Source organism: Leptidea sinapis, chromosome 15, assembly GCF_905404315.1.
Source record: "Leptidea sinapis chromosome 15, ilLepSina1.1, whole genome shotgun sequence".
NCBI classification, from domain to species: Eukaryota; Metazoa; Arthropoda; class Insecta; order Lepidoptera; family Pieridae; genus Leptidea; species Leptidea sinapis.
The window spans coordinates 8,504,063-8,629,617 of NC_066279.1; the positions used below are offsets into that span (position 1 = coordinate 8,504,063).

Sequence of the window (125,555 nt, forward strand, 5' to 3'; positions counted from 1 at the left end):
ATAGGGTATCAACTTGACAAATTTTACTAAATTAGGTGTATAAGTTGTTGTGTACTAAGCTATATAAGAAACTGCAGTTTTTTAACTTTCACACGGGAACTCGTTAATTTTCCAGGATGATATGTTTCCAAGATGTTGACCGCCAACATAAGGTATCCACATGGTAAATATTATTAATTTTTGTGGATAATTTGTTATGTACTGAGCTATATAAGTTACTATAGTTTTTAACTAACCCACAGGAACTCTTTAATTTTCCGGGATGTAAAGTATCGAAGATGTTGACTGGCAAATTGTATTAAATTATGTGTATAAGTTGCTGTGTACTTCTCTAATAAGTAAGTATAGGTTTTCAACTGTCCCACGGGAACTCTTAAATTTTCCGGTGTGAAAAGTATCTCAGATGTTGACCGGAAATATAAGGTATCATGCCATTTTTTTTTAATGATGTGCGTACGTTGTTGGGTACTAAGCTATATAAGTAAGTATAAGTTTTTAACTGTCCAACGGGAAGTCTTTATTTTCCCGGAATGAAAAGTATTTAAATGTTGACTGGTAATGTAAGGTATCAACATGCCAAATTTTATTAAATTTTGTGCGTAAGTTGTTGTGTACCACGCTATATAATTAAGTATGGGTTTTTAACTGTCCCACGGGAATCCTTTATTTTTCCGGCATAGAAAGTATCTAAGATGTTGACGGGGGATTTCAATTAAATCGGTCCAATAGTTTCAGAGATTAGCCAGTACAAACAGGCAAACAGACAGAGAAACAATAAATTAAAAAAAAATCGGTTTTGTTCTATATGGTATATGCGTGTAACTTATATTTAGTTGAAATATAATTTTTTCTAATCTTTATTATTATTTATTCTTTCGTTATTTTTTTTTTTATTAGATTTGTGCTGAATATTAAATATACAAAAGTGCAATAAATACGCGCGAAATATAAAACATCGAAACGCAATGCTATTGGTTGTAGCGCTGTGTGACGTCAAAGTCTAGATAAAATAAGCAATGGATTCCTCGATATTATTTTCGGTGGTTAGCGATATATTAAATTATATCATTGTATGAATTATCACTATATGTAATGAAATGTCATGGACTGAATCAGTAAATCACCAACACATTATTTACTAAAATCTTCTCCGAATTTATATTCTGATCGATTTAGTCGTTTTCGCAGTATAACCGAAGGAAAAAGCCGGCCATACATTTATTAGTACAATATTGATATATTGATTCTTGGGATAGACTCTGACTTCACATAAACCCCGCGCAAAACGGCGCGTTTGAATAGCCGAAATATATTGCCGGGAAAGGAAATTTATTTTTTAATTGTGTAGTTTATTTTTTATTATATTTTGTTGAGTAGATCTAAAGACATACACATCGGAAAAGCTGATAAATTCTACTAAAAAGGTGTTGTCAAATACATGTTAAAAATAATATGTCGTCTCTTTTTCCTTAACATTTAACCACAACAATGCGTTAAGTTACGTAATTATTAGCATATAACATGTCCTAGATAACGTTATATACTGCAATGCGCCAAAAGAAGACCATAACTTATCAAGTTAGTCCAAGTTATAATTAGATGATCGCGATTAAGCTCGCAATAACCTCATTAAGTCATTAATGAAAATTTACTACATTATGCAGTTTCCTAAGTCATAGAAACTGGATCAGAAGGAACACAAGGCCATAGTATGCACGATTATTGGCTATTGCCGGTCGAATTAATATCGATGCAAATAATATAAGGTTATAGCAACTGTGTACTTTAAATATTTGTTAATGTTTATGGATTGCTGAGAGCTGTTTGATTCTTGACGCGCAATTCCACCTTCGCACGACACGGCAAAAATTATGATATCATCCTCACAAACTGGATGTGTGGCGGTCCTCCACGGAGCGGTTTCCAAGGAACTTTCTTTCACATAACACAAAGCTGTACAATGAGCGTCCTCGTGCGATGTTTCCGGGACGATACGATACCTTCTGAGTACCTTCAAAAAAAGCGCGGACATCTTCCTTAAAGGCCGGCAACGCTCCTGTGATTCCTCTGGTGTTGTAAGAGAATGTGAGCGGTGATCACCTAACACCAGCTGTACGCTCGTTTGTCCTGCTTTTTCATAAAAAAAAACGTGTGGTGTCGTGGGACACCGGATAGGAACGAAGTTCCTTATTATAAAATATAAATTTTAAAGATTTACTAAAAAAATGGGCAGTTTCCAATGAATTCCACTGTCTAAAAATAAAAAAAAGTGTGTGTATTCTTATGTATGCACGCAAGAAGTTTAACTTCTTTGGCGTTTTATCCGTCGTGCTATTCTATATTGTAAAAATCGTGAAATAAATTATTAAATACAAGCTGATACCCGCGACTTCGTCCGCGGACACACATGTCAAAACTAATGATTTATCGTTCATAAAAATATTGTTTTCAAATTTTATTTGAGCTAAAATTCAGTTTATATTTTACCTGCTGAGAAAGTTGGAAAGATATAAAAATTCTAATTATTTATTCATTTTAAGCTATTCTTTCTGATTTCTGAACGATACCTACACATCAAGGGAAAAACAAAATTGTTGTTTTAATTTAATTCCGAGCATTTTCATATTTATTCACCTTTTAAACCTTCTCTGGACTTCCACAAAAAATTCAAGCCAAATTGTTCCAGCGGCTCTCGAGTTTTAGCGAGACTAACGAACAGCAATTCATTTTTATATATATTGATTAACGAATACGGCTGTATTTCCTTGAACCCTTTGCCTGTCCTAATAATGGGCAAAAAACCAAAAAAAATAATGAATGTCGCAAAAGTCAGAAAATTTCTGAAATCTTTTATTTTTAGATATCGTTGTGCGCGCGCAACGTAATAGTCAAAGAAAATATAATGTACTTGTTTTTCTTGTATGTCAATGTAATTTTGCAGTTATAAACCTATTTAAATATGATTTAAATATTCGTTTATTGTATTTTGGTTTGGTTTGGCCTTGTTACCAATGCTCTAAATAAATAAAATAAGCAATCAATGTAATTTTTCAGAAATGTGTCAAATGTCAATAATTGTTACTTGTCAATTATTTATATATAAATTATAATAATCTTACGTTCCGGGCGTTTTTTCCCGGGTAGGGTACCCCTCCGCATCGTTCCATAAGGAACTTCGTTCCAAGAATCTTGAAGAGTAAATACTATAGGAGCAAAATATAGCTTGATACTTCTGCAAATTATATAGTTATTATAAGATAAGAGAAAAAGCAACTTATAGGAGATTTCTACCTATGTACTCATCACTATATCTCTGGAACCATAAGGCCCCAGACGATATTTGAAGGTCAGCGAATGATTAGTTCACCTAAGGTGGCATCGTAGCCTAAGCATCATTGGAATTATATTTTTAGGTAGGTGCACTCACTTTTATTATATTATCTATTGCTTTTTGTTGTGCCACAGTGCTCTCGTCTCAGATTATTAAGCACTAATTGCATAAAATATTCTCTTTAACACTGTTTCTGGAGATACCACATACAGGATATTCACTTATATCCAAATCTTTAGGTATTTTAAACATATGATGAGTAGTGTTGCCACCGGGTAATAACAAGGCCACTATTCCAGACGACGCTACAGCAAGAGCTATTTTGCCTTGAGCACGCAATTATGCCAAGATTATTTTAGTGAGAAAAGTTTTTCCCGTCTCACCGGGTGCATCCAGAAACCGAATTTTTCCTGAAGCATTATCAACACTGTGACTTACATGGTCGTATAGAGTGCGCTCTTCTACAGTAAGAATTTTGACCCCGGTTTGTAAGGTTTCCCCTAGTTCCACTGGATCATAGTTTATTTCCACAACATAATCTCTTTTAATGAGTTCTATTGTCAGCGCTCGAAGTTTAATATGTATCGATGTATTTATTATGTCTGGAAATACTAGACCAAATTAGCAAATGACCTGTATTTCTCACTCTTTGCCTTTAGTTAAAATGACATCCTTCCCATACAATTGATTTATAATGAGAGATACGCTTGACTATTTTTTTGTAAAGTTTTTCTTTCCCGCAACAACCCATCTTTTTATGATTTTGATTTATAAATTTTATAATACACATTGTTTGATCGGCAATATAAGGTATCAAAATGCAAATTTTTACTTAATTAGGACCATAAGTTGTTGTCCACTAAGCTATATAAGATATTATGGTTTCTTAACTATCCTACGGAAATTCTTAAATTTTTTGGGATTTCAGATATCTAAGATGTAGCTCGTGGGTACCCAATTCCTTAAGGGTTGGATTCGTTCTATTTCTCTTACATCCACTGACTTTATTTTCTGCGTTTTTATCTATGTACAGATATTCGACCTCTACAGTTTTATAATAAGTATAGATAACACCAGATTAGAGCAATCTTCCACATGTGGCTCACCCTGTACTTTGTGGAGCGCTAGAATTTGAGTCGGCTTTTTCGATGCCAATCTCATGATCCAGTATTACGACACAGGACGAGGCTCTACAAAGAGTGTTAGCAAAAAGCTGTTATGAAACAAATGAGTTTTTTTCAGTAGATAACGTGCAGACTTGATTATTCTAGAGGTTATGGTAAACAATGATAATTTCTCCATATTCCGTGATGAGATGTAGGGTTATAGTTTATACACGATGTAGTATAAACTAAAATAACCTTCATATTACTTATTAATCTCGTAAATAACTAAAGTCTGATTAACACGACAAAAATATATTCCATCAATTGTAAGTTGTTAAACTTGATACTTTAAATCTTCTGAATACAATACGTGGACATTGTTCAAAGTACTATCCACGCGTGTAAAAGGCCTTAATAAAATTCGTATGTTAATTATTGTTGTAAAATTTCATACAGTGATATTCCTTGAAATAGCGAAAGTAGACAGCCCTGACTACCAGATTTAATTTTTAATAACTTATTTACTATAACAAATTTTATATTTCATAGGTTTAATAACTACCTTGTTTGACAACTACCTTGGCTCAGTGATCACGAACAGAGGTAACTGCGAGATTGAAATAAGGAGGCGAATTAGAATGGCCAAAACAGCAATGACACAGCTAAGTAAGGTGTGGAAGGACAGAAATATCACCAATGGGACGAAAATTCACCTGGTCCGCTCTCTTGTCTTTCTCATCGCGCTCTATGGAGCTGAAACTTGGACCCTGAAATCGACTGACAGACAACGGATTGACGCGTTTGAGTTGTGGTGGATGGACGGCTTACCGCCTCGATCCTTAAACAGCTAAAAATAGGGAGCAGTCCACGTCTATCCACTACATGTCTGCAGCGGATCATGAGATACTTTGGCCACATTGCACGACGTGGTGCTGATAGCCTAGAACGTTTGTTGGTCACCGGGAAAATTGAGGGGAAGAGACCAAGAGGCCGGAGCCCACGACGCTTATCTCATCAAATATCCGAGCAGACTAACCAACTCATCAGCATCGCACTCCACCATGCGACTTTTATATAATTAAATCAAATAACTAGCCCTAAAAATCGATAAAAAATTATTGTTTTCTCTTGATTTAGTGCTTATTTATAAAGTTTTTGTTTTAAATACTAATACTTTGTGTTTGAATATATAAAAAAATATTGTTTTCTCTTGATTTAGTGCTTATTTATAAAGTTTTTGTTTTAAATACTAATACTTTGTGTTTGAATATATAAAAAAATATTGTTTTCTCTTGATTTAGTGCTTATTTATAAAGTTTTTGTTTTAAATACTAATACTTTGTGTTTGAATATATAAAAAAATATTGTTTTCTCTTGATTTAGTGCTTATTTATAAAGTTTTTGTTTTAAATACTAATACTTTGTGTTTGAATATATAAAAAAATATTGTTTTCTCTTGATTTAGTGCTTATTTATAAAGTTTTTGTTTTAAATACTAATACTTTGTGTTTGAATATAAAAAAATATTGTTTTCTCTTGATTTAGTGCTTATTTATAAAGTTTTTGTTTTAAATACTAATACTTTGTGTTTGAATATATAAAAAAATATTGTTTTCTCTTGATTTAGTGCTTATTTATAAAGTTTTTGTTTTAAATACTAATACTTTGTGTTTGAATATATAAAAAATTATTGTTTTCTCTTGATTTAGTGCTTATTTATAAAGTTTTTGTTTTAAATACTAATACTTTGTGTTTGAATATATAAAAAATTATTGTTTTCTCTTGATTTAGTGCTTATTTATAAAGTTTTTGTTTTAAATACTAATACTTTGTGTTTGAATATATAAAAAATTATTGTTTTCTCTTGATTTAGTGCTTATTTATAAAGTTTTTGTATTAAATACTAATACTTTGTGTTTGAAATGTAATGAAATATTATTATTATATACGATCGTCTCTCCCGTGGCACGTCTATGGGAATTTATCTCATAGAATTATTCATAGAGAACTATAATTTGAAATTAAAAAATATTAAGTATCACGAATTGAAAAAAAACTATTCTATCTCTCAAGCTGGATCAAACGGCACACAGTGTGCAAAATATTATTTAAATCGGTTCAGTAATTTAGGAGTTCATCGCGGTCAAACAATGTGGTACACGAAATTTTTATATACATACAAAGACTAGGTACATACCGATATACGATTTAAGTACACGCTGACTAAGTCGTGTACAGGGAAAGAAAGAAAGAAAGATCATTATTCACTTAGAACAAAATTACACTTGTGAATGTCAAAGTAAATAGCTAGTACAGAATAATATGGTTAATGTGTTGATATCTTTAATGTGAATATATGATTCAGTATATGATAAGACAGACGCATTTTTAAACCTAACGACTAAACGATTAACAGTCTATCATAATATAATTATGTATATACTCTTAACCGCTTCAATAATTACATATTAGTAATATCAAACACCAGCTCGCATGAATATTGCAATGATTTATTGGACATTCACCTTTACCTGACGTAGGCATCACGCAAGAGTATGGCAATACTGATTTATAATAATTGTAAATGACTATCATTATCATGCCAAATGAAATAACTCTCCCTAGTATATTGGAATGGAATTATGTTTGACATATATTATAAGGATTTAGTGGTTTTAGAACATATTGTAAAAACTCACTAAGAGTAAAACAAGACAGCCTAGAGCCGCGTTGTATGAACAAGTCTCAAGTAAAAGTAACTTTTAACAATACCTTGGCGCGGCGCCTGCGCACTCTACGTTAGTTTTGCCGCGACCTACCGCGCAGCACTACGTTTGTTGTATCGATAATTTTTCCTATCGATATCGAGTGTTTCCTATACCTTACGAGTGTGACCTTCACTTTCTGTGTTTAATTTTGTGAATACCGTGATTTCATTAGCGTTGATGAATAAGTTTTTTATTTAAATTTTCAAGTTCTATCAACCTTTTGGATAATCATCTATATTAACCGTAAGTTTATTATTAATAATAATTATTCTTGTGATAATATTTAGGTACGCGCGCAAGAATTATTGTTAATTTAAAAACATACAACATCGTTGTACTAGATGTTGTTAACAGGGTTATTGGTTGTAACAGACAAGAATGTAAATTAAAATGTAATTCACCGGTTGCATTATAAGCTTTACAAATGAGGTGTCGAAAGTGGAAGTCAGTTTTCCAGTAAGTGGTCAGGAGGCTAGTCGGCTATCGAATCATTATGGACGGCATGCAAGTTGCAATCGAATGATTGGAACTGGTTTACAGTATCGAACAGGCCGTCATGTAATAATATTGCTTATATCACTCTTGATATGATTATCTATTTAATACATATAACAAAATCATTACAAACTAAAAACTAAACTTTGTATATTTTTTTAAACATTACTTGCTGTAGTTTCTACAAACAACAGTAAAGCTGAATCACATATTGGACGTCTCTTAACTATGTTAATTGTAAAGGGTTAGTTATCTTTTGAATAAACGTTTAGATGCCTATCTTTCCCGCGTAGCTATATGTCAACCAGACCTAAAATTCGTATCGTGCTTGGTTTAGATATCTTTCGCCGTAGCTATATGTCAACCAGACCTAAAATTCGTATCGTGCTTGGTTTAGATATCTTTCGCCGTAGCTATATGTCAACCAGACCTAAAATTCGTATCGTGCTAGGTTTAGATATCTGTCGCCGTAGCTATATGTCAACCAGACCTATAATTCGTATCGTGCATGGTTTAGATATCTTTCGCTGTAGCTATATGTCAACCAGACCTATAATTCGTATCGTGCATGGTTTAGATATCTTTCGCTGTAGCTATATGCCAACCAGACCTAAAATTCGTATCGTGCTTGGTTTAAAATCATTCGCCGTAGCTATATGTCAACCAGACCTAAAATTCGTATCGTGCTTGGTTTTGATATCTTCTGCCGTAGCTATATATCAACCAGACCTAAAATACGTATCGTGCTGTGTTTAGATATCTTTCGCCGTAGCTATATGTCAACCAGACCTAAAATTCATATCGTGCTTGGTTTAGATATCTTTCGCCGTAGCTATATGTCAACCCGACGTAAAATTCGTATCGTGCTAGGTTCAGCTATCTTTCGCGGTGGTTATATGTCAACCCGACCTAAAATTTGTATAGTGCTTGGTTTAGATATCTTTCGCCGTAGCTATATGTCAACCCGACGTAAAATTCGTATCGTGCTAGGTTCAGCTATCTTTCGCGGTGGTTATATGTCAACCCGACCTAAAATTTGTATAGTGCTAGGTTTAGATATCATTTGCCGTAGCTATATGTCAACCCGACGTAAAACTCGTAAAAACGGGAACTCTTGGAAGACCGAGCTAAAATATCATAAGATACATAATAGCTTTAAGGGTATATATACACGTTTATAATAAAGTCCCAGCCACTGTTCAGGCATTATCTATAAATAAATTTAAATGTTTTATAAAAAAAATGGCTCTGTCGTAAATCCAGTGATCGGACAGCCTGGGACTACATAATGATTAATTTATATCAATAGAAATGACTGTACAATATTGTATATTTTTATTGAAAAGAGTGCAAAAAAAGAATGCTGGGAGAGTTTCTTACGCCGCTTCTTCTCTCTCAGAGCGCTATTTGTTTCAGAAGCGGTATTAGTATCTAGTATATTAGAAATGACATCAAAAAGAATTCTAAACGAATCAATTTTGAGAAAATAAATGCCTTTTATGCCTTTTACAATATATATATAATGTACTCTTGACCACGTGTGTGCAAAATTTTATGATCAGTGGTTCACTATTTATTATTAAGATTCGCGTTTAATATAATATAAATAACAAGGATAATTCAAAGATATTTTGTTTAATTTTAAATTATAAATGTCACTTTGAATATTGTCGAGAGTGTACTCTACTTGTGACCTTGTCATTTTTTGTTCATAAATTGCAAAATTCACAAACCGGAGCTGAAGTTAGGACATATTGATACTATGCCTTAAAAACCGATAAGGAAAAGTTAATATCACGTTAATATACGTTTATATCACGATAAAAATTACTGATTAACTGTTGACTTTTTAATTAGCTCATTATATACCACTTTTACTGTACATCGTTTGAATTACGTATGGACACACAGTAAATAAACGTTTGAAAGTAGAATAATATGTAGTTAATAGCTGTGTTGGTATGCGTCAGATATAAAGGATATAACTGTGCTAGGAAAGTGAGATTATTAATTCTTCTCACGGTACGATAAGTCGCAAAAAATCAATTTGAAATCCAAACAGAAGACAATATTTAAATCTGCGACAACGTTTTACTTTAACTAACAGCTATATACGTGTTCTCTATTAATATTATAGAAGTCCAAATAAGTTCCCAATAGATACCTATTATGTTATTTTTTTTTTTTTTCGGAACGCAATGTAGTAGAACGCAAACGCAAGTTAATGAATATTGATATTCTTGTGTACCGTGCATTCTATTATATTCAATAATACGAGTGGTAAAATTATGTTACTTTGACAAACCAATTCTCTTATATATACTTATCTATATAATTAAATCGGTGGCACATTATCTTTCAATTGTCGGGGTATATCACCTGCCACCAAATGGAATCGTATTCCTTCATTCGTGTATCAGTTGTGATCTCAGACATAAAATATTGTTACCTATTACTATTTTATTTATGACACGGTTCTAATTGCTTACATTATAATGATCTCCCGTACCATGAATGCTGTGCTATCGCACTCCCAAGGGGACAGAGGTCAAATGTACAAAGCATATCCTCATCCCCGTACCTCAGATAATGTCCATACTAAATTCATGCTTAAATTATTTTCTGTTTTCATAAGATTGCATTGAATATTAAATTAAAAAAAATTTAATGATTGGTTTTAGCAGCAGATACCAATACGCATTTAAATAAAACTTTAGAAAACAATCATTTCGCTTGTAAATATGACTGAATTAAGGATTATTGAACTCAAAAATGCGAGGTCTTTACAGCCTGTATGATGACGGGCGGCTGAAGTTGATAAGTCGAGACTGGAATTGTCCAATATATTACTGGCACATCATCATTTATTTACCATGGCTATGATTTTTGCTGTTGGCTCATGAGTAATGAGAGAATTTACTCACAGTTCTCTTAAATTTAGTAGTACATACTTAAATGAGTACCTTTAATTTAGAACCAAATGGCCCAACGAAAGACCAGCGCTGGTTTTTCAAACCAGCAAACATGCTGAGTTGGGATCATTTTGTAACCTATGTATTAATAATGCAGTTTTTCTTGTTTATTGTTTTTTATTAACGTGTAGCTACTATAAGTTTCAAATAAACATTTTTTCTTTCTTTCTAACTTAAACAATACAAGAAATGCCGTATGAATAAACATTGTTACATTTCACAGTAATTAATCATAAGATATATTTTCGTCCTTTTCAAGAGTATAAATTATGTTATTATAGTTGCTATCGGTGTATTGCATGAAAAACAGACAATAATAATACAAGATAAATTAATCAAGTTGCTGTTATAAATTGAACTGTGGCAGTACAATATTCCTTATATTACATTTAATTCATAAATTACGTATGCTTGACATTTGCTGGTTATCTCTACTTTGTAATGCGATGTTTAGATCAGTATAAAACATACTATTTCCTAATACACTTCACCTCATCTGAATTATAATAATAATCTTACAAAAGACTACCTTAAGAATATGTTGGATCGTTTATTAAAGTATAAAAGAAATTGATATACGGATTAAAACAAAATGTAGAGGCAAATTGAAAAGGATTTAAGGTTTTGTAGAGAGGGTGGGTGAAAGTACTTGGGTTGGTACACAAATAGGTTACCATCAATGCACAAAGGTTCGGTTAAAACAACTGCATTCGTTACGCTTTTATTGAAATGATAACTTTTAACGGGAGATTAACTGCTTCGTATCGTAACGCGTTACGGTGACAGTTTGTCTTGCTTCCGTTTCTCTCACGCATACGGCAGCGGTCGGCAGGCTCCTCCGGTAGGATCAAATAATTATACTAATAGTGTACATACCTTAGATTAAGGATTGGTCTCCGCTTCGCTCCAACTAGATACCGCATTACCTTTCTTAATAGCTTTTTTATTACTGCAACTATTAGATGTTTGTGTGCGTGGCATCTTGACACTCAATGGCATCTTTCAAATTTTGTAACATACGCGTCGTGTTATTTTACATTGAAATTAATAAAATACAAAATACGTACTGATGATATGTGATCCCAGTCTTTCTTATTTCTTGTAGTATTATTTTTACAAGATCTTATTACACAACCCGGCATTTTAGTTTAAATTTAATCAATTCAGTTCAATCCTTAACCTAAGGCAAATATTCGACAATTTTAAATAAGAAAAAAATATATTTTATAATCATTAAAAGATTTTATTAATAAATAACCTTTCCTTACATTATCATGTTAATATACATAAATTTGGGGCGGGCGTCCCGAGACATACGGCCGCATTTCTAATTATAATCTTTTTACAGCATCAGTAAAGACAAGCATGACAATTTTTTTATGAAAATACGGGACGAGACGAGCAGGACGTTCAGCTGATGGTAATTGATACGACCTGCCCATTACAATGCAGTGCCGCTCAGGATTCTTGAAAAGCCCAAAAATTCAGACTGAAACACAGTAATGTTTACACATTTCTGCTTCACGGCAGAAATAGGCGCCGTTGTGGTACCCATAATCTAACCGGCATCCTGTGCAAAGGAGCCTTCCACTGGTAGGTAACAAATAACTCATGATCTACGAATGCTAATATTTTATGTACTCGCTGTTCAGACTACTAATTAATGTTCCATGTGCAAAGTTCCCGCTTCTGTTGGACATCCCGAGACGCACATATTCTTATAGTTTATTAAGTTTTAATTACTTCTTTTTTAACTTACAAAGATGATGATAATGAAGATCGCGTATTTAAATACGTGTCATTAAAACGAATACTTTGCTAGGTGCTTGCATGTCAAAATAATAGGCCCATTTATGTTATAATAAATTATGGTTACTATCTCTCGTTACAAAACGTAGACATCAAGAAACAATTACGACACATTATGACTGAGAAATCATAAAAAATATTTACTAATTGGGTTAACGATATCATTGATGTTTGAGTGGAGGCAGGGAAAAGATTGAATGATTACACTCTAAAAACTGATTGGACCTTTAACGTTTGTTTGTTGGTGAAATACTACAATATTTAGACATTTACAAATAATAATAAATAACTACTTGTAATAATATGCAAATATTGGGGTTCAGCAGGTTATCAACTGTAAAGTAGATCCTGTAGATGAAGCCACAACCTGAGAGTTGAACAAAGCAAACAGAATTTAATAACGAGGCGGTACTCGAACGGTTAACTCAGTTGTTGGAGCACCGGCACGGAACGCCGGAGATCGTGGGTTCGAATCCCGCATCTTCATAAAATTTTGTTTTTTAAATTTAATTTGTGAAAAACATGTAATACAAGGCGCAGAGAATGTTCAAAGATACTATCTTCGCGCCTCAATAAGGCTACTGGAAACCCAAGCACTTGCAGCTATTTCGGTCAACGGATCAGCCTAGCTATCCAAAGCGGCAACGCTGCCAGTATTATTGGTATACTTTCGAGTAATTATAGCCTTAATTTATAATAATAAAAATAATATTGACACACTATAACTCAAATTATCTTGCCCTAAACTAGGCATAGTAATAGTACTATGTCCATACGGGGACAAGACAATGAAATATTTAATACAATATACTTACTTAAACATACATAAATACATATAAAGATCCATGAGTCGGAAACAAACATCCATATTCATCTATAATCCGGGATAATTCGAACCCGGGACCTCTATCTCAGTAGGCATGGTCCCAAACCACTGGGCTATATGGGTTCGTCGACTTTAAAGTAATTCATTATCTATATAATCATAGTATTGTAGATATATTATAAAAATGATCTTAGTAAAGATTGTACTGTTATATATTCTTTGGTAAAGCTAACTATTTTATTTAAAACTGGTAGGAATATTTATAAAATTATTACACAAATTTAAACAAAATCTAAAAACCTCTCGGGTCCCGTCCGAACGTTCTTTCCAACTGAGCCTGAACCGTTCGAGTTACGTATCGCTTATAAAATCTTGCATGCCTTGTTCAACTCTAAGGTTGTGGCGTCATCTACAGAATCTACTTTACAGTTGATAACATGCTCAACCCCAATAATTGCGTATTAGGAAAATGACTTGCGATGTCGCCATGCCAATCTAAACAATTTGTTATTTTAAAGTGAACACTTTTGGGTTTAATAATTATGTACACTATTCAGCCTAGAATGAGTACAGTTTTATTAAATCAATATATTAATTCATTATATAAGGCGCGCATAATATCAATACTGCAATAGCAATGCAATACTTGAAACGCGCGCCCCGTGTAAGTAGAACATCCTCCCTGCTAGCACTTAATTCACGCATGTTGAGCGCGAAATGCATATAGATTTATTCGTTCGATATTTTTGTCGTAACTTCGCTAACGTCAAATCGATAAGACAGACGTAAGAAAGTAAGAAAGACTTTTTTCAGGGAAAATGAGGTCAAATCAGCGTACGGGGGCAGGTGGTGTTAGGTGATCACTGCCGCCCACATTCTCTTACAACACCAGAGGAATCACAGGAACGTTGCCGGTCTTTAAGGAAGGTGTACGCGCTTTTTTGAAAGGAACCCATGTCGTATCGTCCTGGAAACACCGCATCGCAGGAAGCTCATTACACAGCTTTGTTGTACGTGGAAGAAAGTTCCTTGAACTTTAATACCTTTTCATTTAAAAGGCAATAAGCTATAAAATTTTAATATTCACCCTTACCTACCTACACAATGGAAAACAATGACTTTTAAAATAAGTTTCACTTACCTATTCGACAATAACTTGTAATCAGTATTCAGATCAACCCCGACTGCTCTACCGGCACTTTCTTACATTTGTTCCCAATATTCAGTCTATCTCCGAATGTGGCCTACTTGAGATAAAATAGCAACTTTCGTTGACTTTTCTGTCCCAATAAACTCATCTTATCCGTACACGCTGTCTGTCAATGGGATGATGTATAGCTTACCAGCGATAGAAGTTTGTATGGAAATTGCAATTCATGCGTCCCAATATGCGATAAGAATGACTTATCGGGTGTATTGGGACAGCTTCTGAAGATAGTATATGTGAAACGGCCGTTAGTGATCGCCGGCAAGAGTTGGCTACCCCCACTGCACCATTTTTTCCCACTTGTTGTGTGGATGTTCTACTTATTATTTTTATATACTTTGGTAATTGTCGAGTTCAGTACAAAACAACGGTATAAAATATGTAAAATAAAGTTATCGACCATGAAGAATTTCCACAGGATTTATTTTATTTTTTATTTTATACTTTAATGGGCTTACAAATAAAATTGACATAATGATATACCTGAGAATATACTAAGAATATGCAAAATGTTTACGAAAATATATTTTGCTTACAATTGGTTTATTCAGACGTATAACGTTTCCCGCGTTTATTTGAAAAACTTCAGAATTAATATAGTATTGACAGTGTTGTCAGCGATATAGTCAGCAATTTGAATAATTTTGGTTTATTCTCAGGTTTAAGTTTAGGCAAAGTTTATTCGAAGGCCATGTTTGTTTTTTTATTGGACAAATCTTAATAATTCTATATTATGGGGCAGTCAACCTGATTGTGAATCAAAACCAACCTTATATTAAAATACATTAAATAACACGAGATTTCCTTAATCCTTTAATATATAAAATTCCTCCGAAACGGCTTGACCGCTTCTCATGATATTTTGAGTGCATATTGGGTAGGTCTGAGAATCGGACAACATTTATTTTTGATCCCCCTAAATGTTAAGCGTGGTCCACATGATTTTTTTTTTAATTTTTTCGACATTTTTTTTAAATTTATTTGATTATGAGTCAGCATTAAAAAATACATACGACTTCAAATTTTCACCCATCTACGATTAACAGTTACTTTTGTATCGCGATTTTAATATCGGCAATACAACGTTTGCTGGGTCAGCTATTAGAAGTATATTATTCAAATAAAGAGATCATAGAAGTTTGCGGAACTTTTGCAGGTTTATCTGTATTTGTATTAATCTGCTTTCATTAAAATTTTGTAATGATTTTAACACGACCAGTTTGTCGGCACATAATACGGCCAATTGCTCGCTCCTGTCAATCTACCGATCCAAATGGACTTTCACAATTTCTAATGGAATCCATTTTACCAAAACAAATAGATTTAATATCTTTTTGTTTTATTTATATTATATCTGATTAAACCTGGTTTAGTATTTTCTTTGATTAACGCGAGTGTTACACATTTAAATAAAACACTTTTAAAGGATTAAAACGCGTGTAATTGTCCCCCCGAAAACGAGATCTGGATAGGTCTTGAAACGTCGGGTTAACTAAAATAAAAATGTAACTTTTACGCAAACATCTAATGTAAAACCGTTACAATTACACGCGTTTTAATCCTTTAAAAGTGTTTTAATTAAACCTGGTTTGAAACAAAAAACAAAATGAAATGTCAATCAATCAAAACAATATCTCACAGTTGCTTATAATAAATTAGTAATTAAGTTACAAAGAGTACATCATATATTATAAGATTACAAAAATTCAAATTCAAATATTTTTATTCAAAATAGGATGTGACATAACTTATTTAATCATCTCTTACTACAATATATCCCCATTGGGTTAGAATCACAAAATAATGCGCAGTAACTAAATTATTTAGTCAGCCAACTCATTAATATACACGAGCAATCTTACTTTAAAGTATTTAATTAAAAATATGCGCTATAATTATTATAATTGACAATTGAATTAATGTGATGCAAAATTGATTGTAATAAATAATTTGGCACGTTGACATTTTGCGCAGTAGATAATAATTGTATTCGTCAATAGAAAGATGTTAATCCAATTGGCGATGTGTCAAGTTTAAAAAAATCTCTCACGTAGCTATACAAATTCTAATAGTATGTTATTATCTTTTTTTTTTATGGAATAGGAGGAATTTTAAACAATGAACGAACAAATTTTTACAATATTTTATAACCGAGCTATAAAAGAAAACAAATATTTTAACTGTATTTGAAAGTATGTAATAAAAAGTTATTGTAATACTGAATTCAGTTTAACTTAATACTTAGGTATCCATACCTACTCTGTGGTCTTGAAATAATTTTATAATATGACTAGCTGACCCGACAGACGTTGTTCTGTATATAATAAACAGAATAATGTTTTTTTATGAATTTGTCAATAATAGAAAATATGTCCATACAATATGAATATGAAGGAATATGCATTCTAAGCCTATGTACTTCATTCACTCTCAAACTTATGACTTATCAGTCTACATAAAAATAATCTGATAGATAGTTAACAACTGTTGTTAATCTACCAACCATTGTTAGCTAAAATTTAGTTTATTTTTTACCTGAGAAAGATAGAAAGATAAAAATTGTTATTAGTTATTTTTCAATTTGTTTTCTGAACGATGGAGAAAACATCAAAGGAAAAACAAAATTGTTGTTTTTATTTAATTCTGACCATTTTCATTTTAAACCTTCCCTGGACTTCCACAAATAATTCAAGATCAAAATTAGCCAAATCGGTCCAGCGGTACTCGAGTTTTAGCGAGACTAACGAACAGCAATTCATTTTTATATATATATAGATGAAATAACAAGAACAAATGATGAGACTGAAACGATTTTATGTCAATGTGTAAGCAGGTATAGGTTTTTTACTGAAATTGTTTAAATATTAAATTTAAATCAATATTACGTTGGTGTGACAAGTTGAAATAATTTCAAAGTTGCCTGGTTAGATAGTACTAAAAGTCCAATGTGCTCGTTCTCAACTCATTTCATTACAGACTCAGTATTTCAGAAGTAGTTATTTGTTTTTGTGAACCGAAATTTTATTCAAACAAAAGAGACCCGTTGAGTTTATTAGCCCGTTCTCCTCAGGTTGACCCCATAGACGCATGGGTTATTTTTGACATTCAGTAAGTGATTTTAAATCTTATTTGATCAAAATTATTTGTATTTGAATTTCAGCTTGCAACGGATTTAATGCTACGTGAAAACTTAATCTTAAAAAATTATCACACTACAAATCAGTTACAGACGAAAATATTAATATAATTGGCCCAAACTAGGCATAGCCTGTACGATGGAGACAACGATCATACGACTTTCTTACTTAAAAACATACATACATAAATATTTATAAAAACCATGACTCGGAAGCAAACAACCATATTCTTCATATAAATGTTTGCACCTACCAGAATTCGAACCCGGGACCTATAGCTCAGTAGGCCACCATACCACTGGCCTTTATGGGTCGTCAAATTGAAACTCGTGGAAATTAAACTAGCTTGTGATGTGAATCCAACAATTGTACAGTTGAATGCAAAATGAAGGCGGGATTAACACAAGGAGCGACAGTGCATTAAACCGTATCTGTGAAACTTAAGGTCTGCTAATTTCGTAGTGGCCGGATTGTTGGATTATATTTCAGTTTATTATCTTAAGTCGGTCAATTACATCATATTCATTTTCTGGGAATTTGATATTGTTTTTAACTGTTATATATATAACTATTATAGTAGATTCTAGAGTCAATCGCAGGAGTTTCTGTTAGTTTATGTTTGAATATTACTTTGTAATGGTTTACTTGTTTGAAGTTAATTGATAACTATTTATGACGTAGTTCATTTCATTGGATATAAAGAACAAATATAAAAAGACATAAAGAATAATATGAAACTATTTGTTTTTTTTTTCTTTAACAGCAAAAAAGTTACAATGGCAAATATTCTTATCCATATAAATCCAAAATATGTATATATCCTTATTTATATACTATAATATATAATATTATATACTTATATAAAAATTCGATATTTTTTAATAAGTAAATTTTATGTCATCTAGGCATCCGGGTTACGTTATTCGAATATGTGTCAAGATAATCAAAGTTATTGTAAATTTTGATGAACAAAAAAATAACATTTCATGAACTAATTGGCCCTAAAGTTCAAATTCAACCTTTAAACCTCACTTGGTCCTCACAGCTTTTATTTTTTTCGTGGTTTCCTCGATCCCACTTGTCTACTTACTATTAAGTAAACCCCATACTCGACCTTTGCACACAGAAAGTATCAAGGGTGTATATAAACTTATCTGAAGCAAAACAATATTGAACTTTTCACCACTGATATCGATCAAGCCGCCAAGACACTAATTGGTAGACATCGCGACGGCAAACATCTATGACAGCTTCGATGCGCCCGCGCCATGCAACATGACGCAAGCGCGGTGAAGCAACGCCGCAACGTAATACGTGCCACAACTTAATATCGCGACCTATTTACGTATTGTTGCCAAAAATGACTCTCCTAAAACTGTATCACAGAAATTGTCATACTTACATTTCATAATATAAATTATTAGCCGTAATTCAAACCATTATTCATTATAAAATACATAAAAAAAAACCACGTGCTTAAAATTTCATATTACGAAAACTTTATTAAAACGAAATACAAAATTTTTTTTTGTTCTAAATTCAAACTTCATAAGATTTTTATGGTCCCTTGTCGACTCCGCTTAAGCATCCATCCACAGTCAATCTTATTAAACGCTCACAAAATAAAATTAAAAAAATTAATTAAGAACTGCTTATGAATTTATCACGTAAATAATTAAAAAAGCTTATGCCACGTCCAATCCGTGAAGATAGATTTTAGTTATTACTTTACAGAAAGAACATTTTAAAAACCTTTCAATATTTCAAAAATTACCAAAACTTATAACGTTTCTTAACTAACGTAACTAACTTATATCTGTCTCCCTTCCTAATTTTTTAATTGAAATGCTTTTAAAATATTTGAAATATCGAATAGGAGTTTGTTTTATTTTTTTCTCATTTTCATATTAGCACATAATACCAGTCATATCTATCATCTGAGTTTGTTGCAATATCTGTGATCTTTACCGTTGGAGCGTTCCTTCATAAGTCCAACCTTGAGTGGAACAGCCATGTCATAACCAGCAGGCATAGTTAAAAACCTGCACAAAGTCGTTGACCTATGAAAAGTTCATTTATGAGGAGCTACACCAGGTCATAAAACCATAGATTAGTAATCGGAACGAATGGACAAAATATCAGATTAACTGCATTAAAATTCGGTTGCAAGATTTGAGCTCAACAATAGTATCTAGTAATTTAATTAGTGGTAATGGAAATGGTACATATTGTACATAAATCTAAGGCTTTTTTTAATATCTACTGACTATTTTTACCTATTTATTTAAAGATTCATAATAGCTATAAATTATGATTTCAAAAGTTTTATGTTTTCCCTAAGGAATTCAAAAACACCTCCTGGGAAGGTAAGTTATACCAAATAGATTATATTACACAATATTAAACATTGACATCAGCTGTGGTTTGATAAACACCATCCAACTAATTTAACTAGTATTGAACTCGAAGACTGCTTGAGAATTATTATTTCTTTCCGACGTGTATCATAAAACAATAGAGTAGAGCCTTATTAAAAAGTGCTATCGTGATAAATCACCGTAATTGTAGGTAGGTAATATATATATGGTTACACAAGGGTTAAAATACATATACTTATTTATTATGGATCAAATCTTTTTGTACCTATACATATATTATATATATATAAGAGTTTTCCACGTATATAGTCACTCATCACGATATCTCTGGAACAATAAGGCGTAGAGACTTGAAATTTGGTAGGAATACTCCTTGGGATTTTACGATAATCCCACAATATTTTTTTATTATGAACAGAACAACGTCTGTCGGGTCAGCTTGTATATATATATTACTATGCCACTACCACTATATTTTTGTCCCTTCCGTAACGTAGGAACGTAAATATGTTAGTAATACCAATACTATGTGGATGGATAGATCATAGATACATAGAAGCATCGAAGTAATCGCTCTTACGCTGCACAAGATACTTTGGTCGTTGACTCTCACATGTTGCATGTAACATTCAAGCCTATTTAATAATGTATTTAATCCACTATTTACCACCTTTTGTACGACAACTCATACAATGAAACTATAAACTATAACGGAATATCTTAAAGTAATTTTCACAGACGCCCAATCACTTCCCGGAATTTGATCTTGAGTCGCAAAAATATTTGAGGCATTTATTTTTATAGTATTTTCTATAATAAATTTATTGATAGTCGCTGTTTTATAGAAAAACATTCTCAGTAGGACTGAAATTGAGATTGACAGGAATCAAGGAATCAGGTGTTATAGTTGATATTCTTGTTCTCACTGTTGTTGGATAGTTTTTTAGCAAAATTAACTGGCAGTGTTCTCTCAGTATGTTCAATAATCACGCTTTTTGATCCTAAAAGTATTTTATATAAACACAAAGTTACTTTTCATCGAAATCGGCCAGCCCCCAGCTGGGTTCAAAGTACCTCGTGTATTTTGTCTTATTATTTATGTATTTTCATGACTTGGAAAGAGTTTATGTCCACTAAATACAAGCTTTTCACTATATTCATCTTACTCAGTGTAATGTGTGTATTTTAATATAATATATAAAATATCAAAAATTACGGAAGAGATATAATTCAAATTTTACATGAAAATTTACAAAAAAAAATATGGTGACAACGGGACATCATACAGGTAACTTTTTGTCTCGCTGTGTGCTTTATGACATCCACGTGGACGACGTCGTAGGCTGCTGCTAGAAAGTAATAAAACTACACAGTAACTATAGTATACGTTCTAATATGGCTCTCAGCGCTTGCCGATAATAACCCAGCCTGGTCTGATGAAACCCAACCGAGCCTAACGCTGTTTCCTTACGCGAATGTTATCCGTCATATTCTACCCGAGCGCTAAATTAAAGAACTTCGTTTTAAATAGCATACAAGGTCTTTCACCAATAAAATACTCAATTCCATTTAACCATAGACATGAATAGATAAGGCAAAGATATAAATATAGTTGAAAGAACAATTTTAATACGACTTGAATCTTTTATGAATACTGAACAGACATTTCTTTATAATATGTCTGCAGATATCTTACGACCTGCACAATGTAATACAAGCTTTTCGAGCACGTCTTAAAGTTGGTTTTACAAAACAATTACACGGATTTTCGCTTAAGTTGCAAGCCACAATGCGGCGCTAACATAACTCTATTCTATTTGCATTTTTACTTACTCTGAAATAGCGATTACAAACGGCGATTTCTACATTTTGCTGAGATTTCTATATAAAAGTTTCTTTTGGTTTTAAGAATGCTATTGAATTTTATGCTTACAATGACTAGTAACAAACAGATCTGGTTTATCGAGCGGTAAATGTTAGCTTCTGCATCGTGAGCAAAGGTTCGCAGGTTGTTTCCATAATCATTATTTTTATGTCTGAATATTAGTATTATATTTTTTTTAGTACTTAGCGGAAGTAGGTATATTTGAATTTAAACTAGAATGGAAAATGAACCACTGGTCACTGTGCATAAACTTTGAATTTTCAAAATAAGGAGAATTGACTCATTTGGCAATGAGCATTTAGTATGATGCCTCCGCTCACCTCATTTGGTTGACTTAGTTGTTTGCATTATTATGCCAACTGTTGCCAACGGATATACTGCTTTCCTATTTTAAAATAATATGCGAATAGGACTTGCATATGAAGGGTCCCGTACCGTTGAACAAGATAATTTATAAACAATTCATGATGGAACGTTCATCATTGTGGTTTTTCCATACCCCTCTTAATTCTTCTTGAAATAAGTAATTATTTTTCTAATATACATTATATTCATATATATTTATTATGAGGGCAGGGTTACGATGTTTATCAACTTGAACGTTTCTCGAAGCGAGTCTCTTGGCCACATATTATAAATTACTCTAAAAGCTCTAATTTGGAGCACAATAATAACATCCGCGGTAGGGAAATCCCTATAACAAATCGTATGACATAATGCTATGGAAGTACGTAAAATATACCAAATGAGCTGTATTTACATAAGACAACTGACTGATCATTTAACGGCATTGATAATTTAAGAAATATATAAAATCGACATTATTATTATTTACCAAATATAAGTATATACGTGTCTATTATACCAAATTAAATACCAAGTTATACATACATAATTCACGACTCATTTCCATTTACCCGTGACCGTGTAGGCATAAATAAAATGCAATATAATATGTTTAGTTATAATATTATAATAAAAATAGTATTTTCCTTTTACAATGTAAAGAATAAATGTTAAATAGAAAGTGTATGAACAGTTATTGAGCATAGGAAGCGAGATAGTCTCAACTTAATAGCAGTTGGTAATCATCTTCCTGATATTAATGATACTATAAATTATTTTCATTTATATCAATAAACCAGAAAGTATTTTAGTAACGTAGAATTTATTTAAAATCAAACTGTACGAATGAAATACTTATATTTTCATAAAGCAGTACTAGCTATTGAAACTATTTAAAGAACAATTTAGAAGACTCACATAAAATTTTCAACACTATAATCAGATTTCACACGAAATTTCGTATCGATTTGACAATTTCAATATTGTCTCCATTGTTTTCATAACAATGCAGAATTTATTTGATATTTATCGAACCTTCAGAATTATTCTTATCAGGATTCAAAAGATTTAACAAAGATATACACATAAAAAAAGCTTTAATATGTTACATAATATTCAAACCATCTTGTCGTTGCTTTTGCTCGATAGGTAACTCAGTTCAAACAATCATTCATCATTTATGCAAATTTTATCCCAAATTTATCGAAGAATAAATACTTTATGTTTAAGAAGATGACAGTACAGATTGCTAAGATTTTGAAACCTTAATCCATATTATAAATAAACATACCAATACTTATAATATACGGGATATAATATATATAGCACAAAATATTAAAGTGCCATATTATTGATTCATTTTTTAAACTTAAAAGTGTTCTAATAGTTTGCGATAACGTTGAACTTTTCAGCCAGGGGCTTATAATTAGATAATTAAATAATTAAAATTAATTCTACTAAAATATACTAATTTTATCCAAATAAACGTTACACAGACTAAAATAATATTATTAGTGAATTCTGAAAATTATGTTAGTTTCATTAAAATTTTAAACTAAAAATAAGTCAAAATAATCACTTAAACGACAGCTTTAAAATATATTGTTGACAAAGTAATAAATTTTCAAATATTATCGGAATGCATTCGATAATTTGCAAATTCATTCTGCTGTAGTCGCCTTTATATAATGAAGGTGGCCATATTTCTTCAATTCACGTCATGTGGCAATCTGATTGTAATACAGACATTACAAAGTTGAGAGCCCCTTGAGTATAAGTGTCCAAGTGATAAGTTATCGAGATCAGTGCGGTCACGATCTTCAAAGCTAACTTTCTATAGTCCATTTAGAACTGAATGACATTTGCAAGTCTCGCTGTCAGCTCGTGTCCTCGTTCATTCACACATGACTGTGAGTGACCTTCTTAGGTGGACTTACGTTACGTCAACGCAATACAACTCTTTTGTATCGCCCAAGTCTAGACGACATAATGGAAACGGGCAGTTTACTTGGTTAAGGTTCACTCACAAATGGCCCATTTACGAGTATTCAAATTCTATTGTATTGCTGTAATTACACAAATGTAAAGATTTTAGTTTGAGGAAACCATTTCTTCTCAATCTTTGTTTTATTTATATAGCAGTAATATATGCAGGCGATAAAAGATAATTTGAAATACATTTAGTTATATCATTTCATCACTTTAAAAACTAATATCGTTATTCAAAAGAATTGTTAAAAAACGTTTGTGTGGTAAAGGTTACTATAACATAAATGAATTTCTTAATGATACCACAGATTGAGAACGGAGCGACCCCTCTCAGGCTATTGAATAATAAGTTTACTTGTACAATATTACTTTGTAAACATATTTTTCGATGCAAAAAAAGCCCGCTGAGTTTATTACGCCGCGCCGTTTCTTCTCAGGGTTAGGTTAGTTTTTGACTTTAAATATGATGTCAGTGATGTCACATCCAATTTTGAATAAAAATATTTGAATTTATATAATCTACATACTTACTTCTAGTGCAGTTTATAAGTTTATTCATCACCTAAAACACATGAAATTTGACACACAGATTATTTTTAGATATATTTAAACACAAGTCATATATTATCAACAGAGCGTTTGACGTACAGACTGATAGTTCAGCTGTCATGTGTTCATAACAATATTTGGACCGAACAGTGTGGCGGGTTAGCTTATCTATACATAAAAGCTTCGTTCCTTTTGTTCTAATTACTAAGCGTACAGAATTTTAATCGCTTCTGTCGAAGAAGGAGAAATTCTTTTCTTCTATGTGTCACTTGCTTCGAATGACATTGACAACATGAACCAAACTTGCGTTACCTGTATTAATATATTTCTTGAGCAAGCGAAAGTTTCGAGACTAGTTTAAAGAAACTGAGTTTGTAATACAAAAAATAATAATTACGTTTTACATTCACATATGATATTATGATATTAATAAAAATTTTGTTCGAAATTGCTAGATAATATAACATTCCTTATAGTTTCAAGTTTTACTTAACTCAAGCAATTGTTAATTTAATAAGGTTTCAAAGCACACTAAACATTTACAATATTTATAATCAATCTGATCTGCTCGGATCTATATAGCCCAGTGGTTAGTGAACTACTGCCTACTGAACTTGACGTCCCGGGTTCGAATCGAAGGTACAAACATTTATATGATGTTTAAGGATGTTTCTTTGCGAGTCATGGATTACGAGAGGTGCGGGTTCGAGTACTGAATCGTCCTTAAATTTTGGTTACAAATTTAATTTGCTAATGTATAAAATATGTATGTTTGAGTATTAAATATAATACAGGCTATGCCTAGTATGGGGCAAGATAATTATATTAATAATAAAGATAAAAATGTGAGTCAATGTCAATTTATTATTATAAAAAAATGGTAAGCATCGCTCTATGATTGCGCTCTCTTAGTCGACTCTAGACGAGCGATACACAGCCGAGGTGGCCGAGGGGTGACAGCTCAGTCTCATTTTGAACCCACAAAATAAAAAGATAAGCACGCCTTAAACATATTTCATTAAAAAAACAAGTAATACATTTATTATCAGTGAACGCATGCTATATGCTGTCACGGTTTATAAAATTTATAATAAACAAAAAAATAAAAAATTTATTTAAACGACATTATGTCAAAAATTACAATAGCCCTTCACTTATTCACATAGTTAAAATTTAAACAATGAAATAAATAAGAAACTGGAGTAGCCTTGACGAAATATGTTTCAATACGATGGATAGCAAGTCTTCAGTAATTTAATATTTATTTAGATTCCGTAACGATTTCGCCAAATGTATGTCGAAGTGCATTAGAACGGAGCAGGTTGCACTATTGCCCAGTTGGCTTTGACCTTGTATGGAAACGGTACTTTCAAAATACCGCATTCCATACATAAACTTAGATTACATGCACTTAATATATTCCTCGCATACTTTTGCATTGAAATTAAATACGCACTTTTATACATCCTATCGAGTTAATTTATTTTAATAATACACTTAAACGACTCTTGCGTCAGTAAGTTATTATAAGCATGTTTGAGTTATTATAAGCAACAGTGCTTGTAACGATTTTCTTCTGTGGATTAGTTAATTAAGTAGAGTTTACATGTTTCTGTATATTCATGATTTCGGAACTTTGACGTGGGTTTGTACTTATATAGATTATCATATTATGTAGGTTTCAAAATGTTTAGATGATATTATGACTATTTTTGAGGCCTGTGTTGAAAAGAGAACCTCTTTAGGTAACTGTGTGGAAAGGGGTAAGCTGAGGTGATCACCCGTAATTGAATCCTGCACTACATTTATACAATCAGCCATCGACGTCTTTGGGGGAGTTTTTTGTGGCCCTTCTTCTCTCAATTTGCACAATTTGTTTCCAAAGTGGTGGTAGTGTTAGAAACGACATCAATAAGAATTCTAAAGGAATAAATTTTGAGGTTCCTTTTATGCTCCCATTAATATTGCACTGCCTTTTATGCTAATATTAACTGTGAGTTACATTTTTTAAATATAACAAAATAATTAGACTTAAATATACTTATTATTTTATTAGAAATAAAAATTACATTAAGGTTGGAGCTAGCACTTACAAAAAACCGATCAAATGCGAATATAACTCACACGAGAAGGATGCCACGCTATTTATTATAAACATATTATACTAACCCCCTTATTCATAATGGTCCGCTAACTGTAAACAGCCGGTAAGGAGTGTTTTTTCTCATTCTGGCTTAGGTAAATAGAAGAAGACAGAGAGAGAATTGGCAATGCTTTAAGTTAGCAGACTATTATCAATGAGGGGGTTAATTGTTAATTACCTACTTTCCAAATACATTTTAATAACAGCATCGAATTTCGGAATTTTCCATCTCCTTTATTTACACACTGTGTAAAAATTTCAACTATTTATGAGATATAGGCCGATGACATTCCGACCTAACGGAGAGCGGAGTTTTACAGGATTCTATTGGTTATCCAGCGGTACAACTAACTAAACAGAAAACTTAACGAATAGCTCTTTCTTGGACTACTGTTATAAAATATCATCATTATCAGCCGGAAGACGTCCACTGCTGTACAAAGGCCTCCCCCAAAGATTTTCAATACGATCGGTCCTGCACTGCCCTCATCCAAAGTATATCGGCAATCTTAACTAGATTGTCGGTCCATCTTATGGGGGGCCTACCAACACAGCGTCTTTCGGTACGTGATCGCTATTCGAGGACTTTACTGCCGCCTGTCCGTCGAACTGTGCGCCCTGCCCACTGCCACTTCAGTTTTGCAATCATTTGGACTGTGTCGGTAACTTTGGTTCTCCTACGGATCTCCTGATTTCTTATTCATAAAATATATTTAAAAATTATTATACAAAACTGAATTAAGACTTAATAATTTTAAAAGAAATATTTGAGTTTCAGTTAGCAAAATAAGTCATTGAATAAATATTCGAAAGAAACATTTGCACAGTGAACAAAATGTTTGGAAGTCACGATCAATAGCTTCGGCATTGTTCGCTTACTCACGCGCTGGAATTCCTGAATTACTAACTCTGTACCCTTTAACTATCGATTTATTATCCAATTCGACCTTTGTGCTTGTGAAACTATTTCTCCGAAGTTATGCAGCACATGTCCTCGCTGCTAAGATGATGAATAATAATGTGAATCATCTGAGATGAAGTGATTTAACTATCATCTTCCTTATGTCTGTGTTTTTTGAACATATACTTCTTTTGGCGGCAAAAATTATCACAGTGAATTATTACGATGCGCGCGCACACCGTCACGTAAATTAGACACCCTGACATTAGCTGGTCAACAAGACCATTTGTATCATACTCCAGCTATCATGAGCCTCTTGTAACTCATATGTCTACAGAACCACATCGAATGGACCAGATTTAAATAAATGTCAATACAGAAATGGCGGCGACATGGGACGGGTCGTCCCCTTCCCTAAAATATGGTTGAGGGAGGCGATGGCTGGCTCATGCGTCATGCTCGTGAACGGGCGCTGCTTGTGGTGGCAGGATGATCCTGTTGCCGGAGACTCGGTTTCGATTCTTAAAAGTTATTGTGTGTATATATATGTATGGATATATACATATTTATTAATTTATAATTAATTAATTAATCGCTTTTAAAATGCTCACAGAATACCTTTATTTATTTATGGTGTATGTGGATGATGCAGCTACTGTACTCAATAACTTTTGTATTAATTTACATTTACTTTTTTGACTTACTCATGTAAGACATTGACATTTGAGTGTGTCTGTTGCATCATTTTACATTTTACATATTATATTATAATTTGAAATGATTTGTAAATCGATGTACTTAAATGTAAATCTCGATATAAAAGTGGGGCAATGAGTTTCTTGTTACTTCTTCTCATTAGCTCAACCCTTTACGAAGTAGCGGTAGATTCAATAAGAAAATAATTTTATGTTTTTTAACATTCATAAGTGTCATTTCCGTGACCTACGTGAATAAACTGATTTTGATTTGATTTGATTGATTTGATTTGAAACCAGCTTAAGATGATTTCACAGGGACCCAACCAACAACGCGTCTTAAGCGAGAAAGCTTATTGTGCTGGATAGGGAAATAAAACTAACTACATAATATTATGTTCAAATATCGTTTATTTTGATGATAAAATATGTGTAAGATAATAAAATATTGTATACGTGAATATGACGACGTTTATCAATATTTGTCATAGAGATTGACCATAAGCAAAATAGTACACACTTCACTAACTCACTAACACATCTGTAAAATTAGCACACGTCATGATCATTTTAGTCTCGCGATAATAAGGAGAGGGCTTATCTACTACGCTCAATGAAGTTCTATACATATAGAGTTATAGACAATGCACCTCATACAAAATCAAAGCGGAAATATGGCACATGCCACAAGTGACACCATAATTACCTTCGACTGCTATGTCTATACATTTCTGCGTTTATTCCAGTTGTTTAAAATATTATTGGTCAATAGGCAGCAATGTAAACACTATTTCAGTTTCAGCTGCATATTTTGAATTTAGAACCCGATTTGGACAGTGACATCAGAGGAGTAGGAGGAGTATTCAAATATAATATTTTTATTCACATAAAATAATTCGTTAAACTGGTTATTTAAATGTTAGGTTCCTTGTATTAAATAAAATTTGTCTTTTAGACTTAGATATCTTTTCCAGGGTATCTTTTTGGTATATGTAGTGTAAGCGGACATCAACATATATTTGTATGACAGGTTTTGTCAAATTTTAAATGTGGTTAAAAACAAAAAACTTAAATACTTCAGTGGTGAAATATAAAAATGCTTATTTAGTTTGTAAATTTCTTCACATCTCTCTCTTGCTACCAACTGGTGCCTGTCTCTTTCTATATTTCATGTACGGGAAATCTGAAAAATATTAGCTTTTACATATTTGCGATCTAAATAAGTATTGATTATCACTAGGTAACGATACTTCCGTGATAATGTGTAAATAGCACTAGTATGTAATTGTTCACGTTCTTGTAACTCGTTTACATTACACAAAATACATGCTAATCATTGTTAACTAGGCCTTTTTAGATTTTTAGTGAATTAGAACTACACTAACTAATAATTTGTCTAAATTTGTGTAGATCTACAAAATTTTGCAATGCAGCAATGAACGTGAGTGCATTGCAATATTATTAAAGACTGTTAGACATTCTGCCACAGATCGCACCCTTACTGTAAGTCGTGAAGGAGTTCCACTGATCATCATATTTTACTACCTCAATTACTTGACCATAACGACGTTATGATAGGTGACTCAAATATCCGGATAGCATAAAAGAGATTCGGCCTAGTATCGTTGACCCTAAGATGTAAGAGTTCCATTACTTTGTCATGGATCCCATATGCAACCTTTGAAGTATAGCCTTTCCAATAAAAAAGAATTATCTTAACTTATAGCAAATTTAAGACTTTCATGGTTGCCATTGTCAGATCTGGACCATACGGGAAGCACCAGCTTTCAAATAAAAAAGAATTGTCAAAATCGGTTCACCCAGTCGAAAGTTCTGAGGTAACAAACATAAAAAAAACATACCGACGAATTGAGCACCTCCTCCTTTTTTTTGAAGTCGGTTAAAAAAGCGACTCTATTATTTTCAATTCTGATTGTGTCCCATTCTGACAAGCGGATCTTGTCTAGAGGCTTGTCAATAATTGTACTATATTAATTAATGAAAAAATATTTTTTTATTAAATTACTTGCGCTTTTTGCATATCAATCTTACATAAATAAAATAACCGTACTGATGATGAGTCACACCATCGTTTTTTGAGTCGTTAATGTATTATTTAAGCACTTTTTATAGCAGGCTTGTTGATTAACACACGACTAAGGAGAAAAGTTTGCTTATATTGTCTTTAAGCACACTTTTGCCGTTCCGTTGTCAGTCGAGGCGAATAATATGTCCATATGTATAGAACGTCATTGATTACGCTATTATACTAAGTTTATGGCCAAATTAGAATTTCTTGTACGGCTTAACTCACCCTGCTGAAAGAGTTCTCTCGCCCATTCCTCCCAATAAATATTACATAGATTTCTTTTATGTATTTATTGCAACTATCATGTCATTGAGTACATATTATATTATGTTGTAAATTACACATTAACTATTAGCTGAATATATTGACTGTATCGTGTGCAATAGCTGTCTTCCGGCTTGTGTAAAATATTCATTAATCGAATCTGATTTCTACATGACGTATGTTCTTGCTCGGGTATTGAAAAACATTGTATGTTTTCCGCTATACTTGTGCTTATGATGTTAATTATCTAATGTATGTTTCTTCATCACAATGAGTTCTAAAAACAGTTGAATGCGAGCATGTTTGTTTCAATAGAAACGTGGCTAAGTACCGATCGTCGGCGTTGTGGAGAACTTTAAGGGGTAGTCTAGGATTCTGGTATAGAACGAGCTTCACCAAGCTGGTTACTTGATGAAACATATTTTTTATGGAATTCAATATGTCAATAAATATATTGCATATGGGTTGCCTAGCAAAGAACAATGGCGAAATTTTACCTGACTATAAGAATAACCGTCTAAGGTTAGGATAGTTACAAAAAAAACATCACTGAAAGATTGACTTGTTAGATAAAATTGTATTGCAAAAGGAACCGGGGAAATAAATAAAATATTTATTTTATTTCCACTTTATAAGTGTCACAACTATGAAATCGCATCCATTTTAGGTTACATCAAGGAAAGCTATCTGTCAATATGACTGACAGCGATGAGCGAATGATCAATGAGTTTCTCTGTCACCTATGATCTACCTAATACTAATAATACCTACCTATCAATTATAGTTACCGCGGTTGTGTTGTTTTGTGCTTTCTTTCTTTTAATAAGTGGTTTCTTCTTTACCTGGCTTGTTTTTAGACTCGAATAATATCTTACTCTCGTTTTAAACTCTGAACCTCATTTTGAACTACTTCTGCTCTCCGCTCTATTACCGGACTATGATTTGCCCCACGATTTGGTCTAACGTACTCTGTTTATATAATATTAAACATTAAATAGAATCTTTTGCTTGTTTAATTTACTTCTACCTACTTCTACAAAATAAGATATTGGATTGAGAAAAAGACATTAAAAACTAGGTACTTATTTTACCAGATTTTTATGATTATAAGAATGGAAGTACTCAGTTTAAAAGTCGACCAGAGCCATAAAATCGGGTGTTGGTTAGGTACACTTTAGAAGTACCTATCTACGAATATGGATTGTCCATTTGATTTCCCTTTTATAAATCCTCTCTCTGGTTTGTTGAAAATAAACTGTTATTACCATTGCACCAAGTTTCCATTTTATCATAATATAACACTCAGAGTTGTTAACCGTAGACAGTTTAGTAATAAGGTATATTAATTAATCTTAACTATTATTTATTATATTTGCCTGCTAGTTCCTATCCTTAAAGATTTTTGGAATTGGTGTTATTCAGTGTTATTGTTGTTGGAACATGTTAGTTGGAATATAATAGATAAGTATAAATTATAGTTAGAACGCTAAAGTAATAAAAAGAAAAACCTAACCTAAAAACTCAAACAATATAATCATTTATTTCTCCATTATCCCGGTTCCAAATTATAAATGAATAATATCAGTAGATTCAGAAAATTATAGATAATTAATTAGTACACGTCAGTTCTTGAGACGCTACCATTTAATTTCAAATATTTTGTAGTATGAAACTTCGCCATTGTTCTTTCTGTCCAGGATACGATTAATTATTAATTGTTTTTTTTTTTATAATTTCACCGGTTTGTTTACTGGACAAATTCTATACCAATCGAAAGTATGCAGTCCATAAGTATATGCAAAAGTTAGTTTGCCTATTTTTTTTCCTGTCACAAGTCATGGGTTGCATATAGGTATGAACATGTTAATCGATACCAGTAACTTGCACCGGTCTGGTTATTGAATGATACTTAAATAAAAATAAATTTTATTTCATTACAAACACAGTGATATAGGGTTGAAAAATCAGTCCTGAATACCGGTTGCCAAATTTTAAAAGATGATGAAAGCTTAAAAAAACAAGAACTGAAATATTTCTTTTAAAATTATTCAGTCAATTGAGTTTTGTATTATAATTTTATTTATATAAAATAAAGGACGAGATGTATAGGGCGTTCAGCTGATGGTGATAGATACGCCCTGCCCATTACAATGCAGTGCCGCTCAGGATTCTTGAAAAACCTCAATCAAGTCTCATTTGCCTAGTAATATCAATAGCTACGGCGCCCTTCAGACCGAAACACATGCTTCGCGGCATAAATACGCCGTTGTGGTACCCATAATATAGCCGGCAACCTGTGCAAAGGAGCCTCCCATTGGTAAAATTGTGTGGCAGGTAATAAAAATATTTTGATATATTGTATGATAATATGTAAGAGATCGATTAAGCATGCTAATATGTGTCGATATAAAATTATATGTTAACAGTTACATAATATCCGGCTTACATAGAAAATTTTAAATCAAATCAATTAATAAGAAACCAATACATAACAGTCTTCTCTTAGCTTCTCTGAGCTCAAGAAATTTGTAAATGTACGGACCATATATTAAATATATTATAGCCTATTAATTATTATTCAAGGTGAATGTGTTAATTCATTATTCCGCCACTTCTTTTGTCATAAGTTTATTTTAAAAGTATTACAAATATGATGATTGTATATGATAAAAATATATACTATGTTTAAATAATGAAACTGACAGGCGATATTATGTTACAGTTATACCACGGACGGACACACGAACGTCCAGAAAAGATTATTTTTAATGTTTTTTATTACTATGTTCATCAGAATATTTGATATTGACATATAGTTTATTTACCTCACAGATTGTTTGACTTAATAAGTGCACGTATTGACCTTAATATAATAAATAAGCGATATAAATAAAAAAAAATCAATTTCAGTTTCGAGAAAACTGTTTTTTTCTTAAGTTGACTTTAAGGTGTTTAATCTATTTATTTAAACATCAAAATATTATGTATGTAATATAGTAAATCAAATCAAAAATGAAATCAAATCATATCAAAATCACTTTATTCATATAGGTCACGGAAATGACACTTGTGAATGTCAAAAAATATTTTTTCTTATTGAATCTACCGCTACTTCGTAAAGGGTTGAGCTAATGAGAAGTAGCAAGAAACTCATTGCCTCCCTTTTATATCATGATTTACATCTTCTTCGATTTACAGATCATTTCAATTACAATATAATATAATATGTAAAGTGATGCAACAAACATACTCAAACGTCAAATAGTCAATGCCTTACAAGAGAAAGCCAAAAAAGTAAATGTAAATTAATACAAAAGTTATTGGGTACAGTAGCTGCATCATCCACACACACGGTAAATAAATAAAGGTATACACATTATAACTTTTAAGAATCTGAAGCCCAGTTTCCGGCAACAGGATCATCCTGCCACCACAAGCAGCGCCCGTTCACGAGCATGACGCATAAGCCAGCCATTGCCTCCCTCAACCATATTTTAGGGATGGGGATGACCCGTCCCATGTCGCCGCCACAAGCAGTGACATTTAAGCGAGCATGACGAAGCCTGTTACGAGAACTCAAGCAAACGACAATAAAAGAATCCTAATCTACATATCATGCAATACTCACCAAATACCACAACTTACAATTTGACAATTCTGCTTAAACTTGTAATTAATATCATATATTAACATAATTTATAATTATTAATATTATATTTTTACTAACAGTAATCAAAAGCACAATCCTTTAAGGTAATCAAAACAAAATCACTTTATTCATGCAGGTCAAGGAAATGACTTTTCTTTTTATATCCACCGCCTTTGAGGGTTGAGCTTTAATAAGAAGTGGCAAGAAACTCTTTGTGACAATCACTCACTCACAAATCATTTTAGTTACAATATATGTAAAGTGATGCAACAATAATACTCATTACAAGTTACAAGAGTTATTGAGTACAGTCATGGCCAACTATTACTGTATCGACAATAATAGTAGGCCATGGTACAGTAGATGCATCAATAAACCACACACACACCGTAAATAAATAAAGGTATTAAGCGACCATTTTTTAGCATTTATAAAAAATATAATTTATAAATTCAAAATCATGAAGACGAGTTTACTGCTACAGGATCATCCTGCCACCACAAGCAGCACTCGTTCACGAGCATGACGCATGGGCCAGCCATCGACCATATTTTAGGGAAGGGAACGACCCGTCCCACGTCGCCGCCACAAGCAGTGACATTTAAGTGAACACGATGAAAACTGTCACAAGAACTCAAACAAATAACAAAAAAAAAGAATGTTCATCAACAATATATTCAACAATACTCACGAAACACCTCTATGTAGTATGTACTACGTATTACCTAATATTTCTTTGAACCTATCATACCTAACCTAGATTTAGTTGTCTGTGGCATCAAAACAACTGTGTTTATTTGGTGACATTACAATACGGTAAACAACTCTTTTTAAGGCGATAGAGTTATAGACATTTTCAAAGACTGAATAAATAATGTACTTATATTACTGATAGTGGCTGTATAAATGACAGATAAAAGTAGAGGAGTCGAAAAAAAAATATATCTAAGCATATAGAACAATATCAGTTAAATATTAGATAATACAATGTGATACATAGCGAGAATAATATAATCACATAATCTGTAAATATCAGCACATAATTTAGGAAAACCCGCACCGACGGTTGGTCAACGAGTTTTGCAAGAATTTCTAATGTCACAGCAAACAACTTTTTGTGTCATCAAACAGTAGACATTATGTTAATATTTTGACGATTATTTATTGGAATGATTTTATTTTTAGAAAAAGAAATTAGTAGTTTATACGCTACTATAAAAATATGTTAACTTGTAGTTTAATTAGGAATAATGAAGGATTATTGTAAAAATGTGAGTGATTTTTATTGGAATTTAGCAAATTTTAAATTTCCACTGTTTGGTGAGCAGTAAAAAGATGACTTTGAAATTTCTCTAGCGTTTCCATTTCAAAATGTTTGTTAACCATTAAGGAGGCTTTTGTTTTGTTGATTAGAGAAAATAATGTGTTATGCTTCAATCTCAAAACCATCGATTGTCGGTCAGCATGGTCGAACTTTCCACTAATCAGGTTTGAGACACCGATCCCTGAGAGATCGTCCAATCACGTTCGATGTTGTTTGTTGCCATGTACAATGTTGCCAGACCCTGTGGGTTTTAATTGATAATATGTAAATATAAGTAGCAATGCTACTAAGGTTTTTTATTATTACCGCAAATTTAAATATAAATAACTAAAGAGACCATATGCGGAGGAAGATGCTTGACGACTCCGCCGAAAATTTAAATAAAATCAAAAAATTTGGCTCGACTTGTCTCGGCTAGCTCAGTGCATAAATTAATTGACTATTTAATATAGTTTTGATTGTTGTTGAGATATTCTAATGTCGGATATAATGGTTGTCGTTTTAAATATTTTATCAAACGCATTTTTGAAAAGCATTTTGTTTCATCTTTTGAGTTTGTCTTAAACTATTATGCTGTTTTATTTACCGTCTACTACTGTAGAGGACAGAAATTATAAGAATAATATAGGTTACTATAACTTAATATGTAAGCAATAAGTATCCATCCCCACTCTATGCTTTCCTAATGAAACCACCTATTGGGAATGAAACGCCCTCTATGTAATCGGCGAGGCATCAATTTTCGAAAGGTGTTGGTAGTTTGTGACATTCAATTAGTGATTTTAATTATAATTTGAATTTATTAATTTAAAAAAAATTAACCTTGAAATTAAAGTATTAGATTTAAAAAAAAAACATCTTCAGAAATGAGAACAACACAATATTACTTAATACGTCCACAAAGAATGCCTGCGAACATTAAGTAACCGAAGATGTTCAGCCGCGCGTATTCACAGGTCACCAATAGTAAATGCCACCACCTTTCCCACGCTACTATTGTACGCGCAGTGTGTCTAGTTCAATAATTAAGCCCACTCTATCTCTATGCGTGTAATACAATGGTGTTTTGGTATGTCACGTACGTTTAGAGCCGGATTTGAATTCTCAACCAACACGGTACATGGCGCGATGTCGTGCACGATTGTGTACTCTGAAGTAATTAATGAGATTTGTTACACAGCGCTGTTTCATGTTTTGATTTGTTAAGGTTAATAATAGTTTAAGGTAATTTCATAACAACTGTATGAGTTTTAAGTAAAACTAACAAAACCCGGCTTCATTTCGTTGTATATCAATCTATAAGCATGAAAATTTTAACGTAAAATTTATAAAGGCAGAAACGGCATTTTTTTTTAATTAAAACTCTGTACCGCATCGAATACAAATGGCACACTAGCACTTGAGAGAGAAGAAACGGTGGAAGAAAATTTTTCCTTTATTATGCTCTAGGTTAATGTCATTTCCTATAAAATAATCATATTCTAGTTCCAGTAAGAATGAACGCTTAGATATTCAGGATCATAGGATTCATAATTACAGGAGAGCCTTTTATAGACATTTAAATTTACCTACTAGAATATGAATGAATATTTAATAGCCTACTCGAATTAGTTAATTCCTTATTTCTCTTGTTGCAACAATGTAAGCCACTATTTAGAGCAAACCTAAATAAAATAATATGTCTGAATAGAATCCAAAAAAAAAACAATCGAAACTTTAAAAAACATATATTTCATGACCGGTGACAAATAGTTAAGCGACTGAGAGTTAAGTACAAGTTTAAAATAAAAATCAAAAGAATTTGAATATTATTTATGAATTTGTATATTCAGATATAATTTAATTAATTCAAATACATCTGAAATAAATTTCTATTTGTTTTATCTTTACAAGAGACCTCGTCATACGCTGTATTCTTCTAGTAAACACCTATTGTTTCATACAACACGGAACCGCAAATCATTAATGTTACCTATTCTTTCGTCAAGGCTTCAGACAATGATCGAAGTTTCGAAACATTTCGCCCCACTGTTGGAGGTAATTGATAATTCACCACTATAATAACATACTGTACGGGTGGTCTTATAGCCTTGCTCTAACAAGGTAATTCAGTTATTTGGACTCATTTTATGGTGTACTTAAAACCTCATTAGTCTAGTGATAATCTAGAATACTAATAATGTAATCAATTTTAAATATGTTTCTGTCAATAAGTAACTCTTTCACGACTTAATTATTCTAGCCATTTTATAGTTTTATTTCGACAGGTTCATTAGTAGGGGGATAAACTAAGCACCTTTAGGATTGTATCCCAAAAATATTAACAGTTGTATTCTGCAATGCTGTCAATATATAGTTGGTGGCTACTATTATATGAATTATGATTGATTATTATATGAATTACAAAAAAAAAAACAAAATCATTTATTTTGCACTTTACATGTACAAATTAACATTTTATACTGAGCCCCACTCTAGGCTTTGCCTGTCTCGTGGCGTAAATAGTAGAATTAACAGAAAATAAAGATATACATTCGGCTAGTGATAACAAGCTGATTGCTAAAATTTAACTAATCATATAAAGAAATAAACTAAAAGTAATGTCCTCGTTCCGAATCATCACTGGCAACACACACTGGTTAAAAAAACCTTCGTCTTCAGATACTGTGGTATTTGGGATAAAAAGATATTACTTATTTTTATAGATTATTTTGTCTTATTAGATTATCTTGACTCAAATTGACCGCATTGCACGTGACCGTTTGAAATATTGATCTATTTATAATATTGGCAATCTTGAACGAATCTATGGCAAATGGATTTGGTAAATTAGACATGGGAGTGTTGGTTAAACACAAAAATTGCAGCAAAAAGTATTACAGATAAAAAAATATAAAAGGCTAAGGTTATCGATTTCTAAGAATGCAATCTACTAAATATGACGATTGTACCAATTTTTATACATATAAAACTATCTATTAACCTTTTCCCGGGTTAGTAGGCCATCTGAAAAAATATTTTAAACATTTTCTCCTTCTTCTAGACATCGGTCACCATCGGAGATCTTCTAGTAATATTATTGTGATTATTGGACTGATCAGAATGTATCAATAATGAACTGGACTGGTCGATTATCAACTAATCCAATCTCTTTGATATTAACACTGATAATAATCCAATCAAATCACAATAAAATTACTATGCAGCTAATTATCGGTTTGTGATTGGTTGTAACTTGAAAGATTGAGGTCAAATAAAGGCGTGCATAGTGCGACCCCGAATGATGCCTTGAACGAATTTTTTGCCCCCCCCTGACAAGAAATTTGATACGCTTTGGACGTGAAATGTGTTTCAGCTCTGCAAGATTTCTGCATTTGGTAAAACCACTAAGTGATTTAATTTTAATCTATTTTATATGGTTTTTATATAGATACATATTTGCTTAAGGATTGGAGAATTCGGAAAGGAAATTTACATTGTATCCAAAAATTTACTAAAATCACGGTTTGTCTGTTATTCTGACTAAAATAAATACATAATTTTTTAACTCGTATTAGCAACAATCTAACAACTAGCTGTATAGTCTAGACTATAAATAAAAAAGATTTAATAATAAGAAATGACAAGTGTGTATTATTTGTGGCTAAGTGCAACAGCTCAAAAGAACTTCAATTCGAGGACATGACTCATACAACAAATAACACTAACAAATTTTTACAATTTTTACATCAATAGCCAATTATATCCGCGAGTACAGACATAAACGGAACCGGTCGGATGACATTTGTATAACTTAACATTCTTAATAACATTAATGAGGTAATCTAAGATGTCGCGAGGCAGACGATATTTTATTGCTACGGAACGTTTAACCTGTGACTTTGTATTTGCAGGTATAAATTATTATTACGAGAACTAAATCATTCATGGGTTCTTAGGTTCGAATCCAGAAAATGCAATCGTATTGTGATTTCTAAATGTTAGTATATATACTGTAAGTAAGACATCCTTGTATATAACGTACATTACCTACACATACATAGTACATATTATTGTCTAGTTTGATGCTTAATATTTTTTATGAACATGCGTTTTCCTACGCTTTCACTCCCCTTACTTCATGCACTCTATTTTCCCGCTTATTTTTATTCGCCATATATATGTATCCCACCCAAAATTTGTATCATGCTCCCTCGGAAACTTTTGAAATTTCGGGATAAAATGTGCACCATATCCTATTTAGTCCCATTGAGAAAGTGTGGCAATTATATTTATAATATTAATAAAGATGCCAACCCTTTATAAAAAAAATTACATGTATTTACTTTGAATGACGGGCGTATTACACATTTTAAATAGATAACTATTAAAATTTTAATTTAAATTAATTTATATTGAACTAGCTGACCCAGCAAACGTTGTATTGCCGATATTGAAATCGCGATACAAAAGTAACTGTTGATGGTAGATGGGTGAAAATTTGAAGTTGTATGTATTTTTTAATGGTGACTAATAATCAAACAAATTTTAAAAAAAATAAAACAAAAAAAATCGTGTGGACCACTCTTAACATTTAGGGGGATGAAAAATAGATGTTGTCCGACTCTCAGACCTACCCAATATGCACTCAAAAATTTCATGAGAATCGGTCAAGCCGTTTCGAAGGAGTTTAACTACAAACACCGCGACATGAGAATTTTATATATTAGATTCTATCCATTCATATTTTATTTAAGAGACGTTTCGTTGATTTTAGAATCAAACATTGTGTGCCAGTGACACGATTAGATTGCCTTATAAATTATTTGATTAAAAAAATTTACTGCATTCATTACTTTCTTACAATGGAGTTTGAAATGCGTCAAGATAGAGAACTAAAGATTTCGTGTTGAATTTTTAAACATATTTGAATTTTGTCCTAGAAAAAAAATAAAATTTCAAATTAATATATTGTATTAATAAGATATATAAAAAATTACTTATAATCTACTTATTAAAGCAATTTCCAATTAAGCCTTATATATGTAGGTATCAGAAAACATATTTCTACAACCCTATCTACGTGTTGAGGGATAAAACTTTATTATGCTTTAAAAACGAATACATTAGGTTTGTGGGTGAAAATCCAGGAAACTGCGAAAACCTGGCTATTTGCTATCCTAAATTTGTCCTAGATAAATAGAATAGAATATATCGCATGGCTTACGATAACTTCCACTATCAAAGCTATTTAATATTTAACTTATACTAAATACTTTATAGCTGTAACAGAAAGTTTATTGTAATATAAATTATATATTAATAAGAGCCAACCTGTTACGTGGCGACAGTGCAGTCACAAATTAATATTGTCCGTTTTAAACGCGCAATAATATAAAACGAAGTATTGAGTGTGAATCATAAAATTAATATCATGAACTTTGTATTTAAGTAATTTTTATATTTGAAAAGATAATTACTTATGATGACTATGAATATACTTTCTTGTTATCGAGTTCGTGTAGCATAATATGATGAATGCATAGAAAAAAATAAATATTCAAAGATAAGCTTCCAATAAACATGCATATGCTACCAAAGCTCACCAATAATATTAATTACGTCACATCCTGTGTCAAAGAGTCAACAATTTGACCTATTACATAAGTATACAACCTTTAAAGAATCCATAGAAATTAGATTAAATATGCAGCACTAATATTAATGTAATGACTCCCGGTTCTGCTCGTCAAACGTCAACACTCGAATGTGATTTAAATAACTACCTTATGATGATGCGGATTTGTGTGGTAATAATTTTATTGTAGGTATATACAAATTCCGAATTCGGACACTTGAGGATAAAAGTGAAGCAACAACTGTAGATTTATTTATTTTTTACAACACCAAGAAGGTTTACTTATAATATTAAATTTAAAAAATTGATGAAAGCACTAATTTAATGTGGTGGTGAACCAATAACACAGACAGTATTTTGTGTTTGGTAGCTATGACACAGTAGACATATGCACTGTGTCATAGCTACTGTGTTTGTCTTTCCTCCTTCTCATTCCTCTGGTGTTGCAAGAGAATTTTACCAAACTCATGTAAACCTATACACGATAATTTATAGCAACAAACGAAACCAACTCTCAAATTATCGAATCCCTTTAAATAATTTTCGACGAAAACTTCAAAGACACCTGTCAATCTACCTTGACTAACTAGCAAGGTAATTATATAAATCTAAGTTTGTTAGTGTGTCAGTCAATCATAGTGTTATTCATATAAATATGCAATAGAATTGAATAGGCTCATTATCACCTCGCATAAAGGTTGCGTTGTAAATTTGTGACATCTGTACACTTAATTTGTATGCTGTAACTGACACGTCAAAAGAACTTCTTTAGTAATACGGCAAATAGGATTTTTTGTAATGATGGCTATTTATATGATTATATAATTTTATATATTTGCCAAAATAGGTGGTGTATAGGCAAACACGGCATGTAAACGTCTTAAAAAACCAACTACGTGCAACAATCTTTTACCGGCATAAATGACAGTTCAAACACTGCTAACGCTTCGGAAACAAATGGCGCTCTGAGAGAGAAGAAACGCATACATACTCGGTAATGTTCGGTTCCTTGGTCACTTGGAATCTCTTCCAAGATTGGTGTACTTAGTAAGGCTATTTAGCCTTATCTTTTATCTCATTGCTTGTGACTGCTTATCATTTGTGTTGAGGGGATGGATGAAGGAAGATTACAAAGCTAATCTGGATGGATGTCTTGAAAAAGGGCGAACTATGCGCACAATTTTAGGTCATGAATGTGTTTAATACATATAATGCTAGCCTGTAAAATAAAATTGTATTAATTTCGTGCTGGATTATTCATTGCAGTTTTTTTCCCAGTAGTTATTAAGTTTTTCCATGAACTGAAATAGCCAAGCCAAGCCAATAACCCAAGCGGCACTTGGTATCCTACGGGTAAACATAAATATCTTTGAATTTTCGTAAGGAATAGGACAGTACCAAGAACAAAAGAGCATTTATAAAAGGTTTGGTGCGAGGTACGTAATCTCTGCCTACACATTGGGGTGACAAGTGTGGCTTTTAGATGATTCATCTTTCGTTCGAAAATTCAGCACATTTCACTCGAAGTGAAACATTTCAACACAAAATGAAACAAAAGTATGAGGGAGTCCATCCAAGATCGGCATTTTCCCAAGATCCGATTCGGTGATTTTGTCTCAAGTCTTGTAGCAGATAAGCGTCAGGTAGAAATTCGCAGTACAGTGGACTTTAACTGGAACAAAATACTCAATGCACTGGTATTTCTGGAGATTATCGTTGTAGCGTTCACGACTTTATTTGTTTCGTATTTGTTAAATAAATATTAATCTTTTTATACAGTCTTTCCGGGGTATTTTAGTACTATTGTTATTGTAATGAAGGAATATATAATGGAAAGAAAAACACTCGACGATCATCCCGTTTTTCATGTGGTTGTTAATACCTTTTCGCGTGTGTTGCTATCTCTTTTATGCACTATTATTAAGACAATGACAACAATATAGGTGATAATGGATTGCGTATTGTAAAACTAACTGGTAAATGGATCTATGAATATTCTTACACTAATAAAATTTGAAAACAAAATTTTATGAACAATGCGGGGCTCGAACCCACGACCTCTGGGGTTCCGTGCCAATGCTCTGCTAACTGAGCTAACCGATCGAGTGACGTATCGTCATAAAACCTTGTATACTTTGTTCAACTCTCAGGTTGTGGCTTCATCTACAGGATCTACTTTACAGTTGATAACCTCGAGATGTCTCTCTTGTAAATCTAAACAATTTGTTATGTTTTTAAAGTGATAACCCTCACTTCTAGGATTAATACACAAATAAAATTTGAAAACAAAATTTTATGAACGATGCGGGACTCGAACCCACGACCTCTGGCGTTCCGTGCCAGTGCTTTGCCAACTGAGGTAATCGTTCGAATGACGTATCGTCATAAAATCTTGTATGCTTTGTTCAACTCTCAGGTTTGTTAATAATTGTTAAGTTGTTTGGTTGGCTTTGTCAAATTGTTAAGAATATTCCTGTTATTTTCCTGACTCATCCAGTCAGGAAAATAACAGGAATATTCGATTTTATAATCCAGTACTTTCCAAGCTAAGGCAAGTCCATTTTTTACAACAATATTTACGTGTCGGTTTCAGCTTGTGAAGAAAATTCATACTCAACCCTGAACGTGTATTCGGGTCTTTACACTTTAATGAATTTTTATTACAAATTTCATCACGAAAATATAAAGATTTTTATTTACCTGGTGGTAAGTGATACGGTAAGCCCATTACAGTGCAGTGCCGCTTCAGATTGCACGCAATCGGCATCGCAATGGCGCTCATCATTTTGAGACAAAAGATGTTAAGTGTCGTTATCCCGGTTATTTCAATAGCTACGAGCGCTTTCGCACTACGTCCTATCAGAGTTACCAGACCGTGAAATCACGGTCCGGAGTAGTCTTAGAACTATTTCTGTGGCAGTTTACGCACTAGATCCGTTCTAGTTAATCTCCGTTCTGGAGAAGATTATCGACGTACCGTTATAGCCAAAGTATTATAAATATGAACGCTCGCGCACTGCGTCGGATCCGAATCCGAATTACAGGGATGTATAGTGTTGATCTACCTTCAAAAGTTATAAGTAAACAATAATAAATGTAGTCTAATTAAGAGTTGAGTTTTACTTACCTTAATGTGACTGCAAACATTTCTTCTGATAATATACTTTGTCTAAATTTTGTGCTTTGTCGCAAAATATTATGTTTATGTGATGTAAAATAAAATCGAAAGTGGACACATCACTCATCAATCTACTCATTTAGTAGTAATTAGAAAATTTCCTGTCATATAGACTTACGTCTATACTGAGTGGTGGATGTAAAAAGATCCTTTTAAACGTTCGTCCACCAAGAGAGGGCTTACTTCTGCTGCGCCTTCGTACGTACAATAGCATTGCCAGAAGTTGACACCGATTGAGAGGATTCATGATCAAAGACGTGAATGCTCTGGTGTGGCTTCGCGTCAAAAAGTGGCCCCTGAATTGCTTGGAATTGGATCAGAGATCGGACTAGTGCATAAGCTATATCCGAATTTGGTCCGAGATTTCTAGATCTATATTTTCACAGGTACGGATCGGACATAGTGCCAAAGCGCTCTAAAGCCCCTTTCAAACCATAACACAATAATGATTACACAATACTACACATTAGAAAAAGACAGCAATTTGGTATCCATCTAATCGGTAAATGATGCCATGATGATCGGGTCCTGCGCTGCCCTCATCCCACCTATTACGGCGATCTTGATCAGATCATCGGTCCATCGTGTGGCCTGCTAATACTATTGCGGTATACGATCACCATTTGAGAACTTGACTGCCACAACGGCCATCTGTCTGTTGAGCTATTTGCCCTGCCGGCTGGAACCATCCAACCATCTGCGCTATGGCGGTGACTTTGGTTCTCCTCATTTGTGATTCGATCTCAATAAAATACACATTATACAGTTAAGATGAGTTAATAAACTATCGTATTTCTTCCAGAACATGGATAACAGTCTATATCAGAGCTAGTGCGGGAGACAAGAAGCTAAACACAATGCGGGAGTCGCTACGCTAAGACCGGCCGACGATTGCGCGCTTCTCTTACTATAGAGTGAGGTGAGTTATTAAACAGTACTAGAGTTACTTTTGTCGTAATAAAAAAGAGAGATAAATGGGCTCAAGTGATAACAAGTGGTGAGGCAAATATGGACGTCACATATTATAAATTGCGAATTTGTTAATTATATGCTAGTTATGTGGGATAATTTTTTAACATTGTTTTATACAGCATGGCCGGAGAGACACTAATGATACTTGAGCACTTTTTTTGGTACATGATCATATTATGAAGATAAAAAATAATATAAAAAATAGCGAAATATAGATGGACTACTTAGTAAACTTAACCAAAATTTAGTCCATTTATTTGGCAACGTATTTTTTAGGAGGGAGGGGCAGATTCACGGACCTGTCGACAACTTACCTAATTAACTTATGTGTAAAAGGTTACATTTATTTTTTGGGGAAAAATGTTCAAAATTAAAGTGTCTAATTATAATGAGATTCCAGTACTCTCCTTAAATATACTAACTGTATATATTTTTTCTTAAAAATGAGTTTAATAATTTAAAGTGATATTTTTTTTTTATTCACCCTCTGGTTGCGTAACGTCCCTCACAGGACAGTTTTCAAGGAACATTCTTCCGCGTACCATACTGTGGAATTAGGTTCATTGTGCGGTATGTCCACGTTGATTCGATATAACTTTTCACTTCTCTTTTCTCAAAAAAAATGGTCACTTTTCTTAAAAATCTCAACTGTAATGATGATATAAAATCTAGAAGACAATAATGGACAGTATGCAGCAAAAGTAAATTTAATGACTAAAAATTGATTTAAGAAATCCTCGTTCATATTTTTGTAACGCAAGCATCGAAAATGAAAATAAGTAGCGCTTGTTCGGTTTACTCAACTCTTAAATTCAATAACCATATTATTAAGGTATTCTATTCAAGTCCGGTTTCATCAATGCGCTCGAAAGAAGTGTAATGGGTGAAAAAGTTACGAAACATAACACGATCGTAATGAGCCGTATCGTCGGCTTGTTACGTGAAATAGTGCAAATAGGCTTTTCCCCCTTTGTCATACAAATCATATTGTGAGCAAAAACTTAGGCCCCATTCGGCTGAGTGAAACTAGCTCGGTTGTGTGCCAAGGCCGTCGGACAAATTGATATTACACCCAGCGACTGTTCACGTCGACCATACTTTACAAAACCCCCAGTTTGTCACGTTTTAATGCGACTGCAACTCCAATTATATTCCCCCTGTCTTATGAAAGACTCATTAGAGTGAGGAAACACAGAAAATAGAAACACGGTCATCGTAAATAAAACAATGAGGTACTTACAATGTTGACATAAGATTAGCGACTGATGGTAACACAATTACTTCGATGAGTGCATTTGATTACGACACTTGGGATTAAGACTGCCAACATGGCGCCGGTCTGATCGCCATTACTCTTGGACATTACCATAATGTCGTATGAATGGTGAATGCATCTTCTTATCAAACATGCCTTCCATAAATAACGACCGTCCAGTCGTATTTTAAGATTAATACTTTTGGAAGCCATTCTTAAAGTATAGCGAAAAGAAAAAGTCGTCGAACAAATTATAATCTCATTCTGTAAAGGTAAGATATAATGGATGTGCTAATTAATTACATAAAAAAAATACAACAGCTGTTGTGACTATGAAATTTGTATTTTTTAGATGACCTTGAGAATTAATGATGCTAACCTACTTATAATGTAATTATAAGCTCAAATACGAATATCATTAGAATTGCAACGTTAAAGTATTAAATAGCGATAAAATCTAACTTTTCATAAATTCATTATACCAACAATTACTTAATAATAAGTTACATCTTTAAACAAGATGTAACTTATTATTAAGTAATTGTTTAAAATTCATATACATCGTGTATCAAGTACAGCATTTTGAATTTACTGTTACATAATGTTAGAACGACAGTTCCATTCATAATATGAGCATTTTTCATATCATGCAAGACAAGTATTGGTATGATTATGAAGTGTATGATAATTATAACTTTTACTTGGATTTTACCAGCAGATTCCCGCGATGATGAGGCACGGATCGAAAATTACATTTTAATATTATGTGATAATTTCAAGTGACCCCAAAACAGGAAATAGATACAAACGAATATTCTCAATTCGTCTATATGCAGGTGTATTTTTTCTTGTGCATATGTTCCCAATTTCTTCACCGATTATGAACTGATTATAATAATTCTTATTAAAATGCACCCGTCCAGATCCTACCCTACGACTCAACAACTAATGAACGTTCATAAATTTTGGTTACAAATTCAATTTAATCAATCCCAGAAGTAAGGGATATTACTTTAAAAATAACAAATTGCTTAGATTTGAAAGAGCGACATCTCAAGTCAATTTCCTAATATGCAATTATTGGGGTTGAACATGTTATCAAATGTAAAGTAGATCCTGTAGATGGAAATAACATATTTGTTTAGTTACAATCGATAAATTCTATATTTTGTATCGATTCGTCATCTCATAAAATAACTATTAGGAAACTGCACTAATATTCTACTATAATAAATATTATAATTGATACTGATTAAATTATTTCTCCAATCCAACTTAAGATATATCAGCATTTAGTTTTCCCGAGTATTTATGATAATATCCAATTAAAAACGTATTTGTAACCTTTTGTATTAAAGGAATGTTGACTTGCAAAATAAAAAACAACGTGTATCTAAATCCTTGACAACCTTGTACCGGAACCCGAACGTGCAAATAGTTCAAGTGACTGTTTGTCGTTAGAATAAAATATAAATAGCCGGATTTGTCTTTGCTTATTTGCGGGTTATTGATTTGAATATGACTTTTATTTCAATTTTTTCTTTTAATTCTTAAAGTGAAACTTTTATTACATCGCCTTAAATTTTTTCACCCATCTATCGCATGTCGCATCCGTGCCTTATTGTAGTAGGGGTGAAGTTGTATCATTAATTTCAACTACTGCTTTCGAGTCAATTTGGCCGCGCGGTCTAAGGCGCCAGATTTGAGGTTCCCGCGCGAGAGTAGGTTTAATGAAAGGAAAAGTATTCGGTTACACCTGTTTTGATTCTACAAATATAAAGTTCTAATGTCCGCGTACTGAGATAGGGATGCGTCGCCATTCTAGTGATGTCATTGTGACGTCAGGTTCAGGCAGACACAAAATGACCAATAAAAAGTTGCTTCCCTAAAACGAGCAGCAACATGCGACATTGCTTATGCAGAATTCACTGACTATGACTGAGAATCATTGATTCCTAAACACAGAGAAAACTAAGGAGTTTTGGCTCAATCATTTCAAAATGTAGACTACATAACTACTTTCCAGCAAAATAGCTTTTTTGTGGAATACCACAAGGCACTTGCCTTTATGTCCGCTTCACATAAATCGACTGTCTGTATGTGCCTAGCTTATCTTAGGCAATAACAACTTCGTATCTACTTCTCTAGATGCATTTACCAAACTAAGTATGTAGATTTCTTTTTGATATTAATACCTAATGGTTGTGATATTTTTTGTGGAATATGTATTATAAATACGTACTAACATGTATGTGAATTTTAGTAGAATATTTATTCTTTTGAGATAAAATAAACTATTTGTATTAATTGATGGTGTCGCTCACTTACTTTAAAATTATTTCAGCCTCAACGTGCTTGTCTATATTAAAAAACTCTGAAAATATATACTTAAATGACATAACTACATGCAATACTTCTTACATTTGATTCCAAATATCAATCATTATGATAATTATAGAGCTGCAGCGATATAAACAAAGTACCTGAACAAATAATATTAAATATTAATAAAGGTTTACGATGCGAGCGAATGGAGATCGGTGTAGCTTACCAAATGTCAAGGACGCGAACATGAAATCTCACAATAAAATAATTTTACAAACTCGTGTATGTAGCTCGACCTTCCTGCGAACTATTTATTAGTAGTAGCTGATTGGCAAAATAGTTTTATGTTTTACTGGCAATCAATACATTTTACACACAAATAAATATAAATCTTTACATAATTTATTCAATTGTTGTAAATATTTTATTGACCGTTTTTGGAGGACTAGAGCAAGTACAGATTTCTAAAATAATATAACCAAATGCAAACCACGCTTTTTACAATATACTTTTTTTTTTTGCTTATCACACCATACTTAATTTAATCTAATTTTTTTATTTATAAATTTCCTTGTACTTTTTTTTATTATTTATTTGTCCTTTTTTATACTTAAAACGATAACAATTTCGTACACGTAACAACGCATACAGGTTGCGACATTTTCTCCGATGATCTAAACATAAAAATCGCATAACGCTTAGGTACCTAAAGCACAGTGTTTCAAGCTGAATGCTTGGGTATACTTGAGGCAGTTCGAAAAATCGCGGCACGGAATGTCAAAGACTTCCCCATCCGCATACTATCAGACAGTTTGTCCGTATAACAGGCATTGAACAGCAACTCCACCACTTTGGGCATGATCTATGAATGTCATAAAACCTTAATCATGTGTGTAACCATACCTAAGTTAGTATACAATGGATTAAAGGTTACAGCAACTGATGCGGAGATGATATGGCAAATGAGTTAGCTAGAAAAGGCTCAAATATTACTACCATAGGGCGAGAACCCATCATACCCCTACCTTCCGCTGGCTCAAAAGTCAAATTCGGAAACGCACAAGAAATCAACACAAAAATCTATGGTTATCATTCGAAGACTGTAGACAAACACGGGAGACACTCCCCAACATTGACCCTATTAATTGTTAACCGGGCACGGTCCTTATAATAAACATCTATTTAATATGGGCATAACTGACAGCCCCCTGTGCAGGGCCTGCATGGTGGCAGAGGTAACTGCTAGGTGTAGCAACTTACCGGGCTCAACATCTTGGTACCCCCAAACACACCCCAAAAGTCTTTAGGAAGGAGAGGAGGTTGCTAAGGTTTCTGGAAGAATTGGGGTGGCAGGAATAAAAAAATATATTCCCACACTCGCAAAATAGCCGCGCAGTCATCGAGTTGCGGAAATTAGCCCTATTATACCGTACATATATATATAGGTATATATATGTTGTTGTTACTATGAGGGCTTAGTTACAAATTTCAATTTTGTAATCTGGGTGAAAACAGAAAACAGATGGTCATAAACAAATGAGTTGTCATCGCGCATAGTGTGCAAGTGTGTGTCTTTCAAATTAGTCCGACTCTTAAATTAGCTTAAAGAAAAATTAATTTATAGAATACGTTACATACAAACAGACACATACATACTAGTCTAGTCAACAAATGAAATAACGTGATAATTCTTGCTTAAGCTCCTCATAATATGAGCAAGCGAATGTACCTATGTATTAGCAGCACTTAACACATAAAAATTGCAATTGATGTTGACAAATTATGATGAAAAAAGTTAGTATATAGATTCCGTTAATAACTCAACAACTATTAATATTTAAGGAGTTTCAAAAAATCATTAAAATTTCCAATAAAGAAAATACGAATCTTATAATATATATTTTAATTGAACGCTAAAATTAGGTCGTAGGTCACCACGCGGCCGTCACGTTATGGACGCATTATGAGTTTAAAATTTAATTTAAGAAGTAATTCATTACTTTAAACAAAATAATAGTTTAATTTACTTTTATTTCGTAATCTCTTTAATTATATGAATTAGAATGGCTCCATGAAGCCAAAGACTGAAACGGAGTTTGATGAAATATTGCATGCAGAAGATCATCCAGGACAATTTTTATTGAGAGGAAAAACGAGTGTTCGCGTCACCTGTTGTGAAGTGATCACCGCTGCCCACATTCTCCTGCAATAAAATAGAAATGGCACAACCGTATTCGGCCTTTTTGGAAGGTCTAAGAGATTTTTTTTATATCCTGGGCCTTCATTATGGGCCTGGAAACACTGCTCAAGGAAGCAGACTGCATTGGTTTGTAGGTTGAATAAAATATGGCCTCTTTTCTATTAAATAATTACTTATTCTATTAAATAATTTATCAACGTCAATTTTTGTATACAGCCACGTTACGTATTTCTCTCTGAAATTAATTATGAAGTTGTGTGAACTTCAGAATTAGTCAAGGTAACATGATATACGACATCTATGACAGCTAACAAGAGTGTGAAGTTCCATCGACCTTTATTGAACTTGATACATTTTAATGTCAATCCATTGACGATCAAAAGTTATCAACATGGGCCTTATGGGCGGTGCGTGTTGTCTCGTCTGTCATCTTATGACATTGATGTTTAGTCAATAATGCGGCCATGGAATTAGAAATTCCAGATCAGGGTACACCAGATCCCTAACGTAATATGACTATTCATTTTTTTAAGTGACCTTATTGTATATTCATTAATTAGCTTTATACATTTTAATTTTTTTTTTAAATTTTAAAATATGTATTCTGAGGAGGAGGTAGTCCTACTTATATGTAAACATGTTTTACATGGGTCCCTGACCTGCAATAAAATAATTTTATTTTATTATTTATTTATTTAAGCAGTTTGTCATATAACAATATATTATAGATATCTTATATAATTTATTTGTCTAGATGGCCTCTTGCTGCTAGAGAACCGATGACAGCAGGTTTATTACAATAGTGTGTGTGACAAGCTTCGTGTTACACTCAGGATATGTATGTCAGTTTGTTTTAGTGTGCGTGCGATGTTGAAAATAGAGGTTAACAGTTCACTGCTATTTATATTATTTAACAAATAATTTGTTGGTAGGTACAATATAGGTTTGGTATCATATTATTGTAAACTTTATTTGTATAAGACTGCATGATTCCGAAATACACAAAAACAATAAATAAATTGTTTGACCTGATCCCTGCCGGTTAATTTCACTAAGAACAAAATAAAACGAAGATATCATAGCATTCCTTCACAGTTCGGTTTTCAGGAACATTCTTCCACCTACAACGAAACCGGGCCAATTAATAAATCACAGAATACCTTTATTTATTTACGGTGTGTGTGGATGATGCAGCTACTGTACTCAATAACTTTTGTATTAATTTACAATATTTACTTTTTTGACTTACTCGTGTAAGGCATTGACTATATGACGTTTGAGTATGTTTGTTGCATCATTTTACATATTATATTGTAATTGAAATGATTTGTAAGTCGATAGAAATGTAAATCTTGATATAAAAGAGTGGCAATGAGTTTCTTGCTACTTAACTTTGACATTAGCCAATTCTTGAATGTTCTCGATTGACACAAGTTGCGGAAAATGACATTTTCCTGGATTCAAAGAGAATTTAACCACTACATTATTTTATACGACATCTCTCTTGCATTGCGGTAAAACATAGACTAATGTAGACCAGAAGGAAATAAAGAGAATGTGTGCTTTTTTATATATAATAATAGTCCAATACCTATTTCGTCGCTGTAGCACGAAAAGCACTTATTTACGCCAAGCCGATTCTTATAAAGAGATGACTAATGTGCGGATCTTTTATTTGAAGAGTATAACTTAACACTTCATTATCATCATCAGCCGGAAGACGTCCACTGCTGGACAAAGGCCTCCCCCAAAAATTTCCACGATGATCGGTCCTGCGCTGCCCTCATCCAACGTATTCCGGCGATCTTGACCAGATCGTCAGTCCATCTTGTGGGGGGCTTACCAACACTGCGTCTCCCGGTGCGTGGTCGCCATTCGAGGACTTTACTGCCCCAACGGCCATCTGTCCGTCGAACTATGTGCCCTGCCCACTGCCAACTTAACACTTGTGTTATTATAAATTAGTATTTTTACGATAAATGCAAGTACGTAACATATAAATATACTTTTAAGCTATTTCATAGCTTCTATCGCGGGCCTTGAGCGTGGAGACCGAATCCAGAAATTCCGTAACGAAAATAACCTAACTCTTAATTACTAGATGTATATAGATATTTCGTCACGGTCATTGCAGTTGCCGTGGAACAGCGGTTATCACGTATGCTTTTTTGTGCAGAAGGTCCCAGGTTCGAGCCTGGAGTACGTCTTGTTTTTTTTTTAATTTCTTTATTTTTTTATCACGTTTTTTTAATTTTTATTATTATGACTAGCATTTTTATCTTGCAAGTTAAATTTTACTCACTTCCCGTTTGCTTTTTTTTAAATAAATTTTATCATATTAAACTGCATAAATAAAATAAATAAATAATTGCATAAGTTGATAAAAATGCTATGCAATAGCTTTACCGCGGCAGTCCCCGAGTGCCACACGTCTTTTTTTTATTATATTTAAATATTTCGTTTTTAATTACAAATATTGATTTATACCCAAGTTTCACCTTCATTACCGCAGCATGAGTCTTTGTTGTTGTCAACACAAATGACTATTGTATTTTTAAGGCATCAAGTAATGAATTAAGTGTTAGTCATAACGCGTCACAAACAGTTTTAAGACGTAGCGTAACACAATACCACCTCGATCGTGCCACACCCGTCGTCCTAAGATTAAATGACAAATGACTAGGTATTACTATAAGACATATTATTGTCAATTCGCAAAATATAATAATATGTTGCAAAGTAATTTTGCTACGTCGTAAAGTACAGTCACGATCATAAATCAAATCTGACATAAATGCAATGCCCTGCGAGCTATTTCATGTACATCAATTGATTTTAGTCATGAATTGTAATTGTACATAAAATGTAATGAGAATCAGAATGAGTTAAATCAAGTCACTATTTCAATTTTTACTAATTTAAATTTATGTTTTTATTTAACAAGTCGGTACTACCTCGATAAATCATCTGTTAAGTCAATTTAAATAAGTAAAGTAAAATATTTTTATTTAAAATTGGGTTTTCAAAATCACTAATTAATGTCAGTTAACGTATCTTTTTATGGTTTAAGCTGCAGAATTAAGACTATTATCCAATGTACGTATGTATGTTAGAATCAATATTAATGCCTAGAAATACAGTCGATTCCCAGTGATATACCTAGTTTTAACACATCTCGTTTTATAAAAATATTCGCATATACATTTTTAAGTTTTAATATTTTTGTATCTTTATACACGTTTATTTCCTTGATATATAGGTTTTAATCCAACAATTAAATTAACAATTTCATCTATTTGGTATAGATCAGATTACTATATAAAATTAAAATGTTCATAATATAAAATATGTTATAATTCTATAAATATACTAGCTGACCCAGCAAACGTTGTATTGCCGATATTAAAATCGCGATATAAAAGTAACTGTTGGTCGTAGATGGGTGAAAATTTGAAGTTGTATGTATCTTTTAATGTTGACTCATAATCAAACAAATTTAAAAAAAAATGTCAAAAGAATTAAAAAAAATCGTGTGGACCCTTAACATTAAGGGGGATGAAAAAAGGATGTTGTCCGATTCGCAGACCTACCCAATATGCACTCAAAATTTCAAGAGAATCGGTCAAGCCGTTTCGGAGTAGTTCAAAGTTTAACACCATGACACGAGAATTTTATATATTAGATTATATAAATGTTAATTTATATCTCGGCTATATATCCTTTTCCCATAAAAAATTTACCTTATGTAACAAAAGTCTAGCTAATAGAGAGTTTCACAGAGCTTGCGATACTTTCATTGCAGAAAAAGAATTAGAATTCCATACAAAAATATGAAAGCCTTTGAAAATTCAATTTAACTGTCATATTACTTACTAAGTAAAAGAAAGTTACAGTCTTGTCATTGATTTGAATTAATTTGTAATTGAAAATTCTCCTCATGCTCACCTCATTTCACTTACCATGATTCTTAAAATACAGGATACATTGACTTCCGATGAAGTGACGAATAGAAAGAATATCTATTTGTTGAGCTGCTTAATTCAATAGCCAACATACGAGTCATAAATCAAAGATAATTAATTAAAAAAAACCTTGCGCGTTAGTATGGAGTAATGAATACTCAACATTAGTTTTTACAGTTTGATTCCGGACATGGTGATGTGACACGAAAGTAAAAGTTGGAATTGTCGAGTTGAATAATAAATAAAATGGATATATATTTGTGATAGTTTTTTTTAGTTAAAATGGATAGATAAGTCTAGTTGACTAAGATAAGGTAAAGGGGCTCCTTTTTTCGCAATTAAACCATTTAATTGGGTATATTTCTCGTGCTGTACATTGACTATAAGAGCAAATGTGGGATCAACCCAAAAATAAACAAGGTCAACAGTACCAGGAATATCAAATCAAATCATTTGATTGATATTCGAGTGAATTCACACTGTTGAAGTCTAAGAAATGACACTTATAAATGTCATTTTTTTTTTACATTTCGAGAAAGGTTGAGTTTTAATGAGAAGAAATGGCAAGAAACTCACTGCCACTCTTAAATCACAACCTCTACACCAGTGGGAGGCTCCTTTGCATAGGATGCCGGCTAGATTATGTGTACTACAACGGCACTTATTTCTGCCGTGTAGTAGTATTGTGTAAACATTACTTTGTTTCGGTCTGAAGGGCGCCGTAGCTAGTTAAATTACTGGGCAGATGAGACTTAACATCTTGTCTCAAGGTGACGAGGGCAGTTGTAGTGTGGCTCAGGATTTTGGGTTTTTCAATAATCTTGAGCGACGCTGCATTGTAATGTGTCGTATCAATTACCATCAGCTGAACGTCCTGCTCGTCTCGTCTCTTATTTTCATTAAAATAAAACATAATATACAGCTTCATCAGATGCCCCTGTAAGGTTCTGAGCGCGAGATTTTAAAACAGTTGTAGAATTTTTACACTGAGTTTGCTACAGTTGTCCCATAATTCCAATACTGGATTAATTATCTTCATATATAAAAGTCTCTTGTCTCGTTATCTATCCGCGATGAACTCCTAAACTACAGAAACGATTTTAATAAAATTTTCCTCTCTGTGTAGTTTGATCCAACTTGAGATAGTGGATAGTTTTTATTTCGATTCATGGCCCTTTATTATTAAAATTTTGGTATAAACATTTGTATCAGATACATTTTTGACGCACTATTTATCAGTTCTGTTGTCACACTACAAGAGCGGGGAAAAACGAAATTATTTGTTTAGGTGATTAGGCGAAGCGCACCGGTTACCAGCTAGTTGGTATATAGATTTGAATTTTATTTAGGAATATTGTTGTATTTCTTCCTAACTTGATTGTGTTTTGTGTAGATTAAGTTGAAGAGAATTGTGAAGAGCGGTAATTTTTAGATGAAAGAGTAATTCATATATAGACGACCTGTATAGCCGAGTGGTTAGCGATCCTACCTACAAAGCTAGAGGTCCCGGGTTCGAATCCCGGTAGGTGCAAACATTTATATGATGAATATGGATGTTTGTTTCCGAGTCATGGATGTTAAAATGTATTTATGTATGTTTATATGAATTTATGTATGTTTGAGTAAATATGTTGTATTAAATATATCATTGTCTTGTAACCCATAACACAGGCTATACTCGTATATGCTTAAGTTGGGGCATGATAATTTGTGTAAAAAGTGTGTCAATATTATTATTATTATTTTCAATATTATATAATATGACTTATTTTGTATTTTGATTGTAGACAAGTCTGTGACTCTGACGTATTGTAATAACGATCTCATAACACTAACTTTGTTTCAATTAATTAAATCGTGACTTTAATACGTGCCTATGTATATCACTATGCGTGATCTGTTCAAGACAACTTTCGAAATAGTTTTTATATTGTCATAATTAATCTTTAATCGTTATTAAGTAATCTTTCCTTATAATACGATGATATAATAGTACGAGATCCGACTGCAGGATTAGTGCGCTCATCGGTTATTTGCTAAAAACCAAATTTTTATGTATATTTATATTTAGGAGAATATATATATACCAAGTTGCCTATCAAAATTTGGCCGTTAATATTTTTAATTAAATTCTTTTTAATTGATTTTTGGGAAAAAATTTCGTTCACTTGTTTTTTAAATGAAATATCGTCTACATCACGGCAATTTACATAATGATTTCAAAAAATCACGGTTGCCATTGCGCACCTGGCCGCACCTCCTCGTAAACAGGTATGACTTCGAAACATTTATACGTTCATAACGTATATTTATAAATTATATATCAAATTGAAGCTAATTTTTTTCTATTAATTATCATATATGGTTGCCTAATAAAATCTGGTCGCAAATAAGAGTTGCTGGCTGTTAAAGATGATAAATATTTTAGGTAGAGTGAAAGAGAGCTAGCGCGTGACATCATTTGTCAGACGAGGATAGCGATTCCCGGCTGTGCGACGGTTTTAAGCCATTGCGCATGCGTCGAATAGTGTTCTCAACCACCGTAACAGAAAGTTAATAAATACTCTCTATAAAAAATAAAAAACTAAAACCAAGGTTACTTATGTAAAAGAAAATATTATTGTGAAAGTACTGTTTGAAAATTTTATCAGATTTTATTCAAGTATTTAATCGTCTGTTACATATTAATAAAACATTTAAGCAATTTAAAAATATTAAAAATGTATCTTCTATTTCCGTAACTCTTATTTAAAAATCTGAATCATCGGAGTTTTCAGTTACATTCGACGCATGCGCAATGGCTTAAAACCGTCGCACAGCCGGCAATCGCTATCCTCGTCTGACAAATGATGTCACGCGCTAGCTCTCTTTCACTCTACCTTAAATATTTATCATATTTAACAGCCAGCAACACTTATTTGCGGCCAGATTTAATTAGGTAACCATATATGATAATTAATATAAAAAAATTAGTTTCAATTTGATATATAATTAATAAATATACGTTATGAACGCATAATTGTATGGAAATTTGTAATTAAAATTATGTAAATTGCCGTGATGTAGACGATATTTTATTTAAAAAACAAGTGAACGAATTTTATTCCCAAAAATCAATTTAAAATGTTTTAATTAAAAAAACTAGCGGCCAAATTTTGATAGGCAACAAGTTGCCTTAAGATGGTCATATCACTACCAAGGTAGATATATATTCTCCTAATTATAAATATACATAAAAATTTGGTTTTTAGCAAATAACCGATGAGCGCACTAATCCCGCAGTCGGATCTTAGACTATAAGCTTATAATATTTATACGTCTAGATAGACTATGACAGCTGTGAAATCGTCGAAAAAAATTGAGTTTAGAACTAACCTTTATTTTGAGCAGTACACGCACAATAACACAAAGTGTTATACAAATCGCGAGTGTAAGACGTCGCTTGTCACGCGCACTAAACCAATATTCCTGGCCTGTTTTTATCGGCTGTCTAACAGCAAGAGACTCTATCTAGACGTATTATATATGTAAGGATATAAGAATAGGTCAATGACGAGATTTATTTATTTATTTATTTATTAAGGAAACAAACAGATACATCACTATAGTACAAATTAAGTAAAATAAATATACAAATTACAATATTGGATATATCCTAGAATAGTTTCACTGAAAACACAAAAGAATACAATTTTACAGACATGACAACAGAACGATAAGATAAGTTAACAATAGAATATTTGGGCGAATACACAGTATTATATAAATCAAGACACAGGCAGGGATATAATAATGAATAAATATACAAGGTTTAAGGTAAGGACAGTAATTGTTGATGAACAAAAACAATATATGAAGATTTTTTTAGATAAAATTTCGTAGTGAAACTGCTACAATAATTGATAATATAGTATGGGTGTATTTTAAGTTTTTTAAACATAAAAAACTGTACGTTTTTTTAATGGTACATAATAATATAACAGAAGCATCGGTTTCGCAACAGGTTGAAGCTTTAACTCTTACCACAGAGCCCCCCGGTTCGATACTCGCCAGTTACTTTCCAATGTGTTTTATGTTTTCTAATTCATATGCACGTCATTCGACGCTTTATAAGATCGGCTTCGTTCTTCTTATTCGACTTGTGTTACTCTTATGACCTGCGGTTATCACTTACTATCAAGTGATCCTTATATTTTGCTCGTTGGTTCTTCTCTTCCACAAAAAAATTTTAGTGCGACAAATTCTTAAATAAGATTTTGTCCCGTGTTATTTTCATCATCTTATTCAACGATTTTTTCTCCGTTTTATTTTCATTACAATTTTATATGAATGCAGATTTCAGAGTATTAAAACCCCCTAATACAATTGGACAGCATACAAACTTCTTCTTATACGCTATATTCACTTTTGTTTTTTTTTTTCATACAACACAAATGTTTTACTAGTGTTATACCAGAAAATTTATTGAATTTGGCGTTACTTTGCGGAAATGCATAATTATACAAATGATTTAAGTTTTCTTTTGTGTTAATTCCGCCAATATTTGTTTTTAAAACAATTCGACACGTGTCTCGCCTCTACACGAGGCATCCTCAGGATGTGTTGTCTCGCCAAAATCTGGCACGAGACTCATTAATCATTGGAATTAACACTAAAGAAAACTTAAATCATTTGTATGGTGTTATACTAATAATACGAGAATCTATTTAAACAATTGATATATATTGTTACAACATTGAAACCATTATAATAAATGGACTTCGTATATTTTATTTCAATAAGAACTGAAAATCGATCTATTCAAATGTACAACCGCGTAGAATGATAACAAAACAGAAGCTCTAATTATTTACAAACATGTCCACGTGAATGCAAAATATTTTGATACGATTTTACGCAACAGTTGGACGCTAACGTTAGTAAAAGCGGGTTGGACGCGGTGTTGCGTAACGGTGGCGTTCGTAACACGGCCGAGTTTTACGCCTCTACAATATCCGACTATGATGTTCCAGATCTCTGTGACGTCAGCATTATGTCGTTCAATATATCATATTATCATGTCGGAACAATACTGGCTAATGTTGATATACTAGATAGTTTCCTGGGTTGTGTAAAACTATTTATACTACTGATGATACTATATGTATGTTATTTGTATGCCTAGTTACCAGTAGCACCAGGAACAGGCATAAACTGATGATGCCTACTACTCGGCTACGTTGAGTTAGTAAGTCTTTTGTGGGGCGATGTATATGCTTTTACAACAAGATCCCAGAAAATGTTCAAAACAAAAGTATTACGTTATTCAAAAGAATTGTTAAAAAAACGTTTGTGTGGTAAAAAGGTTACTATAACATAAATGACTTTCTGAATGATACCACAGATTGGGAATGGAGTGACCGCCCTCAGGCTATTAAATAATAAGTTTAATTGTACAATATTACTTTGTAAACATATTTATTCGATGAAAAAAAAGCCCGCTGAGTTTGTTGCGCCTATTCTTCTCAGGTCTGAGACATTCATTTTGGAATGGGTGGTAGTTTTTTGACTTTCAATAAGTGATGTCACATCCTATTTTGAATAAAAATATTTGAATTTGAATGTACTTAAATCTCAAAATTCAAAATATCTATAGAATATGTATATTGTATAAAGCACAAACACAGCGTTATAATTTTTTTTTCCTCAGCAACCATAATAGGTACAGACTCCTATATATATCATTGGAAAGATCGTGGTCGGGATCAAAGAAATAGCTATATAAATCCTGAGAGGCACTGCATCGTAATGGACAGGGCGTATCAATTACCATCAGCTGAACGTGCTACTCGTCTCGTCCCTTATTATAATAAAAAAAATATTCAGATTCAAACATTTCCCATAGAGTTTCATTCAAAATGATACCATTGTTTTACCAAAGTACCAAATGAGACCATTGCATTTGCTTAACTAGGAATGCATACTCGGGCAGTAGACATGCGAGGGATAAGCCAATCGTCACTAGTAGAATTCTCAAAAATCAAAATATGCAAAAATATGCCTGTATCCGTTTTCTGTTTTTGTAGGTGTCTATTACTGAACGACTACATAACCTAATTCTCTGTTACAGCATCGTAAATCCTACACGTCTTCCTAACTCATATTAATGCGAAGTTTTTTTTTTATGTTTGTTACGCTGTCACACCTTTATAAGTTAGCCGTACATCATGCAGTTTTGCACACGCGTTGGGGGTTTCCATAAATTATATCACGCGTGCAGGGGGGCTAGTAAAGTGAAGTTGACTTAATGATTTTAAAGACTTAAAGATTTTATAATCTAAAATACTACAACTCGAATGTTACAAGTAAACCAAAAAACAAAAGAATATCACTTACTAGTTCTTCTTTTATGAGGCTTATGAAGGCTTTAGTCATTGGCGAATGCATTTGTTGCTGAATAATAAATTGTTGTTTTAATGTAATTAAACTTATAAAATTTAAATTAAAAATAAATGTAAGAAGGACCAGGAAGACGGGGGAGGGGTCAAAAAAACATAAAATTTGTATGTCGTAATTAATGGATGGACCGGATGATTATCGTGGACCAAATTTCGTACGAACGTTTGGATTCTCCAGGAACTGAATATTGAACAACGTTTATCTTCCATAGTGCATTCCCGCATACTCGCCTTCTTTGGACACGTATCGCGACGAAGCAGCTATTTCATACAACGAAAGGGTAAAGTAGAAGGCATTAGACTGCGTGGAAGGTCACCCATGCGATGGACCGATCAGATCAAGAATTTTTTATGAAACATCAGGACCATCGAGCGTACGGGTCACCTGGTGTTAAGTGATCACCGCCGCCCACATTCTCTTGAAATACCAGAGGAATCACAGGAGCGTTGACGGCCTTTAAGGAAGGTGTACGCATTTTTTTGAAGGGTACCTTAAGGGTAGTCGTATCCTCCCGGAAACACCGCACGAGGAAGCTCCTTCCACAGCTTTGTAGTACATGGAAGAAAGCTCCTTGAAAACCGCATTGTGAAGGGTCACCACACATCCACATAGTGGGGATGATATCCTAATTTGTTGCGTGTCGTGCGATGGTGGAATTCGGCAGCAGGAATCAAGTTAAACAGCCCTTCGGAACACTCCCCATGATAAATGTGGTAGAAGACACATAATAAAGCGACGTCTCTACGCAACGCCAAGTGATCCAGCCGTTCACAGAGCACTGAGTCCCGACAATTTGAGCTGCTCTGCGTTGCACGCGGTCAGATGTGCCGTCAAAAAACCAGGCCGTTAAATTGTTAGAAATGAAGTCGATTGGCATTCTACCGTTTTATTATAATATAGTGAAAATGTAATTTCACGGCTTTGACAATATACCCACAACATATATAAAGTCAATCTCCCTATGTTTATTTATAAGGAATTCCGCCCTTGAGCAGTAAACCGAGACATAGAAGACAAATTGCCCTTGGTTTGTAGAGACAATGTATTACACACTGGCCATGTGATTGTGTACTACCCACAATATTATACAACTGTGCATTCAATGATTCATCAGGAATTTGTTTATGAAATCGGAATGCCTATGATCTCATATCATCAGGTGAAAGTTAAATAACAAATTTAGTCCATATAATTTCTGTTTTATTTGTGTAATTATAGGTTTATCACTTTAAAAACAAACAAATTGTTTAGATTTACAAGAGCGATATCTCAAGTCAATTTCCTAATATGCAAATATTGGGGTTAAGCAGGTTATCAACTGTAAAGTAGATCCTGTAGAAGAAGCCACAATCTGAAAGAAAACAAGACATACAAGATTTATTAACGATACGTCACTCGAACGGTTGGCTCAGTGGGAAAGAGCGCTCGCACGGAACGCGAGGGTTGCGTTCATATTTTGTTTTCAAATTTTATTATGTAATGATTTTTTTATATATTATAAAGATATTAATATTACATCACTTCAAACAAAATGTTTTTTAATTGTAATAGAACTCATGGTCACACTCACAGTCACACTGTTAGAACTTTGACATTCAAAATTGTCATTTTGTGACCTAAATGAATAAATAATATTTGATTTATTATAATTTATGGAGTAATCCTTACGCATCTCAATTTTAATATCAAAAGTATCAATCATTCGGTAGTACGATAACGGATGATATAACGAAATAAAATGAATATTTAGCACGCGGCCAAGAAACGAAAGGTCATGGGAATAGTGATGCCTAACCAGCCACAAATATCATCACTGTATGACAATAACGTTTTAATTGCCTCATACAGTCTTAAGATTATCAGAAGAGGCCGTGTGCGGCGTGACGATGTACACACGAGTATGTATGAAATTAGGGGTATTTGCCATAACGAAATATAACTGCTGGCTCGGATTCATCGTACATGGTGCATATTGTTTAGTTCTCATTTCATGCAGAGTTTATTAAACGGTTCGTGCTTTAAGCTTTGCAAATGAAGCAATAACAAGTTATACATAAGTCACGCCAGATAATATTGTAAGGAATTATAAATATAAGAACACGGGTGGATCTCGGCAAGATGATAATTTATTACAGTACGTGACGTTACCCAAATACACGGGATACTTATTATCGGGTTACCTTTAAACAAATTTAAACAAATATCTCGTTGACGTATTATTGTCGAGTTATTTCAAAATACCTTCTTATTTATCTATTCTTTAGTGAATAGCGGCGGTCAACACATGCAAAGAAAATAACTAGTTACAAAATAACTACCAGTTGAAATAAACTTTGTTTATTTTATTTTATTACAAATCATATTTTTTATTACAGTACAACTAACCAAATTATTAAATTATTAAAAAGTTAAATAAAAATTTACTTTAATAATTAAAATTTTGTACATATATTTCTTATACACATCATTTACCTAAAACAAAGGATGTTAATCAAATAGGGGGCACTTTAGGAACATATTGGTATTAGATCTAGTTTGGTGTGTTGGTAGGTGGGAACGTAGCCCATATATTTTACCCATAGTCCTTTGGTAATGGCATGTTTTTAATGTATTTGCTCCCACGCGCATTTAATCATCGAAAGTATTTTAACTAACATTGAAAAACTAAGGCAGGCACTTACAATCGCCTATTCTCAAAACCTTTCGAATAGTACGTTTTTGTCCCATTGGGTTACAAAATGATTTAACATTCCTTCCTATCCAATCATTTACATAAATTGCAAGTAGAAAACAAACGCATATTTTTCCCCAGTGACCGCAACATTGTAATTTCTTTTATTGTCCCTATGATAATAAGCTTACGCAACATTTGTTCCATAAAAGATAGCTATTACGGTAAAATAAACAATATGTTGTTAGCATTATATCATGAGGGGTCAAACAGCCTTAGATGCCGGCTGATAAATGTTCATCTTCAATGTTATATAACACTACGATGCGCATGAGAACCTTTGTGATGAAATAAGGACGATTAATGTCAGCCACGAATGTTCTCTAAACAAATACGAAACAATAGAATATGTTGGACGATTGTACCGTACGGAGTATGGACGTTGTGTAGTACGACGGTTATATAACTTCTAATTATTCTGATGGTAATAACTACAGGCATATGTTTTTGACAGCGTTCAATTATTAAAAGTATAATGATGACAACTCACTATTGAGTACTTCTATTTAAGATGCGTTCTTCGCCAACTATGCATTTTTTTTGTTGCGATCGATATACTAGTGTGTAATATGTTCGCTTTTCAGGTACCTAAAATAAGTCTTATGCCGTTAAGCCCTAGTAGAATTATTATTACCTACATTTTTTGAAGTTATACTTCTTTTAGCGCTGTTCTGTTTGACTTCTTTAGGGAAAAATTATCAGAGTCAACTTTTACGATGCACGCGTTATGCACCGTCACGCAAATGCGACACCCCGACGTTAGTTGGTCAACTTGACCATTAGCATCATACTTCAGCTACCTTAAGGCTTTCTTTTAACTCTATATATGTTTTATTAACTTTATATATGTAGTATAAGTTTTCAAATAGAAAAAAAAACATTTCTAATTGTATAAAAATAATTCAATGATATTTAAAATAAACGTTATTTTAATAAATTATCCGGTATTATAATATTTTCATTGGTTGTATATAATGTAATATATTTTAATTACAATATTGTTCTTTAGATATTAATAAATAGCACGAGAAATATCTTTTTTAATGATTTTTCCTTTGTTACGTTAAATAAGTATAACTTCCGGCGTCCATACACATGGTTATTTAATTAAAAACGAACAGGTTGTTATTGTACTGAGGAATTACCCAATTAAGAGGGCTAACCATAAGGTCTGTATTTCATCTGAAAGAGAAAAGAGAGATATTCAAGCTTAAGTGAAATTAATTTAGCTTGGACCAGCGTGGGTCATTATTGGCGGTGATAGATTCAGCCTCGAACTCTAATTAATTGAAACTCTCGAGTTGTGGAAGACGTCTTGAACAAATAAACCAAAATTTATTTATAATGAATCATTCTAATGGATTGCTAATTGGTTAAAGCGCTGGGGCGTGGGTTAAAATAATAATAATATCGACACACTATACACAAATTATATTTTTTTTATGAAACAGGAGGACAAACGAGCGTACGGTGTAAAGTGATCACCGCCGTCCACATTCTCTTACAACACCAAAGGAATCACAAGAGTGTTGCCGGCCTTTAAGGAAGGTGTACGCGCTTTTTTTGAAGGTACCCATGTGGTATCGTCCCGGAAACACTGCACAAGGAAGCTCATTCAACAGCTTTGTAGTACGTGGAAGAAAGCTCCTTGTAAACCGCACTGTGGAGGACTGCCACACATCCAGATGGTGGGGATGATATCCTAACTTGTGGCGTGTAGTGCGACGGTGGAATTCGGCGGCAGGAATCAGGTTAAACAGCTCTTCGGAACACTCCCCGTGATAAATGCGGTAGGAGACACACAATGAAGCGACGTCTCTACGCAACGCCAAGCGATCCAGCCGTTCACAGAGTACTGGGTCCCCGACAATTCGAGCTGCTCTGCGTTGCACGCAGTCAAATGGATCGAGCTGATTCTGGGGTGCGCCAGACCAGAGATCACAGCAATACTCCATGTGTGGCCGGACCTGCGCTTTGTAGAGCGCTAGTATGTGGGCCGGCTTGAAGTATTGCCGTACTATATTAATGACGCCCAGTTTCTTTGAAGCCAATTTGGCTTTGCCCTCCAGATGACCACGAAATTGGCAATCGCTCGAAATTTTGAGACCCAGTATTCCAAAACTAGGCGAGGCTTTAAGGGAAGTGTTTTCGAAGAGCGGTGATACGAAAAATGGGGTTTTTTTAGTGGTAAACGCGCAAACTTGAGTCTTCTGGGGGTTAAATTGGACAAGGTTCAATTTACCCCATTCCGCTACCTTCTCAAGAGAGGACTCGATAGAAGACACAAGTTTCTCCCTGCATGGCCCATGTATACGGCATCACCAGTGCTGTCGTCTGCATAGCAATGAATGTTGGAGGTGTCCAACATATCATTGATATGCAGAAGAAACAGCGTGGGAGATAGCACATAGCCTTGGGGCACTCCAGCATTCACGGGCTTCGGGTTCGAGCAATATCCGTCGACAAAGACCTGTATGCTGCGCCCAGTGAGGAAGCTGGAGGTCCACTTGCACAAGGTCTCGGGAAGCCCAAATGATGGAAGTTTTGAGAAGAGCGCCTTGTGCCATACACGATCAAAGGCCTTCGCTATATCCAGGCTAACTGCCAGGCCTTCCCCCTTGCTTTCAATAGCCGCAGCCCATCTTTGTGTTAGGTATACCAGAAGATCACCTGCCGACCGACCATGGCGAAACCCGTATTGTCGGTCGTTGATCAACTGGTGACCCTCTAGGTATACCAAGAGCTGACGGCTTCTTATCTCTCTCCATGATTTTGGAGAGCAGGGCAATAATAGCAATAGGCCTGTAGTTTGCCGGATCCGAACTGTCTCCTTTTTTTTGGATCCGATGGACAAGGGCTGACTTCCATGAGTCAGGGACTACGCCTTTAGAATAAGAGAGCCGGAATAAACACGTTAGCACCGGCGTCAACTCAGGGGCACACGTTCTAAGCACGATTGGAGAACTGCCATCCGGCCCTCTCGACTTCCTGACGTCCAACGAAAACAGAGCTCGCCTAACAGTTTTCTGTCTGAACTGTACTTCAGGCATAGAGCTCTGACACCGCGGGATGGTCGGCGCTGTTTTTCCGTTGTCGTCAAGAGTCGAGTTGGAGGTGAAATGAGCGCACAAGAGATCGGCTTTCTCTTTTGCCGTATAGGCCATGGGTGTCATTCCTCATATGCAACGGCGGCATGAAGGACGGCTGGCTGAAGTTACCAAGAGCAGCTTTCAACAACGACCAGAACTTGCGAGTTCCGGTCGGGTAACTGAAAAGCTGCTCACCGATTTTGACGACGTCTTTTGACTTTGCACGGGTGATTTGCCGCTTAAAAAATCTGGAGGCACGGTTGTATTTCCTCTTAAGAACTATGCAATTCGGATCCTTTGTGCCCAGCACCGCAACCCAAGTTCGATACGCCTGTTTTTGGCAGTCAAATGCTGCTTTAACTGACGCATCGAACCAGGGCTTTGATCTGGCACCGATCGGTACTACAGAGCTTGGTATAAAAATACCCATGCCCTGTAGTATCACATCGGCTACTGCAACGGCGCAGGCACTAGGATCATCCGAAGGGAAACAAACCTTGCCCCAAGGGTAGGATGCAAAAAAGGGACGCATTCTATCCCAATCTGCTGACTTGTAGTGCCAAACGCGGCGGGTCGCTGGTGGTCTGCGACGTTGGCGTCGGATGGGCACTACACTCCTGACCAGGCAATGGTCGGACGTTCCGAGAGGGGCGTCGATAGAGACCTGGTAACTATCGGGATGTGTAGTCAATAGAAGATCTAATAAGAACGGCATGTGGCTATCCACATCCGGGAGCCGCGTAGGCGACTCAACCAATTAGGACAGACCATACGCCAATGCAAAATTATGCACAGATCGCCCTGCGTAGTCTGTATTGCATGATCCAAGCCATTCGGCATTGTGCCCGTTGAAATCACCCAAGACTACGATTTCAGCGGAGGGGATCTGTGCAAGCATGTCGTCAATTGCCACTTGAACGCAGCCCATGAGATGATCGATTTCTGCGTTACCACTATGGGACCTGTAGACACACGCATAAAGCGGACGCGGTCCTCGAAATCTACGCGGAGCCAGAGAGTGGACAGGTCCCTACCCTCAAAATTGCCGAGACGGCGACAGCAGATATCCTCCCTAACATACACACATACCCCGGCATGAGGCAAAAAATTGTGGTCAATTTTGTACCCGGGGTACATTAAATATGACGAATCGCTAGGTCGAGATATCTGCGTCTCCGTAAGGAAACACAAGGCCTGCTGCGCCGTCTCAAGGTGGTGGTGGACGGCGTTTAAATTGGAGTGAATTCCCCTGATATTGCAAAAGTCCACATGGAGCGGGGTGACGTGGTGTTACTGCCTCGTTTGTCCTTGGTCATGCGCGGTTCTGTGCCCTCCCCAGAATACGAAGGGCAGCCCGAGCTAGAGTGCTCGGGGAGGGATTCTCCGACTCTGGTAGAGCCGGTACCCTCCTGGGGTAAAATCTGTTTTAGATCCGCTGTCATATTCGGGTGGAGGGGGAGGCGGGGATGGCTACCGGTCCTCGACAAAATAACAAAACTATGTTAAAAATAATATTTTTAACATAGAATGCTATTTAAAAAAATAGCATTCGTAAACAGTTAATAATTTGTCATGCAATTTTTATCTTGATTGAATGATTAACATGGCTCCAACTGAAAAAGTTAGGGTAATTTGATGATCTTTTTTCGCAATAAAGAAAAAATAAATTTTCTTTCCATTTTCTGCAGACACATAATTATTTTTTGTAAAAATAAAACCTTTGTTTCAATTATGCGCTATTTTGGCGATTTCTTGAGATAGCGGCCTTAAGCCAATCCCATACGATTACAATATATTTTGAATGTATTACATACGGTTAAATTAACCTCAACCTCTCCAAATTCATCCAATCAATTCAAGTTAAACAGTAAAAAATCATAGACTGAACATGACAAAAAAGTCTCAAAAAAATTATTTACACATAATAATTATTGATAAATCCTCTTTTACTAAAACGCAGGTCCTAAAGTTAATTAAAGAGAGGCTAAATATAATTATACAATTAAGTACGCACCTACAGTTAATAGTGATTAGTGTGTAATAAAAAATTTCAATGTCTACCCCTTCCAACACTTTCATTCACACTGGCCTTTTACACTTTCTTCGTCAATCGTTCTTCATTCATTCTCTCGACATGTCCAAACCATCTCAGCATAAATACAAACATAGATAAAAACAGGCCAAGTTTAATACACGTGCAATGTGTGCGTGACAAGCTACGTCTTACACTCGCGATTTATATGACACTTCCTGTTAGTGTGCGTGCATTGCTCAAAATAGAGGTTAACCTCTAAACTCATTTTTTTGACGTCTTCGCAGCTGTCATAGTGTATCTAAACGTATAAAAATGATCTAAGATTGTAACCAATTATTGTTATAAGCTGTTTTGCCACATTTTTAAAATGTATTCTTAATTCTTTAACACTTTATTGCTTAATCAATTAAAGAGAATGCACTATTCATTGTGAATGTCAGCTTTAATAAAATAAGAGCATTTGTTTGTTAATTGTATATATATTAATGTATAAAGAGTTTCGCTATATATAATACAGATTATTAGAAATTGGCGCTCCAAGAGATCATGATTAGAGTTCGAGCAAATCTAACATTGTTTGATCTAATAACATACAGCGGTAACGAAATATATTATGAGCTCCAATACGAGTTGAAACCAAGATGTTTTTTTTAAATAGAGTTTGTAATATCGGTTTTAAAAGTATTTCAGATATAAACCAGCCAAGTGAGTTATATAAAGAGTCCCTTAAATTTATGAATGTTAAAGTGTAAAATATTAATTACATAATTGGCATTAAATCTTATGTTCCAAGCCTGTTTTTGCTGCTAAATGCTAAATTCACACACAGCCTTTGAAATTTTTCACAAGTATGTTTTGTTTCCTTCAACGTAAGAGCAACCAAAAAACGTACATTTGAATTCCGAAAATCGAAATCAAATTGGTTTCTGACCTTCTCTCCAGTATTTGATATTATTGTGTTGATAAAATACAGCATTAACAACAATACAACATTTACATTTATCCAATTAGATTTAACATTTTTCAACATTTATAGTCATTAAAGCGATGTTTGTATTGTTAATAATAAGTGACAACAGCTCTTAAGCTAAACACAGTATATGCTGCAACGTACAATTAATATTATACAACCGCCATCGCCCACACTCTAACAATTAACTTCCTCTTTCAATATGTTCTAAGAAGGATACTAGCATCCTTTCTTTCCTTCTCGGAAAGAATTACTTCGAATTAATAAATTTTGTTTCATTCGTGTAAGTTAATAAATATATATATATATATATATATATATATATTTATTGCTTATTAAAGTTATCTATACTTATTTTGGCGGGAAAAATTATCAGAGTGAATTTATACGATGCGCTCGCACACCGTCACGAAAATTAGACACCCTGAAGTTAGCTGGTCAACTAGACCATTTGTTTTAGCTACCAAGCCTCTTGTAACTCATATCTCTACTGAACCACAATAAATGGATGAGAGTTAAATAAATGTCAATATATAATTTAAATTTATATACAAGTTTTCAAATAATCAATAATAATTTCTTTCTGTAACAAAAATATTTCTCTAATAATTACACGTTATTGAACTAAATTATGCGGTATAATAATAGTTTCATTGATGATATTTAATACCTTCTTTATTACAATAATATTATTTTTTCATCAAACGTAAAATAGGACGAGTAATAAATTTTTACAAAGATTTTTGTTTGCTAAAGAAGACTTCTTGAATTTAAAATTTTCAAATTATATTTTATAGGACAAATAAAAAACTTTTTGTCACAATAATAACCGAATAAAGTTCAATATTATAACGATTCTCATTCAAATTCATGTTTTAGCTGCAAAAGAAGAAGTATTACAGTTATTTCCGTAAATGAAACAAACCCAACAGTTAATGACCGCTATCATTTAAATTCGCGGTTTCATATTGTCTCAGGCCAGATAAGGACGGAATCAATCAAAAGCCAAATTAAGCCTATTTATTGAAGACACTCGTGCGTGGCCTTTCGTTTAGAATTCTTCGCACCTTTGCACGACATGACACAAATTAGGTTATGATCCCTACCATCTGGATGTGTGGCGTCCCTCCACAGTGCGTTTTTCAAGGAACTTTCTTCCACGTACAACAAAGCTGTGGATTGAGCTTCCTTATGCGGTGTTTCCGAGACGATACGACATGGGTACCTTCAAAAAAAGCGTACAACTTCCTTAAAGGCCGGCAAATCTCCTGTGATTCCTCTGGTGTTGCAAATGTATGTTGGCAGCGGTGATCACTTAACACCAGATGACACGTACGCTTGTTTGTCCTCCTTTTCCATAAAAAAAATAAGAATTTATTAGTATATAGTCAACTTTTGAACAAGGCAGTGTTATATCACGTTATTGTATGATATTGTAAAGTTATCCAATAAGAGATATCGCAATACCAAAATCTCTTAGGCCCATTTAAAATAACAATTGTCAGTGAGTGTAGGCGGCACTGATGTACGTAATTGTTGAAAAACATCTGGCTATGAATCAAGCGGGAGTCAAACGTGCCTCATTCCGCTCGGATCATTCGTATCACGTCCGCACATAGGCCACTGTTATTAGCGTTTGTAATTGTCTTCGTAGGCGAGGCATTGTTCTTGAAACTGTTACGTGGCACAGGCGATCTAATTTGATATGAGTTTGTGACAAAAATATCTTTTAGTTGACGAATTGCATTCGTGACTCACATGCAACTGACCAGTATTAAGGTATTTTTGTGGAATCGACTATAATATAGTTAGCTGAAACTCAGCTTAAGGTTCCCTTTTCGTAAGGATTGAAAGAACTTCAGCATAGACACATAATAAAGAGTAACAGAAGTTTCACTTGGTTAAACCATTTAAAGAAATAGCTACTTTAAATGCCGGCTACTAAGATTAATTTTATATCTTACTCAGTTATAGCTGCGGTGAATTGATGCCGCACTTATAAATCACTTAACGCACACCACGATATACTTAGTGAGTACCTACTCAGGGCTGAGACGGGAATAAAAGAGCAAGCGCCATCTTCTCACAGATTAAATTTGTTGTGTCCCATCTAGAATCAGTGATGATTGGCGTGGTTGCTAGTTATGGGCCTGATGAGATAAGGAAAGGTTATGGTCGCTCACAGAGGGCTATACTCGGAGTTTCCCTGCGACATCGTATCAGAAATGAGGAGATCCGTAGGAGAACCAAAGTCTCCTACATAGCCCAAATTATTTAAAAGTGTATTGGAGGAGGTTTTATTAAAATTATCTGAGTCTAAGAAGTATATCATGATATGTGGTGATTTTAATATTAATTTATTAGAAAAATCCTCAACCAGTATTAGATTCAGATCTTTATTCAAATCATATGATTTAACCAATATTTTCTTAGAGCCTACTAGAGTAACTGGCACCTCCAAAAGCTGTATTGATAACATATTTACCAATTATAAACCCATTTCTCAGGCAATAATTAACAACCTGAGTTCAGACCACTTTGGTCAGTTAGCCTCTTTTAATATTGAGGTCAATAAATGTACTAAAATTAAAAATTTTACGTTTGTTCCTGTGAATATAGGCGAATCGAGAAATATACAGGCAATGTGTCAGTTACACTCTCAAATTTGGATTTATTCAAATATAATATTAATCCAAATGAAATGTATGATATGTTATTTAAAATAATTAAAACAGAGTTTGCTTCTATATTTACTTCTAAGACAGTCAAATCAGGTGGTCTCCTGTCATTTAATGATTGGGCAACAGCTGGCATTCATAGGAGCAGACAAAGGCTATATGAACTGTATAGTGAGAGGTCATTGTATAATCATGATACATCTTTTCTCGAGTATGTTAAAAAATACTCTAAATTATTTAAAAGTGTTTGTTCTATTGCAAAGTCTATGCATATCAGACAAATAATTAAAAATGCACCAAATAAAATAAAAATGACTTGGAATGTTATTAACTGGGAATCTGGAAGATTGAAAGACCGCAACATTGAATATAATCTATCAATAAACAATACAATAATTCAATCTCAGCAGGAAGTTGCTACTGCTTTTGAGAATTTTTTTTCTGAGATTCCAGTGTCTATCACAAACACTCTTGTCTCCTCCACCAGTGTTGCTGAGTCACTTCTTCTGGAAAATGTTAAAGGATGTCAACAAAGTTTCAATTTTAGTTTTGTTAGCACTGGAGAAATAATTAAAACTTTTAAATCTCTAGACATGAAAAAAACTGCTGATATATGGAGCATTTCTGTTAAAATAATAAGTTCAATAATTGATGTCATAGCACCATATCTTGCAATAGTATTTAATAATTGTATTAATCGTGGCGTGTTTCCTGACCTTCTGAAACATAGTAAAATTACACCAATATTTAAGTCGGGATGCTCTTCCCCGACCCGTACAACTATCGTCCTGTGTCGGTTTTGCCAACCCTTAGTAAAATTTTTGAAAAAATAATTTTAAGCCAAATGCTTACTTACTTTAACTCTCATAAGTTACTTCATTTGAAACAATTTGGCTTTACTAGGGGACGTTCAACAACGGATGCAGGTGTTGAGCTAATCAAGAATATTTTTGATGCCTGGGAGGAATCGCAGAATGCACTTGGCATCTTCTGTGATTTATCTAAGGCTTTTGATTGTGTTCAACATTCAACGCTGGTCAGGAAGCTATACCACTATGGCATAAAAGGAACTTCGCTCGATCTTCTGACTTCATATCTAAACAATAGAATTCAGAGGGTCGACGTGAATGGTAGGAGATCTCCTGGGACTCCTCTCAGTATGGGGGTACCATAAGGGTCTATTCTTGGACCGTTCCTCTTCCTTATCTATATAAATGATCTTCCTAATCTTATAGAGAAAAAACATAAGGTAGTATTGTTTGCGGACGACACTTCACTGATTTTCAAAGTGAAAAGAAACCAAGCTATGTATGACGAAGTGAACGATATTTTATCTGACATCGTGTACTGGTTTAGCGCTAATAACCTATTGTTAAATAGCAAGAAAACTAAATTCATTAAATTTACCGTACTAAATGTCAAAAATGTAAATGCAAATGTTTTGTTAAACGGAGAGGTGATAGAACCGGTGGAATCTGCTATATTTCTTGGCATAACTCTAGATTCCAAATTACAATGGGGCCCCCATATTGAAGGATTGGCGAACAGACTTAGTTCTGCAGCATTCGCGGTTAAAAAAATTAGACAATTAACTGACATAGATACGGCGCGACTAGTATACTTTAGTTATTTCCATAGTATTATGTCCTATGGTATATTGCTATGGGGCAACACTGCTGATATTAATACAATATTTGTGCTGCAGAAGAGGGCTATTCGCGCTATTTATAACCTAGGTCCTAGAGAATCATTGAGAGCAAAATTCAAAGAAATTAACATATTGACTGTTGCTTGGTAATGTATGTTCATAGGCACATAAGTGAATTTGCCAGAAACTGTCATAACCATAATGTTAACACCAGGAACAGACATAAACTGATGATGCCTACTACTCGGCTTAGTCGAGTTAGTAAGTCTTTTGTGGGGTGATGTATATGCTTTTACAACAAGATCCCAGAAAATGTTCAAAACAAAGGTGTTACGTTATTCAAAAGAATTGTTAAAAAACGTTTGTGTGGTAAAGGTTACTATAACATAAATGACTTTCTTAATGATACCACAGATTGGGAATGGAGCGACCGCCCTCAGGCTATTAAATAATAAGTTTAATGGTACAATGTTACTTTGTAAATGTTACTTTAATTGTAAAACATATTTTTGATGACAAAAAAAAGCCCGCTGAGTTTGTTGCGCCCATTCTTCTCAGGCCTGAGGCATTCACTTTGGAATGGGTGGTAGTTTTTTTTTGACTTTCAATAAGTGATTTCACATCCTATTTTGAATAAAAATATTTGAATTTGAATTTGAATTTGAATTTGAATTTGTGAAACAGAAGTGGCAGGGACATGTAGTTCGACAGATGGGGCAGCAAAGTCCTCGAATGGCGACCATGTATCAGAAGTTGCAGTGTTGGTAGGAGTACAAGATGGACCGATGCGATGATCTGGTCAAGATAGCCGGAATACATTGGATGAGGACAGCGCAGGACCGATCGTCGTGGAGATCTTTGGGGGAGGCCATTGTTCAGAAGTGAGGGTCTTCCAGCTGATATGATGACGATGATGTATCCAGAACCAATGCGTCGAAGCCAAATGTAGCTCACAGCTAGCAGCAGCACGATGATAAAAGAAATAATTTCTTACTCCTTATTATAATGTACCTTGGTATAATGACTACGTTTGTTTTGTTTATTTAAAACTTTTTATGCTTCTCCGTGTCTCAGGTGACTTTTACTCTGACCAAACAAATAAGGAAGGGAAGATATGTACCGATAACTGGAAAATATGCGGCACGTGATTGACAACCCATCGCTTATCTACCTCGAAGGTTCATCAGTTACATTAATTCATCAAAGCACTCGTAGATATATTTTCGTACTTAAAGCGCAGAGTGACACGCCTAGTATACATGAAAGCCAAACATCCTTTCAGAAGGTATTTGATTATTTGACTAAATAATAAATTTGGGACGAATTCCATTATGTTAACTACAGCAAGTTTTTTTACCATCATGGCCTCCATTTCACTGCTGAATGTGAAAGATAAATAAGTAACAGTTATCATAAATAAAAGGTTAACATAATTCAAGTGAAAGACTTTCGAAAATTAAGTTTGAAGTCTCGTTAACCATTATTTAGACCTAGAGCCAATGAAATTCTTTAAACATATTAAGAGCAGACATTTACGCCTGTGACCATATTTATTCTTCTTTAATATAAGTTTGTGACGTTGTTTATTGGTAACTAAATCATTCGTGACATTTTAAATGCAGGTGCTCTATATTCCATCTGTAAGAGTCATCATTATTGCAAACCATCATTGGAGAACAAATCAAAAGAAATTGGATTTTTAGTTTTTGCTCAACACTATTACGGAGTTGGTAAGGAAATGTTAGAATCTTAACAATATGTTATGTTTTTAAATGATAACCCTCACTTCTAGGATTAATACACAAATAAAATTTAAAAAACAAAATTTTATGAACGATGCGGGATTCGAACCCACGACCTCCGGCGTTCCGTGCCGGTGCTCTAACCATCTGAGCTAACCGTTCGAGTACCGCCTCGTTATAAAATTCTGTTTGCTTTGTTCAACTCTCAGGTTGTGGCTTCATCTACAGGATCTATTTTAGGGTACTCGAACGGTTAGCTCAGTTGGTTAGAGCACCGGCACGGAACGCCGAAGGTCGTGGGTTCGAATCCCGCATCGTTCATAAAATCTTGTTTTTCAAATTTTATTTGTGTAAATGTTAGAATTAAAAAAGTAGTTACAATTGCTTAGGGTTAAAAAGGACTTTGAGACCTAAAGTGAAAGGTTTTTGCGCAAAATAGATTTGAGGTCATGGTAGACTAGTTATTTAAAATGTTCCGCGTGCGATTATTATTTTGCGGCATAAAGGAATTTATTAACAGCGAACCTATAATTTTTAGTCCACTTAGTGTCTAAGCAATTTTAAAACATCATCTGATACGACATATTATATATAACTACCCTCATATATATAATAGATATAATATGTGTTTAGTCAGACCCAATGAGCATTAAAATACAATACTCATTAGCACTATGTAAATCTTTAACTGTGATACTGTTAAAAAATATTATTAGTAACATGTTGAAGCTTGGGATAATTTAAAAAAAACCAATAATCCAATGTTTTTATCCAATATAGAATTTAAATAAATTATTTATAGACAAAAACTACCAACCTTTCGAAAATTTATGCTTGAGACCTAAGAAGAACGGGTGCAAGCGACTCAGCGGGTTTCTTTTTTTTTTTTAAATAAAATATCAATTCAATTAATTTTTAATAAGGTAGCCTGATCGCTCCATTTCCCATCTATTTTATCCATCATTTAGAACATAATTTGTGTTTTAGTAGTAACCCCCAGTAGTTTATCACATAAACATTTAAATTTTGCAACATATTTGTAAAAGCAACACATGGCCCACTTATTTACTGGATTTAAACGAGTAGTAGGCATAACATTTAAACATGAAAGTTTATTGTTGTTCCTGTTGTAAATATTATGAATATTACAGTTTCTAAAAAACTTGCTTACGTGCCTCTGTACATATACATAATACTAGCTGTTCCCACCCGCTTCGCTGGGCCAATTGTATAAGGAAGGAATAATGGAATTCGAAAAATAAGCCATCTAGGATAAATTTTGCATCGAATGGTGGTAGTTCCATGTCAATACGATCAGTGGTAGGCGTAATTGAGCCTTAAACAAAGACCATTTTCATATATATATATATAGATTATCGAGAATATAATATTATTGACAGTCAACAGGTAAAATGATAATTTCTTTAAAATATTTAATATAATTAATATATAACTAACTTAAAAGTTTGTAGAAAACACATAATTATGAAAATATAGAAAATATATAATGTCATGTATGTCAAATCATGTTCTTGTAATTTTATATATCTATATATATATAAAAATTAATTGCTGTTCGTTAGTCTCGCTAAAACTCGATAACGGCTGGACCGATTTTGCTAATATTGGTCTTGAATTATTTGTGGAAGTCCAGAGAAGGTTTAAAAGGTAAATAGATATGAATATTCACGGAACAAAAATAAATAAAAACAAAAATTTTGTTTTTCCTTCCATGTGTTCCTGTCGTTCAGAAACTAATTGAAAAAATAGCTTAAAATTAATAACTAATTAGAATCTTTATATATTTCTTACTTTCTCAGGAAGTAAAAATAAACTTTATTTTAGTTAAGGAAGGTTCACATATATAATTTATAATGCAAAACAACGTTTGCCAGGTCAGCTAGTATTATATATTTATACTTTTGTAATCGGTTTATTTTTATTTTACACTTTATGTTATGAAATTGGGTTTTGCCTCTCTTAACAACAAATTTTATCCCAAATATGGCCGGCATACACGATTTCATTAAAGAGTTCCAATAACCGCTCCGTGATCGGTTTACTTTGTTGATACTGTTTTAGAAGTTTAGTTTATGTCTTATTATTCAATATTGTTAACCATATTATGCAATTTACTAATACTATTATTATTATTTCATCGTAAGACCTTAAGATGATAAAAATAAACAACAAACGATAGAAGCGCAACGAAAGGCATAAGGTTATCGATCTACAGTTGGATAAGTTACACAATCTGCAACGGATTTAAGTGTTATGTGATCGTGATGCTTTTAATCATGTTTCACAGAACAACTGGTTCTCTTATATTTATTGTAAAAGTAGGAAGTCGCGGCATAAATCTAATTTTTTAATCGTTTTAATAAATTGTCGACGAGAATGTTGCGAGTTGGTATAATAATAATAAATAATAAATTTCGTTTATTTCAAAGATTACATATACATTTTTTAGTGGTTGAGACTTTGCAGTAAGTTGTCTTAGGACACTTGTATTGGGAATATCTCGCAACTTCCTTAGCAGATACATTTTATTTAGTAAGCAATGTAGAAATAAAAAGAAATGATTAAAAACCAACTTTTACAATTTACAATGTGTGTGAGTGAGTAAGTGTGTGCATGTGGGTTTGAATTGGACCTTTAATTGGGTCCATCTATACAATGCGTGTTTGTCATGTCAGTCTGATCAGAAGATTTTCCACTTCATCATAAGCAACACAAGTTAGCCAATTATTAATATTAATATCTAACGAGGGGTCGTGGATTTAATCCACGCTAAGTAAAAATGCATGTAATGCATAGGTGCTGTAACTTTCTTTTCGAGAAGAGGAAATTACATTTAACTCTCTCAATTGACCACTTATTTTCCAATTTCATATTCATATATTACGTACGAGTTTCTTGTGGCTTCTTCTCAGTGACGATAGTAAAGCATAGTAAATACTATATATACTGTATAGGTACTATTATCAAACTGACAACGATACTAAAAAAAATCTACAACTACTTGGAAAATGTATTGTTATGATGGACAATTAAAGTGAAGACCACAGTGAAGTGTACAAGCTCTCGTAGCCCACTGACCGACATCAAGACTCGCCGACAAACCTGACATAACGGAGTCACATCTACCGTTATCACTAGCTAGGGCTGTCACATGGCGATAAATCAATTCATATTCAAATTCAAATTCAAATATTTTTATTCAAAATAGGATTTAAAATCACTTATTGAACGTCAAAAACTACAACCCATACAAAAGAGACTGCCTCAGACCTGAGAAGAATGGGCGCAAGAAACTCAGCGGGCTTTTTTTTTAAATATAAAATATGGATTACAATGTGATATCGTACAATTAACATTAATAATTAAAGAGCCTGAGGGTGTTCGCTTTATTCCCAGTCCGTGGTGTCATTAAGAAAATCGTTTATGCTATAATAACCTTTCCCATACAACGTTTTTTAACAATTCTTTTACATTTAGTAACACATTTGTTTTATACATTTTCTGGGATCATATTGTAGAAGCATATACATCGCCCAACAAAAGACTTACTAACTCGACCCAACCGAGTAGTAGGCATAACAAGTTTATGTTTGTTCCTCGTGTTAACATTATGAATGTCACAGTTTCTAGAAAATTCCTCAATTTATTTTAAGGCTGTGCAGAGTGTGTTGAATACTTAGTTGACAATACCAATTTTTTCATTATGTTTATTACCGCGATATAAATTATTAATTCATTTCAAGAAAGGAGATGCTAATGAAAATGTTCTCTGTATAAATTAAGCTTGAGTTAGGTAATACCACAGGATATATCGCAGGTCATAAGAAATAAACAATAACAGTTTATAGAATTTGTAAATGCTATACAATACTTATTATTCAATTTTCAATTATTGATTTTTTGCTGTCATAAATAAATAACTAAATATAATTTTCATAATATGTCTTTTTAACCGACTTCAAAAAAGGACGAGGTTCTCAATTCGTCGGTATTTATTTTTTAGTTTGTTACCTCAACACTTTCAACTGGGTGAATCAATTTTGATAATTCTTTTATTTGAAAGCTGGTGCTCCCCGTGTCCTGGTGGTCCAATTGTAATTTGATTCAGATCTGACAATGGCATCCATGAGAAAACAATAAAAGTCTTAAATTTGCTATGGTATGTGGATGATAAATATACATTTATTATTAGAGTTTTAAACAATAGTAAAACACTAAAAGGTATAAAAATAATTGCGTATTTTTATGCAATCTAATTAATTAATATAATTCTAGTTCCAAAAATAACAATAATCGTAACTAGAATTAGATGAATTAATTAGATTGTATAAAAATACGCAATTATTTTTATTATACTTTTTAGTGCATATAGTATCAAAATATATATTTTTTTTTTTACTACCAACACAATATATGTTCACCTACCTGTATATGTATATATATGCCTGGGCCTGTTTCAATTTTGTATTAGAAAATGAAATCATTGCAGGAGAAAATCTTTATACAATTAAATTAAGACAAATTCATTATATTAAAACTTTTTCAATGGCAGCCCTATTTATAACATACTTTCATTATTATAGCAGTAATGGTCAAGTGAATTATTGTCTAATTACACAACTACTTGTTTTTAATTATTATTAAGGAAATGTTGTCAGAGAATACTCATAAACAAAGTTTACTCTGACAATATGTAAATTGAGTACGTATTACGCCACACGCTCATGATTTTAAAGATTTTAATACAAATTTAATTTGCATACCAAAATAAACACTGAAGGATTCGAACCCGCTCCTCTCGGAATTCGCAACAACGCTTTACCCACTTGTCCAACCACCCGACGCATTAAATCTTGGTATATCTGTTCAAGTCTCGAGATGCTGTGCCATCTACATTATCTACATTATAGTTGATATTCTGCTTTACTAGACTTTGACTAGAGATGTCGTTTTTTTTTTAATTTAACTCTCGTACTAAATACAAAAATTTAATTAACATACTAAAGTTAGCCATTAATTTGTCCTGTATTTTTTTTTAATCCGGGGCATAAAAAGAATAGGAAAGAGCCAGGCGCAAGGGTGTCATAAGAGGCGATTTAGCGCATTTACCAGTGGGAGGCTCCTTTGCACAGGATGCCGGCTAGATTATGGGTAGTACAGCGGTGCCTATTTGGCACTGAGGCATCAACATTGACCAACTTCACACACAACCTTTGCATTCCTTCACAGCTGTATGTAGCCTTCTCCTCGATATTTTCCTTCATAGTTAAAGCGCCTAATAAACGTGTATATAATAATAACCATAATAATATAAAGCGTTTTTAGTTTGACATATTTTTGTTGAATTTAGTTTAATTGTGGTTTTTATTTAATACATAATTCGATCTTTTTGTTTCTTTTTTCTTTTCACCATTTTGTGTGAAGGTCTTCTCTAATTGGTTCTACTTTGTCCTTCTTCCAGCCTGTTTTTACCACATATTTCCGCTACGTCATCGACCTACCTTTTGTTTGGTCTACCGATATCCTTCATACCTGTAGGATTGTTCCATGTTGTAATTAGTTGGAAATTAATCATTAATGGTATTGTTATTGGTAAGTGATAGAGATTAACGGGCTGAATTGAATTTGAATTGATAAAAATAATATAATGATGCGTTTGCTATCAGTGATATAATTATGTTAGTGACTGAGACTTTCAACTTCAATTATTAGTATTTCTCAAGTGTTTGCCGGTCCATTGCATCTAGACTCTGCAATATAAAGTTATATCTCTCACTGCAATTTCTGAAACGAATGACATATTATTATATTGTGTTGTACAAAATACAATCTGAACAACACAATAATGTTCCACTTCAAAGAACTCGCAAGAAATGGCTTAGTAATGTAAGCTTGGTGGTCTACTTTAAAGTGACATTGGCTAAATTGTGGTATAACTTTCACAGAAGCCACAAAAAGAAGAGATAGATACATACTTAATATTTTTTTAAGGTAGATACATTAAAATAAGTAGTGCTATAACTGAATATATATTTCATGAAATAGCCTAGCAGCAAACTCCCCATATCTGTGTGCTAACGTTTATAAAGTAACTAGCTGACCCAGCAAACGTTGTATTGCCGATATTAAAATCGCGATACAAAAGTAACTGTTGATCGTAGATGGGTGAAAATTTGAAGTTGTATGTATTTTTTAATGCTGACTCATAATCAAACAAATTTAAAAAAATGTCTAGAAAATTGAAAAATAGATGTTGTCCGATTCTCAGACCTACCCAATATGCACTCAAAATTTCATGAGAATCGGTCAAGCTGTTTCGGAGGAGTTCAAAGTTTAACACCATGACACGAGAATTTTATATATTAGAGATTGATGTTTTGAATTTTGCAAGATATGTATTTTAAACGTTTCACGATATTCTGTTGTTGAAAAATACTAGAAGACTCCATAAAATATATAGGTAATAGTTTTATGTACAATTGTATACTTTATACGTTAAGTGTATTCAGTGGACTATTAATGATACTGCTTTATTATATTTACCACTTATATGATTCGAAAGAGCTTTTTAAAACCCTGTTTCAGTAAAGGAAACATTAATTATAATTATAAATAAGGCCTCAGACATTGTTTCTAAATAAATTAACAAGTTTAATTAAAATGGCTTTCCATTAAATCTTATTACTATAATAGTCGGCAGATGTCTGATTGTGATTGTCTTTAGCAGTTCATAAGTTAATGGTGATATTATTAAAGCCAAGCCCCCTTATTCATAATAGTCTGCTAACTTAAAGCATTGCTAATTCTCACTCTGTCTTCTTCTATTGACCTAAGTTAGAATGAGAAAAAACACTTCTTAACGGCTGTTTTAAGTTAGCGGACCATTATGAATAAGGAGGTTAGTCTATAACAAGTCCTCCTCTGTTGATGACTCTAGTATTTCAATGTGCGTTCTAGACTTAAATAGCAAGATCACTAACGTTACTTTAGTCTTCTTCTTCTTTAGCCGTTCTCAACTTCTAAGGTGTAGGCCTCCTTCAGCTTATGCCATATTTTCCGGTCTTAGGCAGTTTTCAACCACTTTGTTCCCGCTAGTCTTTTGACATCGTCGTACCACCGCATCTGTGTCCTCCCTCTCGGGCGTTTCTCACCCCACGGTCTCCATTCTATCACTGCCATGCTTGCGGGTGACATGGCCGGCCCACTCCCATTTCAATTTCGCAACACGTTTGGTTACATCGCTCACTTTGCTTTCTCTGAAACATTCGTTTCTTTTACGGTCTCTCAGTGTAACTCCTACCAGTTTTCTCTCAATCTCGATCTCCTTAGTAAAAACCCAAGTCTCAGCCCCTTACGTAAGCACGGGCAAGATGCACTCACATACATACATCCAAAAAGGTCGTGAATACGAGCTTTTTGGTCGGCACTGAATTTCATGTTTAACGCGAATTTGAGATTGGAGTAAGCTGCCCACGCCAGTCAATTTCGTTAGCCTGATTGTCCTTTTGCATTGCACGACCTCATGACCCAGATACACATACTTTTCCACTTTTTCAATGAAAGTCCTATTTACGCTGATGTTTGCGGTACTATTTAGGATGTTGGTCATGATCTTAGTTTTGTCGAGGTTTATTTCTAAACAGAGGTTTGTCAGCCAACAGTACTATGTCATCCGCAAATCGTAGGCTACTACTCAATCCTTGCCCTCTATATTAATGCCACGCATGCACGACTGTCCAAGTTTCGATGCAGATGAGCAATAAAGTAATAAGTTTATGCTGCTTCAATTACTTTTTAAATTAAGAGAGCGTTAAGGAAATCAGACCTATAATTGGCGTCATTCGGCTAACTGACTCGACAAATTAGGGTGCGAAAGCTTGTCAAACATAAAATATTCCGTCTAATACAGGAAGCAATTACAACTCAGCTAGCAATTAAGTGTCTTGGTAAAAGTAGATCATTTAGAACATCGAAATATTCAATTAAAATGGTTATGCAATATTTGATATGAAGTTTTCCGTTTGAATCTATTGTTATAGTGAGATGTGTGCGATTTAAACCATTGTTCTTTATTTATTCTGTATCGCCCCGAATGAGACTGCAATTAGCCCTCTCTCAGATATATGTTTTAGATTTTGCGATATTACAATCTACTTTCAGCAGACTAGGGAGCTTTCATCACTCGCGCACTCTGACTTGTGTGTTGTGCCACGGAATCACCAAATTCTGTAGTATTGTTGCAGAAATGAATTCGTATTACTCATGAACTCATGAATGTGTGCATTATTTTAAATATCAATATCAATAAAGATATAATTAAGGTGCGTACAAATTACGCGCGGCAAACCAGTGAACATAGGCGCGCGCGGCAACGGTCGAATGTGCCGCGGGGCGAACCGCTCGCTGTCAGTTTTTGAGACAGCATCAATGAAGCTTCTATCGTTCGTTCGCGCGCAGTTTGTATGGTTGTAGTTTTGGCTCGCACGGCGAATACGTAGAAATCGACAGTTAACAATGAAATCGACTGTTTTGATACTCGAAAAAGATATAGCAGGTTAGCATAGGAGTCTCCAAGTGCCAGAAATTTGAAAGTAATTGCTAATTTGGTTTACAAGAATGAACTGGTCTGGCATTCGCCTCCTACTAAAGTTATATCAACATATTGACTAGCGCTGCAAATAAAGGTCAACTCGGATCGAACATGGGCTGGCGTAGTTTATATTATTACCATATTCACCCTTATTCCACCTAACAATCCTTTTCGAGCACCAAGCAAGTTCGATCACTCAACGCTAAAGGACGCTGTAACCAAATTCCTATACTTAGCTTTCTAGCAGCTTTGAAGTTACTATTGTCATTTTCTAGAGCAGTCAACAATTTTTTTTAATAAATAAAATAATAAATAAAAAAAATTATTTACAAAAGAAATATAACAAAATCGACTAATTAGACAAAAAATTCAAAAAATATAAAATCGACTAATTTGTTATATAATTCAATTTATATGCTATAAATGTCAATGTGAGATTAATTATGTTACCTACCTGTAAATTAAAATATTTGAAAATGTTTTTATTTTTACTTGGATATATTTCGTAAATGATCACTGTCGATGTGAAGTATTCGCACGGATCACCTAGTTGACTATTATTGCCAACATTAATTTTAAACAATATGTTATGTTTTTAAAGTGATAACCCCCACTTCTAGGAAGGATTAATACACAAATAAAATTTGAAAAACAACATTTTGTGAACGATGCGGGACTCGAACCCACGACCTCCGGCGTTCCGTGCCGGTGCTCTAACCAACTAAGCCAACCGTTCGAGTACCGCCTCGCTATAAAATTCTGTTTACTTTGTTCAACTGTAAAGTGGATCCTGTAGATGAAGCCACAACCTGAGAGTTGAACAAAGTAAACAGAATTTTATAGCGAGGCGGTACTCGAACGGTTGGCTCAGTTGGTTAGAGCACCGGCACGGAACGCCGGAGGTCGTGGGTTCGAGTCCCGCATAGTTCATAAAATTTTGTTTCTCAAATTTTATTTGTGCATTAATTTTAAAATAAATGACTTTTATTAAAATGTTATAACATTAATAACATTTATTTACAATGTTTTCAGATGCGGCGGCAGGGTCGCCTGTCAGCCAGTGGCGCCCTAGTAGTGCGGACCGCCTCTGCCTTACAAGGTATTTGATATTTTATACTTCTTCGGCGTAACATACAAAAATCCTTAAAAAAATATTCTTCGTGCTATTTTACGTTTGTAGAGAGAACAATATTGTAAAAGGATTGTGTGGTTTTATGAAACCACGGTAAAAGTGAAACTTTTATTCACATTATAGACATTTAACTAAAAATTTTTGGAATAATATTCCATTAAGTGTATAAAAATCGCTTTATCAATCTTAACTTTATACTTGGAAAATTGGAATGATATTAGCGTGGAGCAGGGCATAAATGTGTAATAGTCTAGCACTACACGGTCGAATGCTGCGAACTATAGGCGCCGCCCAACCGTCACGCGACATGCAACACACAGACGAAAAAGTTTGAGACGATGTAATAAGAGTTTCACTTTAATAATTAAGGTATTAAATACAACCAATGAAAATATTAATATATATAAATAAAGTTCATTTGAATATTATTAAGTTCTTTATACAATTAAGTATTATTATTTTTTAATTTTCTTCCATTAATTTTGCTTCAGTAGATATATGAGTTACAAAAGGCTTATGTCGCTGAAGTATGGTACAAATGGTCTAATAACTATTTTACCAACTAACATCAAGGTCACGGAAGTTTTACTTCAATGAGGAGCTTTCCCGTCCCCGAAACCAAAGAATATATATTAGTAAAAGTCCGAAACCCCAAAGTCCCGAAACGTCGGATTAAATAAAATAATAAAAATAAATAATTGTTTAAAAAAACTAAAAAACACGCTTTTTATAGAAATTCGAACTTAAAAATAGAAAATAAAATTTAATAAATTTAAATTAAGAATAGTGTTTAAAATTTTAATAAATATAAATAAATAATAGTGTGAATAAAAAAAAATTTTTTAAAAAAGCTTGGGGTGCATGGTATCAGTAGTTATAAATATTTTATTGACAGATATGAGTAGAATGATAAATTGACTCGATAAATCTACAAAGTTTGAACGAAATCTAGCCGTTTAAAGTGGTTCAAAATCGCGCCCAAAGAAGTCGGTTACAAACATACAAACATACAGGTGAAGCTAATAAAAAGCGTATAAAAATGTAACTTGTACGCAATAAAATCTAATGTAAAAACACAGTTACAAACAATTACACGAGTCTTAATTACAGGTTTTAATCCTTTAAAAAGCATTTTATTTAAATTATTACCTAAAAATCAAATTATTAATCATGTGCACAGTCAGGCCATAATTATTGTTACCGATGAAAAAGATCTTATTTTGAATATTTGGAATTAAAATTTAAAACGCGTTTATTACGTTAGAAACCTCGATTATTTCCCATTAATTCAAATATTCTGTTCGATGTTAATATTAAATCATATCAATAGAATTAGGTGTTTAATAAAATAGAATTGCAGTGATTACTGATTATCTTGTACAATGAGAGTATAAAGCTGCCTGTCATTTTCAAGACATTTCCAAAGCTAGTTAAAATTATGTGTAGAAGGGGATTGTAATTTAAACGCACTTAAAATTGGAATATCTGTATTTTACACTTTCCACTTATTTACTTAATACAATTTGGGCAGCGTTACCCCATACAATTAACAATGTGTAATGTTCTCTCGAATTTTTTTTTTTATTTGAGAGGAGGAAATACTGTTACGTATTTACGCCCCGTTCCGGGGCGTAATATGTCGGACTCGAGGGTCCGCGTAAGCGGACGCCCCATACCGACTAAAACCTCCTCTGTGCTGTTAGCAGCCCTGGCTTTCACAGCGAAGTAGGACGTGGGCCGTGGAGGCCGCAAAGACTACGCAACAACAGTCGCGGGGCGTCTCCTAAGGAGACTCGAACCTCAGACCGGCTGTGTGCTTGTGGGAAGGAGAGAGAATGAAAATGAAGATGAAAGATGAAAAGGTGATAAGAACACACTCGCCGGCGAGTGTGGTGATGTTTTGTGTAATGTATGTAAGTATGTATGTATGTGTTTATGATTATATGTTTGTATGTATGTAAGTAGTGTAAATGTTTGTGTGCATGTATGTTTGTGTTTGTGTCTGTTTGTGGAGTGTGTTTGTGATTGTGTAAGTGGTGTATGTCAGTCCGTCAGTCAGTCCGTTTGTGAGTGAGTGTAGTGAAACGATTACAGGACGAGGACTAGCGTCTCGTCGGGTATGAAAACAATGTGTGGTGTATCTAGGGTGCGGGCCGCTGGCCATCGTCAGAGTGACGAGTGCCAGTGGTTTGCGGTGGTTGACCGCGCCTACGCCTGCGAAGGCGGTGTGTGCGTGTCTGTTCTCTCGAACTGAGCGCTCTGATTTATATAGGGCACGACCGTCACAGTAATTATGCTACCAACTGTTAATTGGCACTACTGTAGAGCCAACTAACTTGCACGAATCAAGTTAACCAAAGATCAATATGCTATTATAGTTATTTCTAAAATTAAACTTATAATTATATAAAACATTACTAACAAAGTAAGTCATTAAATATTCTTTTCTATTCTTTTTAGTGGCTTCTGTGGAAAGGGCACCACAACTCGCCAATGTCATGTAAAAGTAAATGCATATTTGTTTGTAACAGAAGTTATTGACGACTAGGTATTATGATGTAGTTAATTTGTTACTGACCCACATAAATTGATTGTGACCCACTTAAGGAAGTGTTAAGTAAAAAAATAATATTAATGATAATTATTTTTCAGTATGGCTGTGGTTGCTGCTCTTCGTGTTCCAAAATGAATTCCGGATATCCAGGTCCATTCAACCGGGGGTATGTATAAAAAAAAAGTCTGAGAAAGTTCTTGAATAAGATTATGATCATCCTTCCTACTGTTTTCTAAAATTCTGCTTTTTCATGCGATACTAATAATCAATTTTCAACCGATGTCAAAACATAGAATTTTTTTTCATGTATATTAATCCTCTCTCAATAAAGGGAATCTATTAAGTTAATAGTTAATAGATTCCCTTACTGAAAAATTTTAAAATGTTATCGTATCTATTAAATTTTTTAAATTTAATATTTTCAATTTTGTTTTATTTGGCACTACTTTGAAGATGTTGCCAATAGTGCTTTTTATAATTTAGTTTCCTTCATTTATACGATGGAAGTATGTTTTATGAAAAAATACGCATACAAAAATACTAACCATAATACATGGGCCTCAGTGCAGGTGCTCGTGATGACTAATATTGTTTCAAAATGATTTTATAATAATGAAATATGTATATTCACAAAACAACTGAACAAATATTCTAGAGAATGCAGCAGAATGAAATGATGTTCAAAGAATATTACTTTAGTAAAACGGTCGAAAATATAAGACTGCTGCTGGTGTCTGTCAATCCTAAAATGAAGGCATATATAAAGGCATAAATGCATTTATTTTCTCAAAATTGATTCCTTTAGAATTCTTTTTGATGTCATTTCTAATAACAACTAGATACTACTACCGCCTCGGAAACAAATGGCGCTCTGAGAGAGAAGAAGCGGCGCGAGAAACTCGTCTCCTCCCAAACTCCCAGCATTCTTTTTTTTGTGCTCTTTTCCATAAAAATATACAATATTGTATAGTTATTTCTATCGCTATAAAATAATCTCAATCTAGTCCCAGGCTGTCCGATCATTTAGATATTCGGCAGTGGAGTAATAGGATTTACGACAGAGCCATTTTTTTATAAAACATTTAAATTTATTTATAGGTATTGCCTGAACAGTGGCTGGGACTTTATTATAGAAGTGTATACATTTACCCTTAAAGCTATGATGTATCTTATGAAGCCTACTAGAATTAGTTACAAGCAATCCCTTATTTCTAGTGTTATAATAATGAAAATCACTATTAAGAGCAAAAAGGTGCCGATTTTTGTGAACGTATATTAAATTTTCATAAGTGTAGTGAGAATGAACAGTCATAATATTTATTTCTTTCAATTTTTCTTTGAGAGACTGTCTATAACCAAGCTGATATATAGCACGAACAGCTCTCTTTGTATCCCAAACATAGAGCAACATGGGCTACCAGCAGACTGGAGCCGTGTGATCCTAAATGAACCGCTTTCGAGTCATGTTTTATGCATGCTGATAACATAATATCATATACTCCTTGTTAAAATATTATATTAAAACACACCAAAGTGGGTTCTTATAAGTACACTTATATCTTTAAAAAAAAGTATAATTATTATTATAAAAATTTCATTTGTGTTAATAATCCCTATACTAAATGAAGTAAGAGATATCACTTTAAAAATCTTATATATAAAAATGAATTGCTGTTCGTTAGTCTCGCTAAAACTCAAGAGCGGCTGAACCGTTTTGGCTAATTTTGGTCTTGGATTATTTGTGAAAGTCCCGAGAAGGTTTAAAAGGTGAATAAATATAAAAATGCTCGGAATTGAATATAAAGATCTATTTTGTTTTTCCTTTGATATGTCCCACGTCGTTCAGAAATCAAATTGAAAGATTATTTTGAAATGCATAATTATTTAGAATTTTTATATCTTTCTAACTTTCTCAGGAGGGATAAAATAATCTTTATTTTAGCTAACTACAGTTGGTAGATTAAATACAGTTGTTCTATCTATCAGATTATATTAATGTAGATTTATAAGTCTTCATTTAATATAAAGTTAATAAAGTTTTAAGTTAAGAATTAAAGATTTTTATAAGTACTACGTGCTTTATCATGTGTATATGGAGACGAAGTCGCGGGTATCAGCTAGTAGCTATATAATAACCACAGTACATATTATATAGCATACACTCAATTTTAATTTTTCATATTGCACCCATCCTTGAAACATCAAATACGAAAGGGTAGCTATTAATTATTATATTTTTTTTTTGCAGTACTTGGACTTTGACAATCTTCCTGAAACCAATTTTACGTGTACTGGCAAAGTGATCGGGGGCTACTACGCTGATTTAGAGACGTCTTGCCAAATGTTTCACGTTTGTACCGTAGGACAACAAGATGAACCAATGGATATTAAATTTCTCTGTTTAAATGGGACTGTATTTGATCAGGTAATTTATTTTATCAAACCAATCAACATTTAAAATAACACTGCTACGTTTTTTTTCTATTTTAATTAATTAATTTTTAATTATTACAGGAGACAAGAGTATGTGAAAGAGTAGACGAAGTCGACTGCACAAAGTCTGAAAAGTTTTATAGTTTAAATTTAGAATTATACGGAAACACCGTACCTCCGATCATTGACCCCGAATCTTCATCTCAGTCTACGCCAACAGACTCGCAAATAAAAGGTGAAGAAAGTACCGAATCATTCGTAAACGAATCGTCTACCAATGCTTCTAAAACGCAAAATCAAACAATTGATTTAATAGATACAACAGAAGACCCCGTACATGAAACAAATAAAAATGAATTCAAAGATCAAATAAACAATAAGCCTACGCTCATATCAATTTCAAAACAGGAAGAGGAAGGTATTATACAAAAAATATTATGAAATGATTTTATTATGTGTTATAGTTAATTATGTCTTATTGTGTGCGTGTTAGACAATCAAAATAATATTTCTGAAAGCCTAATCAACGAACATTATTATTAATTCGTAATTTTTTCCGATTTACAGAATATGAGGAGGACGAAGAGGATTCGATAGATAGTGAAAATGCTGAATATGAAGATGAATATCCCAATACTGTAACTACGTCCATGGTTCACACCATTACAACAACGTCTTCTACAACTAAAATTCCTACGTCAAGTTCTGCTTTACCAATGAGAACGCATCGACCACCCGTGACACATTATATATCTTCACATCCTCCTACAATCTCTTCAGTGGCTCCTAGTACCTATTCATCAGTAACGTCCACATCTAAGCCTTCTTCTACGTTAGATCCGTCATTACTTTCCCCCCAAGAATTTATTTATAGACATCGTGGGCCGGGTTCAGAAGCCATATCTTTTCAAAGACAAAACTTTCGACCAGCCGATGGCGTTTACATAACACATGCACCATCTCAACAATTTGATCATTTTCAATATGAATCATCGAGAACAGCACCACGTCCAGCAGCACCTCGTCCTGTAGCATTTGCACAAAGACCTCAACCTGCACCTTTTAGAGCTACCACGATCGATCCGCGTGATCAACTACTTCGGCCAGGACCTTCACCTCATTTACCTGATATTACTTTAAATCATCGCAATCAGCATCATTCTTCATTGCCATCACAGCAAACTTTACCTTTTAATCCTTTTTATTATGACCGAAAACGTAGTGATGACTCCGGTTCCGAATATCAATCATCTCTTACAGCTAGATCAGTGGCTCCTATTATTGAAACTGAACGTCCTGTAAAACCAAAAAGTCCACCAAGAGTTATAGTGACAGCTAGTGCATCAGTTAGTGATAGTAATGGAAAGAGATTAAATTATACAGTCGGTAATGTAGTAAGCGCAGTGAAGCCAATAGTTGCAATTAACTATGATGACTTTAAAGAATCTGACCTTCTATTTGACCCATTCTTTCTTGATGTACCAAAACTCCATGCCCGGCGAAAAAGCAGATCCAACCAATACAGGCATATTTTCAATGTTCCAGAAACTGCAACCATTTCGTCATCTGCTGATTCAGTTAAAAATACAAAGCCAACTTTATCCCCAGTTACATCAAGAGCGACAACTGTAAAAGCATTCAACCAAGTAAAAATAACAACGCCTACTCCTATTACATCTGCGTGGAATCCAGATGACTATGTAGATGATAATTATGAACCTCATGTATATGTGCCTCCTGTTCTACCTCTTGCAGTTGTTATGGCTCGTGATCTTAATAAAATCGTAAAATATGAAGCCAAGACGGATGAAGGCTTGATAAAGGAGCACAATAAAATAATGGATATTCGCGTAGAACAACCCAAGGTTAGGCCTTCTGCTACGCAAAAAGTCTCTAGTCAAAGTGCGGGTACAGAGGCTACGCATACCATGTCGCCATTGCCTATACTAGCGCCCGCTTGCGCTGCTTCGCGCACCAGTGACTGTCGGAATCGTGCCTAGTATCTATTGTTAGGAATTAGCTCACTTTGTAATTACTAAATGATAAGTAGATTCATATTTAAATTGTTAGTGAATTTTATACCAATACTTTTGTACTTGATAAAATAAAAATAAACAATTGTTATTAAGTCCAGCTGATGAAAAAAGTAAACATGTTTGGTCATTTAAAATAATTATAAACATATTATTAGTAATACCTGTTGTCACAAATAAAATATTTTCTTAGCATAATATTTGCAATATTGTAACTGTATTTATTTAGGATAATCTCCTAGATGAAAACTTTCGTTTAAATGAAATAGCTTTGTACATATTTATATAGAATATATGCGTCACAATAATATCGACTTTTATTGATCCTGTTGAAAAAAAAACATGTTACATTTATTTTTATCAACAGATATATTTAGTTCCTTCTGTTTTGATCAATTAATATTCCATTTCAACAACTTTAATATACAGATATAAAACCGATGTAATAAGGTCTCACTTGTAGGTAACATAGGTATATTTTATGAACTCTTTAACAAAAAACAAGGTCGGTTTTAAAGGATTAACTATCTAAAAAAATAAATTAAGTAAAAAAAGTGTCAGAAACTAAGCACGGCGTTTGGATTGAATAATTGTAAACTTAGATCAACATTATTAATACGCATTGTAGAAGGTTTAAGAAGGGCTGATTGGACAAAACTCTGTAATAGCAATGATATAAACAAAGCAGTAGGTTTAGGTAGGCATTTTTAATACTATTCTTAGAAAAAATATAAGCAAATATTTAGAGGAGAAACGAATAAATCGATCCAGAATAACGTTGGACTATTAAGCCTTGGATGACGCCTGGTCTAATTAGGTACGCTAGGCACACAGATCGCTTACATTTATACTCACGTAATAAGCCCAACGATAACACGTAAAGACTCATTTACACACGTTAGAGGTATTTTTACTATGATCTTTTGCAACAAATAAAACACAAACATGATTCATTTGAATTCAGTAAAAACAAACATAATGGGGCGTTGGCGCAAAATTAAACTCCTTATAACCAACACACGCACTAAATTTAAATTGCTCAGAAGGTTAGATTAATATTATATTTACATTTCAATAACTGATTACTATGAGCTAACAATTCTACTAATTTGCAGAACATGTGCTATACGAATAATTAAGTGGAAGGGGTATTCGCCATGCCCTTCGCAATTTCTTTTAAACATTTGTGACCTGGGAAGCGTTACTTTACTCTGCCTTTTAAGCAAACTGATTAATTTAATATAAAATAATGGCACGATTGTTGAAAATATATATATGACTTGGATACCCTCAAAATAATTGTGTCAAAAAAAGTGCAAAGTAAGTGATCATCGGGTGTCTGGAAAGTGGAAACCCGCACGATCGTTTGTCCACCCTTGGCTTAGTTAAAACTGTGGTTTCATTACCTGCTGCTTTATATGGCATCACATTTTTTCAAGCACCCACACAAAATATTGAATAGACCACGTAAATGTCTTTATAAATTTGGTTAAAATATTTTTCACGCATAGTTAAATTTGTGCTACTTTTTGACCAACCTTTTTTTAGTTTCTCAGTAGGAGGCTCCTTTGCACAGGATGCCGGCTAGATTATTGGTATCACAACGGCGCCTATTTCTGCCGTGAAGCAGTAATGTGCAAGCATTACTGTTTTTCGGTCTGAAGGGCGCCGTAGCTAGTGAAACTACTGGGCAAATGAGACTTAACATCTTATATCTGAAGGTGACGAGCGCAGTTGTAGTGCCGCTCTGAATTTAAGGGGTTTAACCAGAATCCTGAGCGGCACTACATTGTGATGGGCAGGGCGTATCAATTACCATCAGCTGAACGTCCTGCTCGTCTCGTCCCTTATTTTCATAAAAAAAAGTCTAGGTCAACCAGGAACTTAAATGATTCACCAAAAAAATATGAACACTTTTTCGATACAAAAACCAACAGGCGTAAACTCTTCTTCGTTATTTTGATATCTGTGACATAAAATGTCAGTAAGTTATTAATAACAAAGCCACCTAGATCAAAACATAAGATTTTAATTTATATATAAATAATTTACCATAATTTATCGTTCTTATATTATTAAATATTATAACAAAAATGTCGGAATCTGCTCTTGTGACCGTAAAAGAAATGATAGAAATGGCATTTGGTGAAACTGAAGTAAGTATTAAATTTTGCAATATTATAATATCGGTTGGTAAGATTCCGTATGTGCCACATGGTTGATCACATAAATAACCAATAGCAATTTACTTCTTCATTCCTTTCTCTTCATTTCTTTCTCTATCCGGATATAGTTGTTAGCTACGCTGCAGTTGATACTTTTGCAGCTAACATGGTTTTTACTTGTGGAATTAATAGTTTTGTCGATTTGCTCGAAAAATAAGAGATTTTATTTTTATTTATAATTTTTATTATTTATTCTGATTTCATTCTTAACTAAGCTGCTAGTCACTAGCACGGACTAGTAAAAAAATACGAAGCACCTTTATGCTAGTGTGTGTGCGGTTACGGGCTATACCTACCAGTTACACAATTTTTTCTCCCTTAAATAATCATATATCCACAAATACTTGCATATTATTGTTTTTACACATTTTCACAACGTACGGCGGCATTTTTAAAATATTTTATTGCGACGCAAACTGATCTGTTACAGACGATGGCAATAATGGCGGCCGATCGGCTTGTATTAGTGTTTGTTCGGGGCTATGTATTATTTACACGTTTACGTGTATTGGTGCCTCACTGTTATGTAAGGTGACATGGAGTCCGTATTTTTTTACTCGTCCATGGTCACTAGACAATAGTAATTATCACGTCATGCACCTACTGCTCTCAGAAACACCGCTTGGAATATTATTTAACTACCGTGAATTAAATCTCGATATAAAACTACTCTTCCTTGATCTAGTTCTCGATCCACGTGTTGAACTTAGAAGCCGGAGCACGAATTAGAAGATAAATAATATTGTAGTTGATAGAGCTTTAGTCCACGATTATAATGATACCACTCTTATTACAACGTATTGCACAATTCTAACCTAAAACTGGTAAATCACGTAAATAAAACTGTAGGTGAGCGCTGTCATGGTGCCGGAAGGCTAATAACTTGCGTATAACTATTAATTATAAATAAGAAACAGTAAAATAAAACATAAAAAATAGTCTGGGATAGACTAGACGGCTTCATCAATTATAATTCTTAGACTAAAAAGGCTAGAGTTGTAGAGACAGTAAAAAAAAAAACAATAATTATTTTTCTTATATTTCCTTTAATGTTTATTCCGTTTTCCTACAATGTTTATACTTAATTCCGTTCCTATCGTAGTTGCGTGAATGTTCCTGTGTTCTGTGTTTAATTTACGTGTTCTACCCGTTTAAAGGTTGTAATGGTTTTTCGTTATTTTCTTGAAAACTGTGCATTACCTTGTAATAAGATTAGTAGCACTATAATCGTGGACCAAAGCTCTATCAACTATAATTTATAAGTATTGGTTAGGTTAGGTTATGTTAGAACAGTTAAAACAACGCACGAGCCGAGCGTAGCGGGCCGCGGCAGCGAGTGCCAGAAACGAATTCTAGGCGTTTCCCTTTCTTTCCTCCCCATAAAAATGTCCCAACCCTTAAAAATGTCATGATTGGAGGTTAGGTTATAATGCTTCTTTCTCTGGAACGGTGCATTACCTTGTACTAAGAGTAGCACTATAATCGTGGACCAAAGCTCTATAAATTACAATATTTTTTTACCTCATAATTCGGGCTACGGGATACTACTACGAGGAACTACTAGTTTTAACCCGATCCAGTACTGCTGACAATTTTAACGATTTATATCAGCTATTTATTTATTAGTTTTTCCATTGCTTAAATTAATACAGTGTAGATATGATTGATAAACAGCGTAGATGTAAGAAATTGCTATCTAAATTAAATTTAAAAAAATAATCTCAATTTTTCTATTTCAGACAAATATGGTAAATTTTAAACTTATCCAAACAATATTATTTTTAATTGCTAGACAATTAAGGCTTTTGGAAAGACGTGTTGAAGTGCAAATTGGACCTACGTATATGCATCCATCTTCTTCTTCATTATCTGTAACAGAAGTTAAACTTAAAGCTGCTGTCCCAAAAATAAAAAAAAGAATTTCTAAATCACAAAAACAAACAGCAGATCCAAAACAACAACAAATAACGGATCCCAAAGTAGAACAAACATATAAAAAACCACAGCAAAAGCCAACAATAGCAAAAGGTATGTTCAAGCCGGGTCACATGCAAGCTGGTGGAGGTAAATCCACCGACGACAGAGAATCCTCAGATTCCGATGGTACAATTAGTGAAATATCTACAGAGATGTCAACAACAGACAAAACAATATTATCTAAAGTAAGACCAGCAACGACTGCATCTACTGAAATGACATCAAAAGAAAAGACATCCGCAATTAAAACTGCTGATAAATCACCTTCTATTAGGACTTCAATAGATAAAACTGCTGATAAATCACCTTCTATTAGGACTTCAATAGATAAAACTGCTGAAAAATCACCTCCTATCAGGACTTCAATAGATAAATCTGCTGATAAATCAGCTACTGAAATAACAACAATAGACAAACCAACTACCGATAAAACTATCACAGAAACATCATTGTCTCTTAAGACACAAACAACAGAGACATCTTCGACGAAGAAAATTCAGCCAACATCTATTCGATCCTCTAGTAACGCCGAGAACAAACGAAAAATGGTAATTATTTTTGATTCATATATAATAATAATTCTATCAAATTAATGAATCACCTAACAATTCTACCAATAGTTGGCACAGGAGTTTACCCGTACTCTGGAGCGAATCGAAGAGCAAAGGGAGCGAGAACTACGAACAATCCACCAGGTGCAAGACTATGTTGTTTTTTTTTTTTCAGTACGCAGAAGGCCTTTCTTGTTTTTATTTTCAATTATTTCAGTTTTTTATCGTGATTGCCTATCTAAAAAATGGTAAGTATAGTGTTTAGTTTTTGTTATTTTGAACTTATCGTCAAGAATACGAAACTCTATAATATGCTCTATTTAAGCAATAGTTTATTATATATAAATGATGACTTAAATATTTTTTAAGTCATCATTTAAAATAATATTAATTATAATATAATAATATTAATATAATTATTTTAAGTCATCATTTAAAACAATTATAATCTTCTAAGAATTATTTGCAAAATAGATTTCTGCTTATGAGTGTTCTAGGAATGAGTTCATAAGAATATGTTTTATTGTTATAGAAACGAGAAAATAATAGAAATGAAAGGTAGTGTTTCGAATCGGAACAATTGTGTGGCTTCGTTGTAGTAGGTTTCAACTGAGATTCTGGAGCTCCATATCGTTACACGATTCTAACAAAGATCTTAAATACTCTCAAAACAATTAACCAATCATACACTAATCTTATTTATACTCCAATCAGTAGAGCTCCGCTTTGTTCCACAGTCAAGCAAATAATGCCCAAAACGACAATTTTTTCTACTTTAATACTCTCAGATAAAAAACTCTGTTCATATCATATTCTTATGTATCGCTGAGTAGGAATAACAAAATCTCTATAAACGATAGCGACCATTACTTACTACCAGCATTATCCAGCCGACTCAGTGTTTTAATACTCGCACGATATTACAAGTCGTATTAAATCACGACTACGCATGTACTTCCAAAATTACCAACCAAAAGTAGAGTTTGTATACTGATAACTGCTTGCTGACGTCACACTTATGCTAATTTATCAAGGTATAAAAACAATTTGTTATGTTTTTAAAGTGATAACCCTCACTTCTAGAATTAATACACAAAAAAAATTTAAAACACAGCACACAACCTGAGAGTACAAGAAAGCATACAAGATTTTATGACGATACGTCACTCGAACGGTAAGCTCAGTTGGTAAGAGCACCGGCACGTAACGCCGGAGGTCGTGGGTTCGAGTCACGCATCGTTCATAAAACTTTGTTTTCAAATTTTATTTGTGTATGAAGGTTTCTTCCCTGTGTCAACAGGGACAACAACGCGGAGTTGGTGACTCCTCTGGAGCGATAGTCATAACGGTACAATTTGCAGTATTCATAGCGATGTCATTACTTTCACAATATAGTATTAGTACATATTATACTTTCTCCTTGATGCATAATTCTCCAGTGGTCTGTTATAAATAAGGGCACTATACGGAGCGATAACTGACTAACAGCTGATTGCATAAGTTTTTGCAGCTGTTTTAATACCAGGTTCAGATATAATATTAAGTTCTCGCTTTAAAAGGTTTTGGGGTTCCGTAGCCAAATAGCAAAAAACGGAACCCTTATAGATTCGTCATGTCTGTCTGTCTGTATGTTACAGCCACTTTTTTCCGAAACTATGACGAAGAAATAAAAAATAAAATCTGTTGTTTTAGACTGTTGGCGCATAAGTGTTAGTATTTCTTAGAAACTATGTTGTAGTATTTAATAAGAACTATACTGTTGTAACTTCGTAAGTAGATGTATACTGTGAACGGCATTAAGATTTTTACACAAAAATAGAAAAAAAAACATTACTTATTCCCCATACTTAGAACTGAAACTCAAAAATTTGTTTCATCAAACCCATAGGTATTTATGGATAGGTCTTCAAAACTGATATCGAGGTTTCTAATATCATTTTGTGTTACGCGCAAGACACTTCCAAAGTGGAAAAATAACATCCCTCACCCCCCCCCCCCCCACTGTAACTTCTGAAAACTAAAAAAAAATATGATGTCCAGTACCATGCAAACTTTCACCGATAATTCTAAAAAACTACACTATTATTAAAGCATCGATCAACGTTACAACAAACTACAAGAACTTTTATATTATGTTAATTGCTACTACGGAACCCTTCATGGACGAATCCGACTCGCACTTGGCCGCTTTTTTATAATTATATAAAAGGGGCCAAATGGGCATGAGGCTCACGTGATTGGACGTAGTATGGAAAAAAAAATATATCATCACTTCTATCTACAAAAGTTATTGAAAATTGTAAGTATATTGAAAAAATTTAACATTTTGCTTTTAAATTATTATTGATATTTTTTACAGATATGCACATTGTCTGACAACGCTGATGCAGTTCCCTCTGATGTTCCAATAGAGCACGAATATAGTGTCTTTCAAAAATAGTATTTGTTATATTTTTCATCGTAGGTATTAGTTATAAGATTGGTCATAAACTAATTATTTGATGTTTGTTAATGAATATCGATAAATATTCTGAATCAAAGTTAATTAGAATCAACTGTTGATGCGCATTTCGAGTGGGTACTAAATGTTTATTTCAATACTATTATTATTTTAAGTAACTGTAAATAACTATATTTTTGAAAACTACTACAAATTCGCAGCAGTCCAATATGTATCTCATACTATAAAATTGGTTACAGAGAGCCAATTCACAAGAACAAGCCGATAAGAGCCCAACACCAATGGCTTCTATAGATACAATGGGTAGGTATTATTTTAAATAATATTTGAGTTAAATAATTAATAGTAAAACATATTTATTAAGCCTGCATTGAAATTTGAGTTTGATCGATAAACGGCTAAGTCATATACCTACTTAATGACTACATAAAATCAGAACATTCATGATAAAAAATTTACACTTCAGAACTATTACAATTATTTTACATTAAAAAGTTTATTCCTCACAAAAGTCGTGTCCTGACGCGAGTTTAACAATTTATACCCATCCTCAACGCTGTTAAAGAAGTTTTCACTTCAAAAAGCACTTCTTACTAATTAGAGTTACTTCAGCAAATATTATGCAGATTAGTTAGTTAGCAATATAATAAGAATTATTTGGTCTGATTTTTCTGTATAATAAATTTCTGACTATGGTATATTTTAATATTATTTGTGTGTGGATTTATTTCTAGGAAACCAGAGAGGTTTACATAGGTAACGCAGTAATTCGTTGACCTAGAAATTCAATAGAATATATCCCCAGGCCTCAGTCGAACTCTTGACAGAGATATGCCTCGAAGACGTAGTTCTTATGTAACGTGCTTCAAATCTTGTAACAGAATTTCGAATCTGTAATCCTTAACAATGCATTTCACTAATAGGCATGACCTCCAAATATTTAACATTATCACGACATGATGAGACTCGTCATCGTTTAACAGTTCAGATACGAACTTTTGTGTAGAATGGAAGCCGTTTTTATTTGTCACCATGACGTAGACACTCCTCTACTCCCCATTTCCTACACTCAAATTTGGCTTATAAGGTCCTCAACAGTTAAAAGCAGAGATATTTTCAATTAACTCGTGGTACTATTTGTGACTAAAAAGATAAACCTAGTTTTTCTGTTTCAGAAGTCCAGTATGAAAAGCTTTTAATAGGTAAAATGCAATTTATGTAATTCTGTTAATTCAAAAAATCTGATTAATCAAATAAAATCTTAAATAATTTATTTTCAATTTTACTTTTATTTTATTGACATGAAATTATTTTTTAATTTGTTATTTAAAAAACTGCAACGAAAATTAAAATATTGTTGTGTTACTTTTAGTTGAAAGAGTTCCATCCGACGAGGCAAAAGGTAATTGACAACATATTTATTTATTTAGGCCTTTCACAATTTACTAACGATCAATTTCATCCACTGCTGGGCAAAAGCCTCCCATTTTTCTTTTGTTTTTTATCGAATGTTACATGGGTACAGAGAACTCTTTCAGAAGCAGTTATTTCGTCGCTCTATTATGACGTCATAACACTATTTCAGCTATCGCTAGATATTCTTGTTATATCTATATTGCCCCTTATAAACTAATTTATTTTGTATATAATAGCCATTATAAAATACTCTATTGATTGAAAAGAGTGGCCGTTGTGTTTCTTGTATGTTCTTTTCAAGAGCTCTACTTTTTCCGAAACATTATGGTAGATTCAGTAGTTTTAAAAGAAATATTTTGCCCATAATATAATAGATGTAGATAAAATATATATATAATTTAATATTAGTACAAAATCCCTAACTAGCAATATAAATAACATGTCCATAGAACGAGAAAACAGCAGAGCTGCTCGATATTCCGTGGTAACACAAGAGCAATTTGACGAATTATCGAAGGCCGTAAGAGATATTCAAGAAAAGTTCATGCCAATCGGAAAAGCCGAATTGCCTGAAAATATGCAACTCATGAAGGAGCTCCGTCGAGGAGCTTCATTAACTGATGCAATGGCAGCACTACAACTGTCTGCCCGATTGGAAGCCGCTGAGACTTCTCTACAACGTATTATGGGACTTATTACAACATTGGCGGCCAGTCAGGAAAAGGTAAATAACGTGCTCGGACAGTTAAAGTTTTTCCTTTAGATTATTAAGCTAACAAATTAAACTCATTTAAAACAGAAAAAAATCATAAAAAGCATGATCTGCTTGCTAACAGTGTTCAAATATTTTACAGAATAGGGAATTGGAGACGGGAGGAATAGAAAAAGAAAAATCAAAACGACGAGGAGTAAAGAAAGCAACTTCCCGTTCCCTCCCTATAAAATCGTCTGCATCACTTAAAACGTATGATTTAACCGGAGAAGAAAATGAAGGTGAACATATAAAAGAAACTGATGAACATGTCACAGATGAAGATGTTCCACAAGTAGTTCCACCCAATCTGATAACCTATGAAGATTTAGAGTAAGAAATTATTTAAAACACACATTTTATTAATGATCGTTTATAATTAATAACATCCTGCTGCTGCTGATGTCATTACGTTAAATTTGACTATTATTAGTAACTTAAAAAAAAATTTACTTCTCCAACATTATCTATTTGTATGATCTTTATTTCAATATGATTTAAATTTTAAGCTGATGTGAATGTATTTTTAGCCAAGCTATGCAAGAATTACAGGACAGCATATTATTGACTGTGAATTGCAAAGCTGCGAAGACAGCGGAAAATGCCGAATCAGCTTTAAAAACAGCTAAGAATCTCGGTAATATACCATTTTACTATTATTGCTGATTTATATATTTATTCTATCGCCTTTATTATTAAGTTATTTTGTCCCATTTTAGAGAATAAACTAGAAGGTGCGATTCGTCTAGAAGATCGAATGAATCAAGTAGAAGAACTAGTAGCACAATATGTTGAGGAAATAAATAAAATGGATATGACATTGGCATCACAAGTATGTTGATTTATTGTTATTATATATATATCTATTAATATGTTGGTTCTTAGAATGTGATAGATTTATTAATCTGAATATTTTAAATTGTATATTCATACATTTTTCAATATTATAATTTTCAAAGCGACATGACCATGCAACAAAATGGTCTAAAAACCACGAGAGCTCAATGTTTAGTTATTAAATAAATTTTTAAATCTACTTAATTTTTGTCTATAGGCACTCCGTTGAATTCCATTTCAGACCTGAGATATTCATACTTTTCAAATAACATCGAATAAAACAGGTTTTATTAATAGTATACGTGTTTTAATCCCCTGGAATCCTGAAGGATAGTTAAGTTAAAATATTATAATAACGATACCTGCTGAAAGTGTAACATGCAGTAATAACATTAATATAATTAAGGAAACCTTTAATTAGCTATAAAAACGGTTTTATTTTAAACGCTTTCTTGGTACGCTAATAATGAATGATCAATATTCTCTAAAAAAACTAGTTTTTTATAGATTCTCACTCACTCTGACTTAAGTATTAATATTTCCCTGTACGTATATGTGACGAAACGAACTGAAATAGATTTAAAGACCAATTTACTTAACTCTTAGCTTTATTGGTTATAAGACCAGACTAAGTATACACTTCCATGGTCTTTAATCTTAAATGATAATAAAAAATAATAGAGAACATTTTAGATGACAAACTATCAAGAAGAGCTTACGCAAATGGAGCATGATTTGGAGATGGGGCTGGAAGCTTTAGCCGAAGCACTGGCAAATACTGGAGGAGATTCAACTGGTATGAAAGTTTCCGATCACACTGATTTAACAAACATCCAATTGTGCCATGGTACCTGTTTTTTAATCATATTTGCTTTAAGTGCATCTATTCTATGCTCTGTTAAAAATTTTTTCAAAGCAATTACTTTTTTCTGCATACATTCTCATCACTTGATCAGCGCGGCCCATACTCTTTTGTTACACGAGAGTAATCACATTCAAGATCGTTGTGCCTATTGTGTCCCCGAAATTTTTATAATTGAAGACAGAATTGTCTTATAGTGAAGAATAATCCAAAAAAAATGACAGCTAAATGTGATTTGAATTGTATGTATCCGTGTATGTGCGGTTAACTTTTATTATTTGTTAGAACAATTATGTATTGTATTCGGTCTTCATGTGACGGTAATCGATTGAGAATTTATATAAATATAGTATAGTTTATGTTAGGTTACTTATTCATTGCAATTGCATTTTGAAGAGATCAACTCTCTTTGAGATTGCAAGGTTTTTGGGTGCTAAATAAAATGTGAAATATGAATAAAATATATTATATAGTCGATACTGAAGTGGCAGTGGGCAGGGCCCATATTTCAATGGACAGATGGTCGGACACTAAAGTCTTCGAATGGCGACCAGGTACCGGAAGACGCAGTGTTGGTAGGTCCCCCACAAGATGAACCAACGATCTGGTCAAGATCGCCGGAATACGTAGGATGAGGATATCGCAGGACCGATCATAGTGGAGATCTTTGGGGGAGGCCTTTGTCCAGTAATGGACGTCTTTTGGCTGATATGATGAAGATGATGATGAAATAAAATCTAGCAATCGATGTAGCCAGAGTGTTTTTACTCACAGAGCAACACGGCCCACCGACTCACCTCCGGTCAGCCGGTGGCCTGTGTTGCTTTATGTTTTTACTTTCCCAATGAACTGATTTTCAGACCATTTCTTATAAATTTAGCCAATGTTACATATTATTTATCTTAATTCATCTTAAAGCGGCTGCGGAGTTAAATGCAAACTTTATTGAACTGCAAGCCGAGTTTGATTATTCTAATAAAAGGCAGAATGAACTGAAAGAAACTCAAACTTATTTGGCGTTGGACTTGCAGGTTCGTTGTATGTTAGTAATGAGAACATTGTAAAATAAGGTATCTTCTATATATTATACAAATATTTATTAATTACAAATATCATTTTTCATATTTTATAATAATATATGATTTCGTACTAATTATTTGCGTTATTTACATAATATTATATTGTAATGATTACTTAAAATTAATACCTACTATGAAATATACCATTGTTTATTTCGTCTCTTTAGGCACTTTGGAAGCAAATTGAGATACTTCGCGAATCGAAGTCAGATCGAGATGAGGTTGCAGATGCACTCCGTGATAAGGCTGGTCTTGGAGCTCTCAATGGACTTGTTTCTCTACAACAATTTAATGCAGTTCGCGGTGACTTCGAGAAACGTATTGGGGCTGCTTATGATAAGTTTAACAGTCAAGAAATGATTTGGCAAGTAAGTTAAAGAAGTTAACTTCTTAATGTTGTTTTGTTGCATCACGAGTATAACACATTTATCTAAAATAAACACACATTATTGGTTTGTATAGATATTTTGTAAAATGCTGAAGCTTTCTTAACGAAGATGAAGAATGAGTTTCATGCCACTTTTTCTCATATAAACTCAACTTTTTCAGAGCTGACGTAAATAGTAAAATACATAAATATGGCAATCTTATGTGTTGACTTGTTGATCGTCGTTACGATGTTGGTTATTGATTTTAATAACCGATTTGATGATGTTGGTTTATTTACACACTTTTTATCCTATAAGTTATTGATTTCTGGAAGCATTTACTTGTGGTGTGTTTTTTTTAGTTTATACTGTTTACTTTTCAGAAAGCTATTGACGATCTACTCCGCGAACTAGATGAGAAGGGGGATTTGGCCCAAGTAATAGCTTTACGTGACGAAATTTATTGTCACATTCAAAAACTGAACGCGAAATGCACAGCCATGCAAGAGATTCTTGGTGAACCTAATGCCGCTGCAATCAGCAGAGCAATAATAAGAGATGCCAATTGTTTGTCTTGTTCGTCCCCAGCTAATTTGAGCTCGAATGCAGAATCAGGAATTCCAGCTTTGCCAGAATTTCCCAAGTCTAAGCGACCTCCAACTATTGGAGCGGAGGTTAAATCCGGTCCAAAGGAGGACGGTGACCATATTTGCTACCCAGGCCAACCAATCACTCATACAATTGATCCCAGGTCTAACTTTACCTTTATTGTAAATCTTGAACATATTTAGTTCTTATGTTGGGTAGTCGAAGAGGATAAATTTGAGTAGCTGTTTATCTAAATGTTGTTTTTTATTTAAAACATGACAATTAAAACATCAAAATTTCATGCTTTTAAGAAAAACAATTTTTTTTTACCAGTTTTGCAAGTTATATTTTTCACAATAAATTTGTATGTTCCTATTGGGAGAGGAGAACAGAACAGTGTAGGTAGTCTGATGGTAAGTCACCATCGCTCACATACTCTTTTGCAGCGCCAAAGGAATCACAGAAGCATTAGCGGCCTCTTAGCTGGGTTTGCGCCCTTTTTTGACCAACCTATGTCGTATCAGCCTGAAAACATTGCGCGAGTAGTTTATTCATATTCGACTTACAACCAAACTGTCGAGCAAACCAAAAGGTCATGGACAAACGCCTCACACCTATTCCGGAGTCTGGGTTCGGAGGTGAGGAGGTTATTTTGTTAAAAATTATTTGATATTTTCAACGTATTTATTGTTTGTAATAGTAAAGTAAAAATATATTTTATGTATTTATTTTTCAGAGCGCACTTTTGCCATCGTTATTGTGGGGGGGCACACACCATGGGTCAAGGTAAGATTAGCCGTGCACCCATTGGTACGAACATAACAGCTCTGCAATCAAACAAATCTACAGCTATTGGAACAGATGGCAGAGTAAGTGACCTATAAAATGACCTATGAGACAACCTCCAAAATTTTAATATTTTGCAATAAAGATATTTTTATTTAAGTGAACCCTGAGTTATTAGGTACAATAATCATCAGATAGGTATTCTATTTGAAGGCACAATTTTAATAATTAAACTTTTTTTTCTTGCTCATTGAAAAGTATTTTTTTTATCACTACGTTTATAAAACAAAGTTCTCCGCTGCGACAGTCTGTTCACGATAAATTCAAAAACTGCTACACCGTTTTCATTTTATGGGGGCGTCGGAAAAAAATATCCGTCTGGGAGTTTTCAACGAAAACTGTCTCTCCCTTTAAGATATAATATAATAATGTATAGTGGAATTATGTATCTTATATAGGACTACAAAAAAGTCAGTGTTGGCACATGTCTACCTCTTAAGGATAACATACTATATCCATTTTAATACTTTAAAAAATTGGCAATTATTATTATTATTATGAAGCCACAACCTGAGAGTTGAACAAAGCATACAAGATTTTATAAACGATACGTCACTCGAACGGTTGGCTCTGTTGAAAAGGGTGCTCACACGAAACGCGAGAGGTCGCGGGTTTTTACAACTCAGCGGTGAGTGTCTAATAAACTGCAAAAGTAAGAAAACAATTAATGGTAAAAAACCAAGATGGCCGCCATATATTAACTATAAAACTACAAAGTGTACTAGTACGATAAGCAAGTACAGATACTTCAAGTCATCTTGGCGTTGGGCGCTATGTGCCTATGTGCTTGTAGTAAATATACAATTTTATCTGTGTGACAGTGAAGTTCGACGATAATTTCTCGTACGACGACTGCCGCGTCACTGTCACGCAGATCAAAACTGCTTGATTACAAGCACACGCACACAGCGCCGCGCGACCAGATTACTTGAAGTATCTATAATAATTATTATTGCAATAGGTTTATGTCGTGGATGAAGACACAGGAGAGAGAAAACCCTGCCTACCATGCAACCAGCGTCCGAGTAATGCAACAAATGTTTGTAGTTGCGCACCACAAGAAGCTGACGAGGGTTAGTATCATAAGGTTTATTTGATCTATGGGTACCACCAATGAAAAACTCGAACGAACGAAGATACTCTACGCACCCTAAACGCACCCTAACTGCTACACTTTTTTCTTATTAGTTCATATTAATGTACATCAATTATGTAATAAATAAAGTAAAAAATACTAGGTAAAGTATTGCGAGGTAATTGGGCCACAATAAAGTAATGAAATTTTAATATATTTTTTCGTTTTTATTACAGCTCCAAACGGTCCATCCATGGATGGCAATGCAGCTTGGGATATGACAGAGTTTCAAGCATATTACGTAATGAAAGTCCAATCAGATTCAACACCACCAATGCCAATCGATTCTGATGAATAAGCATGGTGTATTTTATATTAATAAAATAAATAAAGTTTTTATGTCTTGTTTTGTACGCCACCTCCCGTTATACCTTTAAAAAATAACCTACCTATAAATATCTTATAGCACATAGTTAAGGTTGTTGCTGTATAAAATTATCTTGGTAAAAAGTTTTGCGACGGTTGCCTGACGGTATTAACCCCGCCTCCAAAGTTCTCTTGAAGCACCAAAGGAATAACGAGAGCGTTGCCTTACCTATATAGTCATGACCAGTTCATGATATTACAGGTAGTAATAGAAGTATGTTGCCATATGTTGCACCATCAATGTAGAGCTGGTATTTCTGCAGGTTTTTATTTTCTATGATAACCTTCACAAACTGATATCTATAAAGTTTATTAGACTCATAGGCTAGGTATATACAGTCAGCCATTGCCTGGTTAAATTTAATACATAGCAAGACTAGAAATTGCTACGGGTGCCGTTAATGTCGCAACCTGCCGACATTTGAATAAGGTAATTGGATAATAGGTGCTCGGGTCAATCAAAGATGATACTATGAAGGTTTTATTGTGGTTTCAATTCTATCTATTTCAAATAGTATAATATAATATAATAGAAACGAAATGCTTACGTTAGTGGGATAATATATCATAACATTATTTTATAAAACTTTGAAAAAATGTGTTCTGATAACTTGATTGAAATGTGTTAAACAACTCAATATTTTTAAGAGATGAAGGTGGACTGTTAAAAAGTTGTGCGCCCGCATAAATAAACATATGCTTACCATTATTATTTTTGGTCTTAGGTAGTATCAAGTAGCTGGCCCGTCTTGAGCTGCATTTAGACACATCTATGGATAGCATTTTGTAGAATTTTTTGTATTAGTATGCATGTATGATAGGTGTAAAGTTGTTTTATTTTCATGTGTTTAGTTTGTTTGCATATTTTAGAAGAAGCCGTTAAATAAGCGTACTGAAATAACATTTTTATTTGTATCCTGATTCCTATGAATGATTGTCTCCAATTTACTATGGAGCTGACACACTATGGTATAAAACAATAGTGTGTCAGCTCCCTCGATGTCCACAGTTTACAGAATCCAAAGTTAAAAGGACGGATTTCGTAACAATGTTAAGATTTCGTTCCGGGCACATTCCATCAAATAAATTTAAATTTTTAATGAAAAGATCGCTAACACAAAATTGTACAGACTGTGGAGACACAAGAATCGATGATGTTTTTCATCTTTTGATGGAATGTGTACGGAACGTTTCCGAGCGGCCGAGACTCCTTAAGAATAATTACAATGTGGGTATGTGTAATAGCTTACTGGCCACTCCACTATCAAGAGCCGCGCGGTCGCTCGTTAAGATGTGTGAATAATGTGTAAAATACAAACACATGTGGCGCTCTGTTTTTTTTATATTGTGTGAGGTAATTAAGGTTTTTTTTAAGCTACGGGGGTGACATAGTCATTATTGACTAAACACCAAAAAAAATAAAGAATAAAAAAAAAATACTATTTAATTATTTATCTTCATGGTTTGGTTAGAAATGAACGAGAAAGATCAAGATAATACAGGAAAATGGCATGACCGAATACACGAAAGTTTAGGTAATATTTTACGCATCTAAATAGAGCCTCTTGCTGTTAGGCAACGCATGATGTGTATCTAAACTTATAAATTATCTTAGCATGAAAGCATACCTGTCAGACCTTGTTACAATCAATTGAAAGATAACAATCGAGATTATATTACTAAGACAAATAGATTGCGTTTTGGCCATAATACTGCACCGTTACACCTTGCAAGACTTATTGAAAATAAATCTGCCCACATTTCAACTCAATCAAAGGAACTATGGAACCCTTAATTTGTAACTGCTAAACATTTCTGGCTGGGAAGTGAAATCAGTGATACCAACATTTTATGTGAGTCTTCATCCCGCCCGCTTTCACTTGATCAATAATTATTAAAAGACAAAAGAAGTTATAAAAGAAAATAAAAATATTTTAAATACAATTCTAACAATATTAAATAAAGATTTAATTGATATTATATCTATTGTTGAACTGTGAAATTAACCTTAAAAGTATAAAATTTAAAAAAAAATACTAACAAAAGTCTTAGTTACCCGGCCATTAAATTGAAATAAAATCATGATTTGTCAATGTCATTGTATTGTGACAACTGACATGTGTAGTAATGCTTTTTGTATGTGGTGTTTGATGTTTTCAACTTTCTATTTTTCTGTTAATTTTATTATTTTTATTTAAACTAATTGTAGTAAAAATTAATAAACACGATTGCCGATACAAACGTTTGCATCCAGATGTAAATTACAAATCTCTTATTGTATGTATATGTTTTTGATAACTTTGATATAACTACATTAAACTTTAATTTTTCAGGTTATTATTTAGAATATTTCTAATAAGACCTTAGAATGCATAAAATATCAGAATTTCAAACTGTAGTTTTGGCAGCTGGAAGAGGATCACGCTTGCCAGATGTAGGCGGAGTTGTCTGCAAGTGTCTTCTACCAGTAGGGCCCTATCCTGTACTGTGGTATTCATTAAACCTACTTGAACGGGTAGGTTTCCAAGGTGAATATTTTTTACTCTTACTATTATAATAATTGTTATCCAATTTAACATAAACTTAATGAAGAGATATATTTTATTAACATTTGAACATAATGTTTTACAGCTATAGCTATATAATATTATAATATTTAAACACTTTACAGAAACTATGATATTGGTACTTGATGAAGACAAATCCAGCATTTTAAGTGCTTTAGAAAAATGTCCTTTAAAAATTAAGTATGAGCTTATTGCCATCCCTGCGGAAGAAGACTGGGGTACTGCTAACTCCCTTATGCATATTAGCAGTAGAATAACTACAGATCTAATTATTATTTCTGGGGATATAATAACAAATATTGACTTAAATGAAGTACTTAATCTATATCGAAAACATGATGCTGCATTGGCCACTTTATTCTTCAATAATGGACCGGAAGAATGGATTGAGCTTCCAGGTCTCAAGACCAAAGTGAAACCAGATAGAGACCTTGTATGCATTGATGAAGAAACAGGAAGGCTTGTGTTTACAGCCAGTGCAAGTGATTTTGAGGAAAATGTAACAATACCCAGATTAATTGTTAAGAAATTTAGATCAATAAACATGTACAGTAGGCTTCTAGATGCTCATGTTTATGTTATGAAGAACTGGATCATTAACTATATGGTAGATATGAATAAATTCACATCTATAAAAGGAGAACTGGTTCCACACATTGTTAAAAAGCAATTGTCGAGGCCAAAAAACTTTGTTGAGAAAAAAGGAACATCAGAGAAGAATGTAGAAATTGACAAGGATATCTTTGATTATGCTCATGTTAGTGGTTATGAGAGCAAGATACGCCAAATGTCTTCTTATAACGACCACAGACTTGGTCATAAAGGTGCATATTATGGTGATTCACTTTTATGTTACGCTCATATTCCGGATAAAAATACTTTTGGAATGAGAGTAAATACATTATCAGCTTTCTATTTAGCCAATAGCAAGGTAAGATTGCCTATTTAAACTATAATTATTAACTATTAATTGTTTCTTATAGCATATTAACATTGAAACATTTTTTTAAAAAGTATTTAAGTGTGTAATTGGGGTCCATAATGGCTCGCCTAAAGTTCTTCACCCGAAATTATTCTTCCTAACTATTTGTAACCCGAATGATCATTCTTCCTAAAAATTTTCATCCTAAAGTTTTCATTCATACTATTTGTAGTGCTAGCGGCGATGCTCATAACACTGATGTTTCCGAAAATTGTAATAAGTAACATCATTAATGTAAATATATTTAAACTCCTACTGTTTTTTATCATAACACTTTTATCCCTTAACATACCATAATATTTTCACTCATACTCAGAAAGAAACATTTACCAAGTGTAATTTGGTTCACGATTATAGTGCTACCACTCTTATTACATCGTAATACATACTCAGTTTTCAAGAAAAAACAAAAAAAAGTCTACCCTCGTTACGGTTACGTTAAGTCGGCACGCTACGCTCGTACGTTGTTTTAACTGTTCTAACATAACCTAACTAATTTTAATAAGTTGTAGTTGATAGAGCTTTGGGGATTGATAATGTGAAATCAAATTTACGCAAAATTAATGTATATAATATTGATTATTATGAAATCTAAACAAAACAGATATGACTTTGAATAATAGTATATACAATGATTATGTTGAGAAAATATAGGAAAACAAATAAAAGTATAATAGCTGATGTTTATTGCTACTGACATTATGAAGTTGAATGCTACGGAATTATTAACTTTAGAGACAATTAATTAGGAATTGTGATTGTTAGGATGAAAAATGTTAGGAAGATCATTTTCGGATTTCCAATTATAATTGAAGTTGAAATTTTAGGTGAACTTTAGCGCACCCATGTAATTGAAACGGTATTTTTGTGTAAATGTAATATTATTATTTTGACTTTTACAGTGCATGTTGTCAAAAAACATTAACTTAAATAAAATATTAATTAAAATGTAACTTTTATATAAACACTATACCTAATATAAAATACAATTACATGCAATTTAATCCTTTTTAAAGTAATTTATTGAAAAGTGTAACACATGTTTAATCAATGACAATATAAGATTAATATTGTCAACCAGTTAGTGAAATCAACTGCTGGCTACTGTATTTCCAAACCAATATGGCTACTGGACTTTTGGAGCATAAAGGCTAGTAATGAGTATCTTGGTTATGGTATGGTGGATGTCCATAGGCTTGATATTTCACTTAGCATCATGCAAGTCTCTTGCCAATTTGTCATAGGTAATAAAGTTTATCGGACCACCCAAATGGTTACATCTACATTTTTTATATGAGGATGACAAACAAACATACATATGATTTACGTAGTGCTATCATATGGTATACACTTATGGTTATCACAGTGGCCCAAACTCTCTTCTTACACCACAGAAATCGCAAGAGTAATCCCCAATCTTATCTAGTATTGGATAAACATACATATTAATAAAATAAAACTAAAACACACTGGCACATGGCGGGCTATTGGATTAGGGACACAATGGCAAAAGTTTCCGTTCTACCTATTGTACCACCAAAGTAAATTATTTTATTAATTGAACGCTGAAATATAGAAAATTTGGCAATTATTTTTCTGTCATTCTTATATGTAGTGTTGCTATGTCATGTTTGAAGGTTTTTATATGTAATACTAATACTATCATTACTAACAATTATTATTACTAATACAATAATTTTGGCTGGTAAATATTTTGTTTATTACAGATACTGTCAAAGTGGGAAGAAGTCACCAGGATGCCTCTTACTGAAAGATTACATCCGAATAGTCAAGTTAGCACAAAGCAAATAGATGATGGTAGTACTGTGGGGGACAAAAGCATTGTCAGTGAAAGGACATCTATAAAAAGCTCATTTATTGGATCTAACTGTATTATAGAAAACAAAGTTAGAATTACCAACTCTATTTTAATGAATAATGTCACAATTAAAGAAGGGTAAGTATTAAACAATAGAAGAGCTTTTGTTTAACTATTAAAACAATATATTCTAGAGTTAGTACTTTATATTTTAATAACTTAGAGTATTTTTTATTATGACATAATATAATTTCATGTATATTTCTCTTTCACAATTAAAGAAGGGTAGGTCAACTCACCAACAATGGCTTTTGTTTAACTATCAAAAAAATAAATTCTAGAGTTAATATTTTATATTTTACTAACTTAGAGTGTTTGTTTCTCTTATCTTTATCTTTTTTGTTTACATTCTTTAATGATATTTTTAGAGGATCATAAGGAATATTTGTTTATTATTATCTAATACTTATAAATATGCATAGCTTTAACAATATTTATTATTGTTAAAACAATGCCAATGGCTGTATTACATTCTTTAATTATTTCCTTATCTCATAGAGCTCTCACTCGGTTATTAAAATAACCGAGGCAGTGTTAGTAAACTAGTAACTATGTAATAGAGATAAAATTCTTAAATATTATATTGATATACACTTCACATTTTATTTTTCTGAAAGATTAACATTGAGTTTCATCTGATGCTATTTGTACCATAATTTGTTATCACATTAACATATTATATTTATATTACAGTTGTGTTCTCCAAGATTGTGTAGTATACACAGGAGCTACAATAGAACCAGGATGCTCTTTACAATACTGTCTTGTTGGTCCCCACCATGTGGTCACTTCTAAGACATCTGGAAATCATCAACTGCTCGCAGAAACAACAGATAATATGATTACTCTTGGATAGGATTGTAAATAAAGATTATAATTAAACCATGGCTTTAATATGAAATTATGAGAGTGTTGGTATTGATATATTATGTTGAATATTACAACTACTGCAGCAAAATGGAATTGAATTTCTATATCAAATTTGAATAGTGTTACTCTGTGTTATTTGATTTGTATCCATCAATATGCTAAGCGCCAATCAACCAAAACTGATACTAACAGGTTCTCTAGATCCAATGGGGTATGTCAGTATCTTGTAGTTGTCGTCATTTTCACTTGTAAAGTCCAGTTGATATTAGTCCAGCCATTGGACGAGATTGAATGGAAGAAATGGTGAATTATTAATCCTGGTGAAAGTTCATATATATTAAGTGAAAAAAAACTTTTACGTTAACTACAGGTAGACAAAAAATTTTTAAGGTAGGTACTTACCAACCTGAAAAGCGAATAAGTATAATATGTAGATTCTATTTTATTATTTTGAGGATGTATTAAAGGGGAACTGAAAAACAAATGATCCATGTTTCCCTCATCTAGGCTATTGTAGCCTAAGGGATGAACTTATATAGTCTCTCTCTTAGAGACTCATACTAAGTTAAGCTAGAAGTATTGGAGTGCAGACAGAGATTATGGGTCTGTTGGACTGAATGACCTATGTGTGTCAAAGATATAAGTGTAGGCTCTATGCATAATGACTGGCTTATCCTACAAAAACTATATACCTATTATCAATTACAATTTCAGTCATTGATTGATGTAGGTAGGTACCTAGTGTAGGCAATGTACAGTTTAACCTGCATTGTTTTAACTTAATTGTAATTTAAATAATTACCTATATAATCCTATCGATAAAGTTAATCTCCTGGTTCAATCATTTTTAACAAATTGATAATTCTTCTTGAAAAATTTGCCATCTTTGTTTTAGAATTTCTTTACTTACTTAATTTTTTTTACGTATAGTTTGTGTTTGTGGAATCATCGTGTATTATGCGCTTGATAACAAGACTTACATCTATATTATATACGATTTTTTAAACTTTTCGTAAGTAAAAAATAAGAAGATAACTATATAAAAAAATATTTAAAATATGTAAAGTATTGCCAGGAAATTCTTACATAACATAAACACAGAATAATATATAAAACAACATAGGTCATAGACAGGTACACAACATAAGTAAATATGATAAACAGTGTTATATCAATGTTTCTGATTGCCCTTAAAGAAACAACAGCCTATTAAATTACCTGTTAACTATCCGTTATATGAAGGCATTGAAATCAAATGAGTTTTTAGTCAAATATTTAATGATTGCATCATCATTAAAGATCATTAAATATTTCATTGCATGAAATCTGGTTCACTAGTTCTGACTTTATGTATAAAAGAGCTAAAGCGTGAAGCTTTTCTTGACCTAAGATTCGATCCTAGATAGTTTTTCACCCGCTTTAACCAAGAGAAGCTGTCACCTAAACAGTTTTTTGCTGGTGTAAGTACTTAGGCCATACCTACCAAGTACCTATCGTTTGGATAAATGTTCTCCAAATTGTGTTTTCGTAGGAACGAAGCTAGACCTTTAATGGTCCAGATCAAGTTTTAATCAAAATTCTTTCAGACGAAAGATGGCATTGAAAGTGTACGCATTCCTGAACTTAGACACTTGCTAAACCATTAGGATACATTTCAAGGAAGTGACTTTTTCTATGAGGATCGAAAGTAACAACTCACTCGTTTTAATTAGAAATGAAACTTTTCCTTTAATTTGTTGTACGCCTTCTGTCGTTCTTCGGTCACGAGTCTATCTATCAAGACGAGATACGTTAACCGTGATAGTTTCTGTGCAATTATTCGCATGTCTTCTAAGGGGGTTTTTTTTTTGATCTTTTTTTTGTCTCTGTCTCATTCCGGTTTCTTAGATACGCCTAATTCAATAAATTTATTTCGAAATACTTGAAATTCCTTCGTTCAGCTACAAAAAATACGGAGTGATTCCTAATTCGTCAACGATGATTAAAACGATCTACTTTGTTTTTTGTTTTTATTTTATACAGTAACCATTACCACTGTTTCGTTTGCCAAACCGCTGCAGCTCATCGTTCCAATTGTATTACAATCGATTCCTGTCATCGATAATTTCAAATAGAGTAGATTCCTCTGATATCTAAATCAATGGAATTGATGAGCACACAGTTGGCCTTATCGTAAATTTTCGTTATTCACACAAATCTGAAATACCGGTTAATTCAATATGTTTTACAGGTAAGTCGTAAATATAACACAAATGTTCGTCCAACCTAACTTAACGAAAACTAGGCTCGGCATAAAAAGAATGATAATTTTATCTTACACAAGATAAAATTAGAATAATATAATGTATATAATATCCCCTTTATGATTTATCATCCTTTGTCGTAACTCTACCTACTAACCAATGATATTATAGTATTAAAAGAGGTAGATATGTCACTAGCGCGCCGAAAATCAATCGCCTAAATTGAGTCAATTGGTTGATTTGGGATATTTTAGGAAATGATATAAAAAAGTCGTTGTTGCAGTGGATGTAATACGAAATGTAATAATATTTAATTAACAAATCCGTATAATAGTTATTTATGCAACTGTTGTGTAATAAGGGGTATTAAAACATGAATGTGGCTTTATCTCACGAGGCGAAGCCGAGTGTGATAATAGTATCACATGAGTGTTGTAATAACTAATTATGAACATACAAGACTTTATCTACACCCAAAATATGAATCCTCTAAAAGATCCTGAAACAGTTAGTCCTAGAAGTAACCTAATATCATCCATTGCTGATTATATACAAATAAACCAAGTATTAATGAAAAAAATATTTATTTTAGTAGTAATTTACAGTTTGTATAGTGCAATAATTAAAATTCACTTGAATATTATGTTCTTTTGCAGCGTTTCAAATAAATCGCTCATTTTTTGTAAACAAAACAATAAAAATATCGAAGAAAAATGGCGGGGATTCGAATAACCTACTTTTTTTACGGCGCGCGACGTTCTGGTAGTGTGGAACGCGCGTAAACGAAAATGTTCTTTTTTTGAAATTCACACAGATACCACGCATCGTGCAACAAGAATGTGGCTGTCTGTTCAAACTCTTTGAGCATGAAGGGATTGAAAAAAAAATAGGAGTGTTGTTATGAAATTCAGTACCTACAACATTACAACACTCGTTTGGATGATGTAATGGTTATTAGAACATTGGGTGTTTTAATGTTGGCAATAAGCTAACTGTTTCAGAATCTTTAATAGAGGATTTAAAATTTAAGGATTTAAAGCATCGGTGTAGATAAAGGTTGTTGAACTATCAAACTACTAAAACAAGTTTTAGGGTAGGTAGCGGATGTGAGCAGTGAGTGCTATTTGTTTACGTAGGAATTTTTTCCAGTAACACTGTCCCTTTCAGTATATCCCTTGCTAACTGCAGTCTTCTGATTCTTATCAATGGATCATTTTCTTCTTCTTCCATTACCTTATTATATTAAACTCTCAACAGAAAGACATTCATAAATAATATAAGATACAAAAAATAATAATTGTATTCTTAAAACTTTTTGGGAGTCGTCGTTTGTAAATTTTTTATAAATGGGACCCTTACTGTAGACCTTTCGGTTTTGTTTTGGTGTCTGTATGTTTTTTATTATTTTATGTATAAATAATTGATATCATCAATGTGGCTTTACATTATAATAAATATTAAATTACTTTTTTATAAAATCAATGACACATTATCTACCTAATGTCAATGCAGTTTTACCACATGAACTCATGAATGAATCGTAATTTAGGCATAAATAACAGTGTACGGAAAGAAAATCATATCTGATGAACTAACTGTATTTTTTCTATACAAATACGAAGCAATTAGCAAATTAGAGTTATCTCTTTTTCGCTTGCGATAATTGCATTTACTATCCTTCTTTGACGTGTAATCGTAATGCAGTGTGCTATTGCAATGTTAAATTATTCATGTATGCGTTAGTGTATCATTTTCAAACACCGAATGTTGTCTACGTAACCTATCTATACTTTTAAATATCATTGCTACTAACTACAATATCGGCACGGACGAGCAATATTTGTATCTATATATGTAGGTAGTATTATTTTCAATGCTTAGATATATACTAATCGCAAGGATAGACATTTAATTAACAAATAAGATTAACCGGTTACGAAGCAAAAATTTACATTTCAAATTGCGACTGCAACGAATTTTAAATATTTATTATCCTTAGTAGAAATCGATACTTACGTAACCCTGACTTAACTGTGACACAATTTTGAACACGCACGCCAACTAACTTCCAATAGGTTTAACGTAACCTTTTTTAATTTCCTTTGGTAGGTAGGTAGATACTTCTGTATTTATTATAATATGTACCTACTTAATTTAGACTAAGATATTCCTCTAGGCTCAAATATATGTGTGTATAATTTTGTTTCGCCAATTTGTAGTCGATATTCGTCTAATTATTATAACTTATTATTCACAATACCTTACTAGGTAGGGAATACATTTTGCCATCTATCTTCATAAAAAACATCTTATGTATGTGAACTCCACTGAACAATAATAAATTAAAAATATTATTTATAATTGAAAATTCAATCATATTTTATGCTAATTTATATTAGTACCTACACGATAAAACATATTATTAAAAGGCTTAGATATGGAACGTAGGTAAGCATTCTAAGATTACCTGACCTTGACTGAAAAAACGGACCGTGTCCGCATACCAAAAAGATTGTGATAGGTACCACAGAGTAGGGAGGGATACTTACGATACGGTCTTTGTACATATATAAATACAGAAGTTGCTAATAAATAAAATGTTGTTTTAACTATATTATAATGTACTTCATAGCTTTAATTTATTTTTTCTTCTAGGGAACATAATAATAGAGTTAATGTTGCCTCACTTGCGCATTACAATCTAGCCGTAACTTAGGCTAATAAGTACCTTCCTAATTCTTCTTGAACTTAAACTGCTAGATATATTAAACTAAGAATACATCCTTTAACACATTTCTAAATGTCTCTAGGGGAAGTCACTTTGTTCATGTATCTTTTTAACTGACTTCAAAAAGTAGGAGGTTATCAATTCGATCGGTATTTTTTTTATGTGTGTTTACCGATTACTCTGAGATTTATGATCCGATTTACGAATTTCTTCTTTTTTTTGATGCGAAATAGATGGCATTTGGTCCCTTAAAAATTTTACATAGTTTGGCCCAGTAGTTTTCATATCATGAACATTTACATGAAAATTTTCGTCTACCTGGATGACATAATAATTTTCTGTGTACGGCTTTTTTTGGAGTTTTCACTCAAGTTGATTGTATATTATTGACCTTACGTTATTTGACGCGAGAAATATACACATTAGGTGCAGGAGATATAATGGACGTACAGGTTTATTGCTGTCACATATTTTCGCCACGCTAGAATAGTTATTAAACCGTTGACGCCCTAGCCCTTGAAATTCAAAGCATTAGAAGAACACATTATCCAGTAAGAAAATTAAATTTATGACAGAAAATTTTTCGTAATTATTTATAGTATTTGCATAATATAGCCTAACATTGTGCTAGATTGAACATTCTAAAATAACAAATTGGTTTGTTTTGCAATTGATAAAACACTAAAACTGGGTCTTGGCGCCATGTTTCTTTCATTGCTACACAAGATTTACAGTTGCGTGTGGTATTTGGACACACGCGTTGGTAGATTTCAACTGTACCAACACATATCAATTAGGTATGTTACAATAGATAGTATCCGACATAATATTTTGTTCGTTAACATGCTATTATAACATTGAAACGTAATTTAAAGAACTGGTCACGACTTTATTTTACTGGCCACCGCAACTGCCAAAGCTTTAAAAATATAAACTGATCTTATTATACACCTTCACAGCAAAACTTTTGTTTCAACGTGGTATTGACCTTCAAACATCTAATTAAAAATTATATTAGCGCAGAGCAAAGTAAACAGGAAATTGTTTGCAGTTACACTATATAAAGCGAAAATTACTTATACAGCTAACCTGGTGCCTGTACCATGATATTAATAATTGCACACGGATCCTACTAATATTATAAACGGGAATGTTTGTAAGAATGTATGGATGTATGTTTGTTACTCTTACACGTAGTAATTACTGAATGGATTTTAATGAAACTTTACAATTATATAGCTAATACATCAGAATAACACATAGGCTAGATTTATAAAGGTATGGAGTGAAGTGTCCAAAATAATACGATAAGTGTCAGTAAGTCGGAAAAAAATCTGCGAGGTATTCGTGCGTGCTCCGGAAAAACTAAAGGAGTTACTAATGTATAATAAGTTTGTGAGTGAGTATGTATGTTTATTACTTTTCACGCACAAAATGCTGGACCAATTTTGATAAAATTGGTCTAGTGACAGGTAGCTGATACTCTGGATTAACACATAGGCTACTAAATTTTTATACATGTATATAAGCTATTTAAATGTAAAAAATAAATAAGAAAGAGTTTTTCTGGTGAACGCTACGAAAACAGGTATTTACGAATAAAATGTTCTAAAGAATTATAGAACTTTAAAATATCTACAAATTAATCCGCGACACACGTAATATCTACTTAATACAGTTTAGCCACAGAAACTGCTTTTATGTTTTAAAAATTTATAAAATTCTAGGGTGTTTTAGGTGATTTCATTTACAATAAATGACTACTTTTCATTAAATTTAATTACTTCATCATGTAGATAATATTTGTCTGAAAAGCAGAGACCATTTCATCTGCAGTCCCCCTGTAAACGAGATCTGGAAAGGTCTTGAAACGTCGGGTTAACTAAAATAAAAATGTAACTTTTACGCAAAAATCTAATCTAAAACCGTTACAATTACACGTGTTTTAATCCTTTAAAAGTGTTTTATTTTAATTGTGTAACACTCGTGTTAATCAAAGAACATACTCCTTGCGACTAATTCTTAAATTGATGTATGAATTTAAAATTAAACAAAATAATGATAAAGCTCGCAAAAGAAAGAAGCCTATGATATCTTCTGAAAGTTAAACAACTTTATTGAAAAATATCATATTAGTATAAGGTACACCTGAGCGCTACATAGTCATCAACCGACCGTGCATGTTTTATTTGAGATCATCTAACTTATTCATTCAATAAACTTGGTTGCCGTTTTTTCCCCAACATTTGGGGAAAGACGAGTGATATACAGGGTGTCCCAAAGTTATGGGACATGAAGAAAAAGTACTTTAAATATCGTAGATAGGGTATTTTACTAAAAGAAGACTTTATGTTATTTTTAAAAGTGAGTAATTCTGCATTCAAAGATTTTCTAAAAATTTTTTGCCTCGTCTGGGAATCGAACCGACTTAAATGTAAAAAAAACACCCCTACTTTTATGATGCCAATCGAAAGAATGGCCAAAAACTAATAACTCTTCTTATTATGTTATAATGTTATGCATATAACTTATAATTTATGTAGGTTTTATTATTTTGGTGAATAAGTGTAACATTAATCTATACTTGAAGATAAAGCTAAGTTTTTATAAATATATATTATATAACTACCTGTGAACCTGATTTTAATGGAATTTTCCGACTTTCTTCAGATTATAAATATATACATATAATGCTTAACAGCTCCACCAAACTACCATACAATTAACAATTCGGTAATACAACTCATCATTTAAAAAATCGTAAACTATCGCTGCCGGCGACAACTTTTAGATAACTATTTGGCCTTCATGAGTACTACGGGGGTCATATTGGGCCCCATATGGCCCCATATGATGGGGCAAGTTATACTTCTACCAATACAGTTGGTAGAGTCTAGTGTAGTTTCAGAACATCTGTCCATTGGATCACTATCTATATACATAAAAATGAATCGCTGTTCGTTAGTCTCGCTAAAACTCGAGAACGGCTGGACCGATTTGGCTAATTTTGGTCTTGAATTATTTGTGGAAGTCCAGAGAAGGTTGAAAATGCTCGGAATTGAATGAAAACAACATTTTTGGTTTTCCTTTGATGTGTCCCCCGTCATTCAGAAATCAAATTGAAAGAATGGTTCAAAATGAATAACTAATTAGAATCTTTATATCTTTCTAACTTTCACAAGAGGTAAAGAACAAACTTAATTTTAGCTACTTATAGTTGGTAGATTAATTAAAACTACCTATCAGATTATTTTTATGTAGATTGATAAATCTTAAGTTTTGTACAAATTAAATTTCTGAACGCAACCATAATATTTGACAACCAAATATATGTAGATAAATCATAATTTTTTTTCTAGAATCTATTTTTTATACCCCAAAAATTATAATTATTGATTTTTTTCTTACTCGTATTACTTTATATGGCAATACAACTTTTGCTGGGTCTGCTAATTACTAATAAAAATGACTGTTTAGTATACTCACAGTTACTTTAATATAATCATAACTTTAAATTCGATGATTGCAACTGAATGCAGCCTCTATGTTGTGTCTATGTTGTTCATGTATAACGTCATCTATAATTCATAAGCTGTTTACTCACCTTTGATGTCAAGGCCTCAATTATATTTGGTGATCACAAACATTACGCTCTGATTAAAACTAGCACAACCTTTTGTTATTGGAAGACATTCTGAGTATTTTTCTACTGACTTTACCGTTTTTTAAACCTTCGTTGAGCTCTAAACTATTGACGAGTAAACGTCAAAATAACTATCATAAAGACGTTATATTATCCATTCTTTAAAAAAAAATCAAACAGTAAGTTACCAATACGAATTCCATAAAATTTTAGATTTTACGTAACTTAGTTCGATGCATAATTATCAGATTCAACCTGTTAAGTATTTATTCCCTTTACTGACCTACTAACTTTGAAGGGAATTTCACCACAGGTGAAACACACTTGTGCTAAGATTAGTAAGTAAAATATGTCGCACACATCAAAGAGTTTCAGTCTGAATACATAACTTGAATGCGATTAGAGTTAACTATTCAACTTTTCGGGAGGGAAAGAGTGAGGCAATATAATTAGTGAATGAATGAGATAAAGTTAAGAAGCGGCCTATATCAAAAGGCTCACTGAGTGTAGAGATATGTATTAAGTAAACAAATTGTTACCGACGATCTGGGGGAGGCCTTTGTCCAGCAGTGGACGTCTTCCGGCTGATGATGATGATATAATAGCCTTCTTCTGCCGTGAAGCAGTAGTTTGCATGCAGTGTTGTAGTATCTATATCTCAAAGTGACGAGTGCAATTGTGATGCGCTCTGAATTTTGGGTTCAATCAAGAATCCTGAGGGCACTGCATTGTAATAAGCGGGGCGTGATGCTTACCTGCTCATCTTGTCATATTTTCAAAATAAAAAAAGACGTGTGGCACTCGGGGACTGCCGCGGTAAAGCCATTGCATAGCATTTTTTATTAACTTATGCAATTATAATTATTTATTTATGCAGTATTTTTTTTTTGATAAAATTAATTTAAAAAAAAGCAAACGGGAAGTGAGTAAAATTTAACTTACAAGAATTGATTACACACAGACAACGGGACAGGTGAAACTAAATAAAAATGCTTGTCATAATAATAAAAATTAAAAAAACGTGATAAAAAAATAAAGAAATTAAAAAAAATCAAGTTGTACCCCAGGCTCGATCCTGGGACCTGCTGCACAAAAAGCATACGTGATAACCGCTGTTCCACGGCAACTGTAATGACCGTGCCGAAATATCTATATACATCTAGTAAGTAAGTGTTAAGTTATTTTCGTTACGGAATTTCTGGATTCGGTCTCCACGCTGAAGGCCCGCGATAAGAGCTATGCAATAGCTTAAAAATAAGGATATCTTATAAATACTGCTTCATAATACTGTACTATTATTTAAATTTAATTAGAAATTAATGTAAAATTTCTCAATAAAACGTAATGCTCGTGACTTGGTGTTTCGAAACACGGAACACTTCGTGTTTAGAAGAATCTCAAAACGTTTAGTGACCGCATCACCAAGGACGGACAGCGCAACATAACAACATTGCCTCAGTATTCGACTCATATTAACTCCGTATCGCAAGCTTCCTTGATACTATTTATTACGTATTGTTATGAATTACTATGTTTACGTAAACCTTTATTTTTTCATTTACCGCCACTTCGTAAAAGGTTGAGCTTTACAAATTTTCTTTATTATAATTCATATAACTCAACTAAACATTTTACATTAAAAATAAAATAATTTAAGGGACGGATATTCTCTGTACAAAGAAAGTAAATGAAGAGTTTGCTTTTCAGTTAATCTCA

The 125,555-nt window shown here is 33.2% G+C and overlaps 3 protein-coding genes across 7 annotated transcripts; all 3 read left to right on the plus strand.

Annotated features, from left to right (window-relative positions):
• The first annotated feature begins 7,235 nt into the window (after positions 1–7,235).
• On the plus strand, positions 7,236–93,773 carry LOC126968461 (uncharacterized). Its single transcript, XM_050813510.1, has 7 exons — positions 7,236–7,448; positions 45,460–45,576; positions 86,346–86,412; positions 89,098–89,165; positions 91,248–91,424; positions 91,514–91,850; positions 92,000–93,773. The coding sequence occupies exons 3-7, from the start codon at positions 86,346–86,348 to the stop codon at positions 93,430–93,432; spliced, it is 2,082 nt and encodes a 693-aa protein (XP_050669467.1). The 5' UTR covers positions 7,236–7,448; positions 45,460–45,576; the 3' UTR covers positions 93,433–93,773.
• Positions 93,774–95,506: 1,733 nt separating this feature from the next.
• On the plus strand, positions 95,507–108,898 carry LOC126968453 (paramyosin-like). 5 transcript variants are annotated; one of them, XM_050813489.1, is made up of 17 exons: positions 95,507–95,621; positions 97,430–98,215; positions 98,288–98,362; positions 100,919–100,982; positions 101,855–101,881; positions 102,052–102,081; positions 102,545–102,819; positions 102,950–103,179; positions 103,377–103,483; positions 103,566–103,678; positions 104,377–104,479; positions 105,464–105,576; positions 105,792–105,992; positions 106,376–106,743; positions 107,317–107,449; positions 108,388–108,499; positions 108,738–108,898. In XM_050813489.1, the coding sequence occupies exons 1-17, from the start codon at positions 95,559–95,561 to the stop codon at positions 108,857–108,859; spliced, it is 2,922 nt and encodes a 973-aa protein (XP_050669446.1). In that variant the 5' UTR covers positions 95,507–95,558; the 3' UTR covers positions 108,860–108,898. The 5 variants fall into 5 exon arrangements, with proteins under 5 accessions (XP_050669446.1, XP_050669447.1, XP_050669448.1 ...); XM_050813490.1 differs by lacking the exon at positions 98,288–98,362; XM_050813493.1 differs by lacking the exons at positions 95,507–95,621; positions 97,430–98,215; positions 98,288–98,362 and adding exons at positions 98,440–98,466; positions 100,578–100,678.
• Positions 108,899–111,054: 2,156 nt separating this feature from the next.
• On the plus strand, positions 111,055–115,237 carry LOC126968472 (translation initiation factor eIF-2B subunit gamma). Its single transcript, XM_050813535.1, has 5 exons — positions 111,055–111,183; positions 111,261–111,455; positions 111,599–112,425; positions 114,204–114,433; positions 115,049–115,237. The coding sequence occupies exons 2-5, from the start codon at positions 111,296–111,298 to the stop codon at positions 115,209–115,211; spliced, it is 1,380 nt and encodes a 459-aa protein (XP_050669492.1). The 5' UTR covers positions 111,055–111,183; positions 111,261–111,295; the 3' UTR covers positions 115,212–115,237.
• The last annotated feature ends 10,318 nt before the right edge of the window (positions 115,238–125,555 follow it).

What these genes read in the sequence shown, in the direction of transcription:
- LOC126968472 (XM_050813535.1), top strand. Translation starts at nt 111,296, where the DNA reads ATGCATAAAATATCAGAATTTCAAACTGTAGTTTTGGCAGCTGGAAGA. An exon ending in TGAACGGGTAGGTTTCCAAG is followed by an intron (nt 111,456 to 111,598) that starts GTGAATATTTTT and finishes AACACTTTACAG; the next exon opens with AAACTATGATATTGGTACTT. An exon ending in TCTATTTAGCCAATAGCAAG is followed by an intron (nt 112,426 to 114,203) that starts GTAAGATTGCCT and finishes TGTTTATTACAG; the next exon opens with ATACTGTCAAAGTGGGAAGA.
- LOC126968453 (XM_050813489.1), top strand. Translation starts at nt 95,559, where the DNA reads ATGTCGGAATCTGCTCTTGTGACCGTAAAAGAAATGATAGAAATGGCA. An exon ending in CCGAGAACAAACGAAAAATG is followed by an intron (nt 98,216 to 98,287) that starts GTAATTATTTTT and finishes TTCTACCAATAG; the next exon opens with TTGGCACAGGAGTTTACCCG. An exon ending in AAAAACAGCTAAGAATCTCG is followed by an intron (nt 103,484 to 103,565) that starts GTAATATACCAT and finishes GTCCCATTTTAG; the next exon opens with AGAATAAACTAGAAGGTGCG.
- LOC126968461 (XM_050813510.1), top strand. Translation starts at nt 86,346, where the DNA reads ATGCGGCGGCAGGGTCGCCTGTCAGCCAGTGGCGCCCTAGTAGTGCGG. An exon ending in CCAGGTCCATTCAACCGGGG is followed by an intron (nt 89,166 to 91,247) that starts GTATGTATAAAA and finishes TTTTTTTTGCAG; the next exon opens with TACTTGGACTTTGACAATCT. An exon ending in ATGGGACTGTATTTGATCAG is followed by an intron (nt 91,425 to 91,513) that starts GTAATTTATTTT and finishes TAATTATTACAG; the next exon opens with GAGACAAGAGTATGTGAAAG.